At 39.2% G+C, this 144,179-nt stretch overlaps 1 protein-coding gene across 1 annotated transcript; it reads left to right on the top strand.

Moving 5' to 3' along the window:
- The first annotated feature begins 53,975 nt into the window (after positions 1–53,975).
- On the top strand, positions 53,976–97,566 carry tox3 (TOX high mobility group box family member 3). Its single transcript, XM_031281589.2, has 7 exons — positions 53,976–54,786; positions 78,203–78,268; positions 87,166–87,417; positions 93,997–94,260; positions 94,377–94,607; positions 94,798–94,878; positions 95,094–97,566. The coding sequence occupies exons 1-7, from the start codon at positions 54,685–54,687 to the stop codon at positions 95,955–95,957; spliced, it is 1,860 nt and encodes a 619-aa protein (XP_031137449.1). The 5' UTR covers positions 53,976–54,684; the 3' UTR covers positions 95,958–97,566.
- Positions 97,567–144,179: the final 46,613 nt, after the last annotated feature.

Below are 144,179 nucleotides of genomic sequence, written 5' to 3'. Positions count from 1 at the left end.
TTTACTATGTTGCCACAGTCTGTGTTTATCTTTGATCACTCAGACATGGTTTAAAAAAAGGTAACCTTTCTAGTACAATAGAGGTACAGTAGCCCATGACCTCTGACTGAGAAATGGCATTCTTTCTGTTTTAATGGCTGCCAAACCACATAGGGAATATGATTCATGTAGAGCACAGCATAGCTATAGCAGAATGTTGTCCTCTCTTTTCTCCAGCCCTGAAATACCATGGCCTTGACTAGATTCCCATGGATATAATTAGATACTGTGGTTCTGAACCCAAGGTGAATCAATGTCTTAAACATATCCTTCTCCTTCTGGATATAAAGCTTCATCCCCCCCTACACTTCATTTGGTCTGGATCAAAATAAGCACCACAAAATAGTCCTGCTGTGTTATTGTTATGCAGCGCTCGGAGGCTCAGTGAATGCGGTTTTGTATTCTTCACTTGTCGGACCACAACAGAGTTCACCATATGCAGAAGAACTCAAGGTTTACTCCTGAGGGGTTACTACACTCTTAATCAAACTAATTGCCAGCCAATAATGAGGACATTTTGTGCAGATCTGTTTGTGCCAGTATCAATAAACTAGTGTGTTTAGTGTTGAACCCCAGCCAAATGTTATTGTACATTGTACATCCATTGTGGTGTGTTTTATAAGTGAGGTCAATGTCAAAGCCTCATTGCACACAAATGAAAATATCTCCATGCATCCATGCCTCAGTGCTTATGAATACATACATAAGCCAAATGAATCCAAACAGATATATCCCAAGAGGGTGTTTGTGTTCTGTTGATAGTATTCCCTTTAACGTGCACTCTTTGTATTTGCATACAAGCTGATGTGTTTCAGTGAGTTTAATATTTCCTTAACACTACAGCAATTGTGTATGATTTGTATTTCCAGTGACATTGTTCTGCTGGGGTGCAGCGCTGCTCTGTGTGAGTAAAACAAAACAAAAAAACATTGTGTATGAATAGCATACTTATTCAACTGCTTGGAGATTTAAAAGGGATTACAAGGTTTCTCTCCAGAGATATATTTGCTCCATTTAAACAAAACTCAGCTCAAATCCAGGAGGTAGGCCTGCATTGAGTTGATCAGCTGTTTAAGGTGCAGTTTATGGAGGCTTAAAACTCTTTAATTGACGCTTTCTCCCAGAGTTGAATAGTGGGTCTCCAGAGTAATCAGTATGCATTAAATCTCATCTCTCTTTGTGAATATTAGCCTTTTCGAGAGAAGGCAGGGAGAACAAAAAGAGATGCAGGTCCCTATTCACAAATACTGTGATTTAAAAACAAGAGAAAAGGGATTATTCTCATACAAAGGCTTTTCGCTGCTGCTATAATTACTTACAGTATGTTTGTCAAATAGCAAGTGATTTCTGAAGTCGTAATTATAACATATACTTTAGTTTCTGTAATGCATTTCTTTTCAGCAAGGAAGGAAGATTCCTCCGCAAATTAAACATTTCAAATAGCCTTGCCAATTTCTCTTTTCCCCTGTATGCACATGAATACTGTATGAGCGTGTTTTACTTGAAGAGCACAGGGAGAATGAATCGGTGATTAATATAAGAATAATGGAAGTGTAATAGAAATTACATTTTGAACATTCATAATCTGCTTCCCTCTCTTTGTTCAAATACAAATGCTTCAGGCTTCAATTTTCATTTTCACTTTGAATAATGAGACGCTAAATTGAAGTGCATGGCAGGCTAAGAAAGGGAGAACTTTCAAGTTCAGCTGAAATGTATTCTGACCTTGGCTTTTTTGTGTCAAAAAATCATCTGATGCAATCAAAGAGTGATTCAAATGTAAATCAAAAATGTAGTATGATCAAAGTTAAATTGCCGTTTGACTTCTGTAAGGCGTTGCATCTCTGTCATTGGTAAGTGATATGCTCAATACATACTGCTGTTGGCAAGATAAGGGGAATATATGTATGATCCATCATCTTGTGCACATAATAATTAGGTCTTTTTCTCTTCTTGCTCACTGCTGATGCATGGGGACGATGACTTTGTGCTTTATCTTTAAGGGAGAGAGAATTTCGACCCCTGCCTTTGTATGTGAGCCATCAGATGGAGTATTGCATGTCACTCATGTCAGATGTGATGGAGGTTTTTAGAACTAATGTGGAAAATGGGGCCAAAACCTTTACTGGATGTAAATAGGGGAATCAATTTGAATGGAGGAATCAAGATCTGTGATGACACGGCGGACACCATCCTTGACATATACACCAACCCCCTCGCCCTTTAGAGTCCAGTCATATCATATAAGGAATTCAATTTAATTATTTCATTTCCAAGCTGGAAACATTTTTGACACTGAATATTATCTGGGACAGTATCAAACAGGAATTCCACTTTTAACGCCCAGCTCATCTACCCTCTGAGCTCACAACTGTAGCAAGGTTTCATTTGATCTTTTGTGCGGGCACACACACACACACACACACACACACACACACACACACCCAAACACAGTTCCCTTGAATACTACAGAGCTCAAAGGCAAACGCAAGTTATGAGAAAAGGAAGATTTGAAAGAGACACTGTGTTGATTTTGCACTTTAATCAAAGATGTGGTTGATGGCATTAGATTGATGGCATGAAGCATACTTTGCCACATCAGATTAGTTGATAAGTTCATATTTGAATGCAAGTTGTCTTTCCATTCATGAGAAAAGACAAACTGTAGGTTGTGTAGCTTAGAAAACTGTAGAAAATGTAAATAACCGATCCTTCAGGCTGGATCTGGACTCAGGGAAGACTGAGATTCTGAGATTATATTTGTTGTTGCTATGGGGGACTCTGCCTGCATACAACTCCCAAAATCTACTAAACGTGGCAGGAAATGAGCTTTAGTACTAGTATAGCACTTTGCAATGAGCTGCTACACATATATGTCAATATTTAAATCTGCAGATGTACCTGTATCTCCACACAAAAAATCATTGTAAGTGCTTTGAACCAGCAGTGATGGTATTTACTGTATATTCCCAACTGTGATGGTGTTTTACAAACTTAGTTTAGGCAGTGAAATGGTATTATCTGCAGGAGTTATTATATATACAACAAGTAATTTAACAATCTCCCATGGTTGCACTCTGTAATTTTATTTTGATTCTTTTGTGATATAAATTGCCTCTACCAACATATTCATACTTTATTTATATTTTTCAGATGAACTAAATCAAGCAAAGAAAGAGCTTTCGGCTACAGAACATTGGATTTACTGATCTAGTAATAGGTACCATAAATTCTGACTTACATGCAGCAGTGACAAATGGTACATCAGATATGAAATTTCCTTTGGGACTTTCATCCTTTGCCAGAAATGGTTTCTATATGACACACGTATTTATCCTGCTAAGTGAAAAGGTAGGGTGACAGTGGAAAGATAGACATTGTTTATTACAAACCATATTATTAAAGTTTCGACCATGATGTGAGTAGATCTGCCCGTGGAAAGTGTGTGTGTGATGGAGATGCTAAAATAACAATTCAGGAGAGTGTATCTGGAGCATGGCAACAAAGCTGTTAAGGGAGGAGAATTGCATATTGAATTTTGGAACATAAAGTTTATGTTTCCAGAATATATCTGACGCTTTTACCACACAAACCAAGTTAGCTTGATATCAATGTCCTTGACTTACTAAAGATAACAGTTATCTTGTAGCTCATATTGAAATTGTGATTGATAATGCAGTACAAGCCATGCAGCTGAAGCAGATTCTTTGGCAACACAGAAATTATAATTTAGGTTAGATTATAAGTGAAGTAAGTAATAAAAGTAGGTCACTGCCAATTCTCATCATAATTGGCCGGTCGCTAAACCCCTTAGTTACTGTTGCTACATTTGTCAAGCTTTCTATTCTTGCCCGGCACATGTGCAGTTTACAACTATAATGGTGGCAGATTTACCACTCAAATTTCTTATTAAGTACACAAAAGCAGGCATCTCTGTTCTAGTTGAAATACGATCACAACCATTGATTTTACACCTGAAATACAACTGGCAGATTTGTTTTGTATCAGTGAGTTGTGTAATTAAGTCAAATAGTAGCTCATGAATTGGTTGAAAACACCATCTATGACAGACTTGTGAATCTTTCCAGCTGACAATTTTTTTTAAACAATCTAAAAGAGGTGTTAAATGTGGACATAATAGCTACATACAGTACATGTGGTGTGCTAAAAACTAATTATTAAAGTCACGATTCAGTTGAGGATGCATGTAGAAGACATGTTTCTTCTATTTTTACTGTTGCTACCACTATGAAAAAAACGTTTTACTTGTAATGCAGTATACAGCTAAGAATGATAAGGAGACATTTTGGATCAGGCTTTTATTTCATTCTAACATAACATACGAGACTACCTCAGGACTAACCACTGTGTTTGGCAAACATAACGCTATCTTGAGTAACGTTGCAGGGATTGTTGATGTGCAACTGTAAAAACATTTTTTGTATCAACCTGTAATCCACAAAGTTAATTGTTAGTAAGTTAATGGTGTGCTCTTTGGCCTTGGAAGAAACAGTTACTATTGTAGTTAGTACCCTGGTTACACTCTCGTGATCATTTGTTTTTGATTTTGGGAAGGCTAACGTACACATACACTACCCTCAGAACTCTTTAAATACAGAGTGTCACTCTTACTGTATTACAGCCCCCTGCACACTAGAGTGCGGATCGGGCCGCATTTTTCTGTCCGAGCCTGGCCCACGTCCGACAGAACAGTAACCGAACCCGGCCCGAGCCCAACAGGCATTAAGATATTCATGTCCGAGCCTGACCTGAGCCCGACACAGTTAAAATCTTGTTTTTTTTCTCAGACACATGTAAGTTTGTTTGTGTGGAAAGCCCGCTTTTATTAAGCAACTGTAGGAAGGCATTCGGAAATGTCAACAGATGTCAATGCTAATGTGATGTTTCTAAATATCTGTCCGAACCCTCTACTGCACACCACTTCAACATGTGGAGAAATCCAAAGCTTGACAGACCTGCCGTATACTGGTTAAGGTTGCTAAGCTATGATTGGATAATCACTTTTCGAGGAGGAGTTTTTTCTTTTTCCGCGGTAAACTGAGCTTGTGGCAGATTTGACACCTTTGTGAACTGCAGGTTTCATTGATGAAACACTCTCTGTCACTGACCCAGTTCTGTTGTAGCTTGTAATGCTAAAACCAATCCTTAATTTACCATAACAGTAATCCTTCCTCCTACATTTGCTCTTCCCTTTTCCATATTTGCTGTGTCCATAAAGTCTCTATGTTCCTAAGAAAATCCTAAACTCTAAACTAAGACGCTGTATTTCACTTTTGGGCTGGTGTGTCAGGAAGAGCAAGTTGACCTATATCCTTGCATCAGATTTGCATCATTGTGGGAGGGGTAACAGTACATTTAGCATGCCTCCCAACAGCCAAAAATATGTCTGTTTCTGAGGGGACAGAAAATGCTGTTTGTTTGATGCACTGTGTTTATCTTTTTGTTGCATTTAAGGTATTGTCTCCTATATTGTCTACACACAGACAGCAAGAGCCAAACCAACTGACAAAACAATGCATATTCCCCAACTATGCCAAACACTTTATCATCTTAGAGTTTCACTGCAGAAGGACAGTTGATGCAACACAAACTAAAGGTGTTCTGACATTTTAGCAATGCATTTAAGTATGTTTGGCTTCAGATGCTCCTGAAGCAACATGGGAAATGTGTTAGCAACAAACTCACTTCACTATTACCGTCTTCATAATTTTATTCCACTTTTTTTATGAGACTGTTGACCCGACAGAGCCTTGGTGGAAAATGTGAAGCCTCCGGGGTGAGATCGCCTTGTATAAGCACATTTTCCATTAGAACAGCACTGAAGGGCAAGTGGAATTTGAAGTATCCTGTCCATATACAATACAACTACTTCTGGAAAATATGGAAATATGTACAAACGGAATGGTCAGTAAGGTAGCAAAACAATTAGAGGTGGTCTGTGTGCATAAACAGGAACACAAACAAGGAAAAAGACATCAAGTTAAGCAAAACAAACCGGATGCTAAATAATTGTATGATCACTATATCTATGTTTAATTTTAAAATGAAGGTTTGAACACTGTGAAACCCTCTCCATCCCTTCTCTCTCCCTCTTTCCCTCTCCATCCATTCCCTCATGGTTAATTGAACCGAATGGTTTAGTGTGCAATTAATTATGATGTGCTGAGATGATGTATGGACCTGACAGGGCATTGTAGGTAATAATAGGAGAGATTTATTTACTGGCTCTGCGTAGGCTCATCTCACCCCTGCAAAATTAATACATTTTCTCTGATTCAAATTATGGAAGAAAATAGGAAGAAAATTGTGTCAGACGCATACATAAACAGTACAATACACTCGCAAACACACACACACACACACACACACACACACACACACACACACACACACACAGGGAATCAATGTTGTTCTTGTAGGGAAATTGTTAATGTAAAACGGCAGAAATGAATCATGCTAATGGCATGGCTGACAGTTGTGTTCAATATTATGATTTCAAACCCCCAAAAGATTGATTACATAACCTCTTCTTTATTTACTTGGTGGAAGAAAATATATTGCCCCACAGTGGTTGTGGGATAAACATAAAGTTAGGAATAAATAACAGAGATTTGATCTGAGCCGAGCAGGAACAAGATGCATCAAGGCTGCTATATGTGGTTGCATCGATAAACAAAAAGGAATGTATTCATACTTAAATGTATGTATTAGCAAATAATACTGTTTTTAAGAAAGTGAAACCTTAAAGATCAGTCTTTCTAAATGTACTTGACTAGCCTCAAATATCTTCAAAGGATGCAGTTTTACTCACTGGAAACTGTTATTTATTCAGTGCTACATCTTTTTTTATAAACGTTTTTGACATTTCAAATGTTCACAGTGCTTTCCTTTAACTTTGCAAAGTCTCAAATGCCAACAACCAATGTTTCCACTGTGTGGACAGAAATATACCATGATGTTAGTAAAAGTACATTAGCTAAAACAGCCAGCCTTGGGTTGATTTATGTCAAGGGATACTAAAAAAAAGAAAAGGATCACAGAGCCATAAACATTTAAGTCGGTAAGTCCTGCTGTTTCTGCATAAAGCTCTTATGGTTGAATTCCTTTCTGTGCATTTGCAGTCAGTGTACATATCTGGCAAATAGGATAATTGTAAGGTAACACAAGTTGGCAGAATGGGATGAGACAGGTGTTTCCATTATAACAACTTGCTCAATGTAGCTTTTATTTAAGATAATCTTCCCTTTCTGGACACCAGACAAGGGGTGTAACTTTGACTTAGTCCAACAACAGGTGCATTTATGCGGAGGCCAACGCTTTCCCACACTCACTAATACACAGTATGCATTCACTTTTTTCCCATCTACAGAGTATGATGATCACCATGCACCTGGACATTTAAATGAGTGCAGATGTTGCTGAAACACATAGGTATAAATGAGATAGGCAGCATTTACATGTGTGGGTGTGTTTTTTTTTTTGCATAGAAGCCAAGGTGTATACTATTTCATACAGCTGCAAGGTTTGGCGTTGAGCAAAGCACTTATGTATTGGGTTGATTGATTGTCTCTCACTGAAACACTGACTGCTACTACATTCTGTAACTCTGCCTTACTGTTGTTAAACTTGATTCATGTATTTACTTCAGAAATGCCTCTAGAGTGGACAAGCTATTGGGTAAAAGTTGTGCACAACACAAAGCCCCATTGATTGCTTTCTATTCTGCCATCCAATTCTTTCATTCTTCCTCACAAGTGCTCTCCGGTGTCTCTCCATCTCTGTTTAAAAAGCACCTTGCTTCTTGGCATCGGTGTTCCATTAAGCAACATGTGGGCACACTGCCAGCTTCTTTCATTGTTACATAAATGAAACAAATCCCAGCTGTGTAAGAAATGATGTGGACATGGAAAAGGATGATATTACTTCTCCATCAGGAGTTGGTCCAAATACCAGGAAGCTTGTAAAAGCTGGTATGTTTGGACCATAAGGACGCTATTCTCAAAGAATGGGGGATAGGGAGGAAATTAAATCTAGATGCCACTGGAGCCTAATAACAGTTTCCTAATTTCTCACAATGGAAACTAAGCAGCAGAAGGATTATATAATACTAATACAACAGTAAACAGCCGTTTATGAGAACAGTTTCCACGGTTTTCCATGGGGATTTGTCTGCAATATAATCCAAACATCATTCGATATGTAAACAGATGTGCCTGGAATTGAAAACGCTTGGCTGACAAGTGTTTTTGATCCACTCCAGTGATTTAGGTCACAAGTAGGGTTTTCATAATTTTCTCCTTATATATCAGCGGTATTACATCATATATTTACATTTCACTGTACATTAGGACTGTTGGGTAAACATGTATGTATATGTGTATGATGGGATGTTAACATGTCAGCTTGCATGAAGGTGTCTATGGGTATGCATGCACACATAGACAGCCTGAGGCATAAGCAAACCTGTAGCCACCAGGGGCCTCAAAACTCTCTCGGGGTTTCTCTGTTCCTCAGGGATTTTTTTTTTTTAAACATATTTTGAAATTTTTTTTAAGAAATATTATATTTTGCTACTGTTTCTATCTTCTCCTGTAATTATTTATTGATAACATGTATGCTTTAAAGCTGAAATTAGTGACTTCCCAAACATTGCTGCCCCACTGCAGTGGTGAAATGTCTACAGCAAAAATGGCAGCACATTTAAGTCTGGTGATATTCTGTATTTTCTTATCAATAAATCCCATAAAATGGCCAAAAACAATATAGTAATAACTAACTGAGTGTTGTTTTTGTAGCCAAAGCCAGATGTAGTGTATTCCTCTATGCCACAGAGCTCCATTGTTGTTCAAAAACTATTAATTAGCCATGCCATTGGACTGGCTGTTCCTTCATTATTATTCACAGTTCATTACAGGGACCACATTTTGAGTCGATCCTGTATACACCACCTTGCTGCCAGAAATACTAACTAGCTCACCAAATCCACTGCTGAAAATATACAATACACGATTTACCAGTAGTGGAAGAAGTATTTAGATCCTTTTCAAAAGTAAAAGTACTAATACCACACTGTAAAAATACTCTGTTAAGTAAAAGTCCTACATTGTAAATGTAAGTATCATCCGGAAGATGTACTTAAAAGTAAAAGTACTCAATGTAGAAAAATCCTCACATTTTAGAAATTGGAAACGATCAAAACAGTACTGTCAATCAACTGAAAGTGTTTACTGTAATTGGCCAATCATTTCTGCTGTACTTGTGTTTTGTGTGCAAAAATCTTAATTTGTAAAGTAACTAATATCTAAAGCTGTCAGATGAATGTAATGGAGTAAAAAGTACAATATTTCTCTCTGAGATGTAGTGGAGTAGAAGTAGAATGAGACATGAAAAGAAAAGACTCAAGTAAGGTACAAGCACCTCAAATTTGTACTTAGGTACAGTACTTGAGTAAATGTACTTAGTTACATTCCACCACTGCTTTTTACTCCTGTTTCAGTAAAGTTTGCTAAAAACTACAGTGCCCAGCTGTTTTATTAAATTATTTATCTTTTTTTTTTTGTTTGTTTTTATGAAGAAAAAACATCAAGTAGAGACAAGTCAAGTAGAAATGCAATGCTGTTGTCTGCCTGTAAATGGGTGTGTTTATGTGGGATTCTTGGTCTGGCCATGCATGCGTGTGTGCTTTAACAGACACTTCACACCAGTAGTTGTTTATTCATTTCCAATGTGTAAGTGAGTCAGTGGAAAACAGATTAAATTCTACACAAAACCAGTGACAACTTCTAAGTGTTTGACCCACTCCATCTATTCTAAATGCATAAAACATCAGTCTGTTGACTGACATGAATGCTGCATTGTGAGGAGTAGATTAGGGTGAGGCGATTAGGGTGAGGCTCCATACCATGTCTTTAAGTAAGCCTATTCTGAATTGAGGCAAGCACCAATCATCAGATACAGTGTGCTGGTACACTGTACAGGCTAGTTTGTATGCAGTCAAAGATGCTCTTGTCTTGCCACAGGCATCTCTGTATCATTCTTCATTTAAGAAGTGCTTTGAAGAGTCCAGTGGAGTGTAGTGAGAGATACGAGTGAAAACAGCTGCCTGTAATAGTGGATGTTTACTCTTTTCGAGTGGGCTTTGAATAACCCAAACCTTTTGTAAAAGTAGTTTTTCTATTCTCGTATTAACCAAAGTCTGAACTTTTGGAAAATGGTTTGACCATTTTTTGTCAGAAACATTATCTCTTCAATCTATTTTTATTTTGCAAACTGCATTGCATCCACAAGGTGCACTGTTTCAGTTATATACTACTATATATTTTTTTTTTTACATTTTAACATAAACTTTAATCATCTATAATCAATATTTCTATTTTCACAAAGGATCAGATAACTAAGTGTAATGTGAGCGGGGGTCAAACAATTCCTTTAAGTGTGATGAAGAGTCTGAGTGAGGCGACACACGACTTTTAGATCCATTGTGTCCGAAAGAAGAAAGAACAGAAATAGTCCATCCTTAAATGAAGCGGTGAGGGACTCCATGTAACGCCAGCTCTGCCTTGCTTTGTTCAGCTGCTGCTTGCAAGCCTATTGCCGTTTTAAGGGATTTCGGTCCTGATTCTGAACTCAATTTCCTTGCAGTTTCATGGAAGATTAATGAGCTGGTGCTTTGTGTGGCCTTCTGATATCCCCTCTGCAATGGAACCTAACAACCAATCACAAGCATAAAAGGTGACTCAGACCCAGTCGTCAGGCGGAATTGATACACTCTTTGGCCGGACTTTCCATTTCCCACTGACAAAGATTAGACTAATTGTGAATCAAACCAAATGATTAACTTGAACACATTTTGAAAGGTTCTAAGGCTTTTCAATTAGCACGCAGGATACCACTGAATGGAGAGAGTTTAATGAGATCCAATTGTACTATTTGCCGAAGAAATACCATTAGTTGATTTATGCGTGTTTGTGATGAATGTTTTATTCTTGTTAAATGTGTCCTGCTTATTATTAATCAAACACAAACGCAATACTGATACAGCACTGTGGTTAATGAATCTGCTTATTAAACGAAGCCCATGCCGTTAACATTCCCAGCATTCAATTTAATTATCTTTTCTCACCCTCGCTCTAATTATCATTGATATTTTTCATCTTCACAAGGTCTGATGACTATCTTATCTTAGAGGCACATAGCCAAGACTTTCATTATGCCTTTTGAGATCAAAAAAGAGACTTGTCTGAGAATAGTGTTTTTCTGTTATATGAGACAGAAAGATCAAAAGCAGAGCTGAAGAATACTCTCATCATGATGTTCTATTTGACTTCAATCAATCTATGCGCTGTGGAATCACACACTGTGACTCAGGCGGGGGGTGGGCACAAGCCTAATAATACCGGGCAGATCACATTATGTATATATGCATGCTTGAATTCATCCCCACATATGCATAAACACGCACAACACACACACAAGCATTAAAAAACACACACTGGCCTGAGTTCTGAGGACATCTTTTAATGCATTTCATGGTTCTTTTCCATCTGGATGGCCAGTGATCTCTCTCTTTAAAAGCCAAAACTAAGCACAGGCACCATTTAACTTGCAGTGGAAAAAAATCTGCTACACTCTGTGAATGGCAAATGAAATAACTTTCATCATTAAACCAAAATGTTTTACAGTCTTCACTATAGGAAAGTCCTCAGTATATATAAGCTGGCTTTAATCAAACATTGCTGCCAATGGCCACACACTGAAGCACAGACTGAGGAACAAATGACATTTAATACAATAAACTGAGCAGTGCTGTGTTTTTGGTTGATTTCTGTACACACTTACATACTGTAAACCTATGAGAAGCACCAGAATGGCTTTAATGACAGCATAATGACATATGTGATTGGGACAGTAATTAGGTTGTGAAAAGAGAACAGAGATGAATGGAAAGACAACTCTGCAATAAGGACGCACATTCAGGAGATCAAAGAGAAGTAGACGTGCTCGGAGTGATTTAGATACAGTTGTCACAGACAGCTGCTGGCATAATCACGCTGCCACATTCATCAGTCGATGGGCTCTGATGAGCATCGCGAGCTTAGCCAAATCATTATTAGATCCCCATTGTGATAAATGTTATTTATTGCTGTCAAGCTGCATTAATGTTTAATTCAGAGGTGGAAAATGAGCAGGGTAGAGCCGCATGGTTCGGCCCATTCACGGTCAGTTTGTGACAAAAGGGAATGACTGAACACCGGCCAGACGAACTTCATCAAGCAGGAAAATAAAGAGAGTGTGTGTTGGAGGAGGAAGAGCGAGAAAGGGGATGGGGAGGGGGGGGGGTAATGGCTCTAATTTGCATGTGTTTTAAAAGGGTAATGAAGTAATATGATGTTTATCTTTTCTGAAGAGTTTAATTTCTGCTGGCAGAGACCCTGAGCACACCGTGACACAATATAATGAACAGCAACATGAATATGGGCCAGGGTATGTAATGGTAGCAGATGTGCAAGGGTCCAAGGGGGGCGGGGGGGGGTGTAGCTTCTGTTGTTGTGATGGGCAATGGATTGATGTATGCCTCTGCGTTGGGGGTGGGGGTGGGGGTGGGGTCATGCTCAATGATTTATTCATTAAGTTCACTAACCAGAAGCCTGTGTTTGTTTGTTGACCCTCACTTGTAAGCTAGAGAGACACTTAAACCTGAACATCCCATCATCTCTTCATTCATTCCCTTTCATTATAGCACTATAATGTGTGCGCGAGAGCAGTGGTGTTACATGACATCTCATGATAAATTGCATTTGATGATGACTGCAACAACAATCAGTTTTTCTTTCCTTTCATACAGACTTGAGTATTGTGAAAGTGGAGGCTGAAGGAGAAATGCTGCACAGAAATTGCCATGCCCAAGAGGTTCTGGTTCCTGAAATAAGATGATGATGTAAAAGGGGTCAGCTGCTAATCTTTATTCCCAGAGTAAAGCGCTCATTCATTATGTAACAGTTTGCATTTGTATTCAGGCCACAGACCTAGGGTGCAGAAAGAGAGCCACTCATAAAAAACATCCATTTATTTTTACTTCCCTTCTGTTCGTTGGCTCTAATCTAATGACAAGCTAATGCTAATAATAAAAAAGGCAAAGAGTGAGGAAGTCTTTGTTATATGTTGCTTAACAAAGAAATGCTGTAGACATGAATTATATCAATAAGAAAATCCCTTTGTTCAGAGGTACCATATTATAAATAAATAAATATTTGCTTTGATAATGAGTCAGATTCATTTTTTCTCTCATCTAGTGTGCAGAGGCTCTTCTTTAGTGGCAAAATTAATTTAAAATTGAAATCAATATGGGCTTTTGCTCTTGCTGTTGTACTGTTTTCTTTCAGAGGCACAAACCCTAAAATTCAGCAGTGTATTTTCGAAACAGATGGGCTATTATATTTAGCACTAGAAAAAAAAGAAACCCGAATGAAACTCTGACTATAAACACAGCCTCATATTTATTTGCTCATGTAAACATAAAACTAAACATTTGTTATTTACTTATCATATTTCTAAATAGTAGCTTTTTCTCATTATCAAATCTACAAACATTACCCATGTAAACAAAGCTTTAACAAATACATAAAACCCCCATGCATCATAATTCACTTATGTAGAGATAATAAAAAATAAAGAAAATGGGAAAATATCTTCACTGGGATGACAATCTCTCAAGGCGGAGGGGTTCCACAATTACGGATTGGTCCTTTAATTGACTTAGCTGGGGAGAATCTCCCAGATAGTTGGTGTCAGTGTCCCTGTAGAGAGACGCAATGAATGAGTATGAATGATAATCACTTAGACCAGATTGGAATGGCACAGAGCCAACCTGGATGTGCAGTTAAGCATCTCTTTACAGGAGGATAACATCAGCGCTGGAAAAAGCTGAAGGGGTCCACAGACAGCCCCCTTTCTATTTTCATCCCGACTTGATAAAGGTGCCTGACATCATCTAAACAGCGAAGCCCATTTGTAACCAGGTTACCAGCTATCTTTCATCTGTAATTGAGAGCATGCAGCTCAAGTCAGAAGTGTATCAACAATATAAAATGTTGTTAGCCTTCCATCAAGCAGCCTCTGAAGGGAATTAATAGCTATCATCTGAGAGGAAAAAAAGGGCCTTAGAGTGACTGGAATGGGGGTTGTAGTGAGAGTGAAAGATGTTATTGTTATTACAGCAAAAGAGAGAGAAAGAGAGACAGAGAGGAAATATGTGTGGGCACGTGTACGTGCACATGCAATAGCTTCCTTGCTTGTGCATGGCTGCAATTCATGTGCATACATTAGAACTCAAAATACAATATTTCCTTCAACCAACTCCTGATTGATCCAAAAACATTCAGCAGCCATACAATACAAAAAAACATTGCTCCACACGTAACCCTGGATACCGTTTGTTGCCCCACCCCCTTTGTTTTCCATGTCATCTTCTCATGTTCCCAGTGCAGCATGACACAACAGCTCCAAGTTGACCTCAGAGAGCGATTTCTTGACATGTACTTGTCACATGAGAGGAGACTCCAAGTAGATCAATGATAGACACACATCTCCCATCTTGTACACACACACACACACACACACACACACACACACACACGCACGCACACACACACACACACACACACACACACACACACACACACACACACACACACACACACACACACACACCAGCCCCGTCTTTACTATGATCCAGGGATGGATTGTGGAACCGGTGAAGCACTTTTCAAAGAGAGCCTCCGACTCACATCTGAATGGGCAGTCCATTGATGCTTCCGTGGAAGAGGGGGAAAAGGTGTATTATGTTTATTCTATAATGCTTATAGTGTCACCTACTGTGTGCGTTTGAGAGTTTCATGAGCTGGCTCCTTTCAAATTAGTATAACCTTTAATGTAAAGCTTTAAAAATACACACATTTTGCTAAAGTATTAAAAGAATATAAGCTATAAAACAAACATGCACCCCACACACCACACACACACACACACACACACACACACACACACAGTAAAGTGAAGCCCTTGAATTCAGCGAGTCTAAGCAGGTTGGATTTGATTTAGTATTAAAATAATGATAAACCCGTTTATGCCTGCTTGATGTGCATTTTGCAATTTATATTGACATAGGTGTTATGATCTAAGATGAGCCTTTTTTCAGCTTGCATAAACACAACTACTACAACATCCCTGTTGGCGTAAGAGTGTAATATTATGAAATATTTTTCCAATTTCATTTGACTTTTTTTTTTAGAGAGGGTGAAATGAGAACCTGCCACATCAGTACAATGACACTGTAAAGCTAAACAAATGGATTAGAATGTATGAAATGTTTACACCAAAGGCAGGCGAGTCTGTGTGCCGCAGGCAGTCAGCAGTTTGGTATAACAGGAATTTCAGTCTTGTCTTGTTTGCCTTGGAGCTGAACAACTCCGGTGCTCTGCTTGTGTGTGCTCTAATTACAGACAAGATTAGAGCGGGCAAATTAAACTGCTACCAGCCCCTGTTTGTAATTGCCACAAGCAAATGTTTGTAATTATGAACAGATTGCTTTACTATCGATAATTAAAACAACAACACAACTTATTTAATGACTATCGGGAGATGGCACTCTGAAATTGACAAAGCAGAGTAGAGAAAATTATTTTCACCCTGACACTTCTTTCTTTTCTTTCCTCTGCCACTGCTCTTTTGTTTCCTCACGCCTATTTCCCAATGCTCCCGCACTGTAGATCAAATGTGATTGACTGGATTTGCTCCAGATAAAACAAAGACAGTAAAGTCTAGGTTAATAGCATTGTTTTTACAGCGCTTGCTTTCTCCCTTTAGCAGTTAATGCCCATTGTCTATGTGGTAACTGATATACTAAGCAGTTGGTATTATTAGTTGTGCACCATGATTATAATCCCCCACCTGTTGTCAGCTATTTGATACTGACACACAATATCAAGCTATAGCAACTGACCCTGTTGCTCCGCTGGCTAATGAGCTGCTTTATGAGGCCAATGCCAGCAAGCTACATACTAACACTCTCAACCCTGCTGCTGCTGCTGCTGCTGCTGCTGCATTACTACTACTGACACAACTACTGTGTTTTACTGTTACTTTTACTGCTACCACCCCTATTATAAGTTGACATTCTGCTAATACCACTACTACTGTTTCAAGTGGACTTGTAGGGTTCCAACTTATTATTTTCATTATCAATTAATGAGATTATAGGATTTTTAATTAACTGCTTTTTTCTTGCATTTTCATAAAATATTTCATGAAAATGCTACATGAAAGGTTCTGAGAGCCCAATGTGAAGCCTTCAAAGTGCTCATTATACAATTTACAATGATATAAAATACAAAGAAGTAGCAAATCCTTACAATGGACAATTAAGCCCCATCAGCGTTGGTTTCTGTTCTCTCACAGCACATACGCAGTTACTGTAACTGTGATGATGGTGGCAGATTTATCACTAAAATAATTAGTTGTTTCTGAAACAATTGGTTCCCTCATGTCACACAGAGGTAGACAAAAGCCGGCTTCTCATTTAAATATGCTCTTGGCTACATATGGCTACATACATGATATAATACTAAAAGACTGAGGCTAATGCTGTTGGTTGCTAACACATTACTTGAACAATAATTAGATTATAGTTTATTATCTTTTTGTCACTTGACTATTCAATTGTTTTAGCTCACAACTATGCACCCCCAACAGCTACAACTACTGCTCCTGCTAACGCTGCTACCATATTTATAGTTACAGTTAACATAGAACACTCATACAAGCCCATAAACCAAAGACCAAATTATAATTTTTGTGTAATTTTCAAGCATAATTTGAATACATACGTAAATCCATAATTATTTAAACTGATGAAAATGAAAATAAAATCAGAATATATTCCAGTTTTCAAACTGTTTTTTGAACTGGGTCAAATATATCAAATACCTGTAATCCTGTAAATCCACAAATGCAACAATACAGAGCTGACCTTCTGTAATTCTTTTCTGAGGGGGCCAGTTGTGGCTCGGCTGAACTGTTTCTGTGCTGTGCGTCTGGGACAATGTAAACATGTTATGCCGCTGTTTGTCTGTAATGTATAGTGTATACTTACTGCACTTAGGGAATAAAGTGACTCTGATTCAGAAGGACCCATCTCCCACCTTAAAGGCCAATCCTCCCATCACATCCCATTACCTCCGATATTCATTATCCTCATTCCTATTCCTTGGGTGTGTTTGATTTTTATGTTCTAATAAGCCGGTCTTGATACAATAACAGATGGTGTTTCAGTTTGTCATGGACCTGTAGCAAAAGTGCCAGGAGTTGTGATGTGTTTGATTTTATTAGAGATGAGATTTAGCACATACATGCTACATTACTGCAACAGAACTCCCATTTCTCATCTGCAGGAGAAAATGAAACTGTGAAATGTAATATAGTCCCCCTCAGGCAGAACTGGAGGGACTGGGAATTGCACCACAATAAATCTAATGGATATTACTGCACTCAGTTCAACCTCTCTCTCTTTTTTACTCACTATTTCCCTCTGTCTCCCCCCTTTACGTATCTCCCTTTTTTCTCTCTAGCTGTGCAAACATGCACAGATTGCACACACACGCACACACACACACACGCACACACACACACACACACACACACACACACACACACACACACACACACACACACACACACACACACACACACATATACACACACCATCTGTACACATTTACTGTACATTTGCGTGAAGAACCTGTCTCTGCTTCCACAAAAATTCTCTTTATATTTACCATCAGATCCATTTTAGATCACCCTAATGGATTTCAATTACCAGGTCTAAACTTGAAAGCTAATGAAGTAGAGGCCTCTCTCTGCTTCGTGCTGCATCCTAAAAAGCACGACAATTCGGAGAACAGAGGGTTATATATACAGTTCATTATCAAAGCGTTACATAAAGAAACGGCTGGCACTGTGGACACATATTATTATAAAATGCCCTGCACCATTAAATTGACAACAGAATGGCTGATAATTGTATTCATTACTAAAACAACAAAACATCAAAAGTAGAAAAAAAGATAGCAGAATATATATTTTTACACTGCTTTAATTATAATTGTTGTCTCATTCCAACACTAAACTACACAAAAACACTGTTGCTCCACAACAGACTCTTTCTTTTTATATGTATTTTTATCATTTACTGCCTGAACATTCAGTACAAGGACAAGCGTGATACGAGCATGTTTTATTGATAAAGTCCTCTTACCAAAAGAAGAAAGGGTGTTTTTCAAAGATACCAAAATGACTTATATGGGTTTCTGATCTGCCACCTCTACGGTCTGGTTAAATTTAGGCATTTAAAAGTACATGAGAAAGAAAAGAAACTCATTGGGGTTACCTTATTGCATTGTAATTGTTCCCTTATGGATGCCAATACAGTTATACTACACAGTATATGAGCACATTACATTAACCAAGTGATGTTCTCATTGTAAATGCATTAAAGCTGCACTAACCAATATCTGTATAATAAGAATGAGTCAAATTACTACTTTGATAAAAGGGGTCCCTCCAAAGCGATAAACCAACCCGTTTATACCTAACTTGTAAAATACGGACGCTTGGGCAGTGGCTCTCACCCACTATATTTTCCTAAACTTAACTGTCCCGTTCTTGTCCCGATCTTGTCCCGTTCTTGTACCGTGTGTCACTGAAACGTACATTTTGTAACTCCACCCACGATCTTTTCCTAAACCTAACTGTCAGTTAGTACGTCCTGATCCAGAGCGTCAAAAGCGACGTCAGGAGTCCCAATGGTAAAGGAGACTTTTAGCGTGAATAACAAACTCCAAATGTCTGTATTTTACGCGATGGGAGAGTAAGAATGTGTTGGATGAACCTCTGAGAATTGCCACCTGACTCTGCGGTTCCCCTTAGCTCTAGGGAGCATTCATGAATCTTTCAGCTATCTCTTTTGGTCTTACCTTTACTATTGGTAATATATAATATAGTGTTCAGTCTCGGGTCTCATCAACAACGTTTCCAACCACATTAGGCTGATGTTTTCAGAGAAAAAGCTGTGTTAAACCTATTGAACACTACCTGCCCAAAACCAAAGGACACTTTGCGGCTAGCTAGTGAACACTGTAGAGCCATGGACTGTATACAGATTAACAATTCTTCTCCACTTCCTCCCACTGTAAAGCCAAAATATCCCGGATACTTGCCATCTTGTAATTTTGGAGCCAGAGTCTGCATTGTTGGAGCCGGGGTATCAAAGTCCTGCCCATACACCCGATAAGATATATAAGAGTTGGTAACCAAAACAGAGCTAAAGAGACATTGAATATTGGACATAAAGCTTTAGTGCGTAACTTTTTTATATTAAGGAACGTCCGTTACATTTAAGCCATTGCCAAATGAGTTGAAACAAAGCTAATTAAGACTATCAGCTCCACAAAACTCTCTCTGTATTTCTCAGTATGGCTATGTTCAGAAGATTGTGTCGTCCGGCGACTTTCGCACGCAGAAAATCAAGTGAAGATAATTACTTCTTCTGAAGAGTCTACTAACTACTTTATCAGGTGATAAAAGGGTGTATCAGTGTTGTTGTTGTTTTCTACCTTGTTACACTGCCCACAAGTGGCAAAAAAATCAATTATTGCTGGTTTAAAATAAAAATCTAAGTACTAAAGTAATAAAAACTACAGTATGTTCAAGTGAAATGAGAATACTCGCTGGATATGACCAAGATCTAAAGGAGAAACGGCCTAGACCACTTTAATTAGGCACCTGTAGATTACTTTGTACATTTGGTCTGCCAGATCTTTTTTTCCATCTGATCTTCCCTGGTTCAAGATGTTACTTTAAACCAGTGTTCAAACATACTTCAAGTGCTTTGGACATTTCTCTGTAAGGCAGTTTTAGACTAATAACAGCTTGCAAAGGCCAAAAATCTTTGTATTACATTAAAGGACCAGTAATTGGCAAGCACTTGTATCTTACATAATGAGACTCTTAATTATTGCTTCATTGAATGCGGGGGCACTGGAAAGGTCAACCAATTCAATTCGGTGCTAAATTTGATGCAAATATACAGTATGGTTTATAACTGACTGATCAAGACCTACAATCATTTTCACATAAATTACATTGCATTGATTGAGACCTACAGTAGCCAAATATACAAATATATAAGTTAGTGTTTTGATGTCAGTCATACTGTATGTCTTGCATTGACCCTGAACTGCATTTGAGGTCTTGTTGTCCTTTTACCACATGTGTCTATATCTTCTGTGTTAACCAAATTCTCAATATCTCTCCTCAGCAATGTTACCTATAGGCACAGTGTTGTATACAGCAGTGCACTTGGCCATTAAAGGGATTCTGATTTGGATTGCAATAGTGAGTACTTGCCAAGCTCAAGTGGCTCTGTTGTCAAACATTGTAGGATCCACAGACTACATGGAAGTCACAGCTTGCTGTTATTACTTTTGTGTTATTCTGCTTCTATAAGTTTGGTTATAGAAATGCTTTTAAACCTAATGCAAGGTTGGATTGAACTTTTCAATCCTAGCCTGGCATGAGGGAATGTTTAGGTCATATTTTTTAGGTAATATTATTTTATGCATGTTTTTTTTGTGAACTAAGCCTCTTGACATAAAATGTATTTCCATTTGTCTGTGTTCTTGGAATCAAAGGTCAAAGTTTATGTCTTGGTTTATCAAACAAGTACAAGAACAAAGCAAGGGTATGTGCTGAATATACTCAGTGAATATAACGAAGGTAGGATCTCTGTTGTCTTAACAGATGGTGTAACACCTACAATGCAGCAGGCAATTGCTCTTTTGTTCTCTGGAGTATTTATAGCTAGCTCACCCATCCTCGCCAGCTTTTCACTTCCATGTGCAGAGAAAACTCTGTTCAGTTCAGTCATTTTTTTTGTTGTGAGCCAGTGCAACAACTAATTCTTGATGATTGTTAATGAGGAGCAGACTCTTTTGTTTTGTGATTTGTAGTTTAAAAGCTTCATTTGTAGTTTGTAATGCAATTAAAGGATACCGTTACTGTTTTTAGGAAACAACATTATGGACCCGGGCTCACTGTTTTAATCCATCTTGATCCAACTTCATTGTCAGCCCACTGTTCATTTGCATGGCTAATGTTAATATGCTGTACTAAATGCAGCTAATGAGCTAGAATCAGTCTTGTGTGTTGTTTAATAATGCATTAGGCAAGATGTTCATGTCAAACTAAAGGCTGCATTACAACCGCATGATCACAACCAATGCAAAGTGAAATGTGAGTTGCATAAGGAAATAAAAGTGTGAAATGAAAATGTGGTAACTGTTCATTATCTTTACCTGTCACTTTATTCATCCCAAATCTTTTAAACAGCTGTGTCAATCACAGTGCCACATAATGACAGTCGCTTACCAAACCATCCCCTCCAATTAGGAAAATAATATTGTTTTATACAGCATAAATACAGCACTACAATTATCCTGTCAAAGGTACATGATGTCTTTGAATATGACTTCAGGTTTGTGGAGATAAGGTCTATCATGGTTTTCATAAGAAATTGTGCCTTTTATTTTGACACGATATAGTGACTTGGTCAAGTAAAATGTGTGCATGCATAGTATCTCTATGATGTCACACTCCTACTGATTTGCACTACAAAAACTGTAAAACCAATGGAATATTGATTTAACCAAATAGTGTTTCCTGGGGTTAACTGTGCATGATTCAAATCAATATGGTGTGATTGATTTGAAAATATGCCCAGCACTTGCATTAAAATAGGTAATATATATATATATATATATATATATATATATATATATATATATATATATATATATATATATATATATATATATATATATATATATAATATGGTAAGGACCATTTATTACTCTTTAGCTTTGTACAGCCTGTGCCTTACTGGCATGAGTGCCACAATCACATTCAAATGTTATATATAGCCATTGACTGTTAATATTAATGGACAGAGCATGTGTGACGTCACCCATTGGTTTGCGGAGATCTGCTATGAGTCGTCGAGTTTGCCGTTATGGGCGCAGCCATCCTGGTTGCAGATGTGACGATTTTAGATGAGAGGGAAGAGTGAGGGAGGAGCCACGTTACATTACACGCCCTAAAACACCCCCTACTTTATCGCCGATTTTACAATCAACGAGACCATAATTCAAAAAATGAACATCATTCTGTATTGCAGAAGACTTAAAACTAGCGATTGAGACCATAAACTCATTATGAAAATGTTTACTGAGGTAATAAATCAAGTGAGAAGTGAATCACTTTCTCATAGACTTCTACAGGAACTGAACTGCTATTGCAACCGCACGTGTCGCCCCCTGCTGGAATATAGATAGAATGCAGGTTTAAGGCACTTCCGCATTTGCAACACTTTGCCGAACCGGATGCTTTGTCTGTTAATATTAACAGTCTATGCCATTAACATGCAATTTAATGGCATTGGCGCTCCTAATCCAGCTGTATACTGAAGGTCAATACATACTGTAAGTGTGCTGTCTCTGTTATTGGAGATGAAGCAGTTACAGTAATGACACAATACAGAATTTTACAGTGAAATGTACTTCTAATTCACTGTATGCTGTTGCCACGGCAACAGCATTTGACAGGCTCTTGTCAAAAATAAGTGTTCAATATCTCCCTCAGAGTTGAAGGGTCTCTTGTTTTGATCACTGAACACACACAAGGTCATTGGTTAAAATTCAATTGAAACCCAGAGAAAATGTTTGGCTTTCAAAAAGTTGGACGTAGTCTGCGGGCATCAACAATGCTGCCTGCTTCTTAGTTCCATCCCGTGCCTGCCTCTTCATTCTGTGTCTTCCTCTTAGCCATTTGTTTTTTCATTTGAAAAGATCTGCTGTGCAATAACTGAGATGCCACTGAGTGTGCTCATTTGCATTTAACAAGAGATCAAGAGTAAGTTACACCTCTTGAAATTCATCAAATTTGCTCTATAAAACTATTGCAACCGTGTAATACAACCCATATTTCCATTGTAATATGAAGAGCTGTCTAAGATTGCTACATGAGCTAATTCTGTACATTGTATTTCACATAATCAGTGAAATCATTTGATTATTGATCACACGGATGAATGTGCATCAGAGGAGGAATACATTAAGTAGCTGCCAAATAAATTACCTTTTCCAGCAGTTAACTTTAAAAGCATTTTCAATCAAAGTCAAATTTCATTTGTGGCATGATGAGGCAGTGTCTGGAGGGCAATTCAGTTTACGTTCGTCTTTTACTGTAATTGATTTATTTGCTGATAAAAGTATTGTCTTTTTTATTACATATTGGATATTGGCCATGCATGTCATCTTCTCCAGATATTATTAAGGTTCCTATGTGACCACAGCTTCAGATAAATGCCAAGTAAAACGTGTTGATTGTTGCACATTTTATTTATTTATTCCATTTTCAGTTTTGTAAATCATTTCATTTAAGGTAGTAATCTATCACAGAGCTGAGCTCCCCCTACCACTGAATTGATGCAGATGATCATTTGCCTGTCATCCCCCCCAATAAACTATTCACACACACACGCATGCATACACACACACACACACACACACACACACACAGACACACACACACACACACACACACACACACACACACACACACACACACACACACACACGCACACACACAGCCAAATGCATTCTAACAAGTTTGCTGCATCAACTAAAAATGACAATTTTGTGTTTGTAGCGTGTTTCCGCTGCCTCTAAGTAGCCAACAAAATCTGTTTTACAGGTTTACGTCCGCTCAACATGTGACAAGGTATCAGCATGTTAATCACAGTATCACCAGGTGTGACATATGACATATTGCCCAAAGTCCATAAACAATACAGCAGAGGAAATGATAACTGGTAAACAACAATGTATTAAATATAGAGCTTTGCTTGAAGTGGCAGACCTTATGTGTCTACTGATATTTCTACCCACTTTGGTCATACACCGCTGACTAAGTTAATATTTATATTTTATGTGAATTTTTGCATTGGAATGCACTTATATGAGCTAATTACACTTGTGCTATACAGTATCCTTTTTTTCTAATTACTAAAAAATAAATAAAAGGAACAAAAAAATGATGCTTTATATTTGAGAAATGTCACATATCTGTGGGGGCAGGTCAAACTCAGACCCTTCATTGTATCAGGGGATAGTCGATTTCCTCTGGGATACACACATTCTGGGCTGGACATTCACATCCAGATGGCCGGGTCTAACAACCATCTGTGGCTGCATGAAGCAAATGTAAAAAAAACAACAACATAAAACCAGTTTATGATCGTTGACCCTGTGTCTAACACACAGTACTGTTGGAGGAATACTATTTTTGGACAGTTGGTAACAAAATGAACCCACTGGTTTAATGTGCTTTCTCACACTGGGACAAAAAAATAACACACTGCTATAGCTGACCTAGTTTACCCTTTACCATTTTTAGCTATAATGTAGAGGCAGTTCTGAATGTTCTCCTCAAATAAAACATATTCAATAACTTTCTTGTTTTATTTCTCAATGTGCCAAGAACAATGAAAATAAACTGAGGTCTGAAAAAAAACTCAAAAGGCAATCCAAACAGTGGTGCAATAACAGGAATATCAAACAGTCTACTGATGATTTTGATGAGAAAACTAAAAAACAATCAACCTTTTTTCATCCTTCCAGTGTTTATTGAGAGAACTACTCAATATGCACTGGAGTTAAGAGCAAGGCCAACTAGCAGCTGATTTCTGCCTGTGTTAAATGAAAATCTTTTCTGTGCAATAATAATAATAATAATAATTATAATAACTCAGTCTTGCAAATGCTCATGGATTATTACGGATCAAAACAAATAACACCCATTGTGATTGTTAAAAATGCACACGTGCGTGGGAGTGGGGTAGTAGAGGAGGGTTAATCAACCTTGTGAAAAAAGGAAAACCTACAAACAAAAGCGTCCAAAGGCCCTTTCAAATGTTTTCCATTGAAATTTGGTGAATATTCTGTCACCGTGCTTTTGAAGTGATTGCTGAGCATACAGTTCAGAGAAAAGCTCATTTGGGCCACTGCCTCCCCAGTCTTTGTTGTCATCTTCATTGTGCTTTGCTGACCCTGTGCTTTTCTAAAGAGCAACATCCCACACCTCCGATTAATGCCTCATTAGGCCTGATACTGGCTGTGAGCAGGGGCGGCAAGTACGTCTCACGTTTATTTAGGCACGCCTCCCACACCCAAACTTTCAGCATGGAAGAGAAATTATTAAGAAGCTCCAAATCTGGGTACTGTTTAACTCCACTTTTCTCACACCCTCCACTTTGTAGCAGGGCCAGAGTTCACCTTCGGGTCTTTTTATTAGTTCAGGCTTATCCCCAATCTCTTCATGTGATTGTTTTACAATTCTATTCTGCTTTCAATCACACCAGACTCCATTAAAAGTTGACTCTGCAGTGACCAGTAAATGTGAGGTTCAACTTTGTGTTTTACTGCATGGCCAATACCATGTATAAACTAGTTTAAATTCTACTCCATTGTGCCAAATACTGTACATGTTTTTTAATAATTAAAGATACTCATGGGGGGCATCACTTTTATTTTATTTTTTTTGATTAAAACAAATCTGTGAATTCGTTGGTGTTTACTTTGTACTTTGTAGCATATATAACAAATAAACAGGATTTTGTTTGTATGTTATATGTAACAATTAAATGTTCCTTTTTGGGTTTGGATAACAGGTTTATTTTTCTTTGGTGATGAGAAGTTGACATTTTGGAGATACATGGTTTATAAAAGACAGCAAAAATGGGTGGTGGGGGGGGGGGGTCTGATTTAAAAAATCAATGATAGAAAAATCTAAGTAAAATTGTGTTTTAAACATACTTCTCCTTTTTAAATTCATAGTCAGCAGTTCATTTGCATTTCCCCCAATATTCTCTTCACTTTCTGTAACAACGTGATTTTCTGTTCATCACAAGAGAAAAAGTTGTAAAAACACATTACCTTTCAATGCTTGAGACCTCACACATACCAGCGTACTGTTCTGAACAACATATTCTCTCTAGGTGTCCCTTATTAATTATAAAAGGGATTTTTTAATTAATTCTCCCCTCTTGTGCATTCTATTGTTTGGTAATTTATCATTACCCTTCCATTTCCAGTGACACTGTCTTGTGTATTATGATGCTGTTTGATTGTGTGTACCAGTTTTGTTTTTTAATATACCAGAATAGAGTTCTCATTTATTCATTTCCCATGCTCATGTGCTGACATTTGGTTGTTGTATGAATAGCTTCGAGACTTTCTTACTCTTCAGAGGATTCAGTCTTATTTAAAGGTGCCCTAGGCAGAGATGGGAAGTAACGAAGTACAAATACTTCGTTATTGTACTCAAGTAGATTTTTCGGATATTTTTACTTTACTTTACTATTTATTTTTGTGCCGACTTTTTACTTTTACTCCTCACATTTTTAACACGAATATCGGTACTTTCTAGTCCTTACATTTTACAAAATTGGCTCGTTGCTTTAGTTTCAAATAATTTCAGTGGAGTTACCGTTATTATTTTTCGCGTCATCAATCCCGAATTCAATCTAATTGGATGGGAATATACGTTGTTATAATGTGCTGCAAATTGTGCCAACCGAAACCCAACGAACTGCTGGCTTTCAAGAATTCACCATCAAATTTGAAAAAACATAGAGGTAAATGCATCTTTTGTTGTTATCAAAGGCTACTTGTTGTTTGTTTCAGTAACTTTATTAAGTTTACTTAATGGTCAGTTATATTTGTTCTCCTGCTAGCAATGACGATGCCTTGGTTCACTAGCATTTAGTTAAGTAACCCAAGTAACGTTAAGGTATAAGCTGATACAATATCTGCATCTATAGCTTTATATTAAAAATGAATTCAGTAACTTGATTTAGTGTAACAGTGCTGTAGTAACGTTAACGTTACTCAAGGCCGTTCTTGTTTTAGAGACCACTTCAGTTAACGTTACTTGATCTTGTCTCAAATTTACTTCATTTTGGGCTAATGTTAAGGTTAATGTCTCAAACCTCTCAGACGTAAGTTAGAGGACTCATGTGTGAATTCTTACAGAATCACAATTGAATTCATATCTTGCTACGCAGTCAGAATCTTATTAACCTGGAGTACCAGTCTCTGTCACAATAATCATATATGTGATGTTTTAGGCCTATTGGCAGACATCCATTTAAAATGTAGGCAGTGGCATATAAAGAGCCTTTTTTCCATGTCCACTGAAGTTTCTCAGCTTGCACTCTAGTAACATTTGTGTGGTCCAGGTAGCTTTGCATAAAAAATGGTTGTCATTTGCAAGGCTACTTTTACTTTTATACTTTAAGTACATTTCCAAGCCTGTACTTTGTTACTTTTACTTGAGTAAAGAAGTTAAATCAGTACTTCTACTTTTAACAGAGTATTTTTAACACAAGTATCTGTACTTCTACTTGAGTACAGGAAGTGAGTACTTTTGCCATCTCTGGCCGTAGGTAGGATTGCGAAGATCCAGGACTTAGCCAAAAAATTTGAACATCAGTCCCTCCCCCCTTTCTGCTAAAGCCCAAACTGTCTCCTAAGCCCCTACCTCCTAGACTGGGTAAACCCTGCCCGATCTGCCGGCGATTTGATTTCGCCCTGCAGCTCAGGCTGGAAACCTGTACGTTTATCTATCCTGCTTCCGTTACAATTTTGCAGGGACCAATCACAAACTGGCTTATCCACCTGGCCCGCTATTGGCGGATATAACACAATGACGATAGAAAAGCGACCAAGCAGCTTTTTGTTTACATTCAACAAGCGCAGCAACCTGTTGATGCCGCTGTTGCTGCTACGTCACCCGGATCATTGGTCTGATTGGTTGAAGGACTATCCAATTGTTTACAGAGTCATTTGAACTATGCCCGTTGATCACGCCTCTTGTGCAGAGAAAATACAGAGCAGACTCCCCAGACTAATGTTCAATCTTAAAAGATTGAACTTGGTCTGGTGATAGCCAGACTACCTCCCCCACAAGGGAGAATGAATGCGTGTGCATGAGCAGTGATTGACACGCAGTTAGACAAACACCCCGGCCCTGATTGGTGCATCTGAACAGGGAGCGGTGGATTTTTGCAAATCGCACTACAGGCTGTAGGTGGTGCCAGATTTTTTTTTTAATTTTCTGATTCATGTAGTTCTACTCGAACATAGGGTTCAGTTCAGTTCAGTTTCAGCAAATGACAGAAAGTTTTATAAGGCTTACCTACTGCACCTTTAATGCAATTATAAGTTAGTAGTTAGTAAAGCATGATGGTTGCACTGGTTTCTGTTGAAGGTGTACAAGCATGTGGAACAATGACTTAATGAGAGTGCAGGTGGAAAAAAAAATCTCAGTTTGTATTATTACTGTGGATGTAACTGCAAGCTACACTACAGTGTCATGTTCAGAAAAATTGCAATGGAAGTTTGCAGTCCCCTTCATGTTAACACAGCATAAGAATAGACCAAATAAAAACTGCAATGAACTGACAACAACACAGATTTATACACTGTTCGATACCATATATTATCTCCACTGATGTATATTGATTGGGCCGAGGCAGGTGATTGGTTGGAGCAGCCATGTTGTTGTGTTGAGAGAAGGCTGTTTGACCAAACGCCTCAGCTTACAGCCATCCTCAGGAGGACCATCTGCAGCACACAAACACACTATCTGCTCTCCACATGTGCAGAGCTTCCACCACACACGGTTTAATCATGACTAAAATGCTGTGTTGCTTACAAGCATGGTTGGAAATATGTTGTTATTAACTTGAAAAGGCATAGTCAAGAAATGTTTCAAATGGGTATGAATTAAGAAATTAAGCTGTATCAACAACAACAAGGTACATTTCATAGTTTCATAACTGTTGTTGTCATGGAAACAAGTACAACAGAGTGGTTGGACCTCACAGCAGATGTTGACACATTTGTAAGTCTTGTTAACAAGCTAGAGGTTGGGTTGATTATTAACGAAAGGAGGAAGCGTGCATGTGTATTGTATGGAGCTCAATGTTCATCAAAACTGAGCAAAACAAATGTGCTCATTACTCAACCGTTCTGTCTCTACTTCACTCAATGTCCCGAGCGACAATTATGCCGAAAAGATAAGAATAATGAGCTGTAACAAGTGTTTTTAAGCAATGTACAACAACCTCTGCACAAACATCCAGACCAATGCTATTCACAGGGGAAATACTTGAGCAGTGCCAATCCACAGCAACTCTGGAGCATGTTCGAAAAGATAACAAAAGTAAAATGGCCTTTTCTCCTATTGTGACTATTAAACTGATCTTGACAGCCAGTCATAGACGTTGAGGCTCTGCGCTGCCTTCACCGCCCACCAAATCTATAAGCCAAGGAAGAAAATCTTTGAGGTGTTGGTCTTAGAGTAGGGGTGCTGAATTTCTCCCTAATCCCATACCCCCCTCCTATTCATAGGAATCATAAAAGCCATGCCTCAGTACTGCACTGCATTATCCCCTTCTTTTTTTTAGCCGTGGTGGTCATTTGTCGTGTGATTAGCGATGAAAAAACGAGCCCAATGTGAATTAAAGAGAAATAACAGCGTGATGAATGACCTGGATGTCGGTCAGAGGGAGGAAGAGGGGGCCGGGTCTGTTCCAAGCAACCATGCTCACCAGGACCCAGACAATGGACCCCATCGGCCCTGATGCGGCTTGACAAGTGAATGACATGCTGAATGGTTACCATGGGAACAAATGTGTTGAATTTTATGCATGCATATTCTGTTTTGATTTTTTTTCCCCTCCCCCCTCCTTTTCTTTCATGGCTGAGGAGATTTGACTAATGGTGTGCTGACTCTAAACAGTGCGCTGGATGGGGCTGCACAGGGAGTCCCTTTTTCCACAGCTCCACCGGACATTGTAGCCCAGCTTAATGTTAACGCCTCGGAGAGTATTAGCTTAGCGCAGCTAGAGCTCGGGAGGAGATGGGTCTGTGTGAATGGACAACAGTGCATTAGCTCCAAGAGGAAGGGGGTTCCCAGTGCTAATGATCTAATGACAAATTCTCCAGCCCACTTTGTTGGACTCATATCCTGTGGATCTTTGCCACAAACAGCTGTGATACTGCATGCACCATAAACAGCACTGTTGGGACTCTTCTATACATTCCATCTAAATGATCACATCAGTGCAGAGGTTCACTTTTCAGCCAACACGTGTTAATATTAGAGTCCATTGGCTAAAACCAAAGGCCATTCTTAAAATGAATAAACCAACAATTTTAAATTCCCTTGAGTGCAAAAACAAACCAACACGATTTTGGTAAATAAATCAAATCAAAGACGTCTGTTTTTGCAAATTAACCTTTAGATTGCTACTAACTAAACTGGTCCTACTAAACTACTGATTTACTGATTTGTTTTGCATTAAGTTAAGATTACCACACATATATGTGTTGAAAATGATAGCTCCTCTGTGATCTTGTTCTGCACACGAGTGTTGAAACACCAGAGTGTGAATGTTGGTTAATATGTAATGTATTGTGTAGCCTGTTATCAGGGGCCAGATAACCTTATCTTAATGCTGTGATATATTTAGCCTCTGTGTTTGGTTTGTTTCCAGTTTGCATTTCAGCACAAGGACAGCAGCTAAGTTTTGTGAATAAGAAGGTGTATAGTGTTCACAGGAAACCACAAAGCCCCTGCCTGCGCCAACTGCGGGTTAACTCATCCTGAGAACAGATTATATGCTGTGTCGGCCCTCACAAAACCCCGTTGATGAGAGGGGAGAATCATCACAATCTTTAACAATGCTTCGATCACCTAACACAATGAAACTGAGCATGTGTGTGTAAAATAGCACTGCGATGAAACTGACATCTGAAACACCCCCATTTTCACTCCTTGATAATAGAAAGCAATCTTCCAACCCATGATTATACTCCTCAAGAAATCATATTTCATGTAAGGTAAGACATGCTCTGTGGACAGGATGAATATCTAAGTGCCAATCATGGAGTGTACACACGTGAACGGCAGTAATGCAAAAGCATACATGACAGTGCATCCTCTATCTTCACCTGGAAGGGAATACATATTCTGTATCAGCAGCAGGAGTACACATATCACAACATAGCAGTGACCTGGGGAAAACACATTTCAGTGCACACACCTCACTACATTATGTTCAGCCCACTTCACAGATAAGGCTACAGCATGGTCATTATAGCATTCTGTTGCTAAAACTACATTCATTTACATTATTCATAATGCATGCAAGAGTTCCAATCAAAGTCCATCATTTGTAAAATATAGCAATATTAAGCTCTAAGTTGCTATTGAAAGCTATTTTTTACTGACAAAAGTGTGGCATTAGGGTCTGTAACCATTTCAATCAGGAGAGACTGTTTGCAGATATGCAAAATGTTTTATTGAACAAGAGCATAATTTGAACATAGTATAGGAGATTGAACTCCATCGTTATATTAATACATTTGTATTAATACATTAGATATATTAATACATTTAATATATAGGGGTAGGGAACCATGATGTAACCCCCCGATGGAATCCAGACACTGGTGGCGGTGGAGAAGGCCAGAAGACCAGGCCGAGGGGGCACTGGAGTGACAGCCGTAGAACCACCAGGACGGGAGGTGGAAGGGGAGGAGGAGGGACGACGCCTTTCTGAAATGACAGCCGATAGCACAGGGAGAGAAAGCGCTTTTAAACGTGTTGAGATGCTGTGATTGGCCTATGAAATCTTTGGCCTTTCCTGATTGGATTATCAGAAGGAGAGCGCCTCATGCGCTGATTCGCTTTAGGAGAGACTGATTATTGTTAGGTCTTCCTGAAAGAATTTACGCTGAGCTACATTAGTGTCTTTTTAGATATTGATCATTAAACATCAGGCAGAAATTGTATTATTTACTAGGACTGAATAATGATTGTCACATGAAATCGCAACTTGAAAGATCACAATTTATATTAAGTGTCTTAACATGGTGTAGCAAGTACAGTAACTATTTAAGCCAGCTACCATGTATTGAGCGATAGCGAATTAACGTTATCTACAACTATGCTACAAAATATGCTACAACAGCAATACAAAAATAAAAATTACCTGTGTCAGTACTATTTACACATGAAAGAAGAAACACCGCTCTGATGAACACGTCAGTTCGAGATAGATAACTATAGGCAGCTTGGTCTGAGAAGCTAATGTTAACGTTAGCTTAAGCAGCTTCAGCACAGAGCTGTTAGCAGTATCATTAGAGGTTGTGATTCAGATACTATTGTCAGACATTGTGTACCAACAGTTTGTCACTTTATATTTGAATATAATTGATTTATGTGATAAATAATGGGAAGTCATGTAAAGTAGGCTATCTAATGTCATACTAAATGTGAGATTATTTGGTATTTTTTAAATATAAAACTAAGAAAGTTGACTTTTCAATATCTGGCCAGTTTGTAGTTGTAGTTTGTAAGAAAGACCAACAAGCATCTGCAATTTTTCATCTGATTGTATGATTGTGTATGCTCAATACAATCATATATTGTATAAGATGTAAACCAGAAATACAGGCCTGTAGTTATATTTATAGAAAATACCAACAATCTAAGTCGCAATCACAACGAAATTTCACAATTAAATATTTTACTCAAATCGTTCAGCCCTATCTTATACCTAAAATGTAAATTTATTTGGTATTCAAATCCTTCTGCGTCTCGTCTGCTTGAAATAGTTCTCATAATTGGCCTACTCATGGTTTATTTGAAACAACTTAGTTTGACAAAATAATAATGATCTCCTACTTCATGGTTAGTAATGATGTAGTAATGCTATCGCAGGCACAATTAGTTAGTAATGATATTCCAAGCCATTTTGTCTTCCATCAAGCCCCTTAAGACTTGTTGTTCAAATTAAGTTGCTGCATATTTTTTGTATATTTCAGCTATCAAGGACTATTTATAACCTTATTCATTACAGATGTCTGTTGTGTTTATACAGACAGAGAGGAAGATAGAGGGAAGGAGAGAGATAGAGAGAAATATGGGGGAGGGGGAGTTGGAGGAGGAAGAGGAAGAGGGGGAGAGAACACGCCACTGAATGTCCCAAGCCATTAGAACAAGGGATATTTCTGGTTGACTGAGCAATTCATTCTCGACATGTCACATTGAATTTCTTCCATTATAAAACACTGCTGCCTTCTCCACTCCAAAGGCAGATTGCCTGCACCTATTTCACCCAGTGAAATATTGCTTCTCCCCTCAAACAATCTTTTTCATCCCAAAGTTGTGAAAAAAAATGTTTGAAACAGTGATTAGTCTATGTTCACAGTGCACAGGATATTCTTTGGGTTTGCCGTACTTTTGTCGACTGCGCGAGCTCACACTTTATGATTCAACATCTTCTTTTCAAATCTGATTCCTTAACACGCTTATGTGTGTAAAGTGTGTACATCATCATCAATTCTGATGTGCCCTCATATTCACTGTCGCACGGTCCCTGCTTTTGCCATTCCATTTGAGGTGTTATTGATGTGATATTAGACATCGCAGAGACAACAAGAATCAATTTGTTACTGTCAGCCTTTATAGAGCTTTGGTGCTGAAGTCAGAGTTTTACACTAAATCTATCTGGTGACACATGATGTAAAGAGGGGTACAGAGTCTTTTGGCTGAGCCAGATGTATGATCTCTCATCCTCAGCTGCATCTTGTGCTTAGCTCCAGCACTTTACAAAGCCCTGATACAGGAAGCCTGACTTTGCTCTGTGTCTCCGACAGTTCTGACAGATCGGCAACAGAGATTGATGTTGCCCAGATAGAAAATAGAGGAAGAATGGCAATTATGTCATCCTAGGAGAAACATGTGTCTGTGCACTGCAATACAAAAGGCCCTCGCTGCATTGTTATCGTTCTCAATAACCCAAGGTGTGTTTGGGAGTAAATGGATTGTCTGTAGAGAGCATTTCATTCTTTATACCTCTCTTCTCTTCTCCAAATCTGCTCTGTTTTTGCTCATATTGTCTTCTCAGTCTTTTTTCTTGCAGGCAATGTCGCTTTTTCTATTGCTTTTTTAATGCCTTTTATATCACATGTTGAGAATTACATTTTCTGATTCAATGCTATGCATCCAAGAAGGCAAGACACTGATATAAACTATATAAAGTTACATAAGATATATCATTTATATATACATATATTTCCAGCTCATACGCATACCCTTGCTATTGGAATCGAAGTTACTGAATATCATGAATATCATGAGGAATAGTCAGACTTGAGACATGCACATAGCTGCTCCCTCACAGTCAGTCTCCGACAACAGTCCTTATGGCCAAAATGTCCCATATAGAAAATGATCCCAAAGCTATCATTATTGCAAATCTAAATTCCACCACTCAAGAACACATATTGGACAAGCTCCAGGTCGTAGCTCATAATAACCACTCTCCTTATGTCCTATTTCACATTCCAATGAAAGGTTCAGCATTATAAAAAACTTCTCCATTATATACTGTATACTGATTTCATTTACCAGCAGTGTGGAGCTATTCACGCTTCAGAAAACATAACCATTTATGAAGAATTTAACAACACAGTCCAGTGCTTGTCCAATCGAATAGAGTTGGAAGGGATGAGAGAGTTTGTCAGGGCCCTGGTGAGTCTACACTAATGGAAATGACAGTTTTGGAGAGAGACAGTAGAAGGGTCATGGCTCGCATCCAGCCACCCCTCTGTTTCTCTCCTGTCCAAACTGGCTGCCCTCCTGAACCTCGTCTCGCACAACTTAATACGGTGCTCAACTGAAAACACTGCATTTGTCCCGACATAATTACACTGTTAAAATCAATTTCACTGGAAAAAACATCAGTGGTGGAAATCATTAAATTGGTTGTCGCCAGGCACCATCAGCAATTAGTTTTGACTTGTAAACTGACTAACTGCACACGTTTATTTAAATGATGGTCTGAAGTTGTATGGTGTCGGCTTTAACTTACATTAGCAAATGGCTTATTTTGAAAGGTTGCAAGACATATCATTTATTTCATGGCAGTATATTCCTTTTTCCCTCTGCATGGCACTCTAAGATGCAAGATGCTGTGAGAATTGAGCATGGAGGATTTGGATTCAAAATGAACTGCTTGCTACAAATCAAAGATGTGTCATTCAACCACGGACAGCCCGTAGTTAATTTATGAGCACAGAGATGAGCCTCTTTCACTTCCAGACTCATCTATATCAGCAAATGGCACATTTATATTCAGTGGAAAATGAGGTTACATTTTGTTTTACACCTGTGTTGACATTTAAATTTAAAAGACAATGGCCAAGAGGGCAAGGCTATTCTCAGACCCATTTTAATGCATTTCAACATTCAACCATCATAAAAATGTGCCCCGATTTTATTGTGATAATGGAAAAGTAGACAGGAAAAGTGGATTTGGAATTGGTTTGCACATAAGATCTTGTGCTATAAAATGAGATTTGCAGCCATAGGGGAAAACAAATCAAGATCCTTTCTTTAGTTATTGGACCATGGAAGAGACAATGCAGTTATTTTAATGTAGGAAAATGAGGCTGTGTTCATAGTGCCCATGCACTGTGTCCATCTTGGTGCTCATAGTGATGTGATTGCCAGGCAACAAACACACATCTGTAGAAAAGACAGTTTTGGAGGACTTGAGAAAATAATAGACTACTAAATTCAGTCAAATCTCACTGAACTTTTGAAATAAGCACATTTGTAAATTAAACTAAAATGTGAAATCAAAAGAAATAGAAAGAAAAACACGAAAAAAGGTTTTTTTAGGTTTACCCATTAGCAGAAACAATGTGCAATGTGAATGCATACCCAAATGATCTAGTATCTTCAGACAGACTAGTAGATTCAAGTAACCTGCAGGTTCAAGCCCTGTAGCAACGGGCAATATGTAGATTTCGATTTGTGTCTCACGGCAAACAACCGTCAAGCAGCAAGCACAGTATTTCTTTTCATGCTGAGCATTCAGTTGCAGTGGGGCATAAATATTCATAAGGATTCTTCCAAACCCATGATATAAACACAAGAATATGGCCAGTGACAGGAATTAGAGAATGGTCACATTTGATCAAATAGAATAACCTGTTTTTCATGTTGCAGAGGTATCAGCATTATTACTGTGATTAGAGGACATATAAGGGACAGAATAGGACTTGTTTAAACACCTCTCCCTTACTTCTGAATCAGTTTTTGCCAAAAGCAAAATAAAGTTCAAATTGGCTGGGATGATTAGAGCCGTCTATGGTAACCCAACCAAACCAATAATGATCTGAGGAGAATAGCAATTGACTGGGATTGTCGAGCTTATGCCTTTGGTATTTCTGAAAATGAATGCCACAATTCCCACAACACCCGTTGATCTATTCAAGTGGCCACAAGCATTTCCACAATCTAAAGCTAATAGGGAAGTGGCTGCAACTACTGATAAACTACCACTAAATGACTCGCAAGTCTCTACAGCCACACTAGGCTGTATCTAGGCACTGAGCTAAACACTCAAGAAAACTGGAGTTTGTGTCCTGTCACAGACCTGCAATCAACTTTTGTCTTCTGAAAGCACAATCTTCACCTAACCTTGACTGTACCTTAGTTGCCTTGTGCTGACATTGTGGAGAGTGAGAAATGTAAAAACTGGCATTGGTCGTAAAGGTTGTCATTGAACATGTGCCTGGATATTTTTATCCAATGCGGACGTTCTGGTGACACAAGGTTGGTCCGTGTTCATGTGATGTATAGTGTTTACAATATGGTGGTCTGGCTCTCAAAACGTGTGGCTACGTTTTTACAAAGACAGCAGGTAATCACATTTGTTGCAATTAATCTCTCCTCTCTTTCCTCACTTGCTTTCTACTGTCCTTTATAAAAGGCAAAAGATAACTGGGCACAATAATAATAATAATTATGCCGTAAAATCGGCTAATGGTACTTTAGCATGTCAAGCTCAAGTATAATATTGCTGTTTGAATTATACCTTAAAATAAATGAAATAATCAGAAGCAGATAAAAAAAAAAGAACCGTAATCACTGAGAAGACTCAACATTGGAACCAGGATTGATAACATGTAAATGATACGCAAACCTAAAATAATGTGCCTCAATTGAGTCTGATGAAGAAAAACATGAATACCTGTGATTTATTCACTTCATGTTGTTTTGACGCTCACACTGTGCTGAGAATAGGATGTGATCGATGTGACTGGTGACAGTTTCACTTTTCTTTATATATGATAAGTTGACAATTACCCTGTGAACACTGTAATTTACATGTGAAGCAAAACAGAGACCTGCTTTTTCTCTGTTAAGATGAACCAAAAAAAGGGAGATATGCACTGACATGTTACAGAATAACTGATTGCATTCTACAAATAATAGCCCAGAACTATTAATCACCATGCATTAGACGTTTATTACAAAAAATTCATTACACTGGACCATTTAGAATATGTGCACATTTATAATATTTTTCATGAGCAAACCTTTCTGGAGTAACATATTTTCTGTCAAAGCACACGGTAATTAATGTTTTTGGCATACTCTCTGCATGGAAGTAAATATTTAAAAAAAAGACAGCAACAACACATGGAAGTTGGAATGCACGTGCGTTTCATTTAAGCTATAAATGATGGTACGATTCTTTTACCATTTAAAACTACTAAAACCCCACTAAAGATCAAACAATATACAATGTGAGTGAATAAATCTGCATATTTAAAGGGTCAGTTCACCTAAATCACATAAAATACAGTATATTTTATTTACCAAAGTCTTGAGATCTCTGCCTCTGAGATGTCACCTGCGAACCCAGTACAATAAATATTTAAGGAATTTCGTTGTGATGCTTACAGCATTTAGAAATTATATTTGGAAAACTCCGCAGCAACACATCTTCCCCATCTTCTACATTCAGTAGAAAATAGTTTCTAACGAAATCTGCTGACAGTGAGGTAGTTGCAAATTCAGGAAGCTACAGCTGCTCAGCACGAAGATCCATTTAGGCCTTTATGCAGCTTTAAATCAGAAAGTCAGTAAATTGGGTGAAGCACAGACTTTATCCTGTGCAAATAATATATAAAAAATATAGACATGGATGCCACATTTCTTGATCACAAGGTGCCTAAGTCACTGTGGTGAATAGTGAACAGTTAGATTTTTCCTATCTATGTAAATTTGGTAACTGTATAGTTTTGATGGCTGTCTTCTAATTAAGCAATATTTTACACATTAAGTAGTGTAATACACCAGTGCACGATAGTGATTTAGATGCATTTACTTACTTACTATTGTGATGTATACACATGTATTGTATGTTTAAAAGCTTTACTCATTCATTAAGTCAGTGTGCCAGAATGTATTTTTGTTTGGACCCTTCTTCCTCTTACACAGTGTTGGTGTGGATTAATTTAACACAAATTAAACATAAAACTAAAAAAACCTGAGGAAATCTGAAATTATTAAAAGAAAACTAAAGCATATAATGTAATTAGCTCCCGGATTTAAGTGAACGTCAATCAAGGGCATATCTTGATATTGCTTAATGGGATATTGAAATATCCTCTTCCAGCATGTGGCACGGAAGGCAAGCGCTAATTAGTATGAATGACGAGTGCTAAGATGACTAATGCTGCTGAGGACAGGTTTTAATTGAGAATAATATAATGAAGTGTCCTGCAGATTTGTCAGTATGCAGTCCTTGTTCCTTATTGGTCCACACAAGCCTACGACTTGTAATAAAACAGCCAGCAGCAACAAAAAGGTTGTTTTTTCTTTACTTAGTACACATGTGTCCATTATTACACAAGCAAATCTGTTTATTTTGTGTGCAACTCTTGGGGAGGGTAACCATATTTTATTTACTGACTAAAGTGAATATGCTTATTGTCATGTTTCAATTCAACACAATATGAATATTAAACAGGAAGAGAGAAACTACAATACATATGACATTTGGTACAGTATACCTACCAGCAGTCTCTGAATACAGCAATATGTCCATGAATTCAAAACAAACAGCAGCTGACATTAATTGTATTACACATGTTCAGACATGATTCAACAGTGAGAATGATACTGCAAATCCAGTAAGAATAAAATGAATGTAGTTTACCTTTAATGCCTAATCTCCCTCATCATTACTTAGAAGTGTAATATAGGTAATGGCCCCCAAGGGCTTGATATAAAACGCAAACACAGTGGTTGGAAGGAGGGAATAAGGATGAGGTTAAGTGGTAGGGGGCTATTACCATTGCAGGATGAGATATTATAAGATGACAGCTGCTGTATATGTAGCATGCAGAGGACTGTCAAATCCAGCAGTGTCTCAGGTTGTTATCACTGGTGAAGCCAGAAGAGTGCCCAGTACCCTGCTATTTGAATGGGCAACGATGACGAGGGGTACTTTCAAAACGTATTCCGTTACAGAATACAGAATACATGCCCAAAAATGTAATTTGTAACATATTCCGTTACATTACTCAATCTGACTGATTTAATTGCATTTTATAAGTGTAGGTATGCGGCCATCAAATCCTGCTTACTAAACAGGCCTATTCTGGTGTGTTCTTCTGTTCCAACTGGCTGAATGTGTTTGGCCCAAGTCTCCCTGAAAGTGCAATATATTATAATTTGCTGCGGGGAAGGCATGGAGGAAGTAGAAGGATGCCGGTCGGGCCTGCTAGCCTGGCTAAGGCAACTAACACACAGTTTGCCACTGCAGAGACTACTATTCACCAACGCCAGATGGATCGCACACAAAATGGATATATATGCTACAAATACACACAGAACTGCTGCTTGACGATTATTACCGAAGCCTGGCTGAACACACTCACTCATCCCAGACGGCAGCTAGCAGCTAACAGGGTAGGTGAATTTAAACAATGTCTGAGATGAAAATGCATCTTGTTGTCATGTAAGAGCCCTGTTCATGTTGCACAGACATTTTAATTGCATTTTGTGTCTGTTACAGAGGCACAAAGGCACTCTTTATGATATGCGACAGTACTCACATACTTATAGCGATCAAGATTAACGTAAAAATTGCCCGGAGTTCTCCTTTAATTACTCTCACCTGTGGCTCATCACCAATCTGCACACCCGGTCCTGATCATCATCTCCACACCATAAAAGCTGTGACCTGACATTCATTTCCTGCCGGATCGTTAGCCTTACCAGAATGTTTGTTCGCGTATCAGCTTTACCTTTTGATAGTTTGCTTTGCTACTCAGTTTGCTCTGTTTATTCTGGACTAATTTCATTTCCTTTGTCTGCAGTTTCACCCGGGAAAACCTATCCACCTTTGCCAGACAACATGACACTCCAACCTTGTCTTAGCACCAGGATTCCTGTTTCTCCTCCACTCCTACCCACTCGCCTCCGCCCTCACCACCTGGACTCACCTTTTGACATTACCTGTGTAACCAATAAATACTCACCTTATTCCACTTACCTTTGTCCTGGTCTGCATTTGGGTCCTGGATCTAAGACTGTGACAAGTATCGTGATGCTATCGTATCTCTGGTGATTCCCATCCCTAGTAAATATAACATTAGTTGATAAAGTGAACATGTTAGCAGATAGTTACTTATTTACACAGCCAGCAGACACAGAGCAGATCTTTTTAGCTCCGTTTTACTAACTTTGTCTGTAAGCCATTTGGTGCTAGGCAGGTAGCATACAGTGGGTTTATCAGAGTGTTTTTCACAAAAAAATAGCCTGCTTTTTGGTTAATGAGAGCTGAGAATAAAGTTACAGGGGGTTAAACTGAAACAATCGGCTAATAGATGCTAAAATGCTCCATAGAATTGAGGGAGCAGCAGAGTCAGTTATACTGAATCTCTGAGTTCGTCATTTTCTATAATATTTATTTAATATTAATACAAGGCATTTATTATCTTATTAGCTAATACCGTTTCATACAGCATATGCATACTGATACTGTATAGGTGACCCTGATTCAGCTCGCAGAACTGGCCTGAACAATTTAATTGATCACATTTTGTTTCATTCCTGTGATCTATTCAAAAATATGATTCAGCTTGTCACAATCTAAAATGCAACAGATTTGTAAGTGAATGTCTTCAGCTATATATATATATATATATATATATATATATATATATATATATATATATATATATATATAAAACATTCTTATAGCTACATGGTGTATTAGACCGAGACATATCATGAAGCAAAACTCTTCTTATAAATAGCAGAGGTCCTCTTCATGATCAAGTTGTAGCTATTATCATCACTTAGGCAATCTATCCAAGAGTGCAACAGAAGGATAGAACTGATGTGTAATGGCGTAAGGCCTAAAACCCATTCTCTACAGAAAGACATGTTCTCTGAGCTACTAAACAGATTATCACACTATTGATTAGGTTTTAATGCTTTTTTCCCTTTCAACCTCACAGCCTTTAAAGATTTTCAATAAAATATGGATAATAACCAAAAAGCATAATTATTATCATATTTTATATGGGGCATGTATTCAGCAGTCAACAGTGACGGAAGTTGAAAGTGAGTAGTGTCATGGTTTGCTGTGAGGTTTGCAGTGTGTTATCCCCACGTTTTCAGTGTATCGCTGCAGGCCACTGTCTATCTCTGAGAGGGTGTCAGACTTAAATTTGTTAGTGATGAGTGTGTGTGTGTGTGTGTGTGTGTGTGTGTGTGTGTGTGTGTGTGTGTTGTATGTCTCAGTAGAGTGGCTGTTCACTAACACTCCACAGAAACAGCCTTGCAGTCTTTCAACTATGCCTCCTTTTTTTTTTATTCTAATGGCATGTATGATGTTTTTTTTTCTGAGAAGAAAACAGAAAATGCTCTGAATTCAATAACAGTTGTCTCTGTCTTGGTTATATCGTGCTTCTTGTAAGAAAAGCTTTTTTGTTAATCTTTTTTTTTTTAAACTATTCCCCTTCACAAGGAATAGAAGCAATGTTTTTCTGTGGAACAAAAAGTGTAGAAGTAGTTAATTAACCCTTTTACATGGTTGACTGAGTAACAATAATAAGTGAATGTGCAGGGACACTGCAAGTCAAGGTAAAGTCAACTCAGGTCGTCAACAGTGCCTGAGTTGGACCAAAAAAGGTGCCAGTACCCTAATTCAGTAGTTGCATGACATGATGATCGCATGTGTGTCTTGGATATATTTATATTCATACATATATCTTGAAGGGGTGACTCCAAATCGTCGATAATTCGATGATTTGATCTAAGGAGCCTGATTCGACAGCCAATCTCACAGTTAAATCTTTGCAGTGTCTGAAAATGTGAAACATTTATGTATGAAAAAAAGGATCATTCCATTCGGGCTATATGGGGGTGCTGATAAATGTCTGATTTTACATATAATTGCTTGGTTTTTCCCAATGATCATGATATATATCCTATTTTAGTATAAATATCAGCCTATTAATAATACTGTTAATAACAATTAGAAGTAGGGGTACTCATGTGGACAAAAATCAGAAGTGCCTGTACCCAGTACTGGTGAGTACTAGCCCATTTTAGGCACTGGTCGTCAGTGTTGTTCAGTTTTCTAATGTACAAACCAAAACTTCTTAGGTAAATGTAAAAAAAAGTAAAAGTGGTTGTGACAGAAGCAAAGGTGGAGGCTCAGGTCAGAGTATTTGTCAATTTCAAATAAGGTGTTGTATAATGTTCCAAGATTTTGCAGAAATTAAAGATGTCACTTAAAGGAGAATTCCGGTCGATTCCAACCCGTAGCTCTGTTGTTTGTAAATGATGAGTACTGTCAGTAGCGAGAAAAACGAAACCAATCGGTGCTGCCTACACCGAGTTATCCTCCTGCTAGCGTTAGCACCCAACAGGCTTAAACAGGGCTTAAACAGGGCAAGTTTTAAACGTGTTTTTAGCCTCTAAACATGCTCGAAATGCCATTACAAGTGCTTAGCCATGTGCAGTTATTCCTTCCAAGGGAACACAGCGAATTTGACTGCAGTAGATGTGACAGAAAGCCATAAAAGTTGTGTTAATCCATACCTCTGTTTATTTCCTGGTTTATGGTGAAGCCCACACTAGTCGAATGCCGATCTCATACAATCCAATATTCCAAAATGTATTTTTTCCACAAAAAAACGATTTGCCGAGGTTCTTTCCATAGTAATGCGTATGTATCAACAAGCTGTAACCTGACACCACAGTGGAGCGAGCAGAGCTGCAGTTCAAGAGTTCAACAGCTAGGTAACCTAGCAAAGGCAGCAGGGGGAGGAGCTCACAGAGCTGACAGACGGAGCTTGGAGTTAGATCAGGACTAATATGAGAAAATGGTTCACTAATGAGTGAGTACAACAGGCTGTCGTGACTCTGTCCTAGCTTAGGTACATGTACATTTGTTGTAAATACACATTCAAAACACTAATCAAAACACACCTCTTCAGATTAGCTACATACAATAATCTTACATTTCTCACCTGATAGTTACTGTTTTTATTGTTTTTAATTGCTTCTAAATATGCTTGTTGTATGTGTTGGTTTTATTGTTTATCTGTTTTTAATGTGCTATATGTGCTGGTTTTTACTGTAAAGTGTCTTTGAGTATGATGAAAAGCCCTCTATAAATGAAATGTATTATTACTTATTATAAATAAATGCATCACTTCTTTAGTGAAATAACCAAAGCTCACCCTTCCCCCCCCCAGCCAATGCAGACTCGTGGCCTACCGGGTGATTCTGGAGTGGGTTCTGAGAGGAGAGCGCCTTGGCCGTAGCACCAGAAGAACTTTGCCTACCTGTGTTATAGCAGTGATCAGACACGAGTACCCCTCCCCCACTGGAAGTTACACGGGATTCAAAGAGGCAGAGGACATTTTCTGAGTCTAATAATATGATTTCTAGTAATACTTGGTATTGCCATTACTAGGAATAAACAAAGCAATTGCACAGTTCTATTAGGAAAAAGTGTTGTACAAGTAAAGTAAATTGTAAGAATAAATAAATTGTAAGAATAAGTACATTGTACAGTTCTATAATATATTGCTGCACCTGTCTGTTATCAGTGGTTTTATAATATAACAGTACACATTACATTTGTGCTTTTGTGTCTTTACTTCAACAACAAAAAGGAAATTACAATATCACAATCTAGACACAATCAATATAAAGTATGTACAGTGCAGTGTGTGGTTTTATACATAATCATGCTACACACAACTGTAAAATCTCCCGGTTGCGGAGGGGTAGACGGTGAAAGCTCAAGCTTAAATATCTCTTCATTTGGTTGCCGCAATTTGGAAAGGCACAAACTGGAACCATTTTCTCATATTAGTCCTGATCTAACTCCAAGCTCCGTCAGCTCTGTGAGCTCCTCCCCCTGCTGCCGTTGCTAGGTTACCTAGCTGTTAAACTCTTGAACTGCAGCTCTGCTCGATCCACTGTGGTGTCAGGTTACAGCTTGTTGATACATACGCATTACTATGGAAATTGTTTTTTTGTGGAAAAAATACATTTTGGAATATTGGATTGTATGAGATCGGCATTCGACTAGTGTGGGCTTCACCATAAACCAGGAAATAAACAGAGGTATGGATTAACACAACTTTTATGGCTTTCTGTCACATCTACTGCAGTCAAATTCGCTGTGTTCCCTTGGAAGGAATAACTGCACATGGCTAAGCACTTGTAATGGCATTTCGAGCATGTTTAGAGGCTAAAAACACGTTTAAAACTTGCCCTGTTTAAGCCCTGTTTAAGCCTGTTGGGTGCTAACGCTAGCAGGAGGATAACTCGGTGTAGGCAGCACCGATTGGTTTCGTTTTTCTCGCTACTGACAGTACTCATCATTTACAAACAACAGAGCTACGGGTTGGAATCGACCGGAATTCTCCTTTAAAAGCAGTTTTACCAACTAATATTCAATCCATACAATCACTAGTCTGTGCTATAGCTCTTAGCAAAACACAGTCTTTGATTTCATTGTTTTACAATTTTAATCATTTAAGTCATTAATGGTAGCCTGGTTGACACCAGACCCTTCTCAGTTGTAACTGAGAGTGGGTCTGGGAAAGGTTCATTGACAGTTCATTTCCAAAGGGGCATCACCAACGGACGCCGCTCAAATGCCTCGAGGGCGCATTGGATAGTCCTTCAACCAATCAGACCAACGATCCGGGAGACGCTGCGCTTCGGTAGCCGTCATTTTGAATGTAAACAAAAAGGTGCTCGCCGTCGCTGCGCTATCGTCGTCGCGTAAAGCCCGCCTCAACGGTTGTGATTGGTGTAAAGCCCGCCTCAGCGGTTGTGATTGGTGCCTCGATTTTGGGGACATTGGAAATGGGTTTGAATGGGCTCTTCGCCAGACTGACTTGCAGAGCAAATCTCAAATTTGCCCGGACGTTTGTCAGGGTTTACCCAGGCTACATTGATAGTTCAACTGCAAACATTTTAAGAGCTTTTATTGCTACATTTCGACAGAAAGTGATACTGCTACAATCTTTTACTCATCCCCTAATATTTTAACTGCCTTCAGCATCAATTCACAATCATAGACTGTTAATATTAATGGACAGAGCATGTGTGACGTCACCCATTGGTTTGTGGAGATCTTTTATGAGTTATCGAGTTTGCAGTTATGGGCGCAGCCATCCTGGTTGCAGATGTGACGATTTTAGATGAGAGGGAGGAGTGAGGGAGGAGACACGTTACGTTACACACTTTCACTGGCAATCACATCATAGCCACGCCCTAAAACACCCCCTGCTTTCTCACCGATTTTAAAATCAACGAGACCATAATTCAAAAAATGAACATCATTCTGTGTTGCAGAAGACTTAAAACTAGTGATTGAGACCATAAACTCATTATGAAAATGCTTACTGAGGTAATAAATCAAGTGAGAAGTGAGTCACTTTCTCATAGACTTCTACAGAAACCGAACTCCTTTTGCAACCGCACGTGTCGCCATCTGCTGGAATTCAGATAGAATGCAGGTTTAAAGGCAGCTACACACTGGCCGATAATCGGCCGTTGGACAGTCTGGCGAGGTCAGTGACTCAAGTCTGTTTGCTGTGTTCCGTGCCGTCGTACGTTGGAGGAGCTGTCGGCCTTCATTTTGGCCGACCTGATATGCTCAGTCAGAGACAGGGCAGTCGGGACTCACCCAGAAATGGCAAGCGGGATGAGCGTGACTAAGCCTCTCAAATTCGCCGAAAATCTTTTAAACTGACCTTTGTCGATCTGAAATGAAGACAGATTCAGCAACTGCATGGCCTATTTCTCGCTTAAAATGTTTTCAGAAACACGTTTCGGTGAACTATTTTAGTACAATATGAGATCGTATTCTGATTGAGTCGCCATTAATGGCCGGTTGAAAAATCCAAAATCCAGAAGCAGCAGCCAGACCCACGTGAGGCGGGCGGTGCGCGATCATGTAGGATTGGATTATGTGGACGCGCCGACAGTTTTGTTGTCATTACTTAGAATTCCTCATGGGGGCGACAGAAATTACGCACCATAGCTTTAACTAGTTACAGTGAAGTTCAACTGACATTTCAACGGCTTTCATTTCTTAGTTTTCAACTGCCAATACAACTACTTTTAGTGGTTACACCAACGTCCACTGCTTTGCTCTCTTATTGTTTAACTGAGAGTTCATCTGCTTTCAGTGATTACACTTTAGGTGACACTCTCAGCTCAATTGATCGTGATTTCAGCTCCTGTCAGAGCTTGAACTTCAACTGAATCTTAAATTCCTTTCAGCATTTTTACCTGAGACTTTACTCAGTGTTTACGTTTAAATTACATCAACTTCATTCAGGTCTTACACTTCAACTGCAACTTCTTTCAACATGTCCCTTTTCACTGCAATTTCATCTTCTTTTACATTGTGATAACTGTCAGCATTTCCTCTATTTCAAACAACATATTCTGGCTGCAAGCACACTTTTTTCTCTAGAGAATTTAGCCCATTCCAGTTTGAAATGGTTTATTAACCTACTTTCAATTTAACTTTATTCTAGTGATACATTGGCTATGAAAAACAAAATACTACACAATTAACCACAATTTGAATCCCTTCCTATATGCTTGTTGTTGTTTTTAGTATCATCACGCTACTTACTGATAACTGGGTTCAGCTTGATGTATGCATGTCACTGTCTCACTAAGTGTCTGCCCATAAATTAAACACCACTTTAGCTGTAGCATGCATATTTTCTCCGTGGGTGCTGGTGATAGTAATTATAATAGCTCTGAGCATGACAAGTACCTATGCAATAAATCAAACATGATTTAAAAACACAAAATTGTCTTCAGTGGAACTTCAGTGACAAACATCAGACTGCAGCAATTTCTGAAGGTGTCGCACAGAATCACACACTTAACATGAAGGGGATCGTACAGTAAATAAAGATGATTAGGTTAATTCATTATTTTGCATTTATTACTCTTTTGTACCTCCATATAATTACTCTGCACCACTTTAATTGAATCTGCAGGAGCAGGAGCCAGCAGAAGATAATTTGTTTTCACGTTACCAAATGGTTCCAGTGTTGCCTGTTGGCTGAGGGGAAATGACATATGGTAGAAAAGCATAATTCATCTGGCTGAGACACTGAGACCCAACCATCAGAAAATAAATTAATTCCGCTCCCTGGCTGCAGAGCCAAACAACATTAAAAACAGGAATAAATACCAACAACAGCAACCGAAATACACACAGCACACTCGTGTCATATTGAAAACCAAACATCCAATAACCAGGCTGAATTGGGAATGTAGAAGAGCTTGCTTATCTGATATGTGATGTGTGGGAGACTGTGTGGGTTTTTTATGTGTCTGCATGTGCAAGAGTGAATGAGATTTGATTGGGTGGGCGTATCAGTGTGTGTAGTATGTGAAGGCATTGCTTCGTTATGCATGCAAGAGCCACTATCAAACAGGAACATGACGACAAATGGTTTGCATATGCATCAATGTGTCCATAATTACAAAGTAGATTTCTTGGCGACTATCATGGATTGTTGACCATCTTTAAGTAAGCACTGGAGAGCGTTCAAATGAGGATTATCTCCTCCAGCACAGCACAGCACAGCAGAGTTTAGCACTGTATGTCATTGATTAAGCTTGCATATTACATGCCAACACACATCCCACTTGCATAGTGTTTTCTTCTGTCTCATAACAAGTGCTTAAAAGCACCCTCATCTAGGAGAAATGTGCATATTATCTGAAAAAATAAAGTATGGTTTATTTTATATAAAGAGAATAGTATTTATATTATATATAGTATTATAAAAATCCATTAATTAGTATACAAGTATAATTCATAATTATCTGGCACATGTGACCTATATTTCTTTTGTGTCTGCTGACTTTGTATAATAATTCCCAGAGGGCAGGGATAATTTGACCCTAAAGAAGACCTTTTATATACATTTTCAGGTTCACACTGAATTTTTTGTTTACATGATTTAATGTTCAAACACTTTATTTTTCTCATACTGTCAATGGCTGCTGCACCTGTATTCACCCTCTGTCTGAGACGCTCTGTTGGAGTGCCTGTCTCTTTAAGCCCCCCTCCTGAAAAGCCCAGTCTGCTCCGATTGGTCAGCATTCCGCATCTCCGCATCTGTGCTCTGCTGTGGCTGTCTCTCTATAGTCCATTGTAGCCGGAGACTGACTGCAACCGAGTATATAGCAGCAAAAATCACCAATAAAGGCTTCTAAACCAAACTCTACAAAACTGAATGTTCCAGCAGAAATGTGACCCACAATTTGGTAGAAATTCAAATTTGCAGCCAAGATTACAACTTTCCCTGGCATAGCATGTAGCTACATTGGGCAGGGTATGTAATGTAAACACTGCAGTAGATACCTGCCTGGAGGCAAATTTACGAATCCCACTATGGCCACGCCAAGACCCGCCCTATGAAGCAGCTCGATTGGTTGGAGTTAGGTATTTGACCTTGAGTGGTTAAGATTAGGATAGCCGATTGGTCAGGGGATAGGACCTGTACAAATGGGGTTACGTTACATTGCGTGAGCATGGACGCCTGGCCAATAAATGCTATTGATGGGCGGGTCTTGGACCGGCTCAGTATGACATCATACGAAGCCAAGATTCCTCATATCACTAACGTCACCCATCGTGGACATGCTCTTACATCACAGCAGATTCTTTGTGTCACATTACGGTTTTTTGCAAACGGCAGTTTTCTTTACAACATTGGTGATGTGGAGCATATAAGTAAAGCCACTGTATAGCAAAGCGCCGTCAGAAGAGTGTGATTCGCTCTGAAACATTTTTTAGACGTTTTTGTAGTGTTCCCTGGACACAAACCAGGAAGAGCCATTAAAAAGGAGTTCCACAGTATTGCAGGTGAATGATGTAAACCCTTTGAAATTATGAATTATAATTCTGTTAATGATGGTGCTGCAGCCTGAATGGGATTAGTAGGCCTTGGACTTTTTCTCCCACAGAATTGCACCTAAATGAAATAGATTATAGGTTCAATACCATTTCATCAGTAATATTATACTTATGATTAAATATTATATTAATACACTATATTGGAACTTACACATTTACTCTAGCAGCAATTTTCTCCCACGCAAATTGTCTCTCTTTTGCAGCAGCCGCTGCTTTTTTAGTGCTTTTTAAATGAAATATATGTTCAAACTCGCTGTATGTGCGCATGAGTATTTCCGCTGACCAGTTTGTTTGTGGTTGTTACCATGATGAATGGTAGTATAATTCATGCTGCCTTTTTATAGTGGTGGTGAGTGAACCTACTCTGAGTTGATTGAACCAACTCAAATCAGCTGTTCTGGAACCGAAAACTCAGAGTTTCCCATCTCAGGGTAAATCAACTCAGAGTTCAGGGTTAGACTCAGAGTTTGTTAAACCTCCTTCCTAAAACAGGCCCCTACACATTTGAACTTTCACAAAACAGTGTGCTTGCATTACAGAGCAGGAGATACAAAGTAATACCAAAAGCAGTCTGCCAACTGTATCCAATTAAAAATAACTCTAGACCTTGGTACTTTCTGCTGACAGGGAAGAAGAGGTGACACTGAAGCTGTAACATCGCAGATTATTTTAGTGGGAGAATATATATGATTAATCAGTATGTGGATGTTCACTTCAACGGAATGTACCATCTTAGATTATAGCAAAAAACACATTTTGACATATTTCAAAGCAGATGTGTAATTTGTGTACATTTGCAGACAAATATGACACAACTGCAAAGCTTTGCTTATGTATTCTCAGGGCCGGTAGCATTGATTTTCATGTTTATTCTGACCTCTTATTTTCTCTCTGGAGAGCTGAATGTGACAGGTTAATGAAAAGACTCTTTTGGTGTGCTTACCGCACAAGCAGGGATACGGTAAGCATCAAATCCTCCAATTATCCATTTATTCATCTCTTTATTTGTGAAATTCTGGTTTCTGGCTATTTTGTATTGATAGTACAGTTGGTGTTAAAAATCAACAGTGTGCTTGGTAATAATACTGGGCCTTTTTTATTCCATTTCATTTTGACATATCAGGGAAAGCACATGTGTAATTAATAGCATCATGGCTATATGTTCCATTCAAGGTTGCATGTTCCAAGGTATTGGCATTGTGCATGCTGTTACACGATTATTTAACATGATTACTCATTGACTTTTGGAAGTTAAATACATTTATTGAGCTTAAAAAACATTGAAACAGTTAAACAAATCAAAAGTGAAAACACCGTGAACTGTGAAATTTCTCTTAATATGTTTCCTGTTGAACTTTTTTGAAATTCCCTTTCAGACGCAAGACAAAATAAGAGTTTATTTGCAAAATTGTTTTTCTTTATTACATTGTTTTTGTGATCATTAGGAGCCGAAATCGAAATTTGATTAATTGCACAGCTCTACTAACTGGGACCCTTTAAAGGTATCCCCCATGAGGAATTCTAAGTAATTACAACAAAATTGTCGGCGCTCCACATGATACAAGCCTTCCGTGATTGTGCACAACCACCACCCCTCCTCTGTGCAGTTGCTAGTAACAAAGGAGGACACGGAGGATTAAAAAAACATGATGGACTCTTTAGAGGAGGTAATTATCTTCACTCAAATTTCTGCACGCGAAAGTCACCATACGACATAATTTTTTTAACATAGCCTAAAAACAGAGAGATTTTTGTGAAGCTGATTATTATTACCTTGATTATTATTATTGCTTTTATCAACTCATTTGGCAATGGCTTGAATGTAACGGATGTCCATTATTATAAAAAAAGTTATACTAAAGCTTAAATGTAACACAGCCATTATGAATGTTATTAATTGCACATTTCCTGCTATGCAAAGTCAAAATGTCTGCTGTAAAAAGAGTTATAGTATAGATTTTTTTTATAAGAAACATTACCCACTTCAAAGGAGATCTGTTTAAAGTTCAACTAATTATTGCGTCTGGTATTCACACAATATTGTGAATGTCTTATTACAATACAAGCAGGTGTACTATTTAATTATACTTTTTAGTTCTTGGTTATGTTTCTTAAATGTAACCAGTAACATATTTCCTTCAACACTATTTCAATGTTTTTCTGCACCCAGTTTTACTTTCTATTTTCTGACTTGCTTTTTACACAAACCTTTCAACTGTTTCACCAGTAAACCATAAACTACTTTTACTTGTTTGTTTTTTCCCCACGCATACACTATGTCTACCTATAAACCTGATCAGATAGTCTTATGGTGGACTTGGATCCGCGGGGTACACCTATTCTCCAAGTGCTGTGAAGTAGTTCTACTCAAAAATAATATGTCTGATCTGCTTGTCTAGAAATAATTTCCAGTCGCGGCATAAAAAGTAACACTTCTACAATCTTATTTTTGAACCAGAAACTGAGAAGAAAACAGAGCACTGTATTGGCAGAATTGTACACAGACTGCATGCACACAGTACGCCTTTGCAGTAAAACACAATAGTGGTGAAGTGCACATGTATGCCAGGTGGCCAGAGATACAAAGGGGTATTTGGTATTTCCATAGACAAAATTATAGTGAGATACTCTAGGATTTGTAATATTGGGGCAGTTGTTGACATTTTTGTTCATGTCAGAAGGCGACATTGGAAGGATCCCCCATTTAATCCCATTGGGACTGACTCTGTAGCTGTCGATGGCAGTTAGGTTAACACTATGTCTCAGTATTTTTAACGCAGCATCAACACAATGCATAATGTCTCATTGAAAACAGTCCAAATGAAAGGTTTATAATGTAATCTTTTATTTTGGCACCACATGTTGCCCTTATGACCAAGTACTTTAGTTTGCCCAAACTTAATAATACGTTAATAATAGACCTGTTAGGTCAGAAAACACTCATTCCATTTTGGAAATGTCATAGGCGATTGTAAAAACACTGTTGACACAGTCAAACTGACTTACATTTTGGTATGAGTACTTAGTATAGTAGCATAAAACACATGCGTATTATCATGAAAGTGGAAAAAAAGGAAATAGTGTCAAATACAGTTAGGACAACGAGAGCCAGATGTATTGTTTTCTCAGTTAATTCTGAGCACCACCATCTCTGCACATTAGCTGTGGTACTTTCTCATATTTTTCTTTACTCCTCATTTTTTTCATAATTACAAAATAGCCTAATGCTATTATCATTGCATCTAACCATTATTTTGTATAGGGGGTCTGAAACAGGGCTGTAAGCAGGGGAGATTTCTAACTGATATCACGCTAGAAATGGTAAAATGTTACAAATCCCTGCCATCTAGAGCACAATGTACATACAATTGTGAGCAACCTGTATTTCAAATGAATTTGAGATAAAGTCTATCTGAATGATTATACTGTCCTACTGTAGAAAAAAGAAGTGTAGCTGAATATATGTACAGAAAAACTAGTAGAAGTGCAGATACTACAAGTAAACATGTACAAATTGATAACTTTTGATGATTACCACTAAATAGCTTCTGTCATTTGGGCTATTTAGCTACATGTAGACCTAGACATAAAGAAATGCAGGGATAGGCTGCGGAAAAAGTTAGAATGTCTTGACTTTGAGAACCTCATCTATGGTGGTGGTCTGAAACGAAAAATGTATTCAGGCAGAACATGAAGTGAATTTTAGAGGTGATGCAAAAGTCAAGACAAAGATGTTAGTGTCGCAAGTTTGCCTTGAGGTGAAGACGTGTCTGTCCAAGATTTAAATTTTTCAATTATTCTGGGGCATTATGACTCCAATTCATGAACAGACAGAAACAGAAGAAAAAGAGAGAAAGACTGGAGGATAACAACAAAAAGAACGAGCTTGTGGTAATTTCTGGTTCAGATTCACACACAAGACACACAACTGGGCTGTAGCCTACATTGTTAGCTACAGCTAACATCTAGTCATTAGCTGTTTGAGGTAAATAAACATATGGACTTCAGAAACATTTGAGAGGTGAAATGGGAATTAAGCCAAAGAAAAGTCAGCCATAAAACAAAGAACATATGACATAGATTAGCCTATAACATACTTATTAAAAGCATGCTGTCATTCCCCATTGACTAGAGACTAGAATCACTTTGATTTGAAAAATTGGTGCTCAGACAAAACACAGAAAATAATGATGTGGTAATATATGTGGATTAAAAGAATACAATTCACATAAGCATGCAACAAAAAGAAACTCCTGTAATTGTAATTATCATGTGCTAATATGTCACATGGACTTACATGCAGTGTTTTCATGGGAGTGGCTTACTGTGTTTGGGGAGTGGCTGCCGTGTTCACACATTTTGCCTTGTTCATCACTACGACAGGCTGAACTCGATCACTCTGCACTATATCATATCCACTAATTGCACCATCTGTGGAGTTTTGTTTTTTCTTGTTTTACAAACCCTCAAATCACTGTACTTAGCAGATGGGCTCGTGCAGCCAGCTAGCTTACTCAGACTGCTTCACCAACTAGTTTTCTAAGTTGGAGAAAAAAACTTCTGAGAGACACAGCGGAGGACACGGACACACTGAGTACGGTACTGTTTTGACGTGCGGGCTTACTTTGTGGTTATCATTACCACTTTGTTACAGTTTTCATTTTTTCTTTTCTTTTTTCTGCGTCTGAAGGGGGAGGAAAAGGAGGTGGACCCACACGCTCAGTCGCCGGTCTCGTGGCTTCTTTGTATACAGGAGCAGCTGTGTGTAAATGCATGGGCACACAGCGTCTACTGCTGCTTGACGGACAGCCTATTCGGCTCAGTCCAACCTTCATGTGGGCTTCCTCAGAGATGAAGCGGCTGAACCAGGTGTAGAAGAGGAATATCGAAACTTTACCCGAGCCTTTCCCCCCCAAACGCAGGGTCTCATTCACCCCAACAAAGCTTGGGTCAGTTTTACCGCCTCTCTTTCTCCGTCTCTCTCTCTCTGTGCGCTGGGATTCTAAACGGCAGAAACAAATTGATCTCCGTGCAGAGTAGGCTACAGCTACAGCTGCGCGGCTCCCTCACACATCATGGATGTACGATTTTATCCGACTGCTGGTGGGAATTCTATTCCAGGAGAACCACCAAACCTGGATTTTGCCCACTGTTTGGGCTACTACAACTTCAATAAGGTGAGAAACCCCTCTTGTTTTGTGCTGTAGTCTAGTTTTGTGCTTGTGTGACCACCCTGGTGCTGAAACCATGAGTGCGACGTAACTCCGGGCTGCTCCAGTCCTAATGACTGAACATCTATCTAAAATTAAGTTGAATTAAAACTAACGAGTTTCATTGTCTTATGAGTTGCCATCCACTTGTTTCTCTCTGACTTAAGCCGCTAATGATGACGGTCTTTCCGGAGTTGCTTAATTAATACTTCCCTTTCCTGCCGCAAACTTTGCTGTTGTGTATTAATAATGGAAATGAGAGCACAAGACAAGTGTAGTGGAACAGTGGTACTTTTGTCCAGCTCAGACCGGCCACACTGCACTGCTAAACTCTCACCAGAGTGATGTGATCCACAGTCATGGGCGCTGTTGGCTATACAGTTACATGTTCCTAAACATCAGTGATACATTAGAATGTGATGAAAGTATTAGGCTATACAGTGTATCTAGTGTCAAATAAAATGCTCTGCGGGGCTGTGATCATGTTACAAGACCCAAATAAAGCAGTTAAATACCATGTTTTACAAACACGTGTTTACCCTTTGGCATGTCAATTTGTTAGTGAGTTACTGTTTTTCTCCATTCCCACTCATTACAACTTTATATAACTAGCTTCAGCACATCAGGGTTGCTGTTAATAGGTCTTGGAGATAGTGCTGAAAATTAACTTTACAGCTCTGCACAGAAACACAACCATACAGAAAGAGATATAGACAGCACACTTGTTATCTGTTCAGAATGAATGCATTCATTGTCACCATTGCGCTGTTGTGCACTTATCTCAAACATGGCATCAGTAAACCCCTGACTGGCATACCCAGAGAGGCAGCCACATGTACAACACAGTTTTATCGACTTGCTCCTAGGTTAAACAGCCTATTTTTAAGCATTGTTTCACAAGTCGATTTATTCACTTCCCTACATCTGTATACAAGCAGCCCTGTTTCTAAGCTGTGAATAAGACCATTGCTGAGGTATGGCAAGTTTATTAACACTCTAACTTGAGGGAGAGGTTATGTTAAAACACAGATGATAGTTTGTGATATTTTGTCAGTGATGTAACACCTGAACTATCTGGCCCATAATCTATCAGGAGCGTGACTCACTTGTACCAATGCAAGAGGGAACATCACTATGACAGACTAATGACACAACCGCAGCGTGCTGTTTTTACAAAGTTTAAACAATGGTAGCACCTACATCCCCCATCTTTCTCTGTCACACACACACACACACACACACACACACACACACACACACACACCCACCCTTTCAAATTATTCAGCCCTATAGTGCTGTTTGCCCATGCAATCTGATGCTGCTCAAAACAGTTACCAGGTTTGTCTGACTGTTTCATCAGCTCTTTGTCATGTGGCCAAGTTGTCATTTGTGCCCAATTTCATCATGTCTTCATCAGCCTTGATACATTTTAACTAGATTGCTTTGAATTGGTGTAAGAGTCGAAGTGCGATTTTATTCCTGCTCATAAATTCCCCAGGTCAAGGAAAATTTTCCATCTGTAACAGTAATTGGCTACAATGCAAAAGGAGAAAGAGGGAGGGTGGTGAGAAGGTAGTATCGCCACCAGTTATGTAGGAGAGAGAGAGAGAGGCAGAGTACAAAGCATGCTTTTTATGCTAATTACAATGCCTTTCCACGGCGAACACTCTTTCGCATGCATCTTCCAAATAAGCCTCCAATTTAGTTGAATCAGCTCGCTGAAAGGTAGCACAATGCAGAGTGGTTAGTCATCCATAAGATGTGGCATTTTTTCAAGTCCCACAGAACTGAGACATTACATCTTTAATCTATTTATAAGCAGTAACAGCCCCTTCTGCAAACAGCAAAACTTCCACTAGATTCACAGTTTTGATTTGAAACCATACCCCCTCAAATTGCTGGCACAGGACATGTTCAATTTTAATGACAACAGAGACCGAAGGGCCCAGAGGCGCTTTGAGACATCAGAGATTCTTTTAAATTTACAGAAAAATCCAAACGAGTGGCACAAACTTAATTAGGTGCTGCAGTCATGACTAATGAAGCTGCCTGTTTCTTTTGGCATGGAGATGAAGGGGAAACGGCAGTGCTGAAGAGAAACATGCCACAACTTCACACAGCTGAATAATACTCAAAATAAATTCAAGGAAAAATCACTTGCTGTAATCTGGTAGAATTAAACACAACACTCTCCTTACAGCAAATGTTGGTGTGAGTTTTTACCATTAAATGAAGAGTTTTCAGGTGGGGGACAGGGCTGTCACAGCAGGGTCCGCTTCTCTTAAACTAGCTTTACTTAAGCTTACAGCTTATCAGCTATGCTTAAGGGCACTGCCAATGCCCCTACTTTAACTGATTTGTTTAATACTTCAAGTTGCATGGTTTTTAATTTATCTGTAATTATGACTCTTGGATTTACTGGCTCTTTGGCTCGTTTAAGAACACCTGGTCGTAGTCAGTAAAATGTATAAGAGAACAGAAAGGAAAAGATCAAATGAATACATGGGCATCTAGTGCTCATTTGTCCAATTTCTTATTTTGGTGATGCCAGTGATGCGAGACAGTTAAAAGTTATGTGGTTTCTCTGGGCAAACTCCTCAGTCATGCACAGCATCAACCAAAGACAAGGAGCTGTTTGGATTTGACTGGTTTTGGTATTTTGTAAAAGTCAAATGTGATTGACTTTAATGGTTTCATGAAAGGGACTCCGTGTTATTCTCATATTTATGACCATCTGGTCTATTTTTTTCTTTTAAGGTTTAATAATGTTTCAGATACAGTAACCATTTAGTGTGGGCTTTCATTACCTCCAGGCGCAGAGAGACTAAAATTACCAACAGATGTTAATACAAACTCTTCACCTGCACTGGTGCTAAAACTTGAGGTTTATTTGCAAAACTAATACCAGCACCACTGAGACATCATAATTCTTTGAATTACATCAGTGTTTTAATGGCACTATTGCAGTAAGTAGACCATCGGCAAACATAGCACATTGTAGATGGAAAGGTGCAAACTGAAATCATCCTGTGTGACCTACTGTATTATTGTTGATGTTAAGCGCTGTAAGGGGACATACAACTTTTGTTAGTAAATCATTTCAACATGCAAGGACGAGTTATTGTCAAGTTTCTAATCAATGTATTATTGCAAAAAAACGTGGTATATATATATATATATATATATATATATATATATTTATTATTATTATTATTATTATTATTATTATTTATTTATTTATTTATTTATTTATTTATTATTATTAAATTATTAAATTAATTATTTTTAATCAGAAAGCTGCAAACAACAGGCTGCACATCACCAACTCCTCAGCAAGGTAACCAACTTTGCTGTGCCGTGCTTTTGTTGAAAACTTCTCGTGCCATGTTCAGCAAGCAATCATGTTGTGGTTGTAATCATTATTGGCTGACTTCTTTATTATAACAACGTTTAATAGTTTGGTTGGTTGCGTAGTAAACAAAGGCACCAGTTGCTCTCCTGGGGTATTTCTGACAAAGTAGCTGCTCAGGGTGTCTAAATTTTAACAATTACAACTTCAAGCACTTTATAATAAGCCAAATCCTCTGCTGCTGCACATAGTTTAGCCTATTTTATTTTTTTTTTTACTTTTTTAAACTGAACAACTTATCAGAGGATTTTATTGAGCCTGTAAAATAGGTGAAACAGAAGCCTGCTCATGTTTCACGTGGGCCCTACTGACCCATGCATATGTAGGGAAACTAAAAACAGCAAAGATTTAAAGAACTGAGGGAAGGACCCTAAGTAATGTACTTCCACAGCAACAAACTCCTGGGCAATAACCTGTTATTGTGTCCAAACCATGGTGGGCCAGGACTCTTTTGTCTTTGCTGTCTTTTCTGCTTCATCGGGAGGGAAGGGGTTAACACTCTGCTCAACCAGGGGGCCTTGTGCATCTCTCCAGTGTACACAGCTGGTGCCATTTCATCACACACATTCTAAACATATCCAAACACAGCTTTAAGTGTGTGTGTGTGTGTGTGTGTAGGGGTGGGGTGTAACCTCAGAGGCTGTCTGCTTTGTCAAACTCAGCAGTTGATGGATATGACTTCAAGGTGCATGTTAAATGTTTAAATGTCCACGATGTGAATAGCTGATGTTTTTTGCTGAGTCTTTTAATTTTAGCTTGTCAGGAGATGTAGTTCAGCAGATTTATTAAACACCTAATTTTAGTCCGCCTGCTTGAAGACACACTCTACTTGGAGTTCCTGCCTCCAAGAATGACTGCTCTGTCTGACAATCTGCACTACACACATGTCTCCACAGGGCAGATGTTAACATTTTGTTAATGCACAGCTCTCCACTTCCTACACGATGTCTTAAAACTGAACAAAGCGGATGATATCATACACTGATGAGGTATCAATAGAGCCATATTGGTAGTAACTATATAATGTTTATAAAAACTGACTTTTAAGGGGTTCACAGGGATCATTTCTAAAGAAGCGACCCAATCAAGAGCTATAGCAGCCTTGTATTAAATTATGAGCCTAATAGTTTCTGATTATTGTGGCACCACATTATCACAGCTGTCACTCTCTCTTTATTTTGTTGATCACGTTGAGATGAGGACATAATGGCACACACACACACACACACACACACACACACCAACTAAGTCCCATTGAGTTTCATTTCAACTTGTTTTACCACTACAATCTGATGATCTGAACCTGTGGGAACATAAGACCAGGTTGCCTGCTTTGTTTATGAGGTGGATATGAGAGGCTCTGAAATATTAGACAGACATAGACCATTACCCAGATCAGCACTTGTAAAGACCTTCTGTAATCCTGCCATCACTGCTCATAAATCCACTTTATTACATCCCCATGTACATTACTCAGCGTGGCTCATTTAGGCAGACCTCACACTCTTGTAGACAAAGAACATCTCGCTGTAGTGAGTTGGCCTCAGGTTGTGATTTTATAACCAGGGACAAATTGGAGCTCCAGTGTAAAACCAATCAAAAAAAACATGCTTCAATGTTGAATGTCTTCACACAGTAGGCCAACCATGTGCATATCATTTTATGTTTTTCCTTTAGGATTAACAATGACAGTGAAAGTCTTCACTATTTGTAGCTGCCTGGCTGTTTCAGAAACATCTATTTCAGTGATACAAAGAGGATGAATCCACAGGAGAGGCACATTTGTTATTGGATTGTGATCTTGAACACAACATCACTACATCATCCATCAAACTATGTAAGTGCCTGAGAAATGTTTGTTGACATCCAAAGTCATGAACGAGTTGTTTTTTTTTAGTTGTAGTGTTTTCAGCGTATAGTTATATAGTTATTTTTGTCCTGTAAGTGAATATTAGTTCTCTTTGTGATCACTTTAACAACATTTATATTTCTAATTTCTGATCATCACATTCACAGTAGATAGTTTAGATGCAGTACAGTGCAGTATGAAAAAGTTGTTAACCTTACCTGCAGCTCCCTATCAACGTGACATCATGACTTCGCGTAAACATACACGCCACTTTCTAAAGCCAAGTGGCATGTTATCTGTATGCATTTTGAGCTATCCGCGTGTATGTCTACGCCGTATACAGCACGTTGAGCTATCCGCGTGTATGTCTACGCCATACTGCGGACGGGTTGCAGACTGATCTCAATAAGTGGTGTATGTATGACACGCCAATTCGTATGCCATTTTGGCGTGTTATCAAGACGCATAATCGCTTTTCGGACGGTTGGGTTTAGGAAAACAATAACGAGGTTGGGTTTAGGAAAAGAAGAACGGGGTTGGGTTTAGGAAAAGAAGAACGGGGTTAGGTTTAGGAAAAGAAGAAAGCGATGGTTGGGTTTAGGAAATGTGACACGCGGGACACGATCCCCGGTCTCCTGGGTGAAAGTCCTGTGTTGTTTGACCCATCCATCACCCCAACCAACCTCCCTATGCGGATTTTCGGGCTTTTATACTACTCGCTACGGCGTAAATTGACACGAAATCGCAAGGTAATGTAAGTCAATAGAGGCCAAACTGCATTGATAAACACGCTAAAAAGCAATTATGCGTCTTGATAACACGCCAATAATGGCATACGAATTGGTGTGTCATACATACGCCACTTATTGAGATCAGTCTGTCCCTATAGAAGAAGAGTAGATGACACTGTTAAGGGCAGTGAGGGAGTTTTAGGATTGGATGATCTTAGGATAAGGCTAAGATACCTCTTGATTCGAGTACCAAAAACACTTCCGAGTTTGGCTAAGTTGTATATACTGTATTGACATGGAAGATAGTAAATCTACTGCTTGTGTTAGCTTATCTTGTAAGGTCAAAGGTCAAATTAACCTCCTTTAGGAGTTTGAAAGAGTCATATTTATGTGAATACTGTGTCTCTTTGAATTAAAGCAGGCCCCCACAAGATATATTTTTTCCACCATGATAAACCTTTTTAATCTGGTTTTGGCTCACTACATCTTTGACAGCCTCAACCTTGCTGACTTATTAAAAGGAAAGGGAGAACTCCCTCTGCCCCAGAAAAGTGCTTTTACCATGAATTAAGCAGTTTTCAAAAGGACCAGTCAATCATTACTGGTTGGCTGATTCAATAAGTGTTGTGTCCCTTTAGTGGTTAGCCTCGCTGTTTAGACACATTCATTTTTAAAGCTTTCCAGAGAGGCAGCCATTCCCTGTTTCATAGATCTAATGTCCAATTCTCTTAATGGGCTCACAGACTTTATCAAAAGATTCAGCTGTTTTCCTTTGCTTTTAACTTGCTTGACTTAAGCTCTTCTCCTAAGTTCTTTTCAAGGAGCATAGGCCAATGACAAATGTCCGTCTCAAACAGTAATGGGTAATATTTGCTAGGCTGGAGTAGTTGAATTCATTGCTGCTATCTCTATATTAGACTTCGTTCCTCCAGCTGTTCCTGCTATTTGCTTTTAAGTCAGCTTCCAATTGGGTAAATGCAGAATATAACATTTCCAAAAGTTAAATATTAGTCCTGTAACAGTAATTAGTCCTGTCAACCAAATAAGAATTATTGTCTGGGTGTAGGATTTCTCTCTATACTCCAATTTAGCTGTGACTATTATAACTAAAGCAGCCTGCTTAGAGAAATATAAGTCAGTGTTCCAGCAATTGTTCATGTGTCAGGTTTAATGTGAATATATTTCTCATTAGAGGTGAATGGGCTGCAGGTGTTTGTAGTATTACATGTTGCACAGTGTGATTAATCCACCCTTTTCACCTGCCCCCTCCTATGTGACACATTCCCATAATGCATCGTGTTACCAGGTTGCACTAAAAGGACTGACAATAGTAGCAGGTGTGCAAATATCCCTCAGACCCGTTGAACAAAGCGCTTAAATAATGGGGGTTTTATTTGAATGGTCAAATAGATGGCATGTTGGAACCAATTGATGCAGAGTTCGAGAAGTACTTACTTTAAATGCAACCTGTTTTATCAGAACGAAACTGTAAGCATCACTTTAAAACTTTAAAAAATTAGACTGATTTATTTGCTGCTTACGGGTTTCCTTTGTGTTCATGCGTATATTCAACGAGTGTCTTCTAGATAGCTGTGATTGTCGAACACTCCTCAAACATAAAGTCTGTTTGTGGCAGTTGGATAATGTTAATGTCTGTCTCAGCAGTTACTCTACCGTAGCAATAATACTGCAGCCTATAAACCCACTCCCCATCCCCCCACTCCCCGTAAATGAGCTTTAATAGTCTCCTAGAACTGGAGAACTGCCATCTCACCCTGCCACCGTTTGATTGGATATTTTATATACATGCATTAGACTGATATTCTCTGGCATGTATACTTTTGTCTTTAGCCATGATGCATGTTCATGATGATATCAAGATCTCAGTACAGTGCACTGATGGAGGATTATCTCGATTAGGGATGTCACGATACCAAAAATTCAGTAGTCGGTGCCAATACCAGTAAAATAACACGATTCTCGATGCAGATTTCGATACCATGGTAAAAAAAAAGGATTTTCTAAGATTCCATGTACTTTAACTTGAAACATGAACTTCTTTATTAAAATATTTTAAAAATATCAAAATGTCACAACAAGACATACAAAACATGTGCAATAGAGCATAGAACAACATAATAAAGTGCAATTAATGGTCATAGTGCAACAACTAGTGTCCCCAGACACATTCCAGACTTCCAGGCATCTTTTCAAAAGGTACTGTGCAAAAACAACAACAGTGTTTTTAACAGTTGCGTGACCAAAGACGTTACAAACCCCGGGCAAATATTGGAGACATATTTGAAAGATGGAGACAGCTTAGAGTCCAAAAGGACGCCGAGTTGGCTAATTTCCTCCTGAACAGGTAGCTGAGTGTTAGCTTCAGGCTAATTTATCACGGCTACAAGGGACGGGCATTTTATGTCATTTCAACATTCATGTGCTCACATTGAATGAATGATATAGCTAGAGTACCCGAGTTGGTTACTCGCAAAAACAATTGAGACACTGCCAGTAAAGTGATCCCGACTGGTCCTGGCTAACCGTGGCTAAAGCAGCCATGCTAACCCTGCGAACGGCTAATGTTAACGGAGGAGCAGGCAAGCGGGCCACGGCTGTTTACAACGTGTAGCCTGTTCAGTGGCTGTAGCCGACAACGGTGAGTTATTTGAAGCCAAGAGAGGGGGGCTGTAAATTGGAAAGAGAGGACCATGAGTTTGCAGTGAACATGCCGTTTTTTAGGTCGGGTAGAGTTGACTCTCGTTCATATTTTAGGGCGTGACTTCGGCCACCCATTCGTGACCTCCTTCTTCTGAATGTATCGACTGGAACACTCTGAAGCGCATACTGCCCCCATCAGTTCCGGAAGAGGTGCAGCACCAATGCTGCTAACGCGGGCATCGTTGCTAACGGTGCCTACGGTGCCTCAAAAAAATGGGCATCGTCGGTGTTTTGTCATTTTAGAACCGGATGGTGTCGGTAGTATCGGTTCTCGTGACATCCCTAGTCTCAATGTACCGTAAAGTCCCGGAGGGGAATAAAACCGCTGTTCTTAGAAGAATAGGTTTGCCCTTTGTCTTCCCTATACTTTGTCAGAAATGTCTTTGTATCCATCGTAGAGAACAAGTTCATTTAAAGCTATTCAACAACTACTACTCCATTACTACCAACCATTTTAAAATGTCTATAAAGATTTTTTGTCTCTGTGCAGACTGTAAACCTGACTTAAGGCATGAGACAAGAAGCACTGATCTGAATATTGATCTAAGATCATAATCTTTTCCTAACCCTCAACCAAGTGCTTTGAGTTGCCTAAACATAACCATACAGATGGAATGATGCTTTAAGTTGCCAGGAGCTGATACTGTAGGGAAGACACATAAAAGAGGTTTTGCAGAGAACACAATTATTAGAAAACACTGTTGACTCATTACATCACTCTTACATCATTCGTTTGGCTATAATTGCCCAACAATTATTTTCATTTGAATGAGCAAAGCTCTCAACATGTTACTTAGGTATCACTGCTTTGAGGATTCTTATGTCAGATTTTCAGTTGTATGAACATCATGCAGTATTCATGAATATGTCTAGTTTTTATTAAATTACATGATCAAAAGGAACAATGGACATGACCTCAGTAAAAGCTCCAGCCATATAATAAAGGTCCAGTCCTTGAAACCTCAACTGGGATCATGAATGGGGTCCATGAAATTCTTGAGCCGACTTCAGATATTTTAGGGAGTTGAAGTCAAGGCTCATTCACAGCATGTCCTTGTTTATTGTGATGTGTGTGTTTCTGCTGGCTCGTGGACTCTCTCACATGTGGTCACAGTGCGGGATGGCAGAAGTAGAAACAAGATTAAGGTCAGTGAGGCCTCAGCCTTGGCAGGGTTTTGCTCCCTGGACGGCCACTGACGATTCTTTCAAATGACATTCCTCCCAAGGAAACTGATCTAGTTCCTCATTTGTGGAGGTTCTGACTCCCGGTGTAACTTTTCAAATACCTGCAAAGCCTAGGGAAAGGGATTTCTCCCTTCTTTGCTCCACAATATTTGTGTCTCTCCCGCTGATGAACAAGAAGAGAAGCTGAATGATTACACTGTTTCAAAGGCATAACAGGCAGCTGATTAAAGTGTGAGGTCGGAGTTAGCCAAGGTTAACCGTCCATAATGAAACACTTTGAAAATAATGATACGCTGCATGGTTTTATGAGGGCCTGTGGCTGCTCAGCTCTGCAGTGGTGACCTTCAGCAGTTCCACTAGCTAATCGTAGCGATCGAGCAGCACCCCTGTAGTTTCGAGACTCCATTACCTTCTGATACTCATCTAGGAGAGCAGACCTTGTACAAGGTCTGTCTCTCTGTAACCGTTCTTGTGTCACTGAGGTGTCTAACCATCTTCACTTTCATCTTCAGCTACTGCTTTGATTTGTCTATGTGGCACAGAAGGCCAAGATGAGGTCTTACATCACTTTTATCATTGAAGTCATTCAGCTGACACTCATCCAGAGAAACTTAAATAAATAAAAAGTGAAAGAAACTCGACACCATTACACAATCAACAGCTATAGTGCTTTTCTAACCAGATTGAATTAAAAAGATGATTGTCTGAACATTATTACATCACTTGTGAGTATTTGTCATCTGTTATTGCAGGGCATGTGGCCTTTTATTACAAACAGCTGCATATTTTACACCTGGTTAGACTGGATTATACTCCTGCCAATACTTTAAAGTCTTATATTGAAAACTGGCCGCTGCCCACGCTATACGATTACTGAATAAGTAATACCTATCTACAAAGAGAAACCACAATATTAGCTTTGGCTAACGAGTATAATACATCTGGGATGTTATAGTACATGTAAGCTACATTACCTGCAATATGATGTTCATCTATCTGAACTGTGTTTAGCTTCTCATTACTACACAAATCATTGTACAGTACCTGTAGTTTTGTGTTTTTATGTGGTTTATTGTTTTGGCTTGTGCATTGTATGTCCAACCAGAAAATCATATTTACTTTATAAATAGAATAAAAGGATGTGTTAATATCATACCCAGATGACTGAAAGGCATTTTTATAATTGACAAATATGTACACTTCTGCTTTAGGAATTGTGTCACAATATTTGCTGATAATTACTCATCTAATAACCAGAAAATGGTGTTTGAATACAATTGCTATTGAAAAGCCATCCCATACTATTGTGCAAATAGTACTGTATTTTAAGTAAATTGCTGATTTGAGCTATTTGCTGCTGTATGGAGGGGGTTAGTATGGGGGCTGCATGTAAATGCATGAAGAGATTTATGATCCTGTTAGCAGCTGAACACACTGAGGTAATATCCTATCAGCTGTTCTTGGTTTAGTTAGGGTTTGTCATCAAATTTAGCTGAACGTGTATCAACCTGTACCCAGCTTACAGTAAGAGTCCTAATTTATCCAATCCTAACATAGTCACTGGTTTATCTTTGATTGTTGTGAGCTGAGGAGATGACATGAAGAGACAGCTTTATGTACATCCTCACTATTAGCGGGTATTGATATTTTCACAAGAATACATTCCTAAAAAGAACTAATTAACAAACAAAAAAAAAGAATTGCCCAGTTCTTTCACCACAGTCTCTCATAACAGGCAAGCTTCAAGCAGGAACAACAAAGTAGTACATAAATCAAAGCAGTTTCCTTTGCCAAGCCAGAACCCCTTTGGGACATACCTTGGTGCTTAATTAAAATCCAAAAGTATCATGTTTTAGGTGAGCAAGCACTGAATAACAATGACAAATCCTGCCCCAGAGCATTAGTGGTGTGTTTTAGAAAAGAATAACAGCACCTCTTTTTTTCTGAACAATATAAATGAGATTTAATGTGGAAGAAAGCTGTTTTCAGTGCATTGTGGTAAATATAGCCTTTCCTGGCAGCAGATCCTGCCAAAACCAGCATTGACATATTAATCTCTTAATTACCCAAACAGGATTATAATGAAACAGCTCATTATTATTAGACATTATTTAATGGCTTACCCTTTTCAGTGCACTATTTATCATCCCTTTTTAAGCCTCATGTATGTGCCAGCTACAGAATATAACTATATTTTTGTCAAACTGTCACAGGTCATCACTTATCAACATATATTAGGTGTGACTTGTGAAAGGATGGCAGTAATTATTTAAAGCTATTTAAAGTGATCCTATGTAACTTTTGTTAAACAGTTGCGACTGTGGCATCTAGTAAAAATGATAAAATAATGGTACATGTTAAAATGTAGTGTAACATTAGCAGAAGGAAAGGGTCATAAATGCAGCAAACTAAGTAATAACTTAGTAATATCAGTTAAATGTCTATCTAAGTCTTGCTAACATTAATATTGTGCAGTGATGCATTTAATTGCTTTGGTTTAACCTTTGATTTGTAAGGAGTCTTACTTTAAAATATGACTGAATATGGCATATCTATATAGCATTTTTGAGCCATCATATCTTGTAATACAAAATTACTAGTGGCACACATAGATTTGCATCAATCGAGTGTATTGTGGGATGTCAGGACAACGGTGGCGTTTCTAAGGGCCATTGGTGTCCCTAATCTTTGAGTTTATACATCTGACAGTTCTGCAGCGACCAGGCCAACTAACACTGACTGGCTTCTGGGCTACAACCAGAGACACTTTGGTAAATCATCAGACGGAACACGATGTGGAATCCCATTTTCTAGTGACAGCAATCAAAATATGAACTGTCCTACATACTGCTGTTTCTGTAAGCGTCATAATTCTGATGTGCACTGGCTCTTAGGAGAGGCTAAAAAAAGAAAAGTACATTAAAAAGAAGAATGTGTGTAGTTATCAGCAGAAAAAACCTCTCCCAAGTCAAATCCGCTCAATTACAGAACTCTGCAGAGCTATCCCCAAGCAACCCTTTCATTGGCTAATCAGTCACAGCAAATTGCAGTGGTGAATATTTCAGACTCGACAGATTTGAATAAAGACATCATGATTATTTCACTGTTGTACAGGTCCCTTTAAAAATTCTAGAGGCCTTCAGCTGGAGCCAGCATAAACTGCATAACTCCTGATTTAAGAAGGGGAAAAAAAGTCGAGGTAGAAAAGCCAACACAAGGGTTGTCAGTCAACGTGGCAAGCTAATTGGGTCGATCTCTTTAGCAAAGATGAATGAAGAGATTAACTCTCACTATGTGTCCAGTGAATCTCCCTCCTCTGGCTCCAGGTGAATTAGCTGATGACAAGTTGATGGTGGGAATTCTGTTTCTCACTTTGAGTTAAAGCTGCAGTCAGTTATTTCCAGCATGGTGCCCCCTGTTGAAATCACACATTTTGTCATTACAAGCTTTGTTTACATGTTGATTCATTGGATCACTCATGTATCTTGTATATGTATTTTAGAATATAAAAGGTTTGGTTGTGTTAGTTACAAGTTATTTACATTTTGTTGTTCCTCACCTCTGCATATAAACAACATGGTACCAGGAGATTTGAGACTACAATATCACACGTTCTGATGCTCTCTGCAGACTATATATACTGGAGAATGGAGAAGCAGGTCAGACATGGGCCTAATGAAGAGAAATGAAAAGTGATGGGAGAACATGTGCATGGGAAGGTGTGAGTGCAGAGCGGACTGTACCCTGCTGTCATTTATTTATTTTAGTGAAAAAAGTCACAGCATGGTCCTAAAATAGAGGTCAAGGCTCAAATACAGAAAAAAACACTTTGCTAACTTACCTCGTTCTCTTAAAAAAAGAACCACTTCAAAACAGAGCAGACCTCCTGGTTTCTGTGTGCCTTTGATCTCCAACCTGTCATTTCACACAGAGGAAAGGAATCGTTTTTGCGTTATGACTAAAAGATGTGTAGTGTGTCTTTGTTCTGAATCTCTTTAAATGTCAGCGCAATGATATGGAATCAAAGTTGAAGCTTAGTGTTTGTAATTATTCAAAGCTGGTATCTTAAGCTCGCACTGCTTTTGAAGTAGGAAATGTTAAAGTGACATTTTGAGTTTAGATACTGCTAAAAACATTAGTGAAGCACTTAGCCTGATGGTTGCTGTCACAAGAAAAACAATGTCTGCGACTCAACAGCCGTCAGGTTTGCTAATGATGTCCTGGTGTGCTGTCAATCTACCAGATGAACGGACAATAGTATGCCAAGAAGAAAATGCATGAAATAGCTAATTGCTTTTAAGAGCCTGCTCAACCATTCTGTAACTGCTATGTGTTCACAGATGTCTTTCCCAGCTGCTGTTTCATTATGGAACTCAAAGACATTACAGGCACAATGCACTGGCTTTCTTTATGAGCCTTTGTTGTAGCACATCAAGTCATTATGATTATAGATACATTATTGCAACCACAGGGGGAGGGGGAAGAGGCACATGCAGAAACAGTACAAAACACAACATCTATGTGTGCATCTTCATTATTTCACCTAATATGTCCCCGTCATTAATCGTTAATCTCTGCCAACTTGTTGATTGTCAGTTTGGAGACACATTTCTGGAGAGGAGCCCGAGAGTATTTGCAGCCGGACCTCTGTCAGTAGCGCCAAGCAACACAGCCACAAATTGGAATGTGGCACAGCTCTGGGAAAGCAGCCAAGATTTAAATTAGACAATAACCTCTGCTCTCTCTATATTGCCTCTCTTTTCCAGCTGCAGGCCTAGCCATTTGTTTAATACAGTCAGCCCTGTAGTATATAATAGACTGATATATGAGTCACCGCTCAGCAGTTTGTGTTTTTCAGATTTAAAGAGATTGAACAACTGTTTGTTTAAATGCTTACTGTGGGTTTATGGTACTTATATCAGAAAAGACACACCGACTTGAAAGGTTTTTTCTCTGTACACACAGGAGGGTTTTAAAATCTAGGATTGGACTTTCTGATCAACACATAACTGGAGGAGACAAAGACACTTTATATTTTAAACATCCAGATGGCTGCACACATAGCTACGGTATAGTTTTTAAGTATTTTTGTAAGGATTTCCGAAACCTATTTTAAATGTCACAGCCCCTAGAAAGAGAATGTTTCATTATAAAGATTGGGTTGATATCATTATATATCTTATATCATTGAACCTGAAATAAATTAAACAGAACCAAGCTAGTCACTAGGCCAAGTTGTCCAAAAGTATGCTATACTATGCATTACGCCTTTACTGATTTGAATATCTTGATATTGTTGCCTTAATTATTGTGATTTAAATATGTTATCTTAGCCATTGTAGCCCAAATATTTCCCTTTACTGCCATCACTAGATAAGAAATAGAGGATTGTGTTGAGCCCATCACTAAAAGCTCTTGACTGTGCACATTCCCAAAGCCGGTTATAATGAGTGTATTAGCCAGTAACAGCAGTACAGGGAATAGAAAAATGCATCTGTGCTGCTAGAGCAATAAGAGAGCACTCAACTCCCAGCAGCTTTCAATAGAGCTTTATGTGAATTCAAGTAACAGAGCTCTTAGCCATCTGACAAACCAAGAGAAGTAGCACAACCATCACTCTTTGCGCCACCAAGAAGAACCCATTTCTAGTACCAGAAAGCTGCTTTTCTCTTGTATGACATTTAACCATGTACTTTTTTATTATTAGCTTCCTTAACCCTACAGCAGCCTCTTGCTCTTTAGTGTAGAATGGAAAGCATTGCAGAATAAGCTTGGTTAAAATCCACACCTCTGATACCATCTTGAGTTGGAGTTGCTTCAAAGCTGCTGAGAGTAAACAGCCTCAAGACATGGTTTAGCAGTAAAAGCAAGACAACCCCACCAAGCCAAGCCTTTCTCATGTTGCTTCCTCAAGAGCTGTGTGTCCATGCAACAGCAGCCATTGTGAGAAAGCTACACCATGTTTCTGAGGCCCTCTCCATTGCCTAAGCTCCTTTGTGGCTGTGGGCCAATGGCTTTGCACCCCGCCAGATCAAAGATGGAACCCCATTTAGCTTGCACTTTCTTTTAGGATTTGCTCTTGAGAGTAAAGCGCAGACTCAAATGCTAGACACAAATCTGAGATGTTGGATGTTGACCTGCATATTATTGAGACTTCGGGGCTCAGACTATGGATCCATTATGACAAATGCTAAGACCATCTTTGTTTTGGCAGCATTTGCAAGTCCTAGGCCTTAGAGAAAACATAGCTATGGTGAACCTCAGTGTATTTTAGTTCCATTGTGTAACATGGTGTTGGATGTGGCCATGCTTAACAAGTAGGTGTTTAAGTGTTACCTTATTTTCACAGTTTAGTCTTAAAATCAACATGTATGCACAAAACCTGATGACAGAGAAGCCTAGGATGTTAGAATTATAAGAAAATGGGATGGCAGTGTCGGTCCACCACTTCGGTCCATACAGAAATAACTCTATGGCCAATAACTATTAGATGGATTGCCATGAAATTTTGTACAGACATCCGTGATCAAACATTACTTGCTAAACCTCTGCGTGTTTCTATGGTGAGCATGCTAACATGCTAATGTTAGCATTTAGCTCAAAGACGCCTGTGCCCAAGTACAGCACAGCCTCACATAGCTGCTAGCAAGGCTGTAATTGTGCTTCTAAATTGGGAGACTATTATTAAATTACAACATATAGCTGAAGATCCCAAAATGACTTTGGTATTGTGTTCTCTTTCATTCAATGCAATAGCCAAAGTGGCAAGCACAGCTGTGGTCAAACAATGGGTCAAAGAGTGTTTTGACAATGTACAGCATGTATTTTAATGTGTTATATAATATATGTTGATTCGACAATGCAGCCTGTGCCAGAAGTTGACTTTTCTGCGATTCACAGCTTTTCTGCCAGAACTAATGTATGTAAACCTAGTAATCTCAATCTCAAATACTAAAAGAAGACTTAAAGAAAATCGAAGATCTTACAAAAGCTGATTCACGCTGTTCTGTTTGTGTCTCCATGTTATCACTCTTGTACACTGCGTCCGTGCTGAATATGAATTTAGCCCCAAGGAATATACTGAACGCTCCAACTATAGCACGCCTTTTATGGTCTTTCAACACTGCCATAACAACTGGGTGGCTTGGAAAACATATAATACACATTTGGTGAGCTGTGAAATCACTTTAAGTTTTTCCTTTATTTTGATAGTTAAGCTTGTCATTTTGGTTGGATATGCAAACTTAGTTTCAAGCCTCGTGACCAGTAGAGTAATTTGAAGAACAGAGGCTCTGCTTTTGGGTTTGCTCATGACAACCACCATCTATAATTTCTTGCTTACATTATTTTAGAGACCTTAGTGATGACATCTTTTCAAAACTTAGAGGTCCAAATTTCGATCTGCATCCTAGAGCTGATTCATCATAATTCTCGTAACACGTACCAGGAAACGTGGCGTTTTTGTGACAGGTTCGATATCTCCGCAAGGGTTTAAGCTGTTCCTCCAGGACTATGTTTACTAAAGCAAAGGAAGCTGTGATGACATTAGTTCAGGCCACAGTGGTCAGTGTGGTGTGAGAGAGGAGTTAATCAGCACACAGCCTGAACAAAACTGTCACCAGCTTGATTCAGATCCCGGATAAGACCTAGGCCCAGACTTTTTCTCACACTGATCCTCTGCACTACTGCGATAGTACTCACACTGAGAGGCAGAGGAAGAGTGAGATGCTTACGGTGACCCTCCCCTCAATTCTACCTTATGTAGTTGAGGACTAGTAGTCCTAATGGTGGAAGACAGTGCTGGGTTGGAGGAATAATGATTTTAGACTTTAAACTGAATTACAAATTTATTCGGCCTGCAGATCAGAACACAGGTTGTGGCTGACTGCGTGGACATGCTGTGTTGTGGAGTCGCTTTACAAATTAACTGCTGCACACATAGGAGGATATATATCTAGATATGTCAGCTCTGCGCTGCATGCACGACGGCCTGCTGGGCGTGAATGGGCCTTGTGATCACCAGAGAGGCAGCTGCATTGAGTGTTTATGCTGAATTGGGTTGTAAATGAGCATGTATTTGGTGAGGAGGACCTTGGGAAACAGTAGATAACTTTTCCAGAGGCTACAACAGGGCCTGACCAGCTTTTGCAGGAAAGGAAACAGTGCTGCTCTTTTGAGTCTGCAATCCCCTTCACTGAATGAGAGGCCTGGCTAGTGGTAGGTCGAGCAAGGAAATTGCATAAAATAATACATAGCGAATTACCGCGGGTTTCTCAGGATTGGAGGTTGAGTTTGAACTGTGGTGTTATTGCTGTGTTTTATGGAGACCACTGGAGAACATATTAGCACAAGTGTCATGTTCCAGAGAACACATGCTAGGCTGTGATTACTGAGCGCAAGCTGAACTGTAAAATCGCTTGTCAGCAGTTGATATGTTTCTGGAAAAGCCTGGGCTCTTGATTGAATTAGTTTGGTGGTTTTCAGTGGGGAGGAAGAATGTGTCCAATTTAGTTACCTGCTGACGGACAGCACTGATATTGTGACTTTTTGATTGTACTTTATAACCAAGAAACATTTTTTTGAAGGTGATTTGAAAATGCAGAATTATCTAATTTACATTATTTTGTATGGTAACATGCTTTGTCATCTTGCATCTTTCCCAGTCATTCTTTATGATGCAATCACCATTGACAAAGCAGTATTCAATGTTTAGATGAGAAGGTGTGGGCTAGTGCGTGTTTATTTTCCATTTGTATGCATGCAGAGATGGCAGCTGTGCTATCAGAGGCCCTTCAGGCGTGTATTCTGTGGATCTTGGTTGTCCAGTTCATGTTTACTGATAGGATCTGTGCGGTTACTCCATCATATTGGGGATGAGATGGGTTCATGTTGGTGCAATATTGTGTTCACCCTGAGGTTGAAATAATTTTGTTAGCTATAATAGCTGTAAAACACCTTATTTCCCCCTGGACATTCTTTCATACAAATATTCCTGCACAGGGATTTAAAATGTGGGGGGGGAAATCAAGCATCAAAATTACACTGGTGTCTGTCAGAAATGTTTGTTGTTTAGAATGTGATTGTAACTGTTTTGTCTGATAATGAATGACTAACGCTTTCACAATGATTCAAAGAATAGAATATTATCTTGACTTAGAATTTAAAAAAAAAAAGGCGGTACTGTGCATTTATGGAAAAACCTAGAAATTCATATTCATCCCATTCACTGTGAGGTTGCTTGGTTTTCTGTCTGCCTGCGATGATGCAGACAGTGGAGCCTTTTCACGTTAGGATCAGGGCCCATGTAAGCTCTTAATTCTCTCCTGTTAAACAGTTATTGAAGAAATGTGCTGGTGGTGCAGAAGGAGAAATAAAAACACTGAGTGCCCAGTGTTTGCTCTGCCATGTAGCCATGTCTGGCTCTTAGTGCGACTCATATTACAGAGCACCTTTAACCGTAAATTCACTCTGTTAATAAAAGCCTTCTACCCCACAGCTACTTTAAAGCACTCTTTTCTACGGCTTTCCTGTGGGTCGCTTCTAGTAGTACATGACTGCTTTTTGGAAATTTGAAGACGTGAGATGCTGGTTTCTTGAATGCATGTAATATCACTGCCTGAGCTGTTGCTATAGTGCTTTACTAGATATTTAAGGCCAGTTTATTGTGTTTCATAAGCATTTATTTTGCAAAAAGTCAAGTAATTCCACTCCTCAGATTTCCCCAACTTTTCATATATGTTACATCTCTGAGTCCAAAATACTTTTCTGTGCACACACACGGTTGTTTGGCCCCTCACATGGCAGCTCTTGTCTAGCTCGTCACATCATTTTAATTACAGAGCCTTCATTGTCTGCGCTGACCCATTTTTGCTGCATGGTCCCTCCAATCACACTTAATTTCATCTGGCATTTGACTCAATCGTCACTGCTGCGAATAAGAGCGGCAAATGGCTTTCCCCCCAAAAAATTAATCAGAAATAACAATAATAATCTCCACTCCTTGCTCTGGTCGTCCACTGGGGCCTCCGGTCCGGGCTGCGCTGTGACATGGTACAGCTTTTAATGGTAAAGATTGATACCGGTGCCTGGGGACATTTCTTGGGATGTTAGTCACAGTTCTCGGAGGAGATATGGAACTGCTCTTAAGGGCCCTGGAAACACAATAAAACATGACTCACAGAGATGGAGCCCAGGGAGTTTCACATCACTAATTAGCACTTGGACTTAACTTGATTGTGTTTTCTCTCTAATGGAGCTAATATGATCTGCTTAATGTCTGTGCTTACAGTATGTATTTCAACCATACCTCAGTTGTGGTGTTTGTTTTAATGACACATCACTTCTTGATTTATAAACACTTAGGGCTGTACAATTACCGCAATTAAGATTTTGGCTTCTAACAATCACAAAAACAGAGTAATTGAGAAAAACGATAATTTGCACAAGAACATTCCATTTTCCAAGTCAACTCAGATTTTTAAGGGGAAAGTATTAAGGCAAATGTCACTATTCATTTGTTTCACTGTTTTTTAACTTCAATAATTGCAACATCTTTTCAAAAGACAATGAGTAATCCTGTTAAATAATCATGATTTCAAGATTGACCAAAATAATCGTGATTATAATTTTTTCCATAATCAAGCAGCCCTATAAACACTTACATGGCTCGTGAAGTTGTCATCCACATGAACCAGTGAGATGCAACATGGCAGCTAATTGAGCTAAATATATGTGACCAAGAAGTGGCAACAAGACGTTTGCATGGAACCTGAGACAAAGCTACTCCAAACACAGAAACATTTCGCAGCTTGTTTTCTTTCACACAACAGGCAAGAAAGTATACAAGCATTTATATTAAAAGTTTCATTAAAGGACAATTCCGGCGCAAAACGAACCTAGGGTTTAATAACAGATGTGTACCCACTCGATCGCTCTCTGGGACATGTTTTCATGCTAATTGAATGTGTTTGTAGCTTGAAACATGCTAGTGCGGACCGCTGATTAGCTTACAATGCTAGTATTCGGGTCACAGGGAAAGTAAAAACAAATCGCTTATTATACCACTAAAAAGGCTCAAAATATCACCACACTTCACCGGTAGCATAATGAGGGTCCCTAAATGTTAACCAAAGCATTGAGAACATTGTAAGTGTACAGACAGTTTATTAAAAAGATAGTTTAGAAAGACAGTACCTCCCAAGACGGCGGCCGCCTGTATACGAGAAGGCGACTTTTTAATAAACTGTCTGTACACTTACAATGTTCTCAATGCTTCAGTTAACATTTAGGGACCCTCATTATGCTACCGGTGAAGTGTGGTGATATTTTGAGCCTTTTTAGTGGTATAATAAGCGATTTGTTTTTACTTTCCCTGTGACCCGAATACTAGCGTTGTAAGCTAATCAGCGGTCCGCACTAGCATGTTTCAAGCTACAAACACATTCGATTAGCATGAAAACATGTCCCAGAGAGCGATCGAGTGGGTACACATCTGTTATTAACCCCTAGGTTCGTTTTGCGCCAGAATTGTCCTTTAAGATTTCAGATCTGTCTGTATTCTACTGAGGTTTTCCTGAACTAGAGAACTATTTACAAAGAAGTGCAGTTGTCTGCTCACTCTTAAAAAAATCGTATTCACACCCAGAGTGGTACAGGGATAGAAGAAACAGAGACAGCACTGCACGAAGCCATATCTCCCCCCACAATCAGAACAATGTTCCTAGTGCTTGAATAGAGAAGGATATCTCTGAGACTTCAATTTGTTATCTAAAAGAAGAAGAGTGACGGAGTAACACTTCCAAGATAAGCCCAGCATAAGGTTAATTACCAGCCGAGTGGCTGACATAACCCAGCCATGTCATGTCTCAAAGTTACACACAGCTGGAAGTGAATGAGTGCTAGCTATTGACAGATGTTTCTCACTTGAGGTGTGTGTGTGTGTGTGTGTGTGTGTGTGTGTGTGTGTGTGTGTGTGTGTGTGTCTTTATACATTTGTGTGTGCATTTGGGCAAACATGTAAACCCCCGGTGCTCCAGTCAGATATAGTTTAGTGGGGCAGCTCCAGGTAAGTCAGCACAAGAGGCCTAGACAGCACAAACCACCTGCTTCAGCAACTGCTAGCAGAGCTTGTGGCTCCCTTTCTCATTGGTGCATAACACTGTTAACATTGCTGCTGATTCCCCACTCTCTCTCCAGGGCATAGACTAATTAATGGATACCATTCGCAGTTGATTAGCAGCAGTTCTTTCGGTAATTACATTCGCAAACTAACCACTCAGAAGAAAAGGAGAAGGGGAAAAAAAACACAAAGGGCTAGAAAATATATTAATGCACTTCTCAGTTTGTTCTGATCTTAATTTGTTTCCACTATTGTTTGGCTTCTGCTAGAATAATAAGCCATTTTCTCTCTCTCTCTCTCTCTCTCCGTCTATTGGAGTTCTTCATCTCATAATGTTTTAAGAGAGTGACTTTGTAATAAACACACAAAAGAGATTACTGCCGAGCTTTGTTGAAAATGTGTTCTCAGTGGAACCTCATAAAGACGCAAACGCACTGCGACTCTCCTCCTTGCCGTGTAGGCTGTGTTTTGCACTCACTCACAGAGAGGTGCATTGTGCTTCTGGGCCCAGCTGCTAGCCCATAATTCTTCATTCTATGTCCCATTGTTCCTACCTGTCAGCATGGTTGTGTCTCCAAAGAAAGGAAGTGGCTGCCATTTTGCCAGCAGGCTATGTGTGGGTTGGGAGGGCGGGGTATGTTGTGAAAAAACATGTTATTTCTTACCAAAGTACGGGGTTTTAATATCTTATCAATTGTCTTATATACTGATGTGTCTTTAAAGTGTGTCACTCACAATTGTATCACCACTGGTGACTCTGTTATTACTCTGATATCAACTCTGATATTAACAGGTAAATGCTTGAGTATAATACACTTTTATTTGCTGCACTAAAATATAGGATAGATCCAAAATACATTTATGTTGAAATCCCATTCTTCACAAAGATAGATGAATGTCAAAATCACGTTGGTGGGATAAATTGTAAAACCAAGCTCCTATTAATCAAAAATGTACTCCAGCCATATTAAAAACACTCTCCATCTCCTTATTTCCCCTCAGTATCTCCCCTCTCCCATAGTTTATTTGAAGTTAATAACCTGCCACTGCATCTTGATACTTGGCTTTGTGATGCAAACATATTCTTAATTGCCATCCCATATGAGCTGAATAGCCAGACCAGATTCTCATTACCCTGGTTTGAATTGGCCTGGGCCTCTCACATGCCTCTCATCATGTCACAATAATGGCATAGCAATAATGGCTCATGCACGTCGAGAAAGGGGTTAACTCAGTGTGTAAACATTCAGAGCCAAGTGTGACAATCTATTTGAGTGACAGGTGTCCATTATGAAAGGGGAGAGCTCGAGTTGCACTGGATCTTATCTGGACACTAGTAAGCTGAATGTGTTTTTTGTTCTCATTTGCAGTTTCAGAATAACAACAACTACATGAACATGGCGGAGGCGAACGGTGCCCTGCTCGCTGCTGGTGATGTGAGTGTACTTTTCCTTTTTTTTCCTCAAATTCTCAACATGGGAAATTCAACCAATGCAAACTTACTCTCTAATAGAAATGCAGTTAATACAGCGTATTTTTCATTTAGTTAGGCTTTTTCATAAGCGTCATCATGTATATTAATTATACTTCTCTTAAATATTTCTCTGTGGTTCATCATTCACTATTTAAGGAAATGTAGATGGCCAAAGTTGGCAACAGTAAAAGCCAATAGCTAAAGCATAAGCCCTATATTAGACTGCAAAACCCTCTATAACATCCATAATGATAAATTCCAATTTGAATTTATCCATGTTTGTCATAGGCAACATTATTTTATTGCTTGAAATGCTGCCTGCTCAAATGCTGCTTAACCTGAGAGCCACAAAAGACAATAAGCTTACAGAAAGATGAGCTATGCTCAGCCTATATTGCCTCATAGTAACTTCTGAGAGCTGATGCTGATGTGAACTGTCTTGTCTGCAATCTGTAAGATAAAGCTGAGGTAAACAGCTGTTTTTTTCCTCGTTTCAAAGACATAATGAAGGAGCCCAAAGAGGTTCTATAGTTCTGACACTTCCTATCTGCAGTCACTTACAAAAAGTGAAATGTCACCAACAATCTGAGTGTGGAGTAGCTCTGCTGGAATAGCTCTGTGTACTGTACTGTTACATTGAAAGAAAGAAGAGAATAGTTGTTTCTCTGGAGGTATATAACCGCCTCTCTGAGCCATAGTAGACCTAACAGTGTGCTAAATTTACCCGTTCTATTCCCCCTCCACCCACTCCGCTGCCCTGTCATTAGAGACAAGTGTACCAAAAATACCCGTCATCCTCTGTGGTTCAAACGGGCCAATCTCATCCAGTTTAGCAGGGGAGATTGATCTGGCTTCAAAACCCACAGCAAAGCCTCATTACACAGCTCCTACATAGTGAGATAGATGTCAATGTTAACCTTATTGTTTTCATTCACAGTCACTTGGGCAGTTGGGATGCAACTGTGACATTCAAGCTCAGACAGGAGTGTTGTGTTTTGAGTGCGTGACCTCATGTTCATAAAGTGGCTGCTTCACAAAGCCACAGAGTGTTATGGAAGAAGTTTAATTTCCCCCCACATTTATGCTGAGTGGGCGCATCCTCTGTATCCACTGGCTGCTGAGGCCCACTGCAGCGGGGAGCACGTTGACACAAACTGCTTGGAGAGCATCCAGCCCCCAGCTGTGAGGGCCCACTGTGGCAGTCAGGGAACAGGGGGATGGGATGGGGGGGGCTCCTTGATAAAAAAAAAAACAGCCTAGCTAATTTGCATTTCATCAAAAGGAACAACTGTTTAGGGCACAGATGGTATTGTGCTCAAGAGAGAGAGAGAGAGAGAGAAGAAGAAGTCTTAAGCATAGGGTTTTCTTTTCTTGGAGTGCCCAAAGTATTGTTTGTTGCAGCCTCAGCTAAATTAGGATTAATGTGACTTCCACTTTGAGGTTTCACACTATCTCCACTGGATTGCTATATACCTAATGTGTCTGCCTTGGGCTGAGGGTACAGTGGGAAAGGAAGTGTCCATTATGAGGGCTCCATGATGAACCGCTTACTTTGACAGTAGGCTAAATTAATGCCATCACATTTGGTAAACTATTGTTTTTAAATCAAACCAGAGGGCTATAGCATAAACAGATGCACCCTCTATGCATTTTCACTCCTTCTTTGCGCGTAGCTACACCTCTTTCTCAAATGAGGTCTGGGAAGATTGTCATTAGCTTTAAGTTATTTATTTCACTTGTGCACAAATGCTTTAGCCTGACAAGCCAGACCCACATCAATACGTTGGGTCTGGGAACTCACCATTGGCAGGGCTCAATCCGAGGGGTGGGATAAACGGTTGTCTTTCAAATTCCGCTGCACGCAATAGGATAGCGCTACAACCAACCAGAGCTAGTTGATAGATTAAACTTTTGCCGTATCCGGTTGGCAAAACTCCGAACACATCTTCCTTTTTAAAGAATGACTTCAGTGCTTAACTCCAAGTCTTCCAGAGTCGCGGCCAAAGCCGATTCGAAAGACCGCTGTTCGCCAGCAGCAGCAGCCATCTTCTTTCTTTTCAAGTAGCAGGGAATTCACGCGGAACTGTCGCAACTCTGCCGTCCTTATGTTAAGCCCGCCCACCGACTCTATATCACCGTTCTCTTAATACATCCATGCTCTATACACGATGTGATTGGCCTGACCAGAGTTTGGTTTTTCCAGCTCACAAGCCAACGGAGAGAGTTGCTAGACTAACCCTGGCTGCAAATTACATTTGCTGCTGCTAGGGTGCGTCTAGATTTCTAGGCTACAAATGCTTAGTCTGTAGGTTCATTCTCAGCTCATTGCCATAGCACCGCCGTGTGAAATTGCTGTGACATCATCTAACCAAACAGAGGAACATCTGCACTTTGGCTGCCATTTTTTTTTTACAATCTGGGGCAAGTGAATAAAAAGTTGCGCTCGCTATTAACAGTAGCTTGACTATGTAAAAATTGCAGGTTTGTGCATGATGTCCCGTGTTACATTAGTGACGATTATCTCTGACCAATCAGTGCTCTGCAGTGTTTTAACTCCACCTTCTAGTATTGGATCAGATGACTTGTAGCCTTGACGAAAGCGGTACTAAAAAAAGTACTAGGTACTATCCACAACTTTTGCTAATGAAAAATCAATAAGAAGTGAGTCAAGTTGAGTAGAGCAGAGCGTACCATGCAGTGGAAACACAGCATAAGTTAGCATCATTGCTTAGCTTCAATCTGGGGAAATTTGACTGCTTGAACAACAGCAGACAGCTCTGCAGCCCTTATGTTTTCCAACCACCTGTTGTTTTACATGAATAAATTGCAATGCAAGTGTCAAATTGTTTCACCTATCATTTAGTAAGACAATGTAACTTTTGCAGCTGTCATTGCCACAAATGACAATTTTGGGATAATGGTCAATGTTAAATCATACTGTAACAGTAACACAAGTAGAGTCATAAAGTCCGTGAACTAACCCTCAATATCTATTTAAAGTTTGCTAACATTAGCTACCATAAGCTACGGGTCATATCAGTACCAGGCCAAGTGAGACTGTAGCTGCAAAACTAAGTGCTTTATTGCTAATGGATTATACTTTTCTTTTATAAGAGGAAGGATGTGTTATTTATTTCTTCAAAAGTAAGAAGAATAAAATGTAACTTACGTTAAACGTTACACACTTTTTGTGCTATAAGCATTAAAGCAGCCATATTATGCTCATTTTCAGGTTCATAATTGTATTTTAAGGTTGTACCAGAATAGGTTTACATGGTTTAATTTTCAAAAAACACCATATTCGTGTTGTACTGCAGTGCTCTCTCTCACTGCTGCAGATCCTCTTTTCAGCTGGTCTCTGTTTTAGCTACAGAGTGAGACCTCTTTTCTTCTTCTTCTTCTGTACTATCTTTGATTGCACTGCACATGCCCAGTAGCTCAGATGTAGATCATGTCAGCTAGCTAGCTCCATAGACAGTAAAAGAAAGGCTGTTTCTACAACTTCGGTCAGTTACAAGGCAGGATTAGCTGGGAGACTTCTAAATGAGGGTGCACATGTAAGTAGTTCTTTTGTAGATCATGGTGAACTTGTGTGTGTTGTAGCAGTGCTTTGCTATTGAGAACGAGGTAGCATGCTAGCGTTAGCATGCTAGCATTAGCCATAGCTAATGGTTGCGGTCAGCCTGCTCATTTCGGCTTGTGACGTCACAAGCCGTGCCGATTTTGAACAGCTCACCCAGAGACTGAAGGCAGGACACATTCAGAAACCGTATCTCACTCTAAACAGTATGGGTGGATTTTTTTCAAAGTTTGTATGTGTGTGGAAGCACCAGAGACACAACATAACACCCCAAATCCCAGAAAAAGTGATTTTTTCATAATATGGGCACTTTAACGCAAATGCCTTTGAAGCTAAAAAACGTCCAGTTACTATCAGTCTGCACAACACATACTGTATATTTAAAATAACAGTATGTATTGTCCTCAAGGCAGAATGCTTCTACATCTGAACACTAGACCTGTATTTGCTGTTTAGATGGCTGGTGTATCATTTACCTTATGCACTTAGAGGATGAGATAAGATGACCTTGGTGTGTCTGGTAAAGCACACATCCTAGCAGAGTAAGCTTGACTGCTTCCTTCAGGGAAAAGGATACTGTACACTGAGATTGTGTTCCACTCAGATGTATCACTTTACTTTCCTAATCAAATTAGAGACATGTAATGAACTATAAATATGTAGAAATGGACTACAAATGATCCAAATTAGAAATAATGTTGATTAGGGGTGCCATGGTTGATGATGTCATTTGAGTAGCTGCACTCTGCCTGTCTAGATATTTGAAACTGGATCCTCAATCCTGTCTCTATTGATTCTGAAACCTATTATATGCAGTAATTGCATGCTGCTGCCTTTAACAAGTCTTGGTTATTGCATCTGTGAATTGCATTACTACGTTTATTGAAGGGCTGGGAATATTGCCCGAAAAGCTTTCTCTTGCTTTTTGTCCTGATATTAAAAGAGCGCCATGGCAGCAGGAGGATAAAATATCAGAAGGGAAAACTCACCTCCCTGCATGTTTCTATTGTTGTAATCCTTGTTTTCATGTTTAATTTGTTAAGTAAAACAATGGGCAATACTTTATATATAAAACAAGATTTTGTAGACCCTTTGCACTACAGCCACTTTTTGCCATGCTAGTGGCCTGGCTCAAGGGATAGCAATGTTGCTCGGTCGGTAGGTCCACTACCTTGGTCCAGGCGAAAATATCTAATTTTGTGAAGACAATAATGTTCCCCGGAGGATAAGGCATGATTAATTTTGGTGATCACCTGACTTTTCTTCTAGCGCTGCAATGAGGTTCACCTATTTGGTTTTTAGTGACATGTCTTGAAAATGAAAAGATGGCTTCCCCTAGAGGATGACTTTGGTAATTTCCCTTACTTTTCATCCATTGCCTCCAGGATATTTCACAGGTGATATAACAGATACATTTTCACTTATCACTTGAAAAATGTCAACATCTGACAGATGGCTTGGCAGGAAATGGTCCCCAGGCGATGTATATGACTTTAGCGATCCTTGTTTCTTCTACCGCCACCACGAGTTTAACATTTGATTACTTGAGTGAAATGTCTCTTTAACTATTGAATGGATTATACAGATGTCCATGCCCTCCTCAGGATGAATCATAAAAACTTATCCCCTGACTTTTCACCTAGCACCATTAAGTCCAAATTTTAACTTTGGTGTATGACTAAATACTTCCAGAATTAATGACATTCTCATCAGCCTCAGCTATGCTTTGTATTTAGTGCTAATTATCAAATCTTAGCATGCTGTCATTGTGAGCAGGTTAGCATGCCGACGGCAGCATTTAGCTCAAAGCACTGCTGTGCAAAGAGCCGCTAGTGTGGCTGTAGACGTTTAGATTTAGATTTTTGCATAATTTTGTCTCAGTATTTGGTAAAATTTTACTGTGCACTTACTGTACTTTATCTACTGCTGTACATAATCAAGTAATTCTGATTATTATAAATTATTAGCTATGATTTGTTTATCACCACATACTAGATAAACCCCACTATTTGATTTGTTTTTCAGGCAGAATATGATAACTGTAATAATTTGCAGAATAGTATAGTTTGGTCCAGGTTTACCACTGAGGACTGGTGATTTCATACACACCTGCTCGTGATGCTCATGCAGGGTACATCAGGCCTCTCTGTTACAAGCCCTGCTCTGCCCTCTTACCACTGGACCCTGTTGCTGCCAATGGAAAGACACACACACACACAGACACACACACACACACACACACACACACACACACACACACACACACACACACACACACACACACACACACACACTACTCTCTCTCTGTTGTACTGTCCCTTGCCCACCCTTTAACATGTACATGCCTGCACATCCCAAGCCAGCATCTGGCTTGGCACTTGGCTCTGCTTAGCCTTTCAGAACAATTTAAATGGATAATCAGGCTGGTGATGCGAAGAAAGTGGATTGTGCATCTCTTAATCTCCGATCAGAGCCCCCTAAGCTGCTCCTGGTGCAGAATTAGACTGGCTTTATGTGAAATGACACTAGACAGTGTGCAACACTGTAACACTCTGTGGGTTCCAGTAAAATCTGGCTCCTCTTCCCCGGGGAGAGGGCCTTTTCTTCGCAAACAGCTGACATCTTCCATACCCCCCCAAATGAGACACAAACGCCATGTCTCCATTATCGGTGCCCCTGGTGCAGATGTTAAATTTGTATCATCATTAACAAAGAGAGGCAATGCACACAAGCACAGTCTTTGATACTGATCTTGCTCTAACTTCCTTACCCCACAGCATTTTCTTTTTTCTATTCTCTACTTACATTCTGTTTAGCAGACACTAAACAACAGCATTCCTCTCCTCCAAGTGCATGTCTGTGTTTTGCTTAAAGGTCACAGTCATGCTTGTGCTGCTCTCCTACAAAAGTGGAGCTCTGTTAGCCAACCTTCTTTGACATCTCAAATCTCTAGGTTGGCTCTCTAATTTAGGCCACAATGCAGCAGCCTATAGGATCCAGTGGCCTATTTATTTCTGCTCTGATTTACCTTACAAGGTGTAACACCACAGGAAACCTACTTACATCAGCAAATAGTGTCCATAGTAGAGCAAGAGCAAAAAAATGTAAGTGATATGTGTCCCTCCTCAAAAGCATTCCTGCAAGGGCTTATGTGGATAAATGTGGTCAAAGTATCACAACCTGTGCAGTGTATCTGACTGTACTGGACAAGGAAAGACCCGAGACAGGGCTGATACCTTTTAAGTCCGATAAATTATTACAGCTTGCCAGTTTTTTTCAGATTGCTACATGATATGATAGAGAGGACACTTGGACCATAGATCATACGGCTGGTGTGGAGGTTGACCCTACTCCACAGGGGACGTTGAAAAAGATGAATGAAGACCGTGATGATGAACAATCTCTGATCCTTTCCATGTGCTACTGGAACTTTTTGTTCATGACTCATGACAATTTTGTTTTATATTTTTTATAAACACTCTGCGGTTGGATTCGCATGCTGCTAACCTAAGTTCTGGAGGTTTTTGAGTGGACTGAAGCATAATATGACAGCAGAGGACTCAAGAGTAAATGGTTCCTACTGAAGGTGCACACAATTTATTCTGCACTCTGCATGCCAGAGGCCAGGGCTGTGATGAATATGACCTTAGCTCCTTTTGAAAAGAGAACTGATTCTCTAGCCGTGAAACGAGCACTGAAAAGTGAAACAGTGGTAGGGAGCAGGAAGAGAGAAAGAAAAGGAAGGAATGAAAACTCTATTTGCTGCCTCTGCCACTGGAATTCATCAGTGCTTGTCAAGACAGCTGCCCTGAGCAGGCAATGAATTAGTTTCAAGTGTCTGTGTGCTAAAGCAAGCAAGGGGAACATTAATACTTCTTAATCAAGGGCTGTGTTGGCATATTCCCTCCGTTGTCTCCCTTCTGTTATTCTATCCTCTGCTGGAGACAGAAAGACAGAGCGGAGGAAGACAGGGAAGAGATGCCTGGTTAGCTTTGTTGTTGACCATAGTAGGCTCCGCTGGCAGGGCATGCAACTCTTAATATCAAGTTTATAGGTTTGAGGTTAGTAGAACTTCACCTCTATTCAGGTAGGAGTTTGATTCCTCTAGGACAAGCCATGCAATAATGCTTTACATGTGCCTAAATGCTGTAATGTTGTCACATTTTGTTAAGAGTGAGCCAACAAAGCGTGAGAAAAACCAGCTCCCCTTTCAAAGAAGCAGGGTTTATCTCAGAAAGCGAGGCATGATCATCTCCAGGACTCACAATCCCGTTGGAAATTAAATGCAGGTGTGTGTGAAAAGGTGAAATCGGTATGCGGGAGAGTGCCAGTTCGAATTGGTATAAATGCCCATTTACTCCAGTTTTTTGGCTTCTATGCCAATTATTTTCATGCCAGGATTTCACGGCATATTTCAAATAGTTGATAATATCACTGGAGGCATGTCTTAAACCATACCGTAAAAGTGACCCAAGGCCAAGAAAGTAGTGTTTGAGATCAAGCAGAAGCACTTAGTTTTTGGGTTTCCTAGTAGCTTCTTAAAGCAAGCAGTGTGCCAAGTGCAAGCAGTTAAAGTCATGTCAGCGGCTAGATAGCATGCGGTTTGGCCCGGTGTTCAGCTGCATGTATATGGACCTGCAGTGTGGTCATTGTGGGGATATGAATATATCGGCTTTCCAGATAGTAGCTCAATGCAATGCGCAGATGAAAACAAGACCCAAGTAGGTGAACAGTCCCATCTCCAAGAAGGCACATAAGCAAATTAAGTGTGACCAAAATCTTTAATTCGAAAGGCAGAAGGATTAGGCTGTTTGATGAGCAGATTTAAGGGGGAAGGCAAGGGGAACAAAAAGAAACACTTCTGGCCAAGTGTAATAATCTTTGAAAATGTTTTTAAACCCATCTCCCTGTGACGTGTATTTTCACTGCACTTCAACCCAACATCTTCCATCCCTAAGATTAAGGGCTTTTATCATGTATCCTCTCTCTCCCATGATTGCTGCTTGATATTTTTGCTTTTGACGTCTTCCTCCTCACTCAGCTTTTTTTCTTTTTTTTCTTTCTGAAATTGGACTTTAATAGGTTTAGGAAATGTTACATCTTAGTGCACTTACAGACTAGTGTATTACCACTCAAATAAAACACTCCCTCTCTTAAACAAAGTTGTCTCATATAATCCCTGAAGGCTTCCTTCCGGCATGTTAGATAAGGCCCACCTCAGCGAATGCTTCTCGGCTGTTTTGTGTTGCTGGATTTCATGATTTTACTCTTCCTTGCAGACTTTTCATACGCCCAGTTTGGGAGACGAGGAGTTTGAGATTCCTCCCATTACACCTCCACCTGAGACGGAGTCTGGTCTGGGTCTATCGGAAGTGGACTCACCTTTCCCAGCAATGCCGGAGCCCCCAGTTCCTCACAGGGGTCTCTTAATCCCTCAGTTCCCCCCTCAGAGCCTGGATCTGCCCTCTATTACCATCTCACGCAACATGATGGACCAGGAAGGAGTGTCTGTCAACAACGGCCAACCCGTGGTGAGCACCTCTATGCATATACACCACTAGTAAATCAAGAAGGCTATTCATTTTCTGCGACTTGAGAAATGGTATCCCCATCTGTCAACACACAAAATACTCCCAATAGCGCTGCTCCAGTATGTGTCCTACTTGTAGCTGCAGCTCCAGATGTGGTTTTTGATGGTGTATCCAAACTTAACAAATGACATAAGATATGATTTAGTTTACACTACTGGACACTGCTGATATCAGAAGCATATAGTCCTTAAATGAGCCCTTTTACTAAACCGTTGTGTCACCTTCACAGTTTCCGTACGCCTCCTGTTGTCAGTACATCTGGCACAGCATCTGGCCTTGTTTACAACACAGGAGGTATATGATCACATTGAGTAAATGTCATGATATTATGTTACTTACTGTGAATACTTTTTTTAAAAGCACACAGAGTGTGGAAGATCCCCCTCTGTAAGGTGAGCAGATGTAGATAGATCACAGGTGTTAAAGTACAAAGCACATTCAGTCCCAGAAGGACAGTGAAAATGGGACCCAAAAGTGCCACAGTTTCACATGCTCATATTTAATTCATGTTTCCTCCAGAAGCTTTTATTTGTTTGTAAATGCTGATGCATGCTTTCTGTCCAATGTCACACGAGGTCTCCAGTAGGGCTGCAACTTAACGATTATTTTCATAGTCGATTAATCTGTTGATTTTTCAGAAAATGGTGAAAAATGTGGATTAGTGTTTCCCAAAAGCCCAAGATGATGTCCTCAAATGTCTTGCTTTGTCCACAACTCAAAGATATTCAGTTTACTGTCACAGAGAGAATAAACTACAAAATATTCACATTTAAGAGGCTGAGATCAGAGAATTTTGGCTTTTGTCTTAAAAAATTACTCAAACCGACTAATCGATTATCAAAATAGTTGGCGATTAATTTAAGAGTTGACAACTAATCGATTAAACGATTAATCGTTGCAGCTCTAGTCTCCAGAAAAGACACACGCTTTGTTTGGAGTTTAGGGTCAGCTTTGTCTTTGTGTTGTAAAGAATTACCCTCAAAGACAGGACTTCATGAACCTACTTTCAGCTTAATCCTCCTTTCCTCTGATATGGATGGTCAAACATGGAACAGTAGACAAAAATAATCACTCTCTTTATGTTGATGCTGCTATGTGCTGTAGATTGTGAGATTGTTGTCTTGAGGTGGAAAGGCATTTTGAAATGCCACAATCATAGAGGCATTGAGGAGGAAAAATGGAAATGTCACCGGCTGACTAGTTGTCTTACAGACCTATTACAAAAATGGAAGATTCATTTAGAAGAAAAGAAATGAAAGGACAAAGGCATGAGCGGAGAGATGATGATGTTGATGCTGAATTTGCTTTGTGAGCCACAACACACATTACACTGAGAAGAGACGCCATGATCATTATAACTTTCTCTACAACACATTTGTTGAATCACACTATTAGAGTTATTTATTTACTTTACATATTGGAAGGGGGCTATAACATTTTACAGCTCTTTTTCCTGCTTCCGTGCTTCTGGCATGTAAAATAATTGCGGCTTTTAAAATATCTCGGCCGCATACAGTAAGCGAGCCCCAGAAGGCTTTTGCCTGAAGAATTTTCATTTCATGGTCAGTTAAGCTTTCTACATCTGGAAGAAGCAGAACCTTGACACAATTACATTCCTGGCTGTTCTCATGACTTGCTGGAGGATTAGATTTGATTCTCAAACATTATTCCTCTTTAACACCATTTGCATGGCTCATGTCTCTGATTGTGCAGGGACTCTATTAAAAACTAAGAGGAGAATGTGGGTTTCTGCTCCTTGCCTTGTGGCTTTGTCGGCAGCGCACTACTCACTCGTTATCAGTCGTCATCACACATTGTACCGCAGGAAGGCTCGTGGTGGCCCTTCATTTTTCCTGTAAATGGGATTGATCCCCAACAGTCTTAGGATAATGCCTATAGAAATTCTATTCATCTAAGGTGTTATCTTTGCCTTGAAAAGAGAATGCAACTTTTAAATGAGATAAGTAACAGTGCTGATTGCAGTGCGTTCTATATACAGAGACAATGATTTACGAAGGCCCTAAGAGGGGTGTTTTGTCATTTTGTCAGCACACTGATAAAGGAATGACAACCTTATATACATGATTACATTCTGTGTTATTTGTTATGGCTGCAGGGGCAAACAAATAAACCGTGCACTATTGCAATTACATTTTTCATCAAGCCGCCATGCTCATATTTCCCCAACACTTGTCTTGGTTTTCTTTATTTATACAAGCTTACTGGTGGAGAATATTTAGTGTGTGTGGAAGCCTGTCTCTTATCACAACTTAATGAGATACCCAACCAGTGAATATACCTGGGCTATTTTCAAAAGCTTCTTCCATGTCATTGCATTGCCAAGTGTTCTGCTAATTCCTCTCCCGATAATGTTCAGCGTATGTCTTGCAAATTGGCCACAGATGCAGAGCTTCTACAAAGAGAAATACATTTTCTCAGCTGCAATGTGCCTGGCAAGCCCTGAATCTGAAGTCATTATTTATTTAATCTGCTCTCCTAACAAGCTTCTGACTCTCATTTTTGTCTCCCAGCATGTGTCCTCCTGATTTGTGATTGAATCTCAATAGTGCCAAATAGTACTGGAGTAGAGCTGCCAGTATTGCTTTATTCGCAATTTCTTCTCAATTTTCTCCCCGCTGCACAGCAAGGGTCTCTGGGTTCTATTTCAAAAGACACCTGGTGCCTTTACCACACTTTTTCTTGACACATGTAGGCATGTACTGAAATGTCCTCCATGATTGGATTCGAAACCTACAGTAGTCAACCAGTTATTACATTTTAAAATCAATATTTAGGAGATTTGAGCCCTGTTGTCTTATTACATTTACCACTATGTGGTGATGCATTATATATTTTTCATTACCAACTAGCTGTTTCACATGTCATTAGCTTTACAGCAGCAAAGATATGCTAATGGCGAACACAAAATAGTGTGCTTGGACCACATGCTAGATGAAAGTGAGGCTGAAAAAGAGATTTGCAGTTTGTTGTTCACATGATTTGAAATGCCTTGATACTGTGTAGATTGCCAGTAAGTATAATACCCTGTGTTTTGACTGGTCAAAAGCCACTATATCCTGAATCAAAATGGAAAATGTGAGCACTGTTGCAGAAAGCATGTTTTTCTACACTTCCCTCTTATCTCCCTTCCAAGCCAAGAAGCACTGACATGAGTTGTACATCAATTTAAGAGAGTGTTTTTTTTTTCTCTTGCTCCGTGTCTTTTTCTTTTCTCCCTCGACAGACAGCTATTGTGACATATTGGGTCAGTCAGAAATGAAAGATATTCATGCAGGCATGCAATACTTGTAATGAAGTCTCAGCTTGACCTTCTGCATGATTGATTCTGTAATTTACTTTTCTCAGGCAGCTCTCAAAATGAAATGATGTCATGTTTGACAAGTTTTAAATACCCATAATGCATCAGGAGAAATGGTGGAAAGGGGTATGGGTCAGTGGCTGTACCAGACCAAGGGGAGGGAACTTACTGGCCTTACGAAGGAGAGGGAGAGAGATTTGTTTTTAAGTGGGGGTTAGAGGTTGGGGAGATAGATAGACTGAGTTTGCACACCACAGAAAGAGAGAGAGAAAAGTGTGTTTGACTGAGACAGGGAAGGAGAAAGAAAAACAATTTATCTTCATGCTATTATAGCCTTTACCGGCATTCAAAATTCCATTTTTCTCATTTGGCTTAAGCACAGACTTCAGCAGGTTGCTGAAAATGGAGGGAAAAAATAAAATGATGTACCCGTTTAGAAGGCGAGTAAAGGAATATGTGCAGAGCACTGATAAACTATCTTTAATAGGACTGACCTTTCATGCTGGCGAAAGTTACTGGGGGATTCATCCTTATAATTACCATATAGATGATTTTACCCCTCTCCTGCCATGGAACATTTCCAAGAGCTCTGGCATTGATTGAATGGAAATTGAACTTGTTAACATTCTTTTCAGCCTGTTACAGCTCAGTACATGGTGCCACTGTTCATAAATTCTCCCTAAATTCTGATTTCCAATATCTTAAATAACAGACTGGAGCCTGCTTTCATTGACATCAGTGTTGAGATTGTTTATCACTTGTTTTGGTGAATGCATAGTGTTGCATTTTGTGTCCAGCTGCTATGTATTGGCCTGTGTATATTGTGGAAAGGGTTTCACACATTGTCAATAGTTTTTTTCTTATATGCTAGTTTTTCAAACGGTTTGGAGTGTTTGCTGTGTTGAGTGTGGATGAGGCCAACAATAATGTACAAAACAAGCTATTTTTCTTCTTCTTGGAGCATATTGTTGACAGCATTATGTTGTTGCCAGCTATTTCAGATTTCACATTAAAAGCAACACGTTGGGGAACATTACTAAATTAATTTACATAAAAAAGCCTTTATTGATTAGGGAGTAGATTTCAGCTTGTTAGTGTTTGCACACACACACACACACACACACACACACAAACACAAACACGGACCTGACTAAGGCACATCTGGCCACTGTGTACTCAAGATAAGGACTTATTTGCAGATTTACGATGACAATCAAAATATCTAGTTAGATGTCTGCTGTGACTGCTGACAATACTGCAATCAAAATGCAAATGAGGAGGTAGAGGGACATAAATAAACATCCTAGTACCAGATTCATATTCACAATCAAGGCAACTGTTACTTAAGATGATTTCTTTCCCTGTGTTATTAGCCTTTTTCTTTTCATTCAAATCAGGCGTGCTAATGCTGGCATTTCACGGACGTAACTGTCATTGTTCTTTTGTTTCATAGAGTGACAAGCACAATTGCTGCTACTTCATTTATTGCTATAATCTATGATAAAATAAGATATTTAGTAGGCTGTTAAATGTGATATGATTAAGTGTTTAACTGCAGTCATCAGTGCATATTTTGTTTTTATAAATGCACAACATCCAAAGGCCATTCAGAAGAAATCACCATTTTCCTTACAAATGGCAGAATGGACCATTGCTTTAAGTCAAAACTGCATCATTGTGATTGGGCAAAAGTGTTATTATACAGATGGCCAGGACTAATGAGCTCAGTGTGTGCGTCTTTGATATTCACAGAGAGCAAACTGCGAGCCATCATGCTCTCAGTAATGAAGATGACTATAGCACTTGGAACATGGCGGGTTGCAGATATGTAAATCACGGTCATTTGGTCACAGGCTTGTTTATTGCAGCTTTTATTCACAAGAAAACTAAAAGCTTCCATATTTGAAGCATCACAACAATATGTTTTCAATTTCTCCCCCACCTTCGCCTCACCTTTTGCAGAATCTTCCTCGCACATGTAAATATAAATGTGTTCTCACTTCATAGATTGTATTTATGATAAGCAGTAGACATGGTATATGAGAAAGAAATGGATTGTAGATCCAATACGTTTCTGTCTGAAATGGTGTAATAATATTGTTTTTGAAGACGGGCATTCATAAGGTTCTTTCAATAAAGTCAGGTGTGTGGGTTTTTGATTTGTTGATGTTGGGAGAGATTGAGTTTGTGCTGCTGAATACCAGATGGATGTACCCAGGGAGAACAAATCACCTTTTCTGTTGTGTTCACATCCACTCCCCTGTTTTATGTCAGCTCTGCTGGCTCTCTGATCAGTCTTCCCTCTAGGGAGCTGGCAGTCCTTGTAATTTCATCCTCACCACAATCAATGCAAACATTTGTTGCATGCACCTTCTCTGAGACTCTTTCAAGAACCACAGTTTTTACCAGGAAAAAAGTGAAAGCGATTTTGAAAATGTTATTACATTGTACCCTGGATGGAAGAAGGGAGGGGAGCTGTCCAAAGCCCTAAAGCTTCATACCGTCAGCCAGTTAATTTATGGAGTTGGTTATATAGAAGTATTTCTTTTCCACTCTGGCAGTCAAACATGATCTATGAATGGCGCCTCTTTTACAGAGTTATAACCTTAAAAGTAACATTACATCAAAGCATATAGGCTTGTGGCCCCCTCAAACTAAACTGACATGTAGGTGCATGCATACAAACCGCGACTCGAACAGTCTTTTTATTGTGGCATTTGAAGTTATGTACCCCAGCGCGAGTGCACAGTTCCCCTGCGGGGACCGGGCAGTCAAAAACTGTGTCACAGATTTCCATACAATAGAGTTTTAAAATGAATCAACTGAGCTGTGTAGCCATCTATTACTGGCTTATAAAGTTAGCTCCTTGGGTGTCAAGATAATTTATCATGGCCTGTAATAGAGACATTTAAGACCCAGGACATAGTGACATGTGATCTGCCCACATAACAATCCGCAGAATCCAGTGACCCGGTTTCCTCTGTGTACAGAGATACAGCTTCATGAGCTTTGTGCGCTGGGCAGTACAGCGTCATAGTGAGTACAGAGATATCCTTGAGCTGGAGAAATGAGGTGCAAGTCTATGCAGCCAGAACCTCACAGGCAGTGTTAAAGCAGAGGGAAAGGGATCAATACAATTTTACATTTGTTTATCATTTTCTTAACAAGCCCCCTTTGCTTTTGTGTCAATTCCTTTACAGAATGTTGGAGCAGGCCATCTTCGCCAGTACCCACCCAATCCAGCCATGGTGATGAAGTCCATCATCAGCATGAACAGCCCCAATGGGATGCTATCACGGAATCAGCTGACCACCATCAACCAATCCCAACTCAACGCACAGCTGAGCCTAAACATGGCAGGACCCAACATCACCCATACTTCCCCATCACCGCCTGCCAGCAAGTCCGCCACGCCGTCTCCCTCCAGCTCCATCAATGAAGACGACCAGGACGAAGGCAACAGGGTGAGCAAAGTTAGAAATGATTTAGATCACTGTGTTGAATGGTACTGTAATTACAGGACATTAGCCTGCTGATGTTAAATGCATTTTTGTAAATGTCTTTATCTCAATCATTGCAGGTCATTGGAGAGAAGCGACCAGCCCCCATAGATCCCACAAAGAAGCCCAAGACTCCTAAGAAGAAGAAGAAGAAGGATCCCAATGAGCCTCAGAAGCCGGTGTCGGCTTATGCCCTGTTCTTCAGAGACACCCAGGCCGCTATTAAGGGTCAGAATCCCAACGCCACGTTTGGAGAGGTGTCCAAAATTGTGGCCTCGATGTGGGACGGTCTGGGAGAGGAGCAGAAACAGGTACTACTTATTATTCAGACTGGTCTAGTAACAAACAGGTACATCATCAGAGACCCAGATTCAGGCAGGAAACAAATGTGTATATGCAGTATGTTTTCTATGTAATGCACTATATTATTGGAACAGGAATTATCTCTAATTAGTAATAAGCTTTATTTGTCCATTCACACGTACCTTTGTGTCATCACAGGTTTACAAAAGCAAAACAGAAGCTGCCAAGAAAGAATATTTAAAAGCCCTCGCTGCATACCGTGCTAGCCTGGTTTCCAAGGTGAGAAACTGTTCCTTCCTTTCACCTGAAAAATGTGTGAATTTGACAGAAAAGTTAAGAATTCCTTGTTTTAGAGAAAAACTCTTTTGTAATGCCAAAAACAACTGAAGCAATGTTATGTCTAGAAACTTTACAGTAAACCTATAGATAGATTAAATGGTATTCTTCAGAGGGGAAAACTGTGGCTTATCAACTTTGGATATTTTTCCATCCAGGCTGCAGCAGAATCAGCTGAGGCCCAGACTATCCGCTCAGTACAGCAGACCCTGGCCTCCACCAGCCTGTCTCCTGGCCTGGTGCTGCCTTCCCCCCTCAACCAGCACCCCTCCATGTCCATGTCATCCGCTTCCCAGGCCCTGCAACAAGCTCTGCCACGGGCCATTGCCCCAAAACCTCTGCAGATGAGACTAGGGGGCAATCAGATAGTGACCTCGGTTACAGTCTCCCATCAGAACATGTCCTCCGGGATGCCACCGCAGCTGCTCGGCCAGATGGGTGCCGGAGGGAGCATGGTGGCCGGGGCCCAGTCCACAGCGGTGTCTCAGATGAGCCCGCCGATGCAACCGGTGCAGCAGCATGCGATGCAGCAACTCCAGCAGCAGCAGCAGATGCAGCAGCACCTCCAGCACCATCAGATGCAGCAGCAGCAGATGCATCACCAGCAGATCCAGCAGCAGATGCAGCATCAGCATTTCCAACACCACCTCCAGCAGCAGCTGCAGCAGCACCACATGCAGCAGCAGCAGCAGCACCAACAGCAGCAACACCAACAGCAGCAACACCAACAGCAGCAACACCAACACCAACAGCAGCAGCAGCAGCAGCAGCAGATGCAGCTGCAGCACATGCAGATGCAGCATCAGCTGCATCAGCAGCAGATTCAACATCTCCAGCAGCAGCAACAGCAGCAGCAGCAGCACCAGTCCCAGTGTTCCCCACCCCAGCACTCTCCCGGGACGCCCCATTCAGTGGGAGGCTCGGCATCGCTCGGCAGCCCCCAGCCGGCCCCACAGCAGCAACCACACCCCTCCCAAATCCAGGCCCACGCCCAGGTCCTGTCCCAAGTCAGCATTTACTGAGCCAAATGGAAATCCTATCTCAAAGAACAGGAATAGAATAAAAGCATCAATCCACGTTGCTTTTCGAAGTTGCACTTAAGAAGTGTGTAAGATTTAGAATGTTATACAAAGAACTTTGTCCATTGTTATAGACGGATATGCACACACGTGTACAGAGGGTAAACATGCGTTTTTGTCTATAAAATAGGCTGAGATATGACAGAAGCCTGTTAGGGCGAGCGCCCAGTGATTGTTTATTTGTTTGTTTGTGAGGTCTTTCAGTTGTCAATTTAAACTGACTGGGCACACAATATGTTGAAAGACGTGTGTTTTTCAATGTTTTATTTAACAATAAAGCTTTATTTATGAGGCCAGAGTTGTCAGTTCAGTGCAGCAAAAAGGACATTTTGAAAGTGTTCCAACAAAAGGATTTCTATCAGCTCTTGCCTGGACTGAGCGACTCATAGAATCCTTGCTGGAAACCAGTAACCCCCACTCAGTCTTTGTTCCCACACTGGCCAGTATATAGCGAGACTTTCTTTACTCCAACCTTTCTCTTTCACCCATCACTCTTGTAGATGAAACTGTTCAACAATGGCGTGGAGGAAATGTTTGATCAAATCATCACACATCAGAGGCTCAGCGATATTTGAACACATTTAAACCATGTCACAAATGCAGACAACGTCTTGAAGAATAAGGGGAAGTGAAAATAAAAAGTCTAGGGACAGATCTCTAGATGAACGACTGAACAGACTGAGAGAGAAACTGCCATAAATCATTTATTTCATCACATCATCAAACTGTAGCTGTAATCTGCTGTACATGTTCTGTAGAGTGGGAAGAGACAAGACCTCCTGTATCCAGTAATCTACCCTCCAGATGATATATCCAAAAGCGTGTAACTGGCACCTTCCCCCACCCCCCCCGACCCCCAAAAAAATCTTCTTTAATCTATTTGTTTTTACTTCAGATCTTTAACAATTAAATTATGTTTTTATTTTGTGTAACAAAGGGGATATTTTATGGTAAATACAAATGATCGGATCAAGGCAGATGGTTTGGGGATTGATGTATTTTTACTCTGCTCCTTGATACATCATTGTTTTAAAAAAGGAAAAAAGGAGAACTAGCAGAGCCAGTTTGTTGCACTGCCAAAGCCAACTGAAAAGGCATCGGAGGTATTTTTGCCAGTTGTACAGAAGTCCCTGGGGGAAAAAAAGAATATGTTGTACATTTTTCATATCACCTGTTGTAAAGTTTTAATATGTGAGGCTTTAATTAAAACATTGTTAAACGACCTGTGGATTGCTATATCACATAGTGCATTTCTGCTCTTTTATACTTTTTTATGAGTTACAATAGCAGCGATTCATTTTGTTTGTATTTTGCTTACAGACCAACTGCTTTTGAAAACTGTCAATAGAATAAATGCATATCGGTATGGAGTTCTTTGAAGGTTGTTTTCAGCTCCCAATAGGAAAATTAATTTAATGTTTGAGTTTTTGCTCGGCCATTAAGACGAATCCAGAGACATTCCATCACTAATATGATAGTAGCCATAATTTTGTATGAAGTATTATATATTTCTTTGTGTCTCTGTTCAGAATTAAACTATCAATCACAAATATTTATTTGGAGGAATCGGTTTATTTCAAAAGCTTTATTAGCCATAATTCCTATGAGATATTTCTTCACGCCTCCTTGTTAGCTATTGAAAACAAATAAAATTGATAAATATCCATAGCACTCAGTTCTTTATGAGATAATAAAAAATACAGTTGTATGTTTTCTATGGAATAATTCTATGAGAGAAAAAATACTTTGTAGGGGTATATGAGCATTCATGTTGGCATTATTATAGTGTGTGCTGTTTCGCAGTGATTTGAATGGAAGTCCATTGTAACTGTGTGTAAAAACAGTGTTGATACTGGACAAGGTCAGCATGTAACTGGTACTTGTCTCAATAACAGTCCCCTTCTCACACACCAGTGCATTGGATTCTGCCTCTTTCTTACTCCCTTCAAAATCGCTTCATTTCCAAGACATCCCCAGGGGTTTGCTGAGCTCCCTTGAATAAAATGGCGAGCGGGGGAGGGAAGGCAGGCAAACAATAATTATCATATCTTCACAATAGGCTGTGAATCCACTGGCCCAGAGACGGGCCTTTTTAATCCAAAGGCAGCTGAGACATTTTAGACATGGGTTAATGTTAGTTACAAATTAGGAGAGAGAATCTGCTCCTGTGCGTCTGTGATAGCGGCTTGATAGAATTTTCAAATTTTGGTTTGTTTTCAATTAGCTAGTTTTAGGAAAGCATTTGTAATTTGGGCTGAGGCCCTGCCGTCGCTGCTGCTGCGGTGATTGGCTCCTCAGCTCGGTATGGAAACGATGCCCATTTCTCTGCCGTGATTAATTGCAGCATCTGTCCTGTCAGAAGCCCCGAGTGAAGAGGTCTGCAGGAAAACTGCAAATAAGCACTGGCAACAGTCTTAAAGTGCTTATGATGAAATGAAAATTAAAAACAGCAAGTGCCGTGCATGACCTGAATCTCAACACAGGGGGAGAAGAGGAGAATGTGAGAGAGGGTGTCCATGGATACCAAACATGCTTTAAAAACACAGTAATGAGGCTCTGGGAAATCGCCGTTATTATTCTGAGCAGATTCACAGCAGAGCCCATTAATAATGCATGGAGCTCCTTGTTATTCCATAACCCTTCAGTACTGCGGTCACTGTGTGTACAAATATCTCACAGCTAGGGTTGGAGTTATGGGACTTTGCAATAAAAAGGTTACAGACATTTTCAAAACACTGCTATACACACACACATAATTTACAAGGAGAATACACTGTTCCTCCTATAATGGGGATTGGTTTAATTTGAGTAGGTGAATAAATAAATTTCACCTGCTGTATGCTTTAGACTTTTATTTGTATCTGCAAGATACATATTTATTTACAGAGTGCAATATGATATGATCATAGCAGCATGAAGCAATCAATATCAGCCCTGCTCTTCTTTCTTTCTCCTCATCATTAACTAACGCTGATGAAATGCATGAAGGGCACTATGACATTAATATGTCATTTGAGTAATGCAATCATGAGGTGACCTAATTGTCCCCCTCCTCCCCACTGAGGTCAGTTGCTCGGCACTGTGCCGAGGATGACTAAGAAGTCAGATGTGGAAGCTAAGGGATTCTGTATTTTAATGATTTATTTGGCTCTTTTGTTGTTTTCCCGTTCATCGCACAGATACAATGTGAGCATAACAAAAGCCCTGCTGACATTGACCATCTGACCATCGGACCCACGCTGCAGCCAATCTCACAGTCTGGACTCAGGTCGCAGATGTAGGACCTGCCACTCTGCTCTGATACTAAACTTTGTCTCTTTAAAAAAAAAAATTAAAAAAAAATGCTACATTATTTCAGCCAATGTCAGTGTCTGATGTGAGTGTGCAGCCAATTATCCTCTTTTTGCACACTGAAGTAGTATTATCTTCTCGCATTAAACCTTTCAGTTTTTGCTTTGAGGAACAAAGTGTGTGTCTCGGCCAAGTTTACTGCAGCAATATTGATGACAATATCAAAATCAGACAGACTAACTAAGGTTCATCTTATCATGCCGGACAAACTTCCACTGTTGTGGCTCATTGAAGCAACACCAAAGCACTTTTCCTCTTAGGTCCTCCTACAGGTTGGAAGCGGAATTGTGTCCATTATGTCTCATTCGAACTACAGATCCGCTACCCGATCTGGCAAACTTGCATAGTGCGGTTATAGCCGACAGAGGGCCGCAAAGCGAATGCAGAAGTGCCGTTCACCCTGTTACGAGTTGATGAAACACTGAAATGATTTTGGAAACATTACTTTAAGGTACAAAAGAATCTTTGGTGTTGCTTTAACTCAAGGAGGTTAATAGTAGCTACAGCTACAGTCACACCACTGTGTAACTTACCAACTGCACAAAATAACTGTTGAATTGTTGACGTCTGGAAAACACAAAAGCTAAACAGTGTCTGTTAAAAGTGAATCACTAATACTTTGATACTTTTTAAATAAGAGCTATGTTACTCTCACACAGGTGTTTTCAATTATTCTGGCTGGTTAGGCCTGGGCTCGGGTTGCAGTTGGGTGGAGTAATGCTATGAATTACTTCAGGTCACCAAACTCCATGTACAAATAACAATAGTAAAGGTGTAAGCTGTCTTAACAGGTGCAACAAAAATAACAAACGAGGGAACGGGATGTCAATCAAACTAACTCAGTAGCCTACACACTACCAGTGTCCTGATCAAGAGGTCCTGGGTGTGCCTGGGCCAAAACTGTGCCGGGACTTTGAGCTAAATTAACAGCAAGTTGGTTAAACTACTGTAAATCAACTTGTAAGATAAGTAGCTCATTTCTCTCACCACCTCAACATTACAATAGGTAAATCACCTAAAGGCCTGGCCTGGTCACAGCACTGTAGCTAAACTGTATCTGTAAAAAGTGAATCTCTAATACTTTGTAATTTTTAAATAAGCAAAAAAACAGGCTAGGAAAGTGCAGAGACAGCTGACCCCACATGTCCAATGCCAATCCTTGTTTCCAGGGAGGGGCTAGGCCTCCAGTCAAATGGCTGACTCTGTTTAAGGAATTCTTGCCCTTGTGATGATGAGCTTTGTGAAGAAAACTATTGACCTCTGAGATGAATAGTGAACATTGTTTGGGGGGCTCTGTTGGCTGGCTGGACTGTTGACATCCCTGACCAATGGTAACGTTTGTTTAGAGAACTTTTGACTTGCCAGACTAAAGGAGCGCCATAGACGATGCCCTTGAGCAGAGTTAATGGTATATTCAGGGGGGCTAGTATATATATTATGATACCCTTGCACAACCTTTCTGATAATCATATCTAAATCTTTGATTTCAATTTTGTTTTTATTGTTAATTTGGTGAATTGATTTTGCACATTAATTCTAATTAAACAATTTAAAAAATTAGGAATTGAAAGAAACATCAACAATAAATACAAATTTGCTATTCTGCAGAAAATATGAGCCCACGCATGAATAACCACATATACACTCTCCTCTCCATCTTTTTCATCTCTCACAGCCACATGCATGCACACGCAACATGCAAACTCACACATACACACATTTTCCACCCTGGGATTTATGCTCAGTGATGTTGCCTTGGTGATGCAGTGATTCCGCCATTAGACTCAGCCCCCTCTTTTGTAGAGTTCTGTTATGGTAAGTCTATTCTGCCAGTCTTTTGACCTGTGTCAGCCTGTGCACCGCTATACTATCACAACTCGGATACAACCGTTCTCATATTGCAAGGAGTGATGCTGCAGTTAAACATTTAATATTGTCAGAGGAAGTGGTGCAGCTGTTAATGACTGTAAATAAGCCTATTTCCTGTAAATGATTAACAGTATGTAATTATACCCAGAGGATTGACGTGTATCTACTGTATGTTAAAGCAGCGCACCTTGATTTTGCAATGAAGGAAACATCTGCTGTAGATAAATATGTTAGCAAAGAAAGTCGTTGAGGTGAAACTACCTGCCTTATGATTGTTTTTCAAGAGCCATTAGATACCTGCAATCACAAACTGAAATAATAGGGTTTTTTTTTCCACGCTAATGCTTATTCCTTTTATACCTATTTGAATGTGTATTGTGCAGTTGATCTCAAGCTATAATGTAGGCAGATAAGCTAACCACCATCATCTTCCTGCTGTCAACGTCATAAAGGTCATGGAATAAACATCTAAAGCCAGAAGAAACACTGTTTATTGGAAGCAATTGTCACCGTAACAATAGCAGCAGTGAGCATGAGGAGCTGTTTGTTTCAGAGCATTATGGTTCACTCAGAATACCGTTGTGCATTGTCAGTATTTTGCAGACAAAATACATCTGGAGCATTTATTCTCTGTTGAGTTGTACAATCGCGCTAAAAGAAATGCACAGCATGCTGTCAGTGATTTGAGAAAGCTTTCTTTATTGTGACAGATCATCATGCCCCAGAGGTTGATAGATGCCCCTGCATTGTATGGAAATGATAGCTGTCTCTTTTTATTTGGACTTGCTTGGTTTTAGAATGTAAACTCCAGCTCGCTCTCCCCCCACTGCCTCCGATTTATTTCATCAGTATTTTATAGGCTTTGTGTTCAGCAGAGGATCCCAACTCTGAAATTGCCTTTTATTGCAACTTACTTAGCCTGTTAATATACGTAGGCTATTACAGAGCCAACATGTTTCTATGGCAACAAAACGGATAAAGTGTACCAGGAGACTAGAGTGATAGATTACACGTGCACGCTGTGTCACATCCAATTAACTCAAACTGACTGTACACCACATTATGCCACGACTTGCAGGAAAATCAATAAATATGGACGGTACCCAACAAGGTTCCCCCTCTGTTTCTTTCTTTCATCCTTTACGATGGCAGCGAAGCCAAGACAGATCATGCCACTAGGATGTCCCTGCTGCTACAAGAGGCAGGTGCTGTGTAGACACCATTCAAAACTTGGCCTATTCAGTCCCAACTCCTCTAACGCTCCATTCATGCATAGCAAAACACCATCTGCTCCTGTTTTGCCCGGAGCAATCACAGCTGACCAGAGAAAAAAAAAGGAAAAAAAAAATCCATGATAACAGCTGTTGCTAAACAAAAGCCAAACAAAAGGGGGTAAGAAAAAGGTTAGAGACAAGTTCGACACCAGAAATTACTCATTGGAGAGGACGAAAGAAAACATTTACTCTTGGTAATAGTCAGGGAAATGGGATGCCATCCAGCAGAGCGACGGGGAGAGGGTTAAACGCGAGGCGTTCAGTCTGTGGGCCTTGGCAAACTCGAAACAGTACAGGATCAGGTGATAATAGATTCTAGCTGAGGATGATTCTTTTACACTCAATTCTCAGGGTGCAGAAGCAGAGGCAAATGAGCCGTAGAGTCTCCTCTCAGTGTATGACTGCTGTCTGAAGTACATGCAGATGCAGGTATAGATACACACAGGCCATCCAGGAGCAGCATACGTACTATTCTTTATACTAGGGATGTCCCGATCAGGTTTTTCAGCGATCAGCCCTCGAGTCCGAGTCCGAGTCATTTGATTTTGATTATCTACCGATACCGAGTCCCGATCCGATACTTCTATAATAATTCAACTTTATAATACCTCCAGACCGCAGACATACTCACGCTTTCCGCTTCAAGCTGCTTCCGTGTTCTACTTTGCCGGCATTTAACCAATAGCGTCTCTGCAACAAAGTGATGTCATGCCGCACGCGTTGCTCTTTCTGTGTGGAGTCAAAAGGGTCTAACTCTGTGCCACCGCATAACTATAGATGTGTTAAAAAATAATGAGAATATATATACATATATATCCGAGTCCTGATCGGGAGGTAACGTCCGATTCCGATCGAGTCTGAAACCACGTGATCGGGCCCGATTTCCGATCACGTGATCGGATCTGGACATCCCTACTTTATACTGTACACACCTGTCTGCATGAGAGGGTTACTATATTATTTTACTTACGTTTATTTTATTACCAATTAATCTGCAGATTATTTCCTCAATTATTATTTGGTCTTCGAAATGTCAGAAAATAGTAATATAATGCCCATCACAATTTCTCAGAGCCCAGATTAATTTATTTACATTGCTTACTACAGTGGTAGAAGAAGTACCTGCAGTACCTTCACTTATGTACAGTAACTGTAGTAATACCACATATAACAAATACTCTGTTACAAGAAACACTCCAGCATTAAAGTTCTTACTTAAGTATAAGCACAGAAGTATTATCACCAGGTACTGTAAATTTCAAAAGTACAAGTATGCATTATGCAGAGAACAATTATAAAACATTATATAATTGGGCTATTATCAGTGATGCATTAACACATAAACAGTGTTAAAGAATTGTAAGAATAAAATGCATCACGTGTTATGAATTGATCATATGTTTGGTATGTACAATGTTAATGTGCAAAGTCAGGAGTAGCTGTGAAATAGATAAAAAAAAAAAAAAAATTTAAATACCCAAGAAAAGTACATGTACCTCAAAAGTACAGGTACTTTCGACAGCTGGTTTTCTATCATAGACGACTAAGAAAGCCAGCAAATATTTACTTTTAAGGAAGCTGTAACCAGTCAATTTTACTCAATGAATTGGTTGCCAATCAATTTTCTAACAAGTGGATGATCTATTTATTGACTAATTATTACAGATAGACTGTTTTTTATGCTTGAGTATGTTGACAGCAGACAGTTTATAAAGTCCACAAATGCATGCGAGCAATAATACAAAGTAGGACCTCAGTGCATGTAGGCTAAGTAATTAAATCAAAGCAGATTATACACATAATCTGAAATAATCACTTGAAAACAGAACAAAATTATTAATTATTAATTAACTGAATCATTTCCAACAATTACAGCCGATATTAGAAAAAATACATTGAAATAAAGGATAGAAATACACGTGGCATTGCTTCAGCAAGGCTTATAGTTTCCGCCCACCCCTGCTTTTTGCTACATTGTGATGTGATTGGCACCGGTCCCTCAACCCTGTGAGGCCTAGCTTGATCTAATGTATGGCCGCTGACCTGGGGGAGGGGGCTGCGAGCGAAGGTGAAAGACCGAACAGCTTGCATGCCTCCAGACCTCAGCTGCCCATACACACGGTGAGCTGTAAAACCACTGTTTGAGCCACATAGAAGGGTCCCGACATACCATACAAAGCCGACAGGAAGTCAAATTCACCTGATATACAACACACAGTGGTTAAACAGCGGTCTGAGGAGAAACCAAATAAAAGTAGAGGAAGAAGAAGAGGAAGAGGGATAGATCAGTAAATGGTGATGATGCTCTTACCCATTGTCCCCATAGGGATAATTAACTTTTATCTTATCGTACCTTATGCTGACTATGAACAGACCTGGATCTAATTGCATTTTGGCATAATTCATTGCATTAAAATAATTCCTTAACCTCACAGTACCAGATGGTTGTGTGTGTTTTGCAGGAATTAAACAAGTGGATCTGCACGATAAGCTTCAGACAATAGCAGGGAAAGCAGTGGAAAATAAATTCTTCATGTTTTCGTGATGTGATTGAAACCCTGAGTGACATTACCGGAATTTCCAGATGCTATGATACTCCAGGAAAGAGCAGTATAATGAATGTTGAAGATAATTTGCAAATGTATTTTTTTAAACCAATTTGACTATGAAGCATGCAAATCTCTTGGTTGGACCTTGACGCTGTGAGAGATTTCATAGGGGGAGCTTTAATTTATAAACAGAAGCTCCTGTGGCAGTTGATCAGTCAATTTGCCTAACAAATAACTCCCCAACACATTTTCAGTTGGCTGCACACAATGGCCTCTTTGTTTGTGACACCTTTTTATTTATTTTTTTAAAGATATTTTTTTATGCATTTTAGGCCTTTATTTGTGACAGGACAGCTTAGACATGAAAGGGGAGAGAAAGGGGGAATAACACGCAGCAGAGGGCCGCAGGTCGTAATCGAAAGCACGGCCGTTGCATCGCGGACTGAGCCTCTGTAATGGACGTGCGCACTACCAGGTGAGCTACCCAGGCGCCACATTTCAAACAATCTTGAACCAAAACAAGAATGTAAAAAAAAATTATTTAAAAAAAAAAAAAAAAAGAGCAATGCTTGGAGAAAGAGCGGACAGCTGCTCTTTAAGGTCATGTCCTAAGCTATGAACTCTGTTGAGCAGCTTAACATGGCTGTGTGGATGCCTGGACAGTGTACAGTAGACTTGTAATGAAGAGGGGAGAGACAGGACAGAAGACAGGCTCCAGCCTCACGCCATTAGAGGTGATTTGTCTGCCAAACCGATCCCAGTCCCAGTAGTTTTATCAGTTTAATGCCCAGGCAGCGTTCATTATGTCTTTGTCGGGAGGGTCAGCCTCTCTTCTGCAGAAAAAGTGTGGGTTGTGTTTCTGTCAAAGAGGGAGGGGGGTTAGTGCTTGACCCGCAAAGCCATTCAGCTCTCAGAGTGATCCATTGTTTGGGTCCTCTCTTTGTTCAATGCCTGCAGAGAGAGAAGGGGCCAGCTAAAGGGGAGTGAAGGAGCAGAGCTGGGGTCTCGCTGGGTGCCAGGGGTCTGCACTTACCCTCAACACATTCTCACCTACAGTCCTTTTAGTCTTAAAAGGCCATGAAACCTTATTGGTATGTATGTGTACCAGCGTTTTGGTACATACCGAAGATACTGCACTTTAGACTTACACTACAGGTCAGGGTTTGCTATATGCAGCTGAAATATTTAAAATAATGTGCATCCAGGCAGGCACGATAGAAAAGAACAGGTCAGTTTTGCGTTGTTTTTTTTTATTGTGAGGCTACTCAAAGAGTGTAAAAACAGACTGGTGTCACTGATGGAAAAGCTTCATATAAAAAGCTAGAAAATAACATAGAGTAAAGAATACCACACAACCAAACAGTAGATTAAAAAGGTGAATCTGCAGAGAGGTAACTTCTCAGCGATCAATGTGATGAATTAAAGGATGATGCGATGTTTACAAGCTTTGGGAGTTTTCAACTCATCTGGCATTGGGTGTTTTTAGTCCATATGCAATATGTGTGAAGCCCTGAGAGGTTGCATGGTGACTCAGTGGGGAAACCGTTTTTACAGTGGCACCTTCTCCTGATGTTAATGTAGGTTTGCTTCCACATACATAACCCATGAACCTGAATGCTTTTATGCACATTTTCAATTTGCGCATTAAAAGCACCTGAGTGGAAACAGGAAATTTGCAGATAAGTTTAAATATTGCAAGGTTTGTACACTTGGCTGAAGTGGTAATGTTGGTGTATGGATTAACACAAAATGTGACAATGCAATGGAGACCGCAACGTTATTTCAGCCAATGTCAGTGTCTGATGTGGGTGTGCAGCAAATTATCCTCTTTTTGCACACTGAAGTATTATGTCCTCTCGTAAAACCTTCTGCTTTAAGGAAAAGTGTGTCTCGGCCAAGTTAACTGCATCAATATTGATGACAATATCAAAATCAGACAGAATACTAAGGTTCATCTTATATCATGTCGGACAGACTTCCATTGTTGTGGCTCATTAACTCAAGGAGGTTAATAGTAGCTACAGCTACAGTCACACCACTGTGTAACTTACGAACTGCACAACATAACTGTTGAATTGTTGACATCTGGAAAACACAAACGCTAAACTGTGTCTGTGAAAAGTGAATCACTAATACTTTGATACTTTTTAAATAAGAACTATGTTAAAGACTTGTTACTCTCACACAGGTGTTTTCAATTATTCTGGCTGGTTAGGCCTGGGCTTGTGTTGCAGTTGGGTGGAGTAATGCTATGAATTACTTCAGGTCACCAAACTCCATGTACAAATAACAATAGTAAAGGTGTAAGCTGTCCTAACAGGTGCAACAAAAATAACAAACGAGGGAACGAGATGTCATTCAAACTAACTCAGTAGCCTACACACTACCAGTGTCCTGATCAAGAGGTCCAATCAGGCTGTGTGCCTGGGCCAAAACTGTGCCGGGACTTTGAGCTAAATTAACAGCAAGTTGGTTAAACTACTGTAAATCAACTTGTAAGATAAGTAGCTAATTTCTCTCACCACCTCAACATTACAATAGGTAAATCACCTAAAGGCCTGGCCTGGTCACAGCACTGTAGCTTCGGAGCTAACAGTTAACACGCTAGCCAGCTAGAAAATGATAAAGCTAATAGTCACAATAGATCTCAGAGCTTTTTCTCTGTACTTGTTTTGTTGATAAGTAGCCTATTGGATTGATTTTTTTTTGTCAATTATTTGAGTATTGTACATTTTCTCTCTTTATCATTGTCTTTCATGCTCTAAGATGCTGTAACATTAAAGTCTACTGCTGGGATTAGTAAAGTACACCATCTATCTAATCTAATCTAATTCTAGCCGATTACTCCCCTCTGCCATTTTGTTCTCGGGATTGTACTTCATAATATTCAATAAAGAGTTTTACTGAAGAGAGAAACTGCATTAAAACTGCTTAATGCTTGCTATCTGTCAGTTAGCAAACTTGTTAGCTCGGTTACTAATGGAACAATAAGTTCATGCAGTTTATTCAAAAGATGTATTTGTACCAGAGCTTTCTGTCACATACCTTTCTGTAAACAATTACTCTTTTGTAAGAGTGTATACTTAGAGAGAAATAAAAGTGGTACAACATAGCTAATAAGCTAGCTTTCTCCATTTGGAAATCTCCAGCTATCTGTACGCTGAAAGGTCAGCATTGTCAAGATGGCTAAAGTTGAACTACAAAAAACTTGCATGAATTTACTCTGCCCCCTCTAATCACGAATCGCGGCCACTGTCAACAGCAATTTAGAGTAATATTATATGCAGTTAGGTGAATCCGATTCTTTACCTTTGACTCAGTTGGGCAACCCTGATAGCTGAGCTAGAGATTCTATGCAAACACACGCTGCTGAAATTAGCTTTAGTGGTGAGTGCGATCAAACTGTCTAGCTGCTCTTTTACATGATTTGGGGACTGACTGGTGGTTGGTCTATTTATCATACAAGTCCTAATGTGCTAATTCTGTGTTCATAATCTGAGGCAGCATCATCGATCAACATAGCTTTGACAGGCCCCAACCCCCGCCTCTTCTCTGTTCTCATGTATAAAGGGGTCATTTCTTCACAGTGTCCTAAATTCACAATTTCACTCAGGAACAATACAAATGAGCTTGCTGTGCCATTATGGATTAATGGAAAATCACATCCCCTCAACCTTTTTTTTGTTATTAAAAGACACATCTGTGATTTTGCATAGATGCACCTCTCTGTAGTTCTTGCAAGTCTATTATACCCACTGAAAGAAGTGGATAGTGATACAGAAGTACTTTTTTTGGTGCCCTGTCATTGCGATACAAATGTCTTAATATATGTGATCTTGTATTCATTCACAGCTAAGTTTTGAGGGAGAATATAAGTATGAAATTAAGATATTTTAGTATTATTCATATTCATAAATACAGCACAATCACTATGTGTAATGCCGCATGAATACTGAACACACACTATAATCAAATGAGACCCAGCAAGGTGGTGAGGTCTGATTCTGGAGAAATTAAAGGTGACACAGCTAATTCAGCAGGCAGACATCAGACATGAGTTATTTCTTTGACCTTTTCTATGACTATGAGAACAGAGTAACTCACAAGGGGAAGTGTATTAGAAAATAAATGAAAGGTCTTGGTGGAAAGGTCGGGACACATGTTTCTGTGATGTAGAATAAAGTCTGTTCATGCAATGTTTTGGCTGACTCCACCTCAATACAAAAATCCTCAACAAATCAAATCTTTTTCAGCCTCATTGAAATATTTCCATATTATTTATGACAATGCCTCAGCGATTTGTAAAACATCCTGTGATTGACAAGTTAAGGTTGAAAATGTTGTTTACTTAGCTGAAATATGTTAACCAGTTACTCTTGACTTTATTTTATATTACCTCAGATACATCCAACATCATGGATTTATAATCATCAAAGATGGCAGAACGGATGGGATCCTACTGTTTACCTGCATGCTTTACATTTCACTTACCAAGGAAGTTCACCATAGACAACAATTAGAGCAGACCAGCCAAAACCAGATGTTAGCCTGTGCGTGTATGCTTTGCTCCAGTAAGGCTGTAATCAGTGGTGGAAGAAGTACTTAGACCTTTTACTTAAAAGTCCTGCATTCAAACTCTTAATTAAGTAAAAGTACATAAGTATTAGCATCACTATATACTGAAAGTACCAACAGTAAAATGTGTCAATATGCAGAATGGCCCATTTCAGAATAATATTGTTACTGGATTCTAATCATATTAATGTGTACATCACTTTTTTTTTTTGCAGCCGGTAAAGACGAAACAAATTACTTTATATACTGCTGGGTAGCTTAATCTATGATAATACATCTTCATTTAGTAGTTGATTTATATATATATATATATATATATATATATATATATATATATATATATATATATATATATATTTTTTTTTTTTTTTTTATTTATAATCCAAATCTGCAATGTATCTAAAGGTGTCAGATTACAGAAGAGGATTAGGGCCAGATGTGAAAAATGCATTTGAGTGGTGAATTTAAAGTCAGAATTTTGAGAACAAAGTCAGAATTCTGACTTTAATCTCAGAACTCATGACATTTTTTTCACAAGTGGCCCTAATCCTCCTCCGTATCAGATAAATGTAGTGGAGTAAAAAGTACAATACTTACCTCTGAGATGTAGTAAGGTAGAAGTAGCAGAAAATGTAAATACTCAAGTAAAGTAGAAGTACCTCAGAATTGTACTTAAGTAGACTACAGTAGGCTATTTGAGTAAATGTACTTAGACACATTCCACCACAGGCTGTAATACTGCCTAGAGAAAACATTATAAGGCAATCGGCAATAGATTGGCCAGGAAATATTTGCAGAAGTGTCTGCAAAACACATGCTTATTTAGTGTGCGATGATAAAACAGTACAGTTAAAACAGATTAGCAAGATTATGCCCAGCACAACATGCTAATAACAGACACAGAAAAAAACAACTGTTACTTACAGCAGAAGTGATTTGATTTGATAATTATAGAGGCAATATGATAGGCAGCAATGTGTTTGACTGACCTGATTTGGCATAAGGAAACTGAGCTATCAATAATGACAGTGCAGACAAATCCCTTGGTGGAGAGAAGCCTAATTCTTTCAACCTACTGTAACTCAGACAGAACAAAATTGATTCAGGACCGGTTCATTTGATTCATCTTTTTATAAATGTCAATGTTGCAGCCTACAGCTAGCCCTAACAGCAACATCATCATAGAACAAGATGAACAGTGTAGTTCATATGTTTTGTTGTAGAACAAGTCATTTATTTTCAGCGTCTCTCTGTAAAGTAATTGTGTAGCTTGACATTTATTTTTCAACCTAGACAATGTAAAATAGTCATGACAGCGTTAAAAAGTACACTGTGTTTTAGGGTCAGGTAAGCCTTGTTAAGATACAAATACTGTGTGTAATCAACTGCAATGAGAGGAACACATGGTTAGATCTTTATTGAATCATATCAAAATTATTTGTGAGGACTGAGGTGTCTAGAGTAAAACCTCACATCAACATTAGCTGCACCCCAAAAAAACTGAGACCCATGAAAGAAGACACCATTTGCCTGTCGAATGTGGGTTTGTGTTGTAACTGTTGCAGTAGTTCACACCACTGTGTTTGGCACAAATGGAAATGGGGGCCTGTCTTATGTACTGATAGCCGAGGGAAGGGGATAAAAATACCAGCCAAGGTTCGCTGCCTTTGATCAATCGTGTTCCAAAATTATACATGTACCATTTTCAATAAGTTGACACCTATTTTACACAGTGGTTTACTGCATAATAAAAACCTATTTTTGGCAGTAGAACAAGTTGTAAACACAGCTATGATATAGTATAGTCTATTAGCTAGCCGAACTCTTTGCAAACAGTGCCTAATTTACTCACTGAGCAGACACAAAGAAACATTAGCTACACATTTCACATAATTATTGTTATGTTATTATTATTATTATTATTATTATTATTATTATTATTATTATTATTATTATTATTATTATTATTATGTTTTAATATACAAATAATAATTACAGCAGCTTTATCTGATAACAAACCAATCAAGTACTCAGTGATTATATCAAGAATATTTTTCTTGAACATTTGTGCCTTGAATTATGTAAATATGCTTCTATTCCTTTACTCCTATTGATCATCTCATGTAGGTTCATATTTGTCGGTCTGGGATTTATTACCTAGTGTTCTTTTCTGCAATCTTTCTGGTCCCCTGACAATATGTAACAGTTACACAGAGGTGGTTTTTGTTGTGATTATAATGGCTGAAGGTAAACTTTGTCTTATGATGAGTTATGATGATGTGCAAATACATTCAATTGCATTTGAAACTCTATTAGAACACAAATGGAAATATCTTTTAGTCAGTCATAAAAAAATGGTCATACTGTTATAATGTCATCACTAAAACCCATTCTTCAACTTGCCAAAATCTACTCACTAACTGAATGGAAACTATTCACTAACCTACTGCACCTACCTGCCAAATTAGAAAAACGATGGATGACTGCATAGCAACAAATCTCTGAAGGATTAAAGGTCATGTGGGCTATATATCCACTGCCTCAGTAAAATGAGATTCCTTCAATTGTTGTCCAGTCTTTAATTTTTTTTTTCTCCCTCTCTCTGCTTCTTTCTCTCTCTCTTACTTGTGAATAGTGATTCACTGCTCTGATTCTGACCAAGCTGATGATTTTAATTTTCTGTTTTCAGAGTAATAAACACTGACATGAGAATGAGCCTCAGGCAGAGACTTCTAATGAGAAAATGAAATTAGTTTTTCAGCTGACTGATCAGAAACATTTCATACATTATAATCAAGCATTTATTTGACATGATTTGTTTGGTGTGTGCGTGCACGCATGCGTGTACTGTAATGTGTGTGTGTGTGTGTGTGTGTGTGTGTGTGTGTGTGTGTGTGTGTGTGTGTGTAAGGGGCATATGTGCACACATGTAAATACATTATTCATGATTCTGTTTGTGCTGTGCTACTGCTTGTTATTGCTACACCAAGACGCAGCTTATGACATTTTCCAACCTTTTGTACCAGAACTAGCTGGCTGGCTGTCCCAGTATATGTAATTGTATGCCTCATCTTTCACAGTTGCATCCATCACAGTCCATCTCAGGTAAACTATACAGCGGTCAAATAACCAATTACATCTGGCTCTCCTGTTACAAGGACTGTGGTGGGAGGCAGGGGTGGTCAATTCCCTATAATAATGGACAAAACTCTGACACTTGACATCATTTCAGAAAACAAGGTGGATAAATAAGAAACACTACTTCACAGTCACAGTCTTTTAATGCACTTATTAAAAGACTTTCTTTTACACATCCACAATTGATTTGTTGATGCAACACATTTGTATTTTCTATTTATTTAAATGTATTTATTTATATGTATTTTCTATCTAGTTTCTCAAGACTAAATACAAAGGATCATGTAGTGATCATTAGAAACCCATTAGTTTATGTCCTTGATGGGAATTCATGGGGAAAATAAACTCATTGACAGTGCTTGAGACCTTAAATCTATTTCATTTTGTCTATATTCACTGATTGACCTCCAAGGCATAATTGCATGCCGGAATACTTTATTTATTTTACACATTTACTGAAATTCATTATTGTGAAAAAAGTTATTAAGGAAAATAATTTTCTTGGTTATACTAACCTGGCCAAATATGAATCATCATCAGTACAGTATTTTTGGTGTTTGTCCTTGCTCATGTGGATATCTTATTCTCCACACTTCCCTTTTTAAATGTTTGAATCCTGTTGCCAGAGGCCTGTACTAGAACATCATGTTCATTAGCATCTGTTTTGTGTTCCTGCAGAGTTCAAAGTGATTCCTTTCCTCCTCCTTACATGTGGATAAGAGCTTGAATTACAGCAACACAACCTCTAGTCTCCCTAGGTGCCATTTGACAAAAGTAGGGCAGCAAGAAAAACAAAGGGTACATGAGGCAATGTCTTTATTGTCATGTCACATCACTCATTTGATCCTTTGCAAGAATGTTCTGTTGTGATCTGGTTAGTTTGATGAAGACTGAGCTCTGTAGAGAGCCATTTAATTGACACAGATAAACAGGATGCCAATTTACACGTAGACAGTCCTGTAGGACATCTTGGCATGTTAATAAAACCCTCATTTTGTGAGATTAAATAACCCCTGTTGATAAGTTTTATTATCTGCACATCCCTACGTGAAAATGCTGATGTTGCTGATCAAATTTAAAGGACAAATCCGTTGCAAAATGAACCTAGGGGTTAATAACACGTGTTCCGAGTTCAGATTCAGTTCTAATCGAATGTGATCAGTTTTATCGCAAACCGCTAATTACCTTATAACGCTAGTCGTCGGGGCACGGGTAAAGTAAAAATAAATTGCTATTTACGTGCAACGTTCGCCGTTCGACTGGTCGTGACTGTTTTCCCAAGATGGCGCCCGCCTGTATATGCGAACGGTACTGTCTTTATAAACTATCTTTTTAATAAACTGTCTGTACACTTACAAAGTTCTCAGTGCTTCGGTTTACATGTAGGGATCCTCATTATGCTATGGTGGAAGTGTGGTGCTATTTTGAGCCTTGTTAGTGGTATAGAAATAGCGTTTTCTTTTTACTTTACCCATGCCCCGACGACTAGCTTTATAAGCTAATTAGCGGTTTGCGATAAAACTGGTCACATTTGATTAGCTTGAAAACAAATCCCAGAGAACGGTGAACTCGGTACACATGTGTTATTAACCCCTAGGTTCATTTTGGGCCAGATTTGTCCTTTAAAATTTACTATCCTTATCAAACCCCATCTTTGATGCTATTTATGGTCAGCATTTTTCAGTGTATTTAAATTATTTAAAAAACCTCTCTAAAAAGTGGAATTCATTGTTAGTGGCGGGGTTTGCCATTCCTTCGCCGGATTCAAATCGTCTACTTACGCACAAGGGATTCACAGGAAACAATGCATGAATGTAATCCAGTGTTACTGTTTTAAAAGCATCACAGCTTACTTTTCACTCGCCCTAGCAACGTTATATGGTTTGGTTAGAGCTATATTAAGTAAGTTTGAATGGAACCACAACATTCAATTGAGTGGCTTTTAATGTAAAGGCTTCACAGGAAACTCAATGTACTTGTCACATAGGTTAGCACTGACAGGGATTGTTCATCACAAAATGCATCTACGAAACTAGAAGTCTCTACCATCTCCTCAGGGAAATATCTGGCTCTTTAGCTGCTTATGCTTCACTTCCAGCTAGTAGCTAACTTTGTCTGCTGTTGTTTGGTTGGCGAGAAGTGTAAAGTGGGTTTATCACAGCTTTTTTTGTTCAGGAGAGAACACCCCCCTTACATTATATGTATTTGTTTTCCACCGATTTATCATTTCACTATAACATTGTTTGACTCACAATGGACATAAAAAAAAAAATCGATGCAGCAGAACCAGAGATATAATCTTTGTTATTCCACACATTCTTCCTTCAACCTGCTGCCTATTGGACTTTACAGACGGATGTTCTTGCTGGACATTTCTATCTGTTGCACCTCCAACGGCACCACGGGGTCAGCTGCAGGGTCATTAGATGTCTCGCTCCTTTAACACTGGTACATCTCCTGTAATAATGCTAAGGATTACACTAAAATACAATTACTCAAACCGTGGTAGAATATGGGCAACTAGAAGGAAAGATTGATTAGACATTGTAAGAACGTTGCCCACAGACCTCTCACAGAGATACACTTCATTACTCTCATCTCATTTTGTCATGTCATGCACTCTAATCTCATCTCATTTTACGTCACATAATCTCATCTCATCTACGTTAATCTCAACAAATCTTATTTCAACTCATTCAATCTATCTATCCCTGCATCTCACTTAAGTTCATCTCATCTAATGAAGCTAAGCAAAAGTCTTTACGCCCTCATTCTTTCACAATCTCTCTGTCTCCCACTCTCAGGCTTCTACTGATCAGCGAGTCTATATCCACAATGCTCCACTTCCAGGATTGTTCAGGTGCCGCTGGAAATTCCGCCGGATGTCCCTCTTTTTAGGCCAGATGTCCGTCACCTTCCGCTTTCTTTATGTTGGCATTCTAAACTCCAGTGGATTTATGAGGACTATGGTTAACTGCTCCTCAGATCTCTGCAGGGTAAATCCAGACAGCTAGCTAGATCTGTCCAATCTGAGTTTTCTGTTGCACGACTAAAACAACTTTTAAACGTACACATGTTCCGACGGCACCACCACCAGTGTCCGGACCAGTGTCTAGGGGCGGGGAATATTTCTGAATTAATCATGTCATCACTAACCCCGTAAATATACAACACAGTCTCACGGCAGTTCGTGTAAATGTCACGTTATTCTTAATCTATTGATACGTGTTCATGGAGACGTTTTTCTCGTTTTTTACATGTAAATGTCACGTTATTTTCTCGGGGAAAGGATGGCGGGAGGCGGTCGGGAGGTGGCCGAAAAGGACGAAAAGAGGCTTTTTATATTACTCCCTACCATTTTCGTGCTGTGGCCACGAAATAGGCTCCCCATTTTCATGCTGGCCACCACGTAAAAACCGACAAAAACGTCTCTGTGAACACGTATCAATAGATTAAAATAACGTCACATTTACACGAACTGCCGTGAAACCAGGCTGAAATATACTATGTCACGATTGGGGTCTAATTGCCAAAGACTCTTCACTTCTCTTCACTTTATTGTGCACCATGTAATACATTTATTTTTTATTCTAATGATTGAAATTTTATTTTATCTCTCTGCTGACACACTATAAAACTTTGCATGTACAAGTTTGGGATTTTCTCCAAGTGCAAAATTTTCAAGTCACCATGATGTGATGCACAAAAGTTGGCATTTCCTAAGGAAAAAAAAACTGACAAAAAGAAAATGGAAACACTCAAAAATGCAGCATTGTTGCCTCATGAGTTGAGATTCCATATTGACCTGAACTGTGGTGATAAACAGCAGGTTTTTTTTGTTGAGAACAAATGGAAGCCTTGTTGTTCTAACACAGATGTTTTAGGTAAAATGCTGAAAGAGCAAGACTGCGCATCTGGAGCAGAGAATAGCAGAACACATGCTGAACCTGAGGCCTCTATGCTCCTCTTTCTCTCGGCTGCATGTTCTACTGTATCATGAGGCCTGCGTCCTGCATCCTTCACTGGCTCTCTGTGGGCTCACTGTCCATCTGCTGTGGAGAAATGGCAGAACCCATGACGCTGGCTGATTATTCCTTGATATTAATAAATATTAGGCTATTTATACACAAAAAGTAGGGCTGTTAAGGGTTAACAGCTGACGGTGTAATAAGTGCCAGCATGTGTCTCGCATTTAAAGCTGAGAATACTGTTACATTTGATACTGTCTAAAGTGTCCCTCTCGGTCTAACATGTAAAAACCTGATGTGAGCATGCCATTACATTATTTGTTCTTTTTTCACAACTGTACATCTCAATGGTTTGTGGAAAGATGACATAGCATTTTTAGGACTTTGAATTCACACCTCGAAACACCATGCTCATACGTTCCACTTACATAGCCAACTATAACCAATGTTTATGGAAAAAGCTTATTTTCATTGCTTCACTGTTCAACTTAGCTTGGTCAACAAGGAACAAATGTAGCTCTCACTGCACCATAACTCGGAGTCTATAATCAAATGTTTAGCCTGTGGACTGCAAGTCTAAAAGTGACAGATCAATTATCCTGAGAAGCAATTTGGTTCCACTCCCCCTTTCTCCTAGAAAATACAGATTTACAGATACTTTTTTTTAATCAACATCATAGGGAAACCACATAAGGACACTAAATGAGGTAGATAAGAAAAATAAAACAAAAAAAACATAAATACTTAAATCTTAACAACAAGATGAATTAAAACTAAAAGACTAGGACCATACTCTGACTTTATTATAAGCAATGGTGCCTGGTGATATGCTGTACATGGTAAGTGCATATCACACCTGTTCCACGTAATATATAATTTGGCTTTCAATCTCCACTTGAATTCATCCATATACTAATTATTTTGCTTCATATACTTGATATTTGGCAACCATATTTGGTGGTAACAATACAGTAGATAATAGATCACAACTCACGGTTTTATCCAGATCTCCCTTTGTGTGAAGGTATGTGCATGAATTACACTGTATAACAGGATGTTTCTCCTGGCTTGGGTTATTTTAAGCTGCAGTTTCTATGCACTTATGTAAAATCTTGGCAAATTATACTTGACCCAATCTGACAACTGAAGCCCAAACTATAGCAGTATCATTATGTTGGTAATTTATTAAATACTAATTATTCCAGATACATTTTTAGTGGAATATATAAAGCAGAGTAATGTTAGATTTCTTTCACATGTGACAGAAAACCAAATTATAAGCCTTTTTTGTTTGTATGAGAAATACCTTTTCGATGAATTCATTCGGCCTCTCTCTGCCCTAACGGCATGGCGTTATGGCATTCCTATTAAACTGCATAGTGCTTAATGTCACAACATGTTTCAAGCCCCTTGGCCGGACTTGTACTTAAGAAATCTAACTGAAGGCTCCACTGCATGAAAAGCAGATTGAACTTAAACTTTAATTTCTTTTGCACAAAGTGTATCAGTGTGCTATTTAGATGTTAAATGATGTCTGGAGTAGGAAAAGCAAGTACAAATCATTTTCATTATAGGTCCTGACCCTGTCTCTGACTTTTTCATGAGTCTCTGTTACAATCACAGCTGGTCATATTAGATTTACTGGGACAAGTGGAGAAAGGAAGAGAGGCACGTAATGAAAGCACAGCACATAACTCCAGAGGACAAAAGCATTCTGGCCATTCTTCCACATAGGTCACTGAGTTGCTACATCCATGGTTAATACACATTATATTTGTCTTGATGTTATCCTATACATCTATTAAAGTGTTTTAGATTGTGAAACTTGAGCGAGTGAACATTTCCACTGCAGTTGCACACAAAATGTAAATGTGTTGCCTGAGGTGTAAACAGAGAGATGAGCACACTACAGTACATAACACCCTATTCGAAATACATTTTGCTGTGCCTGCTCTGCTTAAGGAAAGAACCGTCATGCGCTCATGTCATGCCAAACAAGTCCCTCCATTTATAATAGTGTGTCTGGGTATGCTTAAATCCATTGATACATTTGTCTGTTGCCTGGCAACACAGACCATGTTTGTTAACATTTTAGGACCAGAGCTGATGCTATTTAACAGTTAGGAAAGCTTAAATCTGCAGAAACCCAACCATTACATAGCATAGTAATAATACAGTAACTAATATAAAAAGAATTACATGCCTACTGTGCCTGGGGTTTATTCACATCATTAACATATCCAGTATGATAAGGGGAAATATTTGTCCTGCAAGCATTACAATTCTGAAAGCATTATTACATGTAGGACCAAGGGTCTGCTATACCATCACAGTGAATGAAAAATGAAAAGGTTTCAACCTCTGGGGAATTAATATGTTTTGTAATTAACAAAGCAATCTGCACATTAGATTTTGATATTTCTGTGGAACGTTCGGCCTGGTGCAAAACAATCGTTTTATGGAAATCCAGCCTTTAGTTTTGTCGGTGTTAGCCACAGGGACATTTTGACCTGACAGTGGTTCTAAAGGTCAGTGTTCACAAAAAAGATTCATAATTATCCCCGGGACAACATGAATATCCCCAATGATTTGATGGATATTTTGGCTAGCAATCCCAAGATGTCTTGCTTTGACCATCGGACCAACCTCCCCAAACTATGCATGATCCAGACAATATTGTGAATGAATAAATTAAAATGCTGTAGATGTAACATCTTCACTTCAGCTCACTTCTTTCCTTTGGTTGTGTATGCATTTGTCACACTTCAAAATGTGGCTTCCTGTTACCTTTAGAAAGTTACATACAGCTGTTGTTCCTACCCACTCCAAGGGACACAAAAAAAACAGAGGGATTCAGTATGAATAAGTGACAGCATGTTGATTGTCATGCGTAATAAATAAATTCAAACACCACAAAAGATAAAGGGCAGATTAATAAGCCTCTATACTAACAGCACTACTATACTACTAGGCTCATTAAGTTGCTCTTTATCTTTTGTTTCAACCAGAACAATAAATGTGTGGCACAGAATTGTACTTTATCTTTAGCCTGTTGAAAGGCATAACCACAAAAGCCATTTTTTGACGTTTAGTGCCAAGCACAGAGACTATACAGTATATCTCAACTGGGATTGAAGCTCCAACATACCAGTGTTAGAGCAGATAAACAGAAGGACACTGAACCCTCTGGTCTCTGGTAAGTATGTCCGGCCAACACAGTGATAGTGTATACAGTGTTTCAGCCACACAGCCCATTGTTTTCACCTGTTTAAGATGAAACCACCTGCCTTGCAACAAGATGCTCAGCAGAAAAGAGCTCATTTAATTCACAGAGCAATCCAATTTGTTTGCATTAGTAATTTTATTACCGCAAGACATTTCCACAAAACATGATTGCTGATGCAAAATAGTTGCAAATGAATGTACAGTCATTTGTAGGAGATGTGCATGTGCGGAGATACACATGTAACAATTAGTAATTAGGCCTATTTACAGTAGCAGAGCAATTGTATGGGAGGACTTGGATCATTTTCCCATTATTTACTGTTTGAGAAAGTACTGTAGGGCAAGTTGATACAAGGAAACTGTGTGGTATAAGACTTAGAGAGAATGCTTTAAATAATAACAACAGTAGCCTATAACACAATTTCTCATTATAAATTATAATAACTATAAGTCTACCACTGAATGCTTTGAGTAGCAGAATAAAGAGCATTTTGTTTCCATACTCCTTAATACTTGTAAACTACTTTCAAAGACCAGAATTCCACATAGCTACTCTACTTCACCTGTTTTTAAAACACATGTTGTTTCCAGCCTGTCCTCTTCATTTCTGAGGAGAAAGTGATTGAATTTTGTCTTCTTAACAGAGGCAGCTTGGACTGAATACAGATCTGCTGTGCTTGAGGTTATAGGATTGGTGAATGATGCCCCATAATGGCACTTAAAAGAGAAACTTGCATCATTAATCATCCCTTCCTTTCATACCCTAGACAAGGATCCATGTCTATCTGAGCACAGACAATAAATATGAATGCTTCCCAGATTAGTCCCCGAAGAACAGAATGGATACTCTTTAAGGGCACATTTTCCAGTCATCACTCAACTGACTAAAATGAGCCAATTATTTCTTATACAACAGCATGCCAATTAGAGAAATGTCTGCTCTGCTCCATTCATGATATTGCCATGTGGCTTGTTTAAGTCGCTGCCAGACAACATCTTTTTCACTCCGAAGCCATTTACACAAGATTTGAAGAGCGGCAGCATGGTCTGTCATTGTTTGACACTAGTAGCCTGAAAGCGAGGGTTTAAGACCATTTGAACCTCTCTTTTGTATTTGAACTGAGCTGTAGCACACAGAGTAGAGGTTTATACAGGATTTAATTGAAAGATATATTGTTTCACGAATGGAAAGGCCGACCAAGTAATTTTGTTGAAGACCATTCAATCTGAAATAAAAATGAAGCATTTAACCTTTGAATTACTAATAAGAAAAAATTATTTCATCATGATTTGGTTTTATATGCATCTATGTTCTTTCAGAATACTTTGTCATTTCAAAGGGTTTCACAGTAAATTACTAGCAACACTGTTGATTTCTGTCTTAGAAGAATATTTACCCAGAGCCGCAGCTTCTCAACAGGCAAGCCAGGCAACTGCTTGGGGCCCCAGGCAGTTAGGGGGCCCCCGAGGGCTGACAAACTTTACTCCACAGCAATGTCTCAAAATGTGGCAACCACAGTGATCACAACCCCCCTCCGACTTAGACAAACAAAATGTTTTTTTTGCAAGGACATTTGAAGGGGCCCCATGTCATTCCCGTCGAAGCATGATAGAATTTTTTTCAATTGAAAGTCAAAGGAAAATGAAGAGGAGTTATAGTTAGATAAAAAATAAGGATGAGAAGGAAAGAAAGCAAGACAGTGGTAAGTAGAGCAGATAATGAAGATTAAGTTGTGTAACAGTAACTGTCTGAATGCTGTCTTTTACCCTTTACAATGGGAGAGACATTTAAATAACTTTAGCTAGCTAGCATTAACATTAGACTAATGGTGTTTATCCTTTCACGTTTTTTTTGTTAGTTAACCTAGCTAGTGGAACTGGAGACACCAGCCTGGAGTGCGGGTCCGTCTAGCTCCTGTCCAAGGAGAGACTTTCAGGACTGGCTCTCATTTCAACAGAGTGAAATGTGCGAAGGTCTTTAGATATGGAGGACATAGTGGCAGCATTTGCAGAAGCAAGTCCGTAAGCAGCATTTGTAGAGTTTAGAACATAATGGTGACAAACTCTGGTTTTGAGAGGCCCCCTAGGAATTCTTGCCTAGGGCCACAACAGACCCTAGAATCGCCACTGTATTTACCATCAAAACAAGTCATTTTGTTGCTCTTTTTTGGCTGCAATCGGAAACGTTCTCAACACAGATCAAGGTAGTTGCTGCAGCCAAAGTCAAGCCTCTTATTTCAACTAATCATCCACTGTCTTACATCTCGATGATAGTATGACATTTTTATGTCTCAGCTATGTTCTATAATTTAACATTAAAATGTGACATTTGCAGCTTAACAACTAAGTGTTCATTTAACCTATTCATATTGCCATATAATAAAATGCTAACACATTTTAAGTAGCTAAAGGCAGTCTCCAGAAATTAACAGCAGTTAGCTAGCATTAGCTATCAGCCTCCTTGCAAAAGAATATGCTGATAGCTGTGCTTTATGTTAGTTAAGGTAGCCTTTTCTTTTGACAACCAATGTTTGGTCAAGACCAGGTTTTCATGAATTCAGCTTTGGTGCAACGCAGAGAATGCTATTTTTGATGAACTATCAGTGCATTAATGTCAGTTAAAGTTAGCAGTTAGGGTTAGCAAGCAACTGGGTGGACATTTGGCATGACAATCGCGGCTAATGTTGATATAAGATGTGATGGTGTTTTTAAAGGCAGGTCTGTGACTGTATGTGTTACACAAATAGCGTCTTCCACCACCTTTTGAACTGGTTCATTATGTAAACCCTCTTAAAAACGTATCAGTTCAAATCAGTCAAAAGAAAAGAAAAAGACAGTTGGTCTAAATGAAAATCTGTGCAAAAACAACTTTGACTGCCAAAAGACCCTTTGAGTAAATACATTTAAAAACAACACAGTACATTTCTGTATCTAGTTGTTGACATCTAAAATTCCAAACGAGGCAATACAAAACACAGTTATTTTACTGGAAAGAGGATTTACAGTATTATACTGGGTGAAATATAAGAACTGTGGAAATTGCAGAAATGTTTGTATGTATTTTATGTGCTACTCCATAATATTCATGAGGCAGCAGCTGCTGAAATATCTGACTCAGCATGAGCATAATTACTGCTGCCATTTCCATATCTCTACCTCTTGTGTAACTAAGATACTACTCACCATCTTTAACTCCTACTTTTGTTCTGAAGCAGGGTACTTCAGAACCAGCTTGGCTGGATTGAGTACATTTTGTCAGAGAGGTTCCATTGTTTCATTTCTATGAAACACTGCTTAATGATTTTCTATAATTAACATTTAACAAAGAATTATGCAAATATATAGTCTATGTTCTGATTAAAATGAGCGCAAAGTGTCAGCTCACTAAACTGTTATTTAGAAACTCGATCAGATGGACGTTTTTAGGGTTCTGCCAGACAATATGTTTCCCATTTCCATGCAGCTTTTAATGAGATTTGGAGAGGTAAGCCAGGGAAGAGAGTGCTCTATCATTGTTTGACACCCATGGCTAGAGAAGAAGGACCTAAACGTGTCTGTTTTATTTGAACTGAATAGATTTCCATTCACTACAATAAATGCAGTAAGCCAATGCACCAGCTGGCCCTCAGGTTGTACACACTGTCCGCCTGAGAATTTATTTTGCTTTGCTAGAGAAACAGTAAGGTTTTAAAAATCGTCATGTTATCAGGTCAGGTTGGTCAGTCACTTGAAAGAACTTTAGCCTGGATATTTGTAAAGAGCAGCACCTCCTCTAAAGGCCACCAGTAAGGTGTTTATTTTCTTAGTCTTTTTTTGTTGGCAGTTTTTTTGTTGTGAAATTCTATGAAATTCCATGGCTCATGTCCATCCAACCAAGTAGAAAGTAATGTCTGATGACATCATATTGTGGGGAGACTCTGCCTGCTCCAACTGAGTCTGGGCTGTTTTGATAGTTATCGCTATAATAGCTTGCAAGAACAAGAAAGGCTTCTTTTGGACATGTAAATATCAACACTCGTGTTCTCTGGTGTGCCTTAATGCCATAGCCTGCAGTCTCTAACTGGAGTGACTGTCAAGATACAATTACACACGACATATCCACTGGTAAAATGTTGTGCAACCAGCATCTGACTGTTGTAAAATAACCACATAACCCCCCTTGCATATGTGCACGTCAAATATGTCATTTTGATGAATTATTCTACACAGTTCTTCTGCACATCAACAGCCGTAGGTGTTGGAGACGGACACTTTGAAAACAGTTCACACAGCTCCACAAAAATTGCACCTAAAGCTTCTCACTCCTCTTATAACTCTCTTGAAACTGTCCCTTTCTGTCAGTCAATCACCGGGTGTCTCCATCCTAAACCCCAAATGTTGTTTGGAGCTCCACATTTTCAATTACAATAGCCTAAAGGTAGATGTGTGGCTGTGATGAGCAACATGATGTAATAGAGATTGTTCGGATTCAAAACTAAAGTTTAAAAAAATGAATTCTGACCCAGATATAAGGTTTCTTCTGAGGAAAACTCCCTACAGGATAGCCTACTAGTGATAGTATTGGCATCGGCTGCTGCGTTTGCCGATAGTTTTTTCCCGGCATTATTTACAGGCAGGCGTCCACAGGCAGCTCTGTGTTGCTGGGGACGCTGCAGTTCACGTGCAGACCATGCATTGCCCCTCCACCACTAGCACCATGGCAGTGTTAAAGGATGCAAATCAAAGGATGATAGAATGCAGAACCGATTTTACCTTGTCATAGTTGAATAACGACAGTTCGGTGGGTAAATAGGACATACATAGAAGCTCAAAATCTCATTGATAACCCTTTACTATGCAAATCTCACATTTAGAAACTGCCGCTGAAAACGGGCGAATCTGAACAAAGCTAAAAGTTGACGTAAGCATCTCAACTCCTAGTCTTTGTCACGCCCCAACATTTGCATATGCTACACCACTGACCTGAGGTCAGATTAGTCTTCTGAATCTAGCTAGGTCATGCAGATCTCCAGAGGTCCGCTATTTAATTACTAAATTCACTTCTGAGACTTTTTTATGCGAGAAATCAACTATGTAGAGGTCAAATATGGGCCGTTTTACGAAAATTGATGGCTAATTGCAAATTTTGTCTGACTGTGTGTCGCAGTTCAGCAGGAGCTCAGCAGGCTATGTGACAGCGGCCGGTGCTGCCTGCCTCGCCGCTCGGCGTGTCCTACTTCATACACTCCGGCTCGCTGTGAGTTAGCTGGATCTCCGTCACGAAGGGAAGCCCGTGGCGCTCCACACCCGCGCAAAGTCACCGTTTCTGGGTTACTGGACTACAAAATGCCGAGGCCCTGATGGAGGGTGCATTACAGGTGCATGGAGGTAGCCTATCCACAAGAGAGACGTGACCGTAATACCTGGCTTAGATGTTACCACTCTATTGCCATTACACCTAAAAGTAGGGGGGGGAAAGTATATTCCAGCACAAGTGCTACCAACCTTGTATGTCCACACACAGTTGTCAAACTGTGTTTTATTTAACTCTCCTCTGCAACGTCATCCGGCAACACATTACATTGGCCAATCAAACACGTACAAGTGCACATTTCTGATGGATTATATTGTAATTTGAATAGTGTAATTCTACTGTTTACTGGGCAATATGGCCATTTTGTGCTAAGAGGCACTCAAAACGTTATTTTCCCTTAAAGTGACAGTTGAATTGACTTGTGTTTCTCAGCACGTTTAAAATGAACAGAAGTAGCAGATTGATTCTTATACCCTGATGAGGAACGGTGTAAACTCGAGGCTGCAGCTGCACTCTTGGGTATTTTCACCAGTGTTTATAGGCAGCTGCTTGTGCACCAGCAGCTCAGTTCAGTGTGATAAACAGGTTTTCTCACTGTGTTGTCTCTCTGCTTTTAAAAACAAACTCTCTTACCTTTCAATAGTCCAGACATTGTGGACTCAGTATTTACCATTATGAGTCTCCCTTTGAAACAGTAATCCACGGTTCTGACAACATGATTGACAGCTCAAAACTGAAAGCAAACACATGGATTTCTTTCTTGTTTAACAAAATACTTAAACATCTGGATTTCACAGATATAGATGGACAAACAGAACAGATTATTTCTTTTAAGGAACAGTATGTTAGAACAAAGCAGTTAGTTAACCACTTGACCTTCACATAAGGATAAGGTCTGTTAACTAGCGTAACACAAAACAAACCATCAAAAGAAGAGACCCACAGCTACTTCGACAATGCAGTTGACTAATGGCGTCTGTGCAGAATGGGATTCTAATGATGTGATCTCTGCAAGCGTCGAGCAGAGGGCAAACAAAAGGATGAAAGGTTTTCCCTGTAAGACCTGTAACTGATGCCATGTTAGGAACCATCTGCCTCATACTTGTCCGGGCTGTCATCTCTGATTCTTATCCAGCGTAACTCAACACAACTGGAGCCAGCTCTGAGACACACTGCTGCAGGCTGTCCTGCTGACTGGTCAGACCTACAAACTACTTAAGAGAGATGGGGGGGTGGGGGGGGGGGGAACGACACACCTGCTGAATTACAGAAGCTGATTGTTGATGCCAGTTGTGCTTATGCCTTTGGGATGTAATTGTTATTATTGCTTTTATTTTGTATCCTTCTATTATTTCTGTCACAGCTAAGCCAAATTTCTATTCTTCCCTTTCCTAAAATAGTTTACCCCATAACTGGAACACGTGTGTAATATCATGCAATGTAAGTTAATATCATGACTGTAAGTGTTTCTTATATTTCTCCATTTTGCACCATCTGAAAAGCCTTTAAAAGATAATAAGCAAACTTATGAAACAAAGCTAGAAATGTATGTTCCTACTACTGACAATCAGTTTGGGTTTAAAAGAAAACATGGAACTGACCTGCGTATCTATGCTCTTAAAGAGATTGTGTCTAGGTACACAAGCTTAAATTCATCTGTTTTCCTATGCTTTATTGATGCGTCAAAGGCATTTGATAGAATTAAACATGAACGATTGTAGTATCGTAGTAGAGTTTTGGTATGCCCACCAAACGTTTCAGGTTAAATGGGACAATGTTGTATCTGCTCCATTCTGTGTTAGTAACGGAGTGCGGCAAGGAGGGATTTTGTCTCCTCTTTTATTTAATGTTTATATGGATGAATTATCAAATCAGCTAAATAGGTTAAAAACTGTCTGTCTTGAGGGCAACACTATTGTTAATCATCTTATGTATGCAGACGACCTGGTCCTGCTCTGTCCATATAGTGCTGGGCTGCAGCAGATGCTGAAGGTGTGCTCTCAGTATGGCCTTGATTATGACATAAAGTATAATGCTATGAAAAGTCACGTAATGATAGTTAAAAGTGACGAGTACAGGAAATCAACTTTTCCGACTTTTTATTTGTCAGATAGTCCTCTTGCTGTGTGTGAGGAAATTAAATATTTAGGACATGTCATATCTGATGACTGGACGGATGACAAAGACCTATACCGACAGCGCTGTCAAATGTACTCTCAAGCTAACATGCTTATAAGGAGGTTCTCTATGTGCTCTGACTCTGTGAAGTGCTCTCTATTTAGAACCTACATCACACCGTTATATACTGCTCAATTGCGATCTAATTATAACAAAAAGAGTATGCAGAGGCTCAAGGTAGCATACAATGATGCAATGAGGCTGCTGCTCCGTGTCCCTAGGTGGCATAGTGCCAGTCATTTGTTTGTGTCCACTAGAGTGCCAACGTGTGAGGCACTCTTAAGACAACTGATGTTTAGTTTTATGTGTCGCTTGGACAAGTCAGAGAACCACATAATTGAAGCTCTAGTCAGCCTTCTGAAAAACTGTTATAGATACACTTCTAGGTTAAGACAACATTGGTGCAATAGCCTATATATCCTATAGGCTCATATGCAATTTGTATGTATTATTGTGTATCCTATAGGTTAATATGCAATTTTTTATGTATTTTTGTATCTCCTTTTTATACTATGTATACTGTATTATGTGTTATATGGACCTGTGTCTGCAATAAAGCTTTATATTATATATATTATGAACAGTATAATAATAATTATATAATAATAAGCCACTCTATCTAATATTTTGGCTCAAATGACTATGTGTAATGTGAAAGGTGTCACTCATAGTAATCAAACCACAGAGAATCATCATTGAACTCAGAGCTTTTCATCCATTCGCCTTAGTTTTGGTTTTATGGCCTGTAACTGTAACTTTACTGTTTTGATTCACCCTCATGGTTCTCATCAGCGTTGTTTCCAGATAAGAGATGCTGGCAGATGTTTTTGGTTGAAAAAAAAGCTCTGATAAAGCCACTGTACGCTACCTCCCCAGCATCCAATGGCAAAAGGACACAGTTAGTGACTATATCTATAACATTGTAGAGCATTTAGGAGCTAAACAGCCATTTTCAGCCAGATATTTCCTTCAGGTGGTGGAAAGCAAATCAGAGCTAAAAGGAGAGTAAATATTGGACTTACATTCATCACGTGGCCACAAACGAGAATGAATGGGAATGTTGCTTTGTGGCTGCTGGATGCAAAAAGTACATTTGAATGAATAAGCAATTGTTTGCTAACAAGTTCACCCTATCAACCCAGCATGTCAGTGTTGCAATGCCCCCGAGTGCCCAAAAAATCAGTTAATGCAGGTTTAAGGTGTGAGAGAGTTTGTAACCCAAACATTCACTGGGGCTGAAACATCAGCAGGGCAGATTTTATTAGGTGCTGTGGAGAGTGGGAAAACAAGTTGTGCTGCAAAACAGCAAAGCCCTTATATATAACTTATATAAATATAGCCCTCAGCTCATTTGTGTTAATAAACACTTGCCTTGACTGAAACCCTGCTAAGCATGATCAGTGCACCCACTGCAAACCCACGGCGCTCTACTTCAGGCAAGGTAAGCTGGGTAATTAGGTTGTAATTGGCTTCATTACAATCAAATCAGTTCTTTCGGCACATGCATGTTCCTTGTAGCTTCTATGAGGCAGTAATTAGTCGCAAACTTACACTTGGAAGGACCAAAATGGAATTTCTTTTCATTTTGTTTGGCCATCTTTTCACCTGCCATGGAACAGTGTAATAAACTGTACATACGTGACATGATAAGGAATTAGAATTCAATAGACTTTTATTTGCCACAAGTTTTCTTTGCTGTCTTCATGGCAGTTGTTAGTGAAGCCTATCAAGAGGAGGTCACCTACATGAGCTCCATACCCTGGAGACAAAGAGCCAGTGGTGATTCAGAGCTATTTTTGTTGTGCATGTAAGACTACAACAACTACCGAAACTAAACTAAAATTATCGGGGGGGAAAAATAGACACGGACCTCTGTTTTGAATGTTCACAGAGAATTTGGTCAATTACCAAAAATAAGGACGCAACTGTTGGTGAACATTCAATTAAAAATAAAAGATAACTCTATTTGACAGCTGCATTAATTGCACAAGAGAATCAGAGGAATTCTTCATAAAAAGGTTTTAAAAAAACCCTGCGTTCCAGCGTGTTATTTACTGCAGAGACATATTAAAAACTAGAAACTAGATTTTCATCATCAGTCCCTGATGAATGCTGAGAAGGAGTTTCACACATTTTAAAATGCTTATTTCTTGGTGCATTTAGAGTTTACAGGCAATTAATTTATTCATTTTGTTTCACACCGCACCATCTGTGCCTTTGAGAGATTAACTTGAGAGCTGATGATCAGCAACATTGCTACAACTTCATCTGCCATTATTTACTATCTCATTGACAACCTGTAATTTAGACGCCATAAAACCAGTTTTAAAAAAGTATTCAAGGGTCTGAGGAACACAAAATTCTCATTAGCACTCACAAACTCTCATTTTTGTGCTGCACTTCTGGTTGACCTGGTTCACCACAGAGCCAGAGCCATATCGCTGTGCGGCATCTCAGGAGACTAACAGTAACAATAAAGCATTGTCTCCATGCCAAATTGCTCATTAGCAGTAAGGATATAAATATTTTCCTCAGAAAAACAACATTTGGTGATATATAAAATGCAGCATAATTTTCTCTGTGCATCAGTTTTCTCCACAAAAGTACATAACTGCATATTTTTATAGAGATGAAACTTAGAAGGGATGCCCTCAAGCCACTGCAAGACAATTTAATGTAAGACCTTCAGCGTGTTTACTTTATTAGAAAGAAGTTATTATGAAAAAGAAATGTTACCAGGTCACAACAACTGAGTTTTGTCTTTTTGATTTGGTTTGATGGCCTCTAGTCTGATAACATATTCTTTGGAAACAGGTGTGTGTCGGGGGGAGGGGAGATAAAGACTGAGATTTCTTTTAAGAGTAAGTAAAATTATCTGGAAAAAGGTGTGCCCTCTGTAACTCCACCACACTTTCTGATGGACATTGAATGTCTCTGGATGGGCTGCCTCGAGTCATGTGCTTGTCTTACACCATGAGCCTAAGGGCTCCTGCACACTGCCTGCGTGGTCAGCTGCATGGCGTGTCCGTTTTTATTTCGGCTCCCATGTTAACAGGTTAGAGCTTGCACGCTGCCTGCGTGACATGCACATCTCAGGCACGGCTCGAGACGCGCCGAAAACGCATGCATGCTAGAAATAGGACCGATGCCTATTTTTCACGCAACACGCAAGCGTGTTGGAAGCGTTTCCAGGCAAAATAGAATATGATATGATGTTTATATGTCATTTTGACATGAATACATTTAATAAATGACATTTTGATGTTCGAAAGTCTCCAGGTTTTGACATAAATGCAGATATAAATGTAATTTAAAAACTATTTGTAGAGACAATAAAATCTGCGAGTCGGGCAGCATGATGCTCCGCTGTGGTATGGCGCGTGGCGGAGGACGGAACAAACCGGAACGCAGCATAGACACGCCCAGTGGAGAATTGAATTAAAAAACGTTCTATTCTCCAGATACAGCAAACACACACCGGGAGTTCACTAAAAACAAATTTCCCATTCTGCCTGTCACTATATTAGCCCAAAAGCTGCAAAATTATAATATAAACAACATTCTCCTATGTGCATTTAGTGATCGATTTAGTGATAAGTACATACTAACAGTAGGTTTGTTCCGATGATCGAACCGTGCTTGTGGTCACAGTGAAAGTCGGTGAACCATCTAAGCAGTTTGCCATTCATCACTAATGCTTTCAATCACTGAGTGCAGCTGAAAACAATCCCCTCTGTGAAGAGTATTGGGGATGCATTGTTGATTACCTGTAACCACTCATACAAAGACACAGCTGTTTACTCTTGGTTCTCCCTATGGAGACATTATTCCCTCCCCACAAAAAAGAGATGGGTGATCAAAATGAATAGAAAATGCTGCATGCAGCACATCAAAACAGTATTTTAGACCTTTGCAGGGAAATTGCTTATTCAAGGTTATTTCCAGTGATTACTGCTACCAAAAGCAAGACGTATTTTTCATTGAAAAATGTAACACTTTCTGTTTTCATTTGCATTGTCATTTCTCTTCATTTTCTCCACATGGTATATTTTTCATGTGTGTTAAACAATTGGCTGAAGATGAGCCGAACACAGTTGCTGTACAGCCTAAAGCCGCAGGTTAAGAATTAACTTTCCCAAAAGAGCCTGTGAAAGTGTTCTTCATGGTTGTTTTGCTTGTGGAGAGATTCATTTTCCCCGTGCAGCATTCAAACATGAGTAACCGTCCTCTCTGGGGAGCTGATGTTTATCCTTGGATCTCAAATTCCAACCTTCCCAAACAGGGCATGACTGACCTGGAAGAGTACAGATGCCTTCTTTATTCTGCAGCTCCAATCTCTCAGGACGGGGCCGAAGCAGCCGAAGAGAAGATGTTTATTTTATTCTTTCAGGGGAGGGGTTGAAGATGCTGTTTGCATTTTAACAACCCTCTTTCCGTTATACTGTATCCAATTCACTTTAAATGATTTTTTTTCTCCATTTTTTGCCCTTTTAAACCAGTAAATGGCTTTGTAAAAAATGGTAATGTTCTTAGCAGAATGACTAATTTATCTGTTTTGTATGTATGTGTGTGTGTGTGTGTGTGTGTGTGTGTGTGTGTGTGTGCATCCATGTATGTGTAAGTGCATGTAAGTGTTTGTTTGCATTAAAAAAAATCAACATAGAATAGAAAAAGAAAATAAAAGCAGGAGCGGACATTGTTCTGTTAAAATACTTCTCTATAGCTCGACCTGCTGCTTAATTCTACTCATTTAACATACACATAACTGTAACTGTGAATGTCATTGTCAGAGGCTTTGTGGTTTATAGACCGAAATTTGTCACTGTACTCTACAGTGCTTCGGGACAAACACAAAGATCCCCCTCAGGGAAGAGAACAAAGGGGCAGGTGCAACTTCCATCTCTCATTCACTTCTATGTGAAACTGACACTGTGCCAGGCACAAATATATGAGCTCTAATACAGGCAAATGGGTGCCAGCATGTGTTTCATCAGTTTGTGCAGCAAAATAGAGCTCGGTTTTGCAGAGAAAGCTGTCCTGAACACAGCAGTCTAATAATGCAGATATGATGCTATAAACTTTGAACATTAACAGGCCAAATGGCAGCAAAAAGAACATTTTGAACGACTTGCTGATTCCAATCCTATCAACGCATTCTCTTACGTATGATATCCTACGTAATTAGGAGAACGACGGCTGGTCACGTGACGCCAGGTGGATATGAGCTACATGACGCCGTGCGGCAGTTGCTAGTTGTTTAAGCCGCTGCAGAGCTTCGTGACGCCGGCTACAGACCTCCGTTGTATCAGTGGTAGTTGGTGCTTCAGTTACCCGGGAAAAAAAAAAGATATTTCTTTTATTGTCATGAATAAACATTAGGTTCCAGTAACTGCTTCTATGGCTACTCGAGCTTTGAGCTTCCAACTGAAAATGTTATTGGCAGAACCAATATGTCACTTGCTACTTATTGATTACGGCAAAATGAAGCCAACACGAAATGGGCTAACAAGAATAATATGCGAGGCAGACTAATAAAGTGAATCGAAATGACAAAAATGTCTGATTATCAGGCTTGATTATAGTTGTTATCACTGACTACCTGAAGCTGCCTATACATTAGTTTTCTCTATGCCACTGGCTTCACTTTAATATATCTCTATTTAATTTGGAATGATAGTGTGATTTCTTTTCATACTAAGTGTGTATCATAATGTGTATAACAGCAGGGGGAAGGGCACCCAATGATAGAAATAATAATTATGTATGTTCTTTGACTGTCCATAACTTGTTTTCTGTGAAGAGTTGCTCCAGTCCTAGGAGTTATGGGCCATTATTACTTTTTTTAAGATCCGGATTCCACATCTACTCAGTCACACATACCAGCTGTCTTGTGATATTTTATATCCTGCCCCTGGGTGATAGATGATTTCTGACTTTGCTTAGCTGACTCTAAGTCTGTGCATCCTCATCAAGCTGGGTTCTGAGCAGCTGAGGACTGTACAGTGAATGGGGCATTGAAATTTAGGATCACATTTCCCACCACTGCAGACTGAAATAGCACACATTATGTAAAGCTCAGTTGTGACGTCAGCAGAGAGCACATTTAATGTGGGGTAGGGCCGAGAGTGCCCAACTCTGTTATCGCAAGTGAGTGATGCAATTTCAAATTATCCAAACAAATTATCTCCAGTTGTTTGGATGTGGTTTTGATTCACAGATAGACAAAAACAGGTAATGTTCAATACACGCTGGATTTGAAACAACAGGTTTTCAATAGCTTGTTTTATTTTCAATCGTTGCTTTTACATTGGAATAAAAGTAACTAGTGGTGTCAAGCAGAAAAGAGATGGATCAAACAAAGCCCTGGTTCGACTTTCTCCTACAACACAGCTGGGTGCTCCTGAAAAGACCAATGACCAAGTAGTCATTTAATAAAGACCTTTTGATTATGACTCACCATTTATTATTGATGGCTTGTGGGGCTGGCTTTGTCTGGATCAATGCTAATGTTGCAGTGGCTGCTCAACAGTGCTTCTGAGGAGGAGAAGGCTGTTGTTTTGTGTTAGCAGCAGCAGGTGGCTTGCGTCCTTGGGCTTTTGTTGCTTGTGAACTTGAGCCTTTTTTGGCACATCAGCAGATTCCCAGGAGACTTGGTTCAGCTTTTTCTGTGTTTAGATCTAGTTGCATCATGAACGTGTGTGTGTGTGTGTGTGTGTGTGTGTGTGTGTGTGTGTGTTGCATCATGAACGTGTGTGTGTGTGTGTGTGTGTGTGTGTGTATCTGTGACACAACTGGATTTCATTCATGCTGTGACAAAGTTTATTGTGCAATAAGTATGTTTCTAACCTACATTTGTGAATGAACGAACAAACATGCCACAAAGTATTACTTTCCCTTGAAGTTGGTAGATTTGAAAAGATCCAAGAATATACAAGGCTGTGCAAACTGTTAATTAGGAGAAGTTGAGAATGAATCCCATTTTCTTTTGTATTGTCCTTATTATGATGAGCTAAGAACACCTATCTTAAATGAAATGTTCAAAATCCAGAAATGTTTTGGTGTATTAATGACGACAAAATAGAGTGGTTGTTTAAATTTGATGTATGTAAGTTTTCGACATTTTGTCTCACAAGGATGTAAAAAACGACAGGAAGGTTCATTTGTTTAATATATGTAATTTATGTTGCTATTCTTGTATCTGGTTCTTCACAGTAAATAATGGTGTCTTGTAAGCCTGTTTGGGCTGGGCATATTTCTTTTTTATGCATGACACAATAATAAAAAAAATATTCATTCATTATTCATTCATTAAGATTGTAGTGACAATATTTTAAAAGAAACAGCTAATAACGCAAATAATACTCAAGCGTTTCATAATCAATTATTCTGTATATGGGGATGTTTCATAATCGTAAATACTGATTTTAGGAGTAGGATGATGTCATTTCTCTGTTAATAAACGAAAATACAAACATTTATTGAATCCTCTATATTCTTTCAAGTCCTTTTTTCCACCACCATCCACAGTGGGAGCCTGAGCGCGGACATGACCATGACAGACGAGCTCAGATACGGTGTGATGAAGGATGGCTAGCCTGCCCCGATAGCACTGTACACTTCAGGGCTCTGTGACAAAGTTAAAATTATTTCCAGGTTGCCCAGAACTTCTACAACCCTTATCAATACATGCTGCCAGTTGCAGCAGCAGCTTGTTATGACAGATGTATTTTCTTCACTTGACAAGCAGAACTACCTCTCAATTACAACAAGTATGCAGGTTATGAGGCTGCCAGCGCACAGCCATGACAGCTGCTGTTAAAATGCAAACATCTGCTCATTCAGTTATTTTAGAACCTTTAAAACTAGGGCAGGTAGTTTAATGATTGGTTTGCAAAGGACAGTAAAACTAAATATACTGCACCAATGCTAAGACCTCTATATATTTTTTCCATTCAGTTGAGAATTATCTGCAGAGGTCGGACCTCTCTGCTTCTAAATCTATCATTGTATACTCATTATGAAGACAGTGGCATTGCATTATTACTCACTGTTGGAGTGTCTGCTAGGAGGATGTGGGTGGATGGGTTACTGTAAGTCAGAGGAATGTTGTATGTTGATTCACCCCTACTGCCAATAATTTGCACAGTTCAGGTCATATATCAAATGAAACAAGCATGTCCTTGACAGTTCTTCAAAGCTGCCCTCATCCAAATTTTTATATTAACAAATGACTACATGTAATGTGAAAGCAGTCCCTCGTAGTACCAAACCCACAGAGAATTATCCCCCGACTCTGTAGTTCCCCTCAGCTCAACAGAGCGGTTTAGCATCTTTCCGCTCATTATTTTGGCCTTTCACGCCCACCGTTCTCATCAACGTCGGCTTCAGCCGCAGCAGACAGCGGGTTTGAGGAAAAAATCCCTGATAAACTTAACGCTATCTGCCCAGAACCAAACAGCAGACAAACAAAGTCAATGACTAGCTGGAGCCTTTAGCTAAAGAGACATATTTTCTTTCCCCAGGAGTTGGTGGAGACACAAACAGAAAAAAAGAAAATTACAGTAATGTAATATTGGTCTTATTGGATGCAATCATCTTCGAAAACAGAGGAATGTTTGCATTTTGTCAATTTTCCACAGCCTGGTTTTGTGGGATGCCATTTTTTTTAATCCGTTGAGAGAATAAAAACATTGCAGTCACTATTGATCGTAGCTTTGTGCAGGATGTTCTGCGATAGTGACGGTCCTCTCTGAGCAATCAGTGGTCTGCAGTGCTTTTACTTCACCTTTAAGTATTAAAGGTGAAGGTGAAGCTTAGCTCGCTAGGAACCTCGACCGAGAAAAGTATCATGTATCAGGTACAATCCACAACTTTTGCCAATGGAAAACCAAAAAAGAACAGTTACAGGCGAGTCGACCCGTGCCGGTACTATGCAGTAGAAATGAGGCATTAATTATAAGGCATGCCTCTGCCTAAGTACAGCCTCTCAGAGCTGCGTGCGGGGCTGTCTAGTCTCAGTCGTTTAACGTTCTTATTTTTGTCATCTAGTGTATTTCATAGTTGTAAATCTCTTAAATCTTCACACTAAGCACATATAAGTCCAATAATAGCTCCCTTTATGTAGTGGCTAGTTGCATGTTCTCCTGACAAATAAATAATCTTATAATAAGAAACTAAAAATGTATGTGCTCTGTTGAAACACTAATCCTATGTGTTCATCTCAGCTACTGTACATTACCATTAGTGTACTCTCACAGCAGGATCATTAAAGGGGGGTTCAGTAACTTCACATGTATTATCTACATTATGAAAATGTATCTTTGAACTGTCGACTTAAACTACAATAACATTGCTTTCTCCAGCAGAGGCAGTTCTGTGGCTGCTCCCAGAGCCCAAAGGGATTTTTCATCCTCAATTGGGTATGGTGGGGAGTGGGTCACAACAAACACTGTCCTTGTTAACAGAACATGTAAATAAATAGACACATACCCACGCTGAACTAATCAGGAAAACAATTACACCCCCCATTTAAAATGTTCCAGTGCACTGCTGTGAGGATGACAAGTAATTTCCCACTCTTTCATTTTATGTCCCATGGCATCAAGATGAGAAGATTAATGATGCCTTTCAATGGGATTTACAAACGCTACCTATCAAATACATCGCCTCAACCTGTCATCTTTGACGACAACAGACGCTTTATTGAGGCAACCAGTTATTAATTCAATCTCTATTCTAAATCACAGCAGTGCATAATCTTCGGGCTCTTCCCAGATAAATGTACATGTTATGGACTGGAGACTTTACAGAGAAAATGGGGGACCTGCTGTGCCTTTATATCTTTGAAAAGAAATGACATACATTTATTGTGACACTTTAAGTGGAAATAGAGGTCCGTAGTCAATTCGTAGACTGTATGATAACCCTGTATTCCATTGTTTATTGCCAAACATTGGACCAGCCGCTTGTTTTCTGAGCACCATCAAATCTGACTTCGCAACATCAAATGTAATTGAACAGTGCAAAAATTCAGCACATCATATTCTCACTGCTTCCAAAAATAAAAATGAGAATAGGCTTCAGAAGCGAAAGGAAATCACAGCATGCTAAATCAATTTCTACATTGTGATGAGGTCATGAATTTCAGCGTATATGAAATTGTCAGGCAGTGAGGACGCTGTACATAGTGGTGATAAAGAGAGAAGGTGTGATGATCGTGCGTTTTAGCTAGAGGCTGCCGAGACAAGAGAGACCCTGGCGAAAATGGAGGCAATGTTACCTCTTTGCCCTCCTCCAAGCAGGGCACTGAAAAATCCATCTGCATTGCAGCACATCACAGTTTAGTCGCTTTGGAGCTGTGCAGTTTTCACTGGAGGATAGGGAAACTATTACCAGCAGACTGAGAATGATCAAAGTGTTTTTGAAAAGAATGAGTACCACCGTAAACACATTGCAAGTTGGTTTAATGTGCTAGAGTTTGTCTATGTGCATAAAATCTTAACCACTCTAACTCTACAGATCCAAATTGTTCTTACATTTAAAATTGTAGCCTTTCCTAATGGGCTTTTTGATTTCATATCTACAGTGTTGCTTCAAATGCACTGTGCCATTATAAATCGTAAAAAGGCCTCTGAAATCAAAAACATTTCTGTTTGTTACAACCTTTCTTTTCAATTTCATCTAAAGCCATTTTTTGACAACATCGGTAAAATTTATATTTACCCAAATCAGTTTGGCCTCGCTTAAAAAATGTATTCCAAGCCACACCCTTTTAAACACATAACATACAGTTTGTTTTAGCATCCCAAAATACATAGAACTGAAATCATATCTAACAGAATCTTAAAATCCTTTTTTGTTCTCTTAACGTTACTCCTCCGTTTCAATCAGACGTGAAATATTTCAGATATTGTCACATATTATTACTACTCAATAAAGTCCCTGAGTCTCAGGCATGTCTGAGACCAGATGCAATTCTTATTATTAGACAAACTCTAGATTACATGATCATATTTGTCTGGTTTAATTTGCCAGCATGACTTCAGAGCAGGGTTCACTGGCATCTGGTCGAACAGCTGCATGTATATAATTGCCTCTCCAATTAATTAGCAGCAAAGACAAGATTCAAACATTATGCATGCACTTTTAGAAAGCTGGGATGGATGGGAAGGATTTTATTGTCCAGACACGTGGGCCTGTGATCCACTGTAATGGATCATGTCTATGGTACTATGCTTTGATAATTACCTGCAGACAAAATCATTAGCATGTCTCTACCCACACAAATGTGACAAAAACTGTGGAATACTGTGTTTTATTTATCCAGGTAGGTGTATTTCTGAAGACTTTTTCTCTGTTCAAACACAGCTCTCAACGCTCTCAGAATAGAGTTGCATTGGAGCAGTTTCTGTGTAACATGACTGGTTCAAAGGCTCCCCAGCAGTAGCTGCTGTTTCCCACCCAAAATGTCCAATCAAGTTCAGGGACTGTGCCTGTCAACATTTTACATTGCTTTGCAAAGGCTACATTTGTCACCTTAATTGCATTGCTATCTAAATGGCCACAGAATACCTGAAAAAAAGAAAAGAAAATGATATATGGTCTTGAACTAAAATGGCTTCAACAACAGGAGATTTTACAGTAGCTACTTACTGCTATTTTTCAAATAAACAACCCTCAAATCAGTTCAGGGGTATGAAGTCCAGTGTGATGGAATAAGTGCCACATGGTGAATTGTAATTCATAAGGATATCATTTTTCAAAAATAACATTTTAGGCCCTTTTGCGTGCAGCACAAGACAAGAGCTTCACTCTAACAAAGAATGTTGAGCACATGCTACATGCCCCTGTTCACACTAACAAAACAACAAATACTTCAATCACTAAATTAAGCTACCATGAGAATCGGTTGGGTTAAAAATGTTGTTACAACAGTGGATTATTGGCTATTCTTGTTGTAAAATAGAAGAACAGCTGACATTGCAATCTACAGTTAGTGTAAAAAAAAAAAAAAATGACCACATTTCATATACATTCAAGAACCTTGCAGAACACCTAGGATTAAAAATAAAATAATTATCCTCTAAGTCATATAAAAAAGCAACGCATGCTCATGGACAGGTTTGTATGATATCGTATGAAATTACGGCGAGCGCCGGCCAGTTAAGTGGTCTTTACAGTTAAATTTAGCCGACAAAAGTTTACTGATAAATAGGTAGAGAGCACTGTGAGATCTTTTCAGCGGCACTCATTGCTTACAGTAAAAAAAATATGTGGAATACATACATATTCCAGTGCATTACTTTTTGTGGTTATACGTGCGAATTGTTCATGAGAACACCCTGAAAAAAAACTGTCAGCATTATCAGTTGCATGTATATTACTTGTGGTTTTTAATTGGTATTCTGATTAACACAGAAAAGTACAGTCAGACACTGATTTTAATTAACCTATGCCAATGAAATAATGTTTCATGTTGACAGTTTGTATTATTCAAAGGTGCAAAGCAGACCCAGACTGAAAAGTGAAGTTACTTACTATATAAGTTGTGTATATTTTGACAGTTTCAACTTTATTGTCAGAATCCCCTAACTTTTAAACCTCATTTACTTGGCTGCGCTTCAATTATAACAATGTTCCCATTCATGTCATCATGGTTGAGTATTAATCTACTACTCAGGGATTTGTCTTCTCGGATCAATAAATATCAACTGACCAGACTCATACAGTATGTTCTATAAGGAGTCTCCAATCCACAATAATAATGGCTGACATCTCAAAAATGAAAGGTCTTTACCAATTCCTCCAGTGGACTGTTCTGTCACCTTCACATATGTAGAGATTATTGTTGAGCAACAGTGATTTCTGTTAGCTTAAAATGCCTGCTGATACTGCAACAAATGTGGAGATTATAGGCAGAAAACGATCCCCTTTTCTTTTGATTATGAAACATGCAATCACACAGCACATGCTCACCTGAGAGAAAAGCATTCCATGGCTGCCCATTAGCCCTGTCATCCCCACTGAAGCTTTCACACCAATGAATATATTGGGCCTGAACAGCCACAGGAAACTCCAGGTCTTGTGGTGCAAATCTCTCTTGTTGCCCTGGCGCCCTGCATAGACCTTAATAATAGGCTTGCATTGTACTGTATGTGCGGTGTGTGTGTGTGTGTGTGTGTGTGTGTGCGTTTTCTTCACAAATACACTTTCTAAAGCACAGTACTCAGGTTGATGCACAGCTTTGTTGAACAAAGGCGGTCTTTGAATGCTGTGGCAGGTTTAGATGTAGATGTTTTTTTTACGAGATTTGCCACCGTAAAGAGGTCACCTTACTAAGACACAATATACGGTCCTTGTGGATTGGATTGCTGTATTAGAAACAGCTGCATAATTATGAGGTCTTTTCTCCTCCAAGATCATACTGAGGCAACAGTGTGTATCATTGTTATGCAAAACACTAATTTGAAGGAAATTAATAAATATATTGTAATGCTATAGGCCTTGTATTAAGGACGGCAATCATTTCCTTGTAAATTTGTGAAGGGGAAGATGATATCCATGTTGAATTATTTGTTCTTTAAACATAGGCGGGACAGTGTTTATTTTGTGTAGCTGCTCTGTAGGCAGGATTTCTCTCTGCTTGATTTTGTCACTGCTCAGCTTAGCTCTCTATCAGATATGCTCCATAATGTTCTGGCAGTTTCACATGTGGATGTGATGTTTGAAAAATACAATTTGTAATAATAGCCACATAATAGCCACAGCGGCAATTTTTCAGTTCAGCACCTACAGTAATTCCATTCATGTCATCAGCTGAGTCGCACCAGATGTTGAACTTTTGTTCATACCAACTGTTTATAGAATGGCAATCCAGCAACATGCTTTATAGAAATAAAATCCATAGCATTTGGCCAGAATATGAATATGCAAAATAGCATCGGGAAGGAACTTGTTTTGGTGGAACATGTGTACGTTCAAAAGTTGTTTTAGTCGTGCAACAGAAAACTCAGATTGGACAGATAGTCTAGCTAGCTGTCTGGATTTACCCTGCAGAGATCTGAGGAGCAGTTAACCATAGTCCTCATGAATCAACCAGAGTTTAAAATTCCAACACAAAGAAAGTGAAAGGTAATGGACATCCGGCTGAAAAAAAGTGATATCCGGCGAAATTTCCGAAGGCACTCTAGCAATCCAAGAAGTGGAACATTGTGGATATGGACTAGAGAACCGTTTTTTTTCTTGGTGTCATTTTTACCTAACTTACCATGGTTCTCCAGCAGTGCTTCCACCATGGAGAGGAGGAAACAAAGGTTTCAGTCCTCCCTGCATTCCAGATACCAATTGCAGCTCTATCTTCTATTCAGTCTGGTCATATTTGAGAAAGGTGTCAATATGGTTGTTTTTTAACAGAGAAAAAAATACATTACTTAACATTAACAGGAAATTGAAAAGGGCAATGTTACAGATTCATGTCTAATATGGGCTTCTTATGAAAAAGTCTCCCTCTAATGTAGTGCAGAAAATTGCATGGAAAGGCCTTGAAGCAGACATAGATCAATACAATTGCTGGCATTTAAATCACCATGCTCTTCAAACCTGGTGTGATGTGTAAGAATCAGAATACAAGGTCTCCTGCAGGATGTACACCTCAGGTGATAAATGTGTAAATTTGTCATGTGTAAAGTAAGTGTCTACCATAATTCACACATTATGTTGCATGGACTACAACTCTTAAAATACCAGTTTTTGATGGAACCAAAACTCTACAGTATACTGCAATGTTTCGACTGTAGCATTCCCTTGTTTTCTTGTCACATAAGAAGTACGCATTTTATACTACATATAAAAAGAAGAAAAGCATGCTATGGATTTGGTGTGTCATCTATAGCACAGGGTTTTTGAAGTGTGTACTGTGGCACTGTGGTGTGCGTTGAGGCAAGGTCAAATGTCCGCGTGGATCTGATTCATATTCTCTGATCAGTGGGGCTGAATAATTATTATCCATCACATTTACAGTTTACAGTCAAAACAAGCATTGGAGTCTTTAGGGAAGACCTTCTCATCAGCAGCAAAGAGTAAAAAGATTGTCTCTCACCTTGTTTGATAATAGTACATACAGCACACACACACACACACACACACACACACACACACACACACACACACACACACACATATGCTTGCTATGTTTAGCAGTGCATACAAAGGCACAGATGCTGTGAAGTATGCTCTTTCACAGACTCTTAACAAGCAAACTTTATTTGTTGGCAGGCATTAGTGGTATTTGTTCTGTTATGGATATTGTTCGTTTTTGTAGACTCTACATTCACACATGAATAATTAATTTGACCAGTCCTCTAACCCTTGTGTTGTCCTCGGGTCAAATTTGACCCCTTTTCAAAGTGTCTATATCAAAAATATGGGTTTCTTTCAACCAAATTACCCACAAATAACATGGATAGTTCCGTACACAAAATGGGCTGTAATTATGCATCAACATACGTTCCTCTGATCTTCACTAGTAGCTAAAATAATTCATAATTTCTGGGTTTTTTAACAAAAAATTTAGGCAGAATTTAATATGAATTAGTTTTATTGACCATGACTTCCAAAAAAAGTGTAAAACTAGCAGTGATAAGTTGGAATAAAGTTGGCTAAGAAATTGTAACACAGAATTAGGTGATCATTTATACTTTATGCTCAATAAAACAGGCAAAACAGACCGGGTCCATTTTTACTAGACAACACAAGGGCTAAAGAGAAAGAGAGAAAGAGAGAGAGAGAGAGAGAGAGAGAGAGAGAGAGAGAGAGAGAGACAGGGGGAGATTAAAACAATATCATTATAACCATAATGTTGGTATTGGCTGGCAGCTGCTGTTGTCTGTCTGACAGACTACTGGCTCAATAATATCTCAGAGGAGTGTAGTTAATATTCCACAGTAGTGGCAGTTTTACAGTAATAGCTCAGGCATTTGTTAAACAATACCATCAGACAGGGAAATGCAGTTTTGATCACAATGTATCTTTGAGTTGTGCAACACAGTTAATTGTCCTCTGAGTAACTGGGATGGTATTTAAGACAGTTTAATGACTGTCTGCAACAGAGTTTCTCTATGTTCTTGCCAGTGATTTTTAGGTCTTAAAGGTCTCAAAACCTCAGTTGCCAAGTTGTCATGTAAATCAAGTATGTCATACTTTTGTAAACTGTTTTTAAGAGCAAAGAGAAAGCTCCAAAAGCAATACACAGATACAATGGCATATCTCACACTTATTCGATTTATTGTCCGATTGGAAATAGAAGAAACATCAGTATATCAGTCTTAGAAACATCCTGTGCACCTGCATATTAAGTGACACCATGCGGGGTACCCCCAAGGTTAAGAAGTTGCTCGACAACTAGGCAATCAAGATGCACTCTGTCATTTACGGATAAAGATTTTGTAGGGGTGTTTAGGGGGACAGCAGCTCCAACAGAGTGCAAATAAATGTGGGTATAAGTACGCTGCACATCAAGAAGTTCAGAATTTATATTTTGAACACAGAAACATCGTAACATCCTTCCTAATGTCACACCTTGGGAAAAAGCCTATCTTTCCACCATTGGAAAGCTGGACTAGTGTAATAAGGAAGATATATCTCTTGTTGCCTGTTTCTAGACACACCAGCCAATAATATTGTACTCCTCAATCTGTATAAAAAGGGTTGGCCAACAAATTAAAAACAACGTTCAATATAAAGAAACT

Source organism: Sander lucioperca, chromosome 3 (assembly GCF_008315115.2).
Source record: "Sander lucioperca isolate FBNREF2018 chromosome 3, SLUC_FBN_1.2, whole genome shotgun sequence".
Classification (NCBI taxonomy): Eukaryota; Metazoa; Chordata; class Actinopteri; order Perciformes; family Percidae; genus Sander; species Sander lucioperca.
Note: the sequence above shows the minus strand (reverse complement) of the source record. Positions and strands in the feature narration are given on the sequence as shown.

What these genes read in the sequence shown, in the direction of transcription:
- tox3 (XM_031281589.2), top strand. Translation starts at nt 54,685, where the DNA reads ATGGATGTACGATTTTATCCGACTGCTGGTGGGAATTCTATTCCAGGA. An exon ending in TCAACAACGGCCAACCCGTG is followed by an intron (nt 87,418 to 93,996) that starts GTGAGCACCTCT and finishes ATTCCTTTACAG; the next exon opens with AATGTTGGAGCAGGCCATCT. An exon ending in TGGGAGAGGAGCAGAAACAG is followed by an intron (nt 94,608 to 94,797) that starts GTACTACTTATT and finishes GTGTCATCACAG; the next exon opens with GTTTACAAAAGCAAAACAGA.